Source organism: Cygnus olor, chromosome 4, assembly GCF_009769625.2.
Source record: "Cygnus olor isolate bCygOlo1 chromosome 4, bCygOlo1.pri.v2, whole genome shotgun sequence".
Taxonomy (NCBI): domain Eukaryota; kingdom Metazoa; phylum Chordata; class Aves; order Anseriformes; family Anatidae; genus Cygnus; species Cygnus olor.
In genome coordinates, this window is record NC_049172.1 from 11370290 (window position 1) to 11492222 (window position 121933).

General features: G+C 39.3%; 1 protein-coding gene across 1 annotated transcript; it reads left to right on the forward strand.

Moving 5' to 3' along the window:
- The first annotated feature begins 6466 nt into the window (after positions 1 to 6466).
- Positions 6467 to 76549, forward strand: SNCA (synuclein alpha). Its single transcript, XM_040556414.1, has 6 exons — positions 6467 to 6676; positions 8389 to 8534; positions 15041 to 15082; positions 20951 to 21096; positions 72008 to 72097; positions 75497 to 76549. Exons 2-6 carry the CDS (start codon positions 8414 to 8416, stop codon positions 75527 to 75529), a joined length of 432 nt encoding a protein of 143 aa, XP_040412348.1. The 5' UTR covers positions 6467 to 6676; positions 8389 to 8413; the 3' UTR covers positions 75530 to 76549.
- The last annotated feature ends 45384 nt before the right edge of the window (positions 76550 to 121933 follow it).

Genomic DNA, 121933 nt, shown 5'->3' on the forward strand with positions numbered 1-121933 from the left:
CTTCCTGGTGTTTCTCCTGAGAAATGCTGCCAGGTAATTAATGTGTTGCGCCTCCACCAGCTCGGATACATAGGTTTGTGGCAGGTTACTTCAGAGCATACAGTATTATCGTTGACCTTGGATGCATTTGGTGCTGACCTCTAGCTGAAACAGGATTTGGGACTACGCAGGCATCAGACATGATCCTGCATGACGAGTCCCACTTTTCTAGTATTAGCTTGTCAGTTATATCAGATAGTGCTAACATGTTGCATCACATGGGAGGAAGATGATTATTTCCCTCATTTACAGTCATCTCATTGGTGCTATGTAATGGGAAACATCTTAAAGAACAATCAGCATTGGCTTTGCCAGACACCCTCTGGTCAGCTTGATCTGATGTACTGCGTGTCTGAGTAGAAACATGCTGCCAGATGGCCTCCTTGGCACTTGAGCTGTTGTACAGCTCAGAGTACAGCTTCACCTAAGGTCACAGGTGGAACAAACAGAGTTGCTTTCCTCTTAAGCACTGAATTTCTAGCCCAGATAAATTTATTAATTTACAAAATGTTACCATTGCTTATGCAAAATGTGGTATCTCTGCAACTTCAGCCTTGACTGCAAGTAAAGTAGGTGAAGGTCTAGCAGGCTTTGCGTGTAACAGAGATGGTATAAAGCTGTGAGGCCCCTCTTTCCATTGGCTAAAGATATGTCAGGATCGTGTATTTGAGCTGATATTTATTAGGTCAGAGAGTCACCTCTGGTCATCTCTGCCTTCTTTAAATATATATATATATGTACATACATACATACCTACTCACACACACGTATATGTGTATACATACACCCAACATGGTATTTTTGTACATCTATCTGTCTCAACTGATTCTAATTTATGCACTTCATATATATTCCCTCTCTCTTTTATATATATAAATATACATATACACAATAATAAGTAATTGCCTAAAATGGATGATCTAAGTCTGAGCTGATGGGGACAAATCTTATGTTTTACCTATGAACTTTTGTTTTGAGAATGTTTATACTGTTCATGTTTGAAAGAAGGAATTTGAGGGTTAGCAATCACTGCTGGGATGTATGTGTGGGTATTTATTTTTTTTTTCAGACATGCTTTTGGTTCCAGTGAAATTTGTTCAAGTGTTAAGACATAGGGAAAAACTCCTCCTTCTAGGTTTTATGTGCCCAGGCAGAGACCTTTTTCTTGGTTAGATCTCTAATGAATCCACCTGCACTGACAACCAAAGCACCCTGGAACATGCTAAGTATTAAGAAAATGATGTACTAAGACTCAGGCTCACTTGTAAGCAAATAAGAGGTCATACTCAACTTTTTTTGAAATTGAACATGTTTCTGAGTTCTCAAAAATTGCTCATGCACATACAGCATGGTCAAGAACAGCAATGTCCCACACAGGGACCTGAGTGTGAACAGAAATGCAAACGGCGTGATGTAAGAGTATGAAAATGGTCTGAACCTTCAGTGGAGTTTAAAGCAATACAGATAGTAAGCTGTCCTGTAAGAAACCTAAGACTGAAATACATTTACATAAAAATCCCATTTTTACACAGTTAATGAATTTGTGAAATTAAAGCAGTTTTCATATGATCTGCAATCATTAAAAAAAAACCACCCTGCAGTGGATTAATAAATGTCACCTGTGAATAGCCTGCCCATTTCCTGTCATTTTGCCGTGTTATGTAGACTAGGACAGCTTCCTTTCATATTGCAGGTTTTCAGGTTTTCAAAGGTACCGTTCTGCTGAGTAACATCATATACCAGTTCTGTGGCAACGGGGAACATCTGTGTGAGTCACTCTGAATGAACAGGACAGTGCTTTCAGTTTAATATATAGTCTTCAAGGGGGACATCTTTCCAGTGTTTCTGCTTGAAGAGTTTTACATTTGAAATTTTTCTACCTAAAGAGAGCAAATTCTGATAAATTTTACTCTGCAATATCAGTCAGACGTCAATAACTCTGTAACTGTTCTTTTCATACTGATGAAGTAGATTTACTTGATCACTAGCAGGTAAACCAAGAAGTTAGCCCACAATGCAAGATTGATTGAAGGAACTTTTATTACTACTTAATTGATTTTTACTCTAAATGATCATGCAAAGTAAACAGTGCCATTAAATAAAGATTTGCTTTAAATGTGATCAGTGGGCAATCTGCTTGCTACAATCCTCTCTTCAGACAGGAAAGGCTTCAGGGGAGAACTTACTTTTATAGTAATAGCACTGAGGAGACAACCTAAAAAAGCCAGCTGTTGTAGACAATGTGATTTAAATAGGTATTACCTTGGAGATACAGTGCTAATTCCCTACCATAGTTAATTCTGTTTTCCACCAAGTCCCACCCATTTTCAGAATGAATTTCAGATTTATTTATTTTTTACCTTCTCTGCCTCTCACCCTCTGATCTAGAACTTAACAGCTGCCTTTTTTGAGCACTACAGCTGAATTTTTAAGTTTTATTTCTGCTCTTGAAACTAATACCTCTTGTTTTACCTCTATACCTAGCTGTATGATTTTATTAACCCACAAGCTGTTACTTTGTCAAACAGCAGAGCATCATGCCTCCCTCTAATAAATCAATGGAAAAAAGAACCCCTGAATGCTAGAGAAACAGAAAGCTGCTTTAAACTTGGATAATACATAAGGAGTGCAATATTCACTCTTTATAAGGGCATACTAATTCATTCAAGTTTCCTGGCTTCATTAGTAAGGAGAGAATGCTTGAGTGACTGGCTTTCCCTAAGCCCTAAGGTATATGAATTGCTGGGCCTGCTGACAATAAAAGGTAGTACATTGAGTAAATCTAAGCAAACCCGGAGCTCTTCTAACATCTCTGGATCTGCTTTTAGAAGCTGGCTTTCCACCAAATGTGAAGCTTCTCTACCTCAGTCTTTAGCAGCAAGACCAGATGTTCTCTAGGTACCCAGCTCCCTGGGTTGGTAGATAGGGACAGAGAGCAGAATGAAGCCTTAGTGGTATGCAAGTATATGGAGACAGGTGGGATCCACCCAAGGGTAATGAAGGGGCTGGCAAAGGTGCTCACCAACCTGCTTTACACCGTTTATTAGCAGTCTTGGCTATCAGGTGAGGTCCCAGCTGACTGGCTGCTAGCAAATGTGACTCCCATATACAAGGAGGGCCAGAAGGAGGATCTAGGAAACTACAGGCCTGTCAGTCTGATTTCAGTGTTAGGGAAGGTTATGGAGCATATCATCTTGAGTGCCATCATACAGCACCTACAGGTCAACCAGGTGATCAGGCCCAGTCAGTGTGGGTTTACAAAAGGCAGGTCCTGCTTGAGGAACCTGATCTCCTTCTATAACAAGGTGATATGCTTAAGTGAATGAGAGAGAGGCTGTGGATATTATGTGCTCAGACTTTAGTAAAGCTTTTAACACCATTTCCCATAAGCATTCCTCTGGAGAAACTGGCTGCTCATGGGTTGGTTGGGCATATGCTTTGCTGGGTAAAGAACTGCCTGTGTGGCTGGGCCTAAAGAGTTCTGAATAGAATCACAGAATCATAGAACAGCCTGGGTTGGAAGGGCTTGATGATCTTAGAGGTCTTTTTCAACTGAAATGATTCTATGAGTCTAAAGTGTGAGGTGTAACACAATGTCTATTACAGCGTGTTTAAGGCTTTTTGCAAAACAGCTAGAAAATCCTATTGTAATAAGGCTTTGATAGTTAATACTTTACTATTTTAGTGGCAGAACAATTATGGAGTCAAATCCAGTTGGAGGTCGGTCACTAGTGGAGTCCCCCAGGGCTCAGTGCTGGGGCCGGTCCTCTTTAATATCTTTATCGATGACCTGGATGAGGGGATCGAGTGCACCCTCAGTAAGTTTGCAGATGACACCAAGTTAGGTGCGTGTGTCGATCTGCTCGAGGGTAGGAAGGCTCTGCAGGAGGATCTGGATAGGCTGGAGCGATGGGCTGAGGTCAACTATATGAAGTTCAACATGGCCAAGTGCCGGGTCCTGCACCCGGGGCGCAACAACCCCAAGCACTGCTACAGGCTGGGAGATGAGTGGTTGGAAAGCTGCCTGGCAGAGAAGGACCTGGGAGTGATGGTTGATAGTTGGCTGAATATGAGCCAGCAGTGTGCTCAGGTGGCCAAGAAGGCCAACAGCATCATGGCTTGTATAAGAAGCAGTGTGGCCAGCAGGTCTAGGGAGGTAATTGTCCCCCTGTACTTGGCTCTGGTGAGGCCGCACCTCGAGTACTGTGTTCAGTTTTGGGCCCCTCGCTACAAGAAGGACGTGGAGGTGCTCGAGAGAGTCCAGAGAAGGGCGACCAAGCTGGTGTGGGGTCTGGAGAACAAGTCTTAGGAGGAGCGGCTGAGGGAGCTGGGGTTGTTTAGCCTGGAGAAGAGGAGGCTCAGGGGAGACCTCATCGCTCTCTATAGGTACCTTAAAGGAGGCTGTAGAGAGGTGGGGGTTGGTCTATCCTCCCATGTGCCTGGTGACAGGATGAGGGGGAATGGGCTAAAGTTGCACCAGGGGAGGTTTAGGTTGGATATTAGGAAGAACTTCTTTACTGAAAGGGTTGTTAGGCATTGGAATGGACTGCCCAGGGAAGTGGTTGAGTCGCCATCCCTGGAGGTCTTTAAAAGACGTTTAGATGTAGTCCTTAGTGATATGGTTTAGTGGAGGTCTTGTTAGTGTTAGGACAGAGGTTGGACTAGATGATCTTGGAGGTCTCTTCCAACCTAGACGATTCTGTGATTCTGTAACAAGACAGAGAACCTGAGGTAAGCCTGTTACCGTAGGAGATCATCTCAAATGGGAGTTGCTCTTCTTTTTCTGCCCCCTAAAGGCAAGGGTGAGCCAAAGGGCCATAGAAGTTGAATAAGGAAACAAGGTGTAGCAAAAAGGAACCACAGTGCTTTGACTCGAGCAAGTCTCCTGGCCTTATTAGAGGGACCCAACTTAGTGTGGAGGAAAGAGAGTGGAAAGAAGGAATAGGGGAAAGAAACAGTACTGTTAATGTTGTCTTTTAATTATTGAACCCAGTATTAAAAACAAAATAAAACTGTTAATTTGCTTTAAATTAAGTAAAATAGCATGCTTTTGCTTGTGACATATGGAAAGAAAAATCATTGCCTCCATGCAGAAAGTGTATGATTTTGATTTGCTTGGATTTACTGTTTAAAACTATACTCATGTTCCTTCCCCAAAACTGGGAGGAAATAACCAAATCTAGTCTTTGCACTACTAAGTGTGAATGTGCTGCACATGATGAATGAGATGAGGCACTTTATGCAATGCACTTCCTGGATAAATTTTAAGGCATTTCTGGAGGGCAGAATTACAAAGGAATTATTTGTATTCTCAGTCAGCATCTTCTTACACAAAGAATTAAAATATATTGCAAAATGCTTGTTTGATTAAAACTAGTAGTGGGATGAAACAAAAGAAATTTTACCAAACAGTAGAGAAATATTAAGGCTTATAAAGAAACCTGAAAGGCTGAAAACTCTGCGCTACGTGTTCAGAAGGGAAATAAAACCAGGGGCGCATCAGCTGCCTGCACAGGATGATGGATGGAAGATGTTCCGTGCAACTCCCATCCTTGTATCTTGTCTATACCATATTCTGTTCCTCTTTTGGAATGCAATAAAAAATAAACTGTTTCCGCAGGTCTTGCAGGATTTTATACAGCATGCTAACTGATGTACTGAAGCTGAAAGTCCATCTGTTCTGATACCTTGTCTCCTACTGATCTTGGCTTTTTATGACTAAATTCTGAAACCAAAATAGAGAAGTCTGATAGCTTTCCCTTTCTGGAGGAAAAGTGACTTCAGGGTATCAAGAGAGGAAGGAGCAGCAGTGGCCCTGGGGCTAGGAGGATGGATGGAGAGGTACAGGATGAGGTGGAGGATACTAGGAGAGGTGCAGGGATCTGGCAGGAGTAAGGTTGGGTTTCTCTTCCTGATCTGGGATGAAGATTTATTTATTTATTTATTTAGTGTGTGTGGTAGTGTTAACACACATTACATTCGCAAGACCATCTCCTGCCATCCTTAAAAATGTGCCGGGATCATAAGACTTGAGAGAACAGCATCAGTTAACTCGAGACATTTAGGCCTGATGATTTGGAAGAGAAAGAAAAAGTAACTAAGGGATTGAAGAAAATTTACTGAGCCGTCGGTGAAGCGAAACATGGCTGTGCTGCTGAAATCGCCATCAACAGCTCGCGGAGCTTCTGCCTTTGGTGAGAGCGGGGGGAGAGGGCAAGATGCCCGGTCTCCCCCTTTTGCTCCCGTGCCCCCCGCGGTCTGCGGAGCCTGGACGGGGGCTCCTACCTCATCGTGCCCCTCGGCAACCCTCGTTCAGCCGGGGCTGGAGGCGGGGGGGAGCCTCCCTACCTTCCTCCGCTCCTCCTTCCCGCTCCCTGCCTGCCTCCCCGCGGCGCATCCTCTCTCCTCTCCTCCCCTCGTCCTGCCTCTCCCTCACACTCGCTCCCCGCTGCACTGCCGTCGGGGCGGCGCCAGGAGACCCAGCCCGCGCTCCCCCGCCCCGGGGATGTGCTGAGAAGGGGCCCTCTCCGCGCATCGCTCTCCTCCTCATCATCATCTTCCACCACCTCCTCCTCCTCCTCCCCCCGCCCACAGCCTCCTCGCAGCGGCCCGGAGCCGGCGGCGGTGGAGCCCGGCGGTAAGCGGCGGGGAGAGCGCCCCGGGGGCAGGGCAGGGCAGGGCTGGGCTGGGTCGGGTCGGGTCGGGTTGGGGAGGGAGCGAGCGAGCGATCGAGCGGAGCCTTTCCTTCGCTCCTACCTCGCTGTTCCCTCTCGGTAGTGCCTGGGACTGAGCTTTTGTGGCTGGGCAGCCATAGGTGTGCGTGGGTACAAGGTGTGCGCGCATGCATATAGGTGTGTGTACGTGGGTATACATATATACATTTATCCTTGAACATGAATCCTTGAATCCCATATACATTTATCCTTGAGGGAAGCCGGGCGCTGTGGCCACCTTGTGCCGACGGCAGGTCAGCCGAAGCCTCTGGGTGTCTATCTGGTCACGTCGCCCTGCCTCCCCCTCAGTAGGCAGCTATATATTTATATACATATATATGGTCGCTACGCCCTGCCCTCTCCCTCCCTCCCTCCACAGGTGCCCGTTATTTGATTTACATAGGGATATATAGTTATGTATAGATATCTTATCTCCTTGCTGCCCCCGGGTGCCCCCGCATCTGGCCGCGGCGCTGCCCCGGGGACCCCTCAGTGTCGGCGGAGCTGGGGGCTGCCTGCCCCCAAATGTGTGTGCACAAGGCACCCCGCAGCCCCAGGGTGACAGGTACCGTGGGCAGTGTGCCTGGAGCACTAATCCTGCCTTTCTTCAAACGCTCGTCACAAGTTAGTAGAAAGCTGCGGCAGCGCAGATGCCTTCCTAGACATCCATTCCTCCTACTCGGACTCCGGCAGAGGAAAGAAAATAGCAGGCACCACATCTTTCTGTGTCGGTGGAAGAAGAGAAAGGATTATTGTTAATAGATTCGTTGAAGGAACCCTGACTTGTTGGTTTTAATTACTATTAATTAGCTAGTAGTTTAAATGCAGTCCTGGGTTGTATACCTGCTGCAGAACTCCCTTGCTAGCTTTAGTGCAGCACTGTTAAAATTGTGTATTCCTGCTTCTGCTTTTTAGTAAAATCTTTTCTCAGTCCTGATATAAGTGGAGAATACATTTGGGAAAACTCAGTTTCCAGAAGAGTGACATGGACTGTGCACAATTTGCTGGGTTACTGGAAAAGCAGCGTTTTGTATTTGCTCCAGTCCTTTTGGGTTATAGCAGAAGGTTCTTTAAAAATAGCAAATTAACATTTGTCATTTAGACGGGGTGTTTTTGAAGTTGCTAGTGTTTAAGTTGGCCTCTGGATAAGATGGAGTATCATCAAATCACAGGACTAAATCTTGCAGTCAGTACGTGCACAGAACTGTCCTTTGGAGGAAATGGTGGTAGGCAATGAATCCATCATCCAACCAGCACTGTTATCAGCAACCTCACTGTAGGTTTCTGTGGAAACCCCCAAGCCTTTCTTGGACCATTCTTGCAGTGCTGTTTGACTTACTATTTATGGCAGCATGTGAGAAAATATAAAGGCAATTTGTGTAACTGTACTCCTTGGTTTTCTATTTATTTAACTGTTTATTTGAAATACTGAATGCAACATTAGATATAGAGAGGTGTGTGAGTATTTCTAAACTCTAATAGAGATGTAGATCAAAGCTACATAGTATATGGATATAAATAATATTCTAAAATAATGGATATGTCAATCAGTTTGAATGAAATCTTCCTTTTCTGAGAAGAAGAAAAAAAAAAAGAAGCTGAAAAACTGTTATTCAGAGTGTACTCTTTTTTCTAGTGTTGTGTGAAGAAATTCTTCAGCCATGGATGTGTTCATGAAAGGACTTAACAAGGCGAAGGAGGGAGTCGTAGCAGCAGCAGAAAAAACCAAGCAGGGTGTAGCAGAAGCAGCAGGAAAGACGAAAGAAGGCGTCCTCTATGTAGGTAGGTGGACAGTAGAGTTCATGCTGCTGGTTGGTGTACTCTGACCTTCATGTTCATCTGAAAGAAAGATCTGGATTCTCATCAGACCTATTCTTCTGTAAAAAAAAATGTGTAACCACTCATAGGAGACTATTGCAAAGTAAACAAGATGAGAGTTGAGCCTTCCTGAGCTCCAAGTCTTTTAAGCGTTCTCTTGTTGGTTCTTATGTCACTTGGTTCTCATGTGACTTGATGGTTCATATGTCACTGTGTTTTGCTGGCCGTGCATGACTGTACTGTGGAGCCGTATTTGTAGCAGCATCCAGGACAAGATTGTGCTGTAGAAGGGGCCTTACAATACAGGTGACTAGCTGACACTGTATCCAATACATTTGCTAGGTTAAGGCTGAAGAGGTAAAAAACAGTGTAAAAAAACAATCCTGTAGAATTCATAGGTTTTAAGCAGGGTTTTGAGAGAAGAAACTTGAGAGGTTAATTCAGGAGCTCAACCTAAGACATGCCCATGGCTTTTCCTGGAATAAAATGAAGGTAAGTGGAAAGGTGTACACTCCATAGAAAGGAGCCTATTCTCTTCTTTCACAAATCGTAAATACAGATCCTCAGTGGTAATGTTTTGTGTATCAAAGTATCAGCTCCTTGTCTTCTGAAGTCAAATTTTTAAATTAATGTTCTGTACTTAATATTGCATATCCATACCAGTTATTTTCCATGGCTCCTCCAAGAAGCACCTTTACAGTCAGTGAGGTAGAGCAGGTAGCCCCCCAGGCAGCAAGGTGGAAAATGGGAAGCAGTTGTAAATTGACTTACCTAGGCCACACAAGAATTTTGTACAGAGCCAGGGATAAGATAATCTTCAAATCCCAGATTGGTACGTTGACTGCATGATCGTCATCTTCACTTAGCAAGTATCAGGTTTTAGAAGACTCTCTTGCAAATGCCACCATGAAAAATTCACAGGAAAAGAATCTTCCAAACCATATGAATAAATGATCATTTAAAAAAATTATGGAACCTCTTTCTCTGTTCATCAAATTAATTTGTATTGTAACAGAATGGAAAATATACTGTTTTCTGTAGGTCCTTTATGCTCTGATGGTTTTATAGCAGGTCAGTTCTGTAATGGATGCTATTTGAACCTAGGGAGATGCACACAGATATCAAAGAGAAGTTGAATGGAGTTGAAAACTGGAGACATTTCTTTTAAATGGGAGCACTGGGGTTTCTTCAATTCCTATGTATTTCCAGGATTCCCTCTGCCCTTGCGGGCTAATGTCAGTCTGTAAAAAATTATTTCTGCTCCAGATAGTTTGGACTACTTATTTGGAATATACTTTTCTCCTGCTGAGCTGTAGCAAAGCTTCGTGCTCTTGCCAACAGAGATGGAAGTCATTTTGAAAACTAGTTGTAAGATGAGTCTATTTTAAAATGAGCGTCTGCTCATTTTTCGTATCAAAATAGCTGTTCTTTCACTGCACATTGTGCTTGATAGTGGAGTTAGTTTTCAGGGTATGGCTTTCTTTGTTTAATTTCATTTCCTTGTCATTCCTGAACATGCTTTTAGAGTCATTGATTTCTTTGTATTAAAAACGTGCATTGTGTACTGAAATAATCTTTGTGCCTGACATGTTCTCCTGATCATAGTAACATTTGAACCTAGTTCTCCTCCCAAAGGCAACAGGTTTCCTATTTTTATGAGGTTGAACTTTGGAGGGCAGGCTTGCTATTTATTTCAAAAATAATAAGACAACAGAGTCCTAAGCCGTAATAGGGATCTGTGCATATGACTGCCGTAATGGTGAAGGACCCTTCCTGAAGCAGATGACCGCTTTTCAGGAGGAAAGAGCTATATGCATAGTTTCAGTCATGCAGACAAAAGAGCCTTTCTTTCATCACATCAGAAGCTCTTCCCCAGATTTCTGGCAGGTAATCTGTCTGGGTGTGTGCCTGGATCTAGCAAGCCAGCTTCCATAGAGGAATTTTCAACACAATCAGCGACAGGGTATGGACCACAGAGATAAGCCCGCTGGATTATTGCTTCCTCAGGTTTTCCAGCTGTAAATGGAAAAGCTAGAAATAAAACTAGGAGAGCAAACATCAGAGCAGAAATCATTGAAGTGTTGTAGTGGTGTTAGGGGACTTCTGTGAGGGCTTGGGTCTGGCAGAGGCCAGCTGAAAGTAGGTCACAGCTCTATGCTCCCTGCCAAAGCAGCATTTTCAGACTGCCCTGAACACCCTTCAATTTCTGAACTGGGTATATCTCTTTCTGCTTCCCTAGCACACAGCAGGGGCAACTCATCTCCTGAACAGCATTAGCAAAGGCTGATGTGATAATCTCTTGGTTCTGTAGGCTGATAATGGTTGCAGTCTGAAAAATGGTGAAAACCCTTTATAATCACAGGGAAGGAACAGGATACTGCATTAGGGCTTCTAAAGGTTTCTCTCTCCTTGCCTTTGTAGGTGGATTTTCAGATACAAATTTCACAGCCAGATTCTGTTGTGAAAGCTACTTGACATCTTGCAAAGAAGAGCCTGACAAAACTGGGCTAAGAGGGACCTGTTAATCATTTTCAGATTTGACAGTCACCTCCATGACACTCAGTCTTCCACTGTGATTAAAGAATTAATAAAATACAAAATTGCTGGCACCCCGAGGTGCGATGGTCTCTCATTTAAGGGAGGAATTTTATTAGTAGAATTTGAGGAATTTAAGAGTGTTATTTAAGTAAATAATGAAAATATCTGGACCTTTCTGTCTGGGTTATGGTTAGCTATATGGCTACACTAAAAGGTTGAAACATACTTCTACATAATACAGGTCTATTAACAAAAGCTAGAATCAAATGTGGTCATTGTGGGGGGAAAAAAAGTTCTTGACACTGAGGGTGTCTATTGAAGGATATACTGTGGATTCTTTCTCTTTTTCATGCAGAAGTCTGTTTTCTTCCTTCCTACCATGTTTGTCCTGCTTTTTAATAACCTAAAAAAAACTAATACAGTCAATACAGACAGTTCAATACAGTCTATAGTGTGGTTATATGCTTTCAGTTAGCTTTTTCCTAATTTCCTCTGCTGATGTACTTGAGCATTGGCCAGCTGAAATGCAGTGGCTTTGTAGTGGCCAGTGCAGCACCAGGACTTTTCTCTATGTCAAAGAAGCACCTTGTCATTGATTAGAAAGGAGGACAGCGACTCAGCAGTCTTGTGCTGGATCATGAGTGCCATAAATTCAGAACTGGGTCTCCATGTATCTTTCAGAACTTGTTGGTGCTATGCGGTAAGGAAAAGAGTGGCAATGCTTACCCATGCTTATTTTGAAACCAGGAACTGTGAGTGAGGATAATGCTCTTGCATGCTGTCAGTGATACACTGCTGAAGAATTCATTTGAGCTCTGTGTTGGTACCGGGGAGCTACAGTTTGTGCTCAGTTGACTCCCGAGTGCATGTTTAGTTCTCAGGAATGAAAATTTCCAATCTGATCATTTTGGCTGTTATAAATCATAGCAGAATGGAGAAATAGCTTATCAGGTGAGGAATGGGTAACAGAAGAATTTATTATATCCTGTATTAACTGCCCTTAGAGTAGATAAGTACAGTGATGACCTGTTTGGCAAGACCATCCAAATTCCTCTGCTGCACTTTGTTTTCTTAAGGTTTCTTATTTTCCTTTGGTAATAGCAGCTGGTGGAGTAGTCAATGGGACTCAAGGTCCATCTGGTGGAATAATGGGCTTCAGTACTTGTGAACAAGTATTTTCCTTAGACAATGACTTCGCCTTCCCCTAATTTGGGTTATGTCTCCCTGTCTTCATCCAGCTCTTACTAAGTGGCCTGAATCTCAGTAAAGGCTTGCTTGGAATATTCTGGTCATCTCTCAGAGGGCCAAGAAATGAGTGTACTGCCAAACTGCTGATAGATGCTTTCTTTTTTGGAATAAATACTGATCATGATAAATAATGAAGTGAAGAGAGACTGTTGTATTTTAGATAATTACATAAAGGCAAAAAATGGGGATTTGGTTCCCTCCAGCTCACACAATTGTGTATTATAACAAGGAAAAGTAGCATTGCCATGTACGGCTATTGCTCTTGATTCACCCAAGTAGTGCTGGTCCGTGTCAGGCCCTTTTTGTCTTTATATTACCCATATTCTAATTCTTCCAATCATAGAATCATGGAATTATTTGGATTGGAAGGGACCTTAAAGATCATTTAGTTCCAAACCCCCTGCCATAGGCAATCTTCCTCTTATGCATGGTATAAAGAGCAAGATTGTCAATGTTTTGGAAATGGCAGAATGAAAGACTATTTCTATGAGAAACTATGCGGATAACCAGCTTTCGTTTGTTCCCCGCCAGAAGCCATCCTACCAAATTCAGCTGTTGCATTTATAGGCCTGTTCTGTCAAGTCCCAATGTACTTACAGGTCCTGTTGTAGCTCTAAGTGGAGAAACAGCTACTTCCACGTAAGTGTGCAGTAATGGGACAAATAATGCTTAGCTCTAACATATGCTGTGAGGTCTGGACCACTGCTTAGCTGGTTATTTACATATATATATATATATCCTATACAGGTCTGCTAGTTGTGTTTTCACTAAAACAAAGCCTATCAATGGAAAGAGACTAGCGTTTCTAGATTAGCTGTGGTTATAGCAGTTTTACACGAGATAGGAATCAATTGTGGATGTTCCTTGGAGATACATGCATTGCAGAAGGCCCCAGGGAGTTCTGTCATACCATCAGTCTCTTACCTCAACTATCTCAGCCCTAGGGAACTGCATACTTGCTATTCACAGGTTTGGATTTGCTGATGGCTTGGATTGCAGGCAATAACTTCAACAACATGAATGAGATTTTGGTCAGGTCAAACAATGAAGTAAAAAGTACATCCTTAATGTCATACATTCCAACAGACATGTTGTAAGCCTAAAATAGTGTTTAGTCTCTTTCTAGCAGTTGGTAGAACGAGTCATCTGCTTGTATTCCAGTATGTTTGAAGTACTTTGCTTGTTCAGCTCTCATGGTGCTGCCAGACTGAGAATCAAAATTCTAAAACAAGTCCTTAGACATTAGCACCTTGTATTTAATAAAATTAATGTCTCGTTCAGTGGTAAATATTTTCAATGAGAGAAAACAAGCTACTGCTTTTTAAAGAGAAAATCAAAATAAGGAGGAAGGAAGATTTCTCAATGTTTATCCTCTTCATTAGCTAAAGAACGGGAAGTCATTTTACTTGATGCAACAATTTTTTATTTTTTATAATGGAATAATGCTTTTGCTCATAGATAACAAAACCTTTTCAATGCTGTAACCAATCTGATAGAGCCATGGCTTAAGCTCTACAAATTGGTACTAGCAGCAAATAAGACACATTGATGAATGAGCTTGTTTGTTATTTCAGTGTTTAATTGTATTATATAGAATTGTGGAAAAAGTATTTTTTCTTCTAATACATTTCTGTTGTTTTCTTATTATCTTGTAATATATTTCTGCTCATAGCATGTTGTGTATGTTTATATTTATACATAGTGATAATGCTAAAATTTTATAGAGATTGGAAGTGTAAAGTCAGAACCACAAATTATGATGTCTGAAATACTGAATGGTATACAAAGTAAAAGTTAAATAATAAATAAGGTAACTTTTTATAGTTTTTTTTCTGTTTCTTTGTGTTTTTTTTTTTTTTTTTTTTAAAGTCATTATCATGATATTTTCACATAGGCATTCCAGAATGTGTTTTGGCTTCAGTGTGGCAAAATTACTTTGCTCACACAAGTCTTACGTTATGTCTCAGTATAGCACAAGTTCTAGATTTTGGTCTGTAGAATCTTTATGTTGATTGTTCTGTCTGTGACAAGGAAACAAACTGAATTAGGCAGACCTTGGGTTTGACTCCAGTGGCATTTTCACGTTTGAGTACTGTCTACTACCTTATGTGTCCCTTTCAGATTCCTTCTAAGTCTGGCTAACCTACAAGCTCCCCATGATTTTAACCAGTGGGTCTTTCCACAGGCTCAGTAATGCTTGTTAACCCCTGCAAACCAAGATCTAAGTAAGAGTTATTACAATAAGTAATAAGGATCTTCTGGGAACTTTGGCTCTAATCTTCTAAAAATGCATGCACGAGTCTCATTAGGATGTTAACAGTAAGATGACTTCTGTGCAGAGTTGTCCGTGTGAGTTTGCAGAATGGCAGGCTTAATTAATGTGACTATTAAAAGAATGGCAGTGAAGTCAATATATACAAGAAATAAGCTGCAGCAATGTTTCCAGTGTTACTCATTTCTATAGTCAATCTACATTCACACAGTTGCTCTTCATTGATAGTGTTGGTCTTTCCATTAGATTAAATATCTCTTGAATTAATTTCACTTGAATTAATTTTAATCATCTTAGGAAATGCTGTGTGCAACTGTATGTAATCTATCTATTCACTTTGCTCTATTATCCATCTCGTCTTTACCAGTACTTAAGAACAAGTATTTTCAACCTAATATTGTTCTCTGTTTAGGTTCCAGGACCAAGGAAGGAGTTGTTCATGGTGTCACAACAGGTAAGATAATTATCTTTCAATTTCAACTGCTTCCCTACTTTTGTTTAACCAACCATTTGTCTGTTAAAAATTTAGGTGTATTTCTTTGACAGCACTCCAATATTTGAAGGATGGAAAAATGTAGTCAAACTGAGAGGCAGAAAGCAACGTTCATTTTCTCAAAAATGTATAAAGTTTTATGTTTTACAGTTGAACATGTAAATTTAATATAGCTGTTTAAGTGTGAGGAGAGTTTTCTGAGCAATATTCTGAATTGAAGTCAAACAATACCAGGATGAGCCAGGAGGCTAATGAAACCAGATTCCTTAACAGAAGGAAATAGCATGTGTTTGTAGAAGTAGAAAAATCAAGGGTCTTTCTGTTCTTTGTTTATTGCCAAAGGTAAAATATTCGATGCCAGAAAGTTATAAACTAGTTGGCATAAAATAATTTTTTTTTTTTTTCCTGTGAAGAACATCTTGTGGAAAAAAAGCCTGGTTTCTGACAGACTATGCCCAAGTCTGTCTCCTTGTGATCTGAGGAGGAACAGCGGTATCTGGAGGTGGGAGTGGAGAAGTGTCACTAAAGGAGGAACGTGGAAGACAAAGTGTGTAGGGACTTGGACATATGTCGGGAGGACTTTAATCTTTTGCTTTAGGACTTCATAGAACCAGTCAGACAGGACTGATGCTAGTGGAACAGACAGGAACTACTGCAATACATGAAGGAGGGAAAATATTGTGGAAGGAACCTCCTCTATACAGTTGGCATTGTAAGAGCTGGGTAGAAAGGAAAAATCACTGGCAGTGTTTGCAGTTAAGGCAAACAGCAGTGTCAGCAGCTTGTCCATGCCTAAGTCTTTTTGACTATCCACAGTGAAACAGTGATGCAAAATGAAGTTTCACCTCTGCAGTCATTAACAGCTCTGCAGTGTAATCACTGCTGTTATCTGCAGCCTGCATGATTGTACCCAAGCTACCATTAAGCTGGCTGTCTCTAGTATAGCTAAATATAACTATAGTATAGTATAACTATACTATGACTGTATCCGTGGCAGCAGAGAATTCCACATGAACTTAATACCTGAGTATCATTGGTATTCTTAGTGGTTCTTCGTCCTTGATTGAGATCTACAAATAATCTGGTTTCAGATAAAGTCATGCTACAATGACAGTATGGACATGCCCCATTGCTCCTTCCATTCCTAAAAGATTCTTGTGACTCACCAATATGTCTCTCTGGAACTGGTTGGGTGGGAAGAAAAGAGGGAAATAGCTTACAGGAAAGAAACACATTTCAGAATTTTGATAAACTAATTTGAATTTGTCACAGTTATGAAGGTTTTGTTTATTTTTATATATATATTTTTTTAGAACTGCATAATTTCTCAGTAGCAACAACACTTTCAAACTTTGAAGTTAATGCTGGGCATATATGTTCATTGGTATTTCTACACTGAAAAAGAGTAAATTTGCATTTCAAATTGATTTGCAGGGTTCATTTTAGATATGAACTGAAACAACTAACCAATAATTTGGAGTGATAAGTGGGTGGCAAAATTAATGGAAGTCTTATACCTATACAGAATGCAGGAAAACCTGAGCTGACCATAGTGCATAGAGTCGATTGTGAAATTTTCTGCTATAGGTTATGGGACATCTAGAGATGTGAAGAAGATGCTTGGTCAAGAAATTGAAGGTGTTTTTCCCTTAAGAAAATAGAAAACAAATGAGAGTGGGATTAGAAAAGGATTTCTTCTTTCTTTTGATTTGGGTACAACCAGTGTGTCATTCATCTGTGCTCGCACAGGCCAATACCAAGGATAAACAACTGTAGCTGGACTTAACTTGGCAGTACAAAATATCACAATGCACATAATCAGTTGAGAAATAAACCAATAGTATTTTTAGTAACAAAACTGATCAGAACATCCCTCACAGGCCCTCAGAATTTAGCCGCAGGCTAAACAGATCTATGCTCTTGTTATGAGGTTTGAAATCTCATAATGGTAAACCTCAATTAAGAGAAATACTCAGAGAGATCATTACTGTAACCAGTAGATGATTGCAGTAGAATGAGATTTGAGGCATATATATCCCATATCACAGATGTGGGAACAGCAGCGGAAAGCACTAGCAAGCAAGTTAATAGAAGTGATGTTGACTAAGCTGGGCTTTGTGTTAGAATAAAAGTCAAGGCCATTTGCACATGTGTGAAACTTGCTGAAGAGGTGGGTTTCTGTAGCAGGATAGCTTACTGAGGAAGTTCTTTCCTTCCATCTTGATCTGCTGTAATACGTGCAGCAAGACAGGAAATCTTAGGTAGGAGAACAAAATTTTTGAAAAGATGTTAATTTTTGTTCTGCAAGATATAAAACAGACTACAAAGCAAAACATAAGGAGAACATATCTGTTCTGTGCTGCAACTATGAATAGTAACAATGTTACTGAGAATTTTAAGCAAATTTCATTTTAGGCAAAAAGCTCCTCTTCCACTTTAGGAAAAGGGTGACTCAAAGTGAAATACCCAAAGCTTGAGAATAATGGTTATTGTGCCACAACCTCAATAATTCTGGCCCATTAAACTGGTTGAAAGGAGTTTAGCTGTTGAATGAAAATGCAAAATGGATAGAGGGCAGATAGTAAGATACTGTCTTTTGGAAATCAGAATCATTAAGATAAATCCAGAAAACTATACACATAGCACAGATCTGCAAAGGCACTAATATTAGCAGGAGAAACTCTACTTTCCTATTTCTGAGGAATACAAAAACATTATCAAAGCTGTATTTCCAGAGTGATTCTGTAAATAAGCTCCAACTTTTTAAGCCTTCAGCTCTGTAACCCTAATAACAACAGAAGGAAAAACAAAATAGGTTTCCAGTCTTATGTGTTTTATTGATTACACTAAGTAGTATCAAGGGAAAAGCATTTAGTGCACACAAACAAATCAGTTCAGAATGCAGGGAGTTAATACCAGCTAATTAATCTAAATACTAGGTTGTTTAATGATCTTAAGCCATTAAGTCTTTGTAACGTTGATGTCTGCTTTGCATCACAGTGCTGAGAAACAGTAAATGAGCTTCTGTAAAGCTTGGCTGTGCTATTGCCCGATTACTTGTGTCCACCTGTAGAGTAAGTGATCCAGAATGGTGTACAAAGGCCATGCCAAGGCTAACATTGAAATAGAAGTTCTAATACTGACTATAGCATACTGCAAAAATTATTGGTGTTTAAGGTTTCTTTGTCCCTACTTATCATACATAACTGGGTAATACAAGCTTTTAACATGAAACTTTTGGAACATTCCAAAATGAGAACTTTGCTTTCTATTTCGAGCAATAGAAGTAGATGAAAACTACATGCTTTCTCTGGATTAATAACATTATTCTGACTGCACTAAATACACTTTTGAATATTTATTTTGGATGATCAGATTGCCTTAGGTACTTGAAGAATTCATTTACAAAGAAGCCATAAGTGGGTTCTTTAATTTATACATTCACTATAAGACACCTGGTAAAGTTAAAACAAATGCAATGGAATACCAATGACTAAGAATATTAAGGAAAACAAGCAAACAAACAAACAAAAAAAAACCACAAGAATGATCATATAAAAGAATTAAGAAAAAGATTGACTACGGTTCTTAACTGTTGAGACCATGTCTTCATTTCACTTCAGGAAACTGACATCTGCTTGAAGTACTGAGTTAGATGGCTTTTTCACCTCGAGCTTTCCACAAACCAGTGCTTTTCTTTGACTATCAGGACATGCCCTGTAAATATTCCATCTTTGAAACTGTACATTTTTAGCTGTTTATCCTTGGGAGATGAGCAAGATGGATGAATTATGCACAGTCAAAGAAAATGGATGAATTATTACAGTCAAAGGCCTGTAGACATGTTAATTAGATAGGCAAGTCAGATACACAAGCTAACACCCCGTAAGACCAAAAAGCAACACTTCTTCCTCTACAGAAGTTCTGAGAAAGGGCAACCTGGCAAATAGCATGCTCTCTGTATTCCTGTGAATCACAGCCAGAAGTCCTCATTTTAGTGTCTTGATGCAACTAAACCTGGTGCAACCGGGTCATACCTTAAAACAAGGAAATCCTCAGTCTAGTATTCCTGGCTTTGGAAAGTCACTAACTGAAAAGCATATTTAGCTGTTCAGCACTTTGAGGTGTGTCAGTCCCCTTACCAGCCAAGGGTTTTACACCAGAAACTATTCAAAAATAGCAAAACTAGCAGGACCTTAGAGCTCAAACAGTAAGAAAGGATTAATTGAACAACTGTGAACACACATTTATTTGGATCTGTGGTTCTAGTTCGCATTTGACTGTGTCTAGCCTCTTGAATCATTTTTCTTCATGTAACAAAATGTGTTATTGCACCTTAGGTTTCACATGATATCAACACCCTAGAGCATCATAAGATCACCAGAACTGGCAAACTCTTAGTCCTATGAAAAAAAGACAAGTAGGTCTTTATAAGTATCCTAAAAGACAGTTAACACAGCAACTTTAAAAGCATTTATTTAAATGGATTAGATTTCTAGGGCAACTTCACTAGCATTTCTCAGAGTGTCTTTACATTATATCTCAGAGCATCACTACAGTGAACCCAAATCTCTTTTCACTTACCTTCTCTGCTTTCCAGAACAACTCCTCATAGATTTGCTTTATTTATATATTTTTTTAAATATGTCCAAGCAATTCCTCTATTCTTTTACTATCAAGCCGTACTGTTTCATTTTAGAAATTATGCTCTCTGGATTTTGCATTAGGTCCCTTCTTCTCACTGCCACATTTCAGGACTGTGAATACAATTTATGGCTCAGATGGAATTTTGTCTGGAGGAAAATACAAGATTAGTTGGAATTACAAAGCTATGTTCTGGATGTTTTTTAACAACAGTCCCTTGTTTAGATAAGTAAATGAGGGTTTTTTTGTTTGTTTGTTTGTGGGTTTTTTGTTTTTGTTTTTTCCTTTTTCCCTGAAAATCTGGCCCTGTAACTTGAAGGCATGAAGTCATCTGTTCTCTTTATTCTTAGAGTGGTTTCACTATAGCACAAGTTTCTGTCAGGGAAGAACGCTTGGGAATGAATGAGCAGAAAGAATTCAGTAATACTCTGAAAGGTAGAAAGGCAACCACTGATGTATATGTAGGCTAAATGAGTTGTTGTTTCCCTGGGGCTTTGAAGTAAGCTATTAATTCGGTTTGCTTTGGCATTTTTGGCATTCAATCTTTTTGTAGATTAGTATGTTATGGATGGAAACATCAGCTGTTGGGCAGAAATCTCAGAAAATCAGATAAGATGTTGTATTAGAAATTCTCTGGTCAAGTAATAGTAGCTCTGCTTATTAAAAAATATTTTAAAAGTATATTAATATTTATATATATATATAAAATAAAAAAAAAAAAGTAAAAAGAATAATCAATAGCTTTTGTGTCCAAAGTAAAAAAACATTGTCTTCCATGCCCTGTAATATGCAGCAAGTGTGTTTGATGGACTAATTGGAATGCATTTCCAAACTGTACTGTATTGAATGTGATTACTATCCATTGCACAGTGAGCTGGGCATAATCAGGGCCCTTAAGTAATGACTTTTCTTCCCTAAAGTGCGGCTAGACATGAATGCATATGTTGAATGTCTTTCACATGAAAGAAATTGAGCCACAGATGAAGCTTATTTTTACCTGTGCTGCTCCAGTATGATCAGATTGAGTCTCATTTCTGAAGATCCACTTGGGGTACACAAAGTGTAATGGCCCAATGGTTTTTCATGACAATGAGCTGTCAGTCATAAATATGACTCTCTGAAAATGTCAGTAACTTAAAATTCCCTGAGCTGTAATGTGTTTTTCCATCTTCTGCTTCTCCTCAGTGGCTGAGAAGACCAAAGAGCAAGTATCTAATGTTGGGGGAGCTGTGGTGACAGGAGTGACGGCAGTGGCACAGAAGACAGTGGAAGGCGCAGGGAACATTGCTGCAGCCACTGGCTTGGTGAAGAAGGATCAGTTGGCTAAACAGGTTGGTTTGTTTACACTTTTTTCCAAATGATGAAGTAAATGATGGGTGGCTTCTGAACCAAGGGGCAGATGGAGTGATTCCTTTTGCATATGTAGATACTATGAATAGAGGATGGTTTGTGTTAGGCTAAACAAACTATGAATAGAGGATGGTTTGTGTTAGGCTAAACAAACAAACAGCAAAGAAAATATCTGCATTTTGTAGCTTGTATTTTGAATGACCCACAGGATTTGGGAACTTGAGGAGGATTTGGGCATCTAACTTTAAAGCCTTCATATATTTGAAGTGTGATCTAATGATGATTCTGAACTCAGTAGCTTCTAGTAGGGCCCAGCAGTTGTACTGCTGCTGTTCAGTTGAATGGGAAGATAACTGTTTTTCCAAATAACTCAGGACTGAAAAGGAACCTGCTAGAGCTGAGAGGTCAAACAGCTGAATCTCAAGTTTAACAGCACAATTTGTATCCTTTGCAGATGAAAAGCAGAAGGGGTCATGTACCAGTTCACTGATACATTGCATCTTAGGTCAAGATGTAGCTGGAGAGTCCCTATTTTCCACGATTATAATGACATGAACTCAAGAATGCCTCCAAACCATCCTGAACTCATCAGATTAAATTTGCTCTAGCTTATCATATTAAAAAAAAAAAAAAAAAAAAAAAAAACTGTAGGTATTTTTATTTCAGCACAGAGGTGAACATTATATATTTGCTCAATACCAAGATTCACATTTTATTGTTGATCTACTGCAGTCATATTCTTCCACTTACACTAGATGAAAAGTGGCCCCTTATAGCTGGTGGGAATTATACTTCCCAAAACATGTATATTTGTGCTTGGAGACAAAAATAACCCAGAAGAGACAAACATCTCCTTTCATACTGTTTTATGTATGAACATTTGTGTGTTCATAATAGCAAACTGGGGTTATGAAGAATACTAGTATTTGCACAGAAATATGGGTGTCATATTGATTTAGAATGAAGAAGTTCTATGGCATATCTTTTTTCCACTTAGAGTCCAGAAGTGCTGTTAGAATTGAATCCTTAAATGCTCTTCTTTATCCTTATCTGTTGTATTTCTGTCAATCTTACAAATCTATTGGTGCTTAAGTCAGATGAAGAAAGTGGTATTACATTGTGGTAGGCATTCACTCTGCTGCAGTAGATTGGTCTTGAAAATATGATGGTTTTGTTCTTTTTCAAAGGAGTTTTTGGGGGAGGGGTGTGCTTTTAGTCCCTTTTTGTTCAGATATAAAGAAAATCTTGCTTTTGATGTGCTCACGGTCCTTTGTAAAAGCTATTTTGAAGATTTATAGATTTGAGTATCTAATGAACATGCCAGGGGACACATGAGTATGGAATGACCAGAGTAGTGTAGTCTAATGTTCACCAATAGCCCTTTGGTAGTTTTATGTCGAGAATATTCTTTTCTGTTGGTAGCTCTTTGAATCCTTTAGTGGGGTGTCATAAGAATCATCATTGTTTTAATATGCGATTGTCTACTTTAGTATTGACCATAACTAAGATTTTTTCATGTTCATATTAATATATACTTATAGTGCCTTATAAAACGTGATACAAACCTTGACAGACTTTCATTTAGTTCTCTTCTGTATATTGTAATGCTTAAATATGAGTCGTGATGGTTATAACAGAATAAAATCACATCTGTGAAATTAAAGAACATCTATAATGTGCATACATATTATTTTATAGTCCTATAAACAGCATCATTATTTTCAGCCCATGCTGTGTTCTTTAGATACACTAAACCATACATTTGATTTTTGATGCTGGTATTTTTAGACTGAGATTCTCAATCATGTATGCAGTATGGCCACCTAGCTGATTAGTACCTATGGCTCTTAAAAGACTACTCTGCATTTCTGTGTCTTACTGTTTTTGCAAGGGATGAACAGCCATTTCAAAAACATTGACATCTAAATTCGATCATGTAAAGGTATTATAAAACCTAGTATTTTTTGCATTCATGTGCAGTTCAGAGATACATAAGATTCATTTTGATTTGGTTTTTCAAGTATAGTGATGTTTGGGTGGGGACCAGTTGTAGGCATTCAGAATACCAGCCATGCATATGGGACGGTTTGGTTTCAGTGATCATATCCACACTGGAAGTGGGTCCCTTTGAGGAAAGAGGATGGGGTTTCTTGAAATAAGAGAAGGTACAAAAGAAGCATACAATGTGAATCTTAATGTAACTTTGTTTATATATCTCTATAACATAATGTCTCTTAAGGCTGTGTTATCCCTAGTCTACTCTGAACTGGGAATATGCAACTATGACTTGCAAATTCATTCCTTGAGCTTGAGTGTGGTTAGCCAGTGCCTTTTACAGATTGTTCTTCCTATGGACATCTATTTGAGTTTGTCCTAAAGCAAATGACTGTGTATCCCACGTGCAAAAAGAACATTTGCTCACACAGTGCAAGTCACGAGATTTGAGCGGAAAATGCAAATTATCCGTCAAAAGTGGATAGAAACGTCATTACAGGCTGATCTTCTTTTTATTTTTCTCCACAGATGACTAAAAGGCATTAGCTAGTAATCTGTTTTAGTTGGATTCTAAATTTCTGATGAATTATTTCTTCCAGTTCATGTGGACCTGCAAAATCAGGTCCAAATTCTAACGTTAAGTTGGAGAAACAACGATTTCCTGAGGCCTCTTCCAACCTGAATTATACTGTGAACTCAGAAGGCTGATAAACTCAGCCTCCGTGCAACTGGAGGCCATCAATTACAGGGTCAGGGACTGTGAATTAAATATGATCAGCTGTTTCCCAACGTGTCTGGAAGCCCATATAAACTAACAGTCGTTGCTGGGATTTTCCACTAGTGATTTGTGTGCGAGTGTGAAAGCCCGTAATCTTGCATTGTGACTGGCATTTTTCTTGTGCCATGATGGAACTCTGGTTTTGACTTTGAACTCGTTGAAAACAGTCACAGTGTATACCTGTGGATAAAAGGGTATTTGTGCAAAGGAAATACTGAGCAAATTCTTGGTAAAATGCTTTCTAGAGACATTTGTATGAGGTTGGCTCCTATAGCTTTTAATACTGGCTGTGTGGCATTTTGCACACCACGTGGCCCATGACAAGCAGGCATAGCCATCCAGCCGAGGCCAGCCTGGAGGGCTGCTGTCACACCATGCTGTCAGCCATCATGACAGCTGAGACTAGTGAGTGACAAGGATGACTTGATAGTGCCATTCAGAGAACTGCTCCAGGGGGTTTACACGTTGGCAGAAACTCACTACTTAACACAGTGAGGATGATTGCAGTTAGTAGGCTTGCATTAGCATTAAAAGGGCTAATGCACTACAGGTAGTGTTTTAATAAATGGCAAAACAATTCTTAAGATTATTTAGAATTCTAAACTTTTTCATGCTTTGCCAGCCTGCATCGACTCAGATTTTATTTCTAGCTTGCACTAGCTTTTAGCACAGAACCTATTAAAACCATATTAACTCTTTATAAAGTAGTTATAAATTTAAGCCTAATTTTAAAGTCTACCAGCAATAATACTTTTATTTGTAATCATTTTAACTCCTCCTGGAATCAGAAATGAACTTCTCCTTTTCATGCTTCCTCCTTTCTGTTAAGAGAAGACAATAAAAAGAAATACTGCAGTATACAGATACAAGATGTGTTTTACATTTTTACATTTATTCTGTGCCTGTGCATCATTTATTTCTGTGTAGTGTGAGTATGCTTCTAAATTAATCATGTAAAAGTCAAAGAAAAATGGAAGATTAATAATGATTACGTTTGCTGTAGAAATGAACATGCTTTTTCCTAAGTCAAGAAAACTGTAAAATCCTTTGAGTGCTCTATTTTCAGCTCAACATGGATGTATAGATCCAGTTAATGTGAAGGGGTACTAGCTAGTGATTAGCTATAATATAGAAAACAAAATATGGATTACAAAGTTTTTTACTTTAAAAGGGGTAATTAAATAATGAAAGTTCTTAACCTCACAAAATTCATGTCATTCCATGTTTTGGTTCTCTAACATTTTGGAAATAAATCTGTGTGTAAGTTCACTGATTTCTATGACAAATAATTTTATTTATACTACTCTAGCACCAAAACAAACATACAAACAAACAAAAAACAACCACCACCAACAAAAAACTGTCAAGCTCAAACCTCAAGTTACTTGGAGAACAATGCAAAGATTTAAATGGTAAGATGTGCAACACAGAAAATTTAAGGCAAACAGTAACAGGCCTCATCCTAAAGATCTTGCTTGGTATCTGTATGCCCTAAATCCTTTTTTTTTTTTATAAAGTGTCTCTTAATTTAACATATTACATTCTGAATTATACTTGTGAAAACAAAATTACAGTAGCAGATAATATAATAATTATCATATAAACAAAGTATAGTTAGAGAGCAGGTAATATAGCTCATTAGTTTATTTACCAAGCTTGCAGGGAAGAGTGAGAAGATTGCTCCAGCTGATCATTGACACAGAGCAATGCCCCTTCTTCATCTCCCCTGCTTGTCCTTCCTAAGGAGCCTGTATCCTTCCATTCCAACACTCCGGTCGTGGGAGTCATCCCACCACGTCATGCCAATGAGTTTATAGCCTTGCAGGCATGCACACATCTCTACCTCCTCTTGCTAATGCACCTAGCATGGTGAATAAACATAGAGACATTTAAGTTGGGCCCCTGCTGAAGTTCACTTGCTGGTTGGAGTGTCTGGAATTCCTGTGTGCTGCTCTTCACGTGCTCTCCTGCTGACCCATGACCATGTCCAGGCTCTGGGCATCTATCACTGGCGCTGGTATCAAACTGGGGAGAAGTCCTTCTATACGTTATCTTATACTGAAATATCCAAAAGCATTTTAGTAGTTATCTTGGGAAGTTCAAACAGATATTTTCTCATTTTGTCTATAACTTTTGAAATATAATGTGCATAATTCCTTCTGTGAGTTAATACTGACATGACACTTGTAAAAAGCTTGGAACTGTTAAAATTGATTTTTAATGTACTTTTTTTGTGAGTGACATTCCAGAAATAAGTCTAATCATTGTAAAATTTGGTTTTAAAATCTGCATTTTAATAGAATATAAGTATCTCTTAGGGTTCTGACCACCTTTACATGCAGTGTACACTGCAGAATGCTTGTCTTATTGAAAGATCACTGTTCCATATCTTCTTACCAGTCTGTACATGAGTCAATTAGTCTTAAAAAGTTTAGCTCGGAAACACAAAGGAAGAGCTACTCAGCATAGATATAGAATTCCCTCATTCAGAAATGGAATTACGGAGGGTGTTTGTTTGTTTGTTTGTTTTTACCACCTTTCCATTACATTTCATGCTTTTAAACAGCTGATGTCCCTAAACACTATTAGACCCCAACAAATAGCAGGACAGTAAGCGTGAGATACGTGAGACTTAAGCTGCTGTCCTCTTGTTGTAATGAGCAGGTTTATTCCTTTCCCCTGGAGCTTATTATGGCTAAAACATAAAGTCATAAATTAAGGAAAGAAACTGTAGCGAGATTTCAGATTGGCAAATGCAGAAATAACTTATATCCTATTAACTTCCAGACCTGGTGCTTTTCTACAGACACCGTAGAGCAAGTAGTCTAAGAGGATGCAGTATCATCTAATTGCCTTCTTTAACTACTTCACTCCATTACTTCTTGCCATTTCTGGCTCTAATATAAGGCCACATCAGAGAATGGATGCGTTTGTGATAATCTAGATCCCTGTTGAGCCTGACAAGCAGCCAGAAGTCTAACCCTCTGCTGTGGTTTAAGCTGGCATGCAGCTAAGTACCACACAGCCATTTGCTCACTCTTCTCCCTGCCCTGCCATGGGATGGGGCAGAGAATTGGAGGAAAAAGGTAAAACTCATGGGTTGAGATAAAGACAGCTTAATAGGACAAAAAAAAAAAAAAAAAAGAAAGGGAAATAATAATAGCAATAATGATAAAAGTATACAAAATAAGTGATGAATAATGCAGTTGCTTATCACCTGCTGAACAATGCCCTGCCTGTCCCTGAGCAGAAGCAACTTCCCTGTCCTCCCCTCCGCTCCCTTTCCCTCCCACCAACTCCCCCCCACATTTTATCATTCATTGTGATTCCATATGGTATGGAATATCCCTTTGGCCAGTTGGGGTCATCTGTCCTGGTTCTGTCCCCTCCCAGCTCCTGTTACACCCCCAGCCTCCTCACTGTCAGAACAGTGTGAGAAGCTGAAAAGTCCCTGGCTTAGTGTAAGCACTGCTCTGCAACAACTAAAACATCAGTGTGTTATCAGCATTATTCTCATCCTAAATCCAAAACACAGCACCATACCAGCTGCTAGGAAAAACTTTATCCCAGCTGAAATCAGGACACCCTCTAAACTTGAACCAAGCAATGCCAGTTCTGGCTTGTGGTGCAATGTACAGGGTGAAATTTTTGGTTGTTCAGAATTGGCCCAGCTGTGGTTCTGATGGTGACACTCATGCTTTGTCTGTGGAAGCAATTGTAGCAGTAGACTGTGCTTTTGGAAAGCTTTCATCGGTGATTTGCAGTAGAAAAACTACCAGACAGTGTTGTCTTTGGGGAAACCAAAATGTGATAGATGACATATAGAAGCAGGCCTGCTTATGTAGTCACAACCGAGCATCCATCAGACAATACTTGCTCTCAAATTTCTATTTAAATTATAACAAAGAGCATGTAGTTTGAGATAGGGTTGCTTCTTCCCTTACCATTTTATTTCTTTATCTGTGCATAATGTATGAACAAATGCTGCAAAACTGAGAGGGTATTTATCAGGAATTAGTGTTGTTTCCTTTTTTAATGTATGTAGATGAACTGAGAGTGGAAGAACAAGGGAAGAGATTAATCCCCATTAGGGGATCCACATTATTCATAAGCTGAATCACTGAAAGCACCTCTTAAGAGAAACCATTTGTTAGTTTTTTCTTCAAATTCATGAAGTAAATGGGATTGCCAAGTGAACTGAGATCTGTCTTTGATTACAGTAGAGCCGGACTGATTCTGGCTGGGCCTTTTGTACAGGGGATTGAACTCTTCAAGTCTCAGAGTTACCAGCAGTATATTGTATAACAAAACACTTCTGAAAATCTAATCCATATTTCTGAAACAAGTAACACAGGAAACTTTAATTTATTGTAAACTATAAGGCACTTCCAGGTAGACAATATTAAGATTTTGAATCTGCTTTATGAACACAGTCAAATCTCTATTTGAACATTGAGACATTGAAACACTATTTGAAATATTTATGAGGCTGGGGAATATAGAGATGAATATGCACAGGAAAATAACGAAAACTTTGGAAAAACGGATGATGCCTGACTCCAGTTAGGAGTGCTAGAGATTTGTGTGTGTTGACCAGAGTGGTGAAGTGCTAGGAGGATTTTGAATTGTGACCTATTCCTAGCCTCCCTGGTTAGCTGAGAAAATGCCTTTCCTGTTGTGGGGCTCATCGTCAGTATTTTTCCTCAGAGGGCAAAAGAGCAGCGTTTAAAGGCAGACTGTTCTCCGTGTTAAAGCATTTCCATCATTTTCATGTATTGACATATCTGACTCAAATAGAACAGGAGTTGTTTGAGTCGCAGAGCAGGATAACTTGTGTGGTATTAGCTAGATGTCCTGGAGTTTATTGCTCTTCATTAATTCAGAAACAACTATCAGTTTAATGTAAAGGTCTCATGGGTTTTCCTGGCTTCCTGCTGTGGGATAACATTTTAGTGCAGACTGATGTTCCCAGTCTACCTGCTGCCTTCTGGCTATAAAATATTCCTAATTATCTGCAGAGGAATTTAGATTGTGGAGCTTTTGGGTGGCTTCATACTGATCTTTCTTTTCTAGCAATTGCTCAACTGCAGATTTACCTTTGACCCTAGAGAAAAAAACTACCCTCCTCACCCCGATCCTAAAAACTCTTTGCTAGCTAATAGAAGGATGAATGCATTCTGCAATATGCATTTTTCATATGTAATGAACATTTCTAAATCTATCTACAGTAGCAAAATACATCTTTAATTTGTGAAGGAGAAACAAAAGGCCTTTCCCATGTTTTCATCAGGTGAGTGACGTCTGCATTTATTGTAAGGGTTTGCTTGTTTGAAGTCTATGCTTTTTTTCTTCTCTGTTGCGTTCTTTACTCTCGTCTCCATTCCAACTCTTTCATTTCCAATTTTCTTTCTAACCTAATATATGCCCTCATAGCATGTTCCAGGCTGCTGTGTTCCTCTCTCCTGATCCTGGTTGGTTGTGTGCACAGAGACTTAGCTGTGCAAGTCCCCCAGGCTCATGTGGCACTAGTTCTGTTTCACAGTGTTCCAGTCTTTCCTATGTATCCATCTGTGGGATTTCATGCAGTGTTCACAGTCATATATTTTTCCCTGTTCTAAATAGTTGCCAAACCCATGTTAAATATTCAGGAAAGTGCTGCTTACTTAGAGCAATATGTTTAAGTTCGTTTGGGGATGATTCATATTCATGCCAACTATTCCTGTTCGTGCCCACTGTTGCACAAAAGATTTTGCTGTTTCAGATAGGAAACAGTTTTATGTAAACCATGATAGCTGTGCAGACCTAATAGTGGTATTTTTGTAAAGCTTAAGGTACAGGTTTGATAACCTGTAAGTCTCCTTCTGCTGTGTTTTGGTCTTTCTTTTCTCTGCTGGCCAATATCATCTGTTTAAGCATAATTCAGTTACCCTGGAAAGGCATGGAGTTTAAATGTGATTCATTTGGTGCCTATCTGGAAGTCATCTTCAGAGGGTTTGTGAAGATAGCTGGTGCCATTTGCTGATATAGTACAAGCCAAACATTGCAGTTGACAGGTTTTAGCTAGCAAAAAGTTTGTGACAGGTGCTGAAGTGACATTTTTGGCAAAGCACTGCTACATTTTTTTATGTCTGCCAGTCTCTGTTCAGCAGAGCACTGCAGTGAGGTGCTTGATAGGTATGAGTGGCAAATTGAGGTCCTGGATTGCTGTGCTGATGAGAGTAATAGAAACTTGAAAATGACTTGGGACTGAAGTGTAGAGGAAGTTTCTCTCTGTGGAGAAATAAGGTGATCTGTATTTTCAAAATATCATCTAAAAAGCCAAACAAACAAAAAACACCTGTAAAAGAGAGGAGGGAGGAAGAAAGAAGGCAGAATGCTTTGGTTAGGATCGCCTACTTACTGGCAATGCTGTAGTTATTACTATTAGTAGAAGGGGAGTTTATATAAGGAGTAGTGATAATCAGCAAGTATCAGTGGCATATGATATACCCCATTTTGATGGCTATTTTGATCACCGATGGAACTTCCTAAAGAGTCAACATGTGTCTGCAACTTCTCCAAAGCTGCTAGATTATTACTAAAGAGAAAGGAAGCCATGATGACCCATCTTTTCCACACTAAACTAACATCTAGCTTTCACCTGCTTTCAGCTGTGTTAAATCTGCCCCTTAGAGGAATTTAAGAGGCCTGTATAAGGATTATTGATAAGCATTTTAGTTGCAAATTACTTGTCTCTAAGTACTTGTTTCAAAAGCTTCTAGCTTCTAGTCTAGAGATCAGAATTTGTTACTGGAGAAAGTTAAATTTAATATCTCAGAAATACTTTTTTTTTTTTTTTTTTTCCAGTGGCTTGTCTAATGCAAAGTGTTTCCTGTGAGGAAACTGGAGGTGTGAGCTGCTAAAGATGTCCTCCAAGAACTGATTTTTGCAAGACTGAAGCAAACCCAGATATGGGTTTTGAAACGTACTGGACATATTAATTGCCTTCTAAGGTTTTGGTGTTTGCTTTCAGAGCTGTTTGCTTATGCTTTGTCAGAACGTACCCAGCTAGTAAAGAATAACTTCTTTTGCCCTGCTTAGTAGATCAGCCACAAACAGAAAGAGGAGCAGTCTGTAACTGTACTTCCTTTACAAATGTATAAAATAGGATTTGTGCCTTTGAGGCTGCTTAGGCCCTCTTCCCCACCTCCTACTCCATCCTGTGCAGAAAGGATATCACCTAGAGCAGCTGACACTGCCAGTATAATTTCAGCCATGCCTGTTTCTTCTCAGGGGCTATGGGACGAAGCAAAGGCTCCAGGCTTTTTTTTTTTTTTTTCTTTTCTTATAACTTGGCATTGTGAAATGTAATCCCTTCTTCATGCACTATTATATGTAAAGGAGATACAGGGATTTTTCTCTTACCAATTCACCGTGATGGGTTAAGTGTCCAAAGGATGCACTCTGGTCTAAACAAAGGTATATGTTTCCCACCATAGAGTGGTGGGAAAAAATCAATTAGGGTGTCAGAATGAGTGTCACTCATAAGAAATGTGTTCTTATCCATAGTGACAGCTTTTGTAACATGGACGGTCCATTCCTGCTGAAGAAGGGAATGTGCCAGTAGCTGAAAAAGCTATCAAATATTTCAGTTCAATACTTAACACCTGGCATATCTTAGCCGCGTAAGAATTACATTCTAAGATGCTTGTTTAACCTGTCTGACTTTGCTAATGCTTTGTGTCATTGATCTGAACAAATGCTTCTTTTCAGGTTCCTAGTTGTATCAGGTTTAAGGGATGGGTTGCTTTTAATTTTGTGCTCACAACATTTTACCTTACAAGTCCCTCAAGGTATAAATTACAGAGTTCAGATAGACATGTTGTATTTAAATTATTTTGTAGAGAAAGATCAGAGATTGAACAGAGTTGAAGGCTGAATTAATTTCCCTCTGTGGAAATAGTTCTTCAAACAGGTCAAGAGAAAAGTCACTGGAAAGGTGATGTCAATTTGAGTGTGTTTCATGCTGGCACTCACATTGAAGAAAGGTTTCTCCCCTTCCTCCTCATCCCCACCGTGTTCTTAGAAATTTATCTGAAGTGCATTTTCTGTATTTGGTCATGCTGGACCAAGGCATTTAGCAGCTAAATGCTTGTCCTTGTACACAGCATCAAGACAGCCTATGCGCTGCCCTGTTGTTGGTTCCTCTTGTTAGCTTAGAATTTATAAAACAGATTTTTGAAATGAGGATGAGGTTCTTTTTCCAAATATCATTATTTCAAATAAATTTCATGGCTTTACTTTAAAAAAATAAAGTAAAAAGGAATAACTAGTAGCTTTGAAGGAGGAAATATGTTTGAATACAGCTGACTGGCAGTCTAAACTAGTATAATGAATTTGCTTTTCATGGTCATCAGAATAATGTTTCCTTCACAGTCTATTTTTGGAAGGGGTGGCGTGCTCATCATTCACAGGAAAGGTAACAGATTTAGTAATGCTTCTTTCCACCTCCTACACACTATCTATACATCTATGAAATAAGGATTTAAAGTCTTAGTTCTCTTTGCAGATTTTTCCCTAAGCTTCATTTCAGAGGTGTGTTTATAATGCAGCTGGTAGGAATTCTGTAAATGCCTGCTGTTTTCCAACCTGGGGAAACAAGGGAAGAATTAATGAAACCACTATAAAAAGCAAAACATAGGTCTTCCTCTGGAGTCTGTTTGGGAGTGGTAAAAACCTTAGATGAGGGTAGTTGATTTGTTTGTTCATCATGTTCCTGGGTTCTTTGTTCCTTAGCTCAATTTTTTTACTCTAGATTTCAAGTGTGGTACATTACAGGCAGTGAAGTAACTGTATAGAGTCCTTCACTGGCTTCTTGAAGGGGAATCAAACTTGGCCGTTCATGTCAGTATGCAGGCCATGAGAAGAGAGCATGGAGGACTATAGGTCATACTTGAAGTAACGTGGATGAATATAACTGGTCAAGATATCTAAAGCAATGGCAATCACCTCCAAGATACATTGTTCTGCTAGCTCAGGCTGTTAAGAGCATTCTGGTACCTGAAGTTCTGTGTGTGCTAAGGAACACTTTGCATTTATAATTTGCCTGAGAAGAAGGTAGCTGTTTTAACCAGGACAGACAGCTCTAAACCCATCCTGGCATCATCCATTGACGAAATGCTGTTGAAAGTTTCTGTCACGCTTTGTGCTGGTAGATCTTGTTGACCTGGCAGTGTATTCTTTACAGTAATTATTACAAAGCCAAGTACATAACTGTGTTATTGCAGATGGATTACAACAGTGCCCATGAAAGCAAAACAAGGTTAGTTTGCAGGTAAAGTTTTCTCTTTAACTCTGCCACCGCTACTCCCTGCAGCTCTGAAATGTGTGCTACTGCTGTATGCAACACAATGATCAGCTCCGCTGTGGTCTTTGGCAATTGCTCAGATCAGCTACTAGGCCATTAAAAGTTGCAGATTTTAGATCTGGAGGTCTCTAAGGTCTCTGGTATTGAAGCCATGCCTGCTTTTAGGTCTGAGGGGGCTTTAATTTTGAAAGCTCTGAAGAGGTGAGAGCAACTGTAGTTTTGCAAACGCAGCATGAAGCCTGGTCGTGTAACAATTACTGCAGTAGGTGGGTGCTTAAAGCTAAGATTGCACTGATGGCAGCAGCTTAGTTTCTGGGCTCTGGTAAGCTTTGTAAGTATGTATATTAAAACCATTTAGTTGATACCCTTTTCAGGGAGAAATCAGAAGGAAAATGACACATCAGGTATTGTGTGAAGTTTGCAGGCTGTAATGTGCATCCCATGTCAGAGCTTTGCTACCATTTTAGAAATCATATACACATTTAGCTAAAGATTGATCATAGCTGTGGATGGTCTGTCAAAGGTTTTTTTGACGTTAGAAGGATAAGGAACTAGTCACAGTTGTCTGTGGAATGATAATGCTTCAAGTCTGCTTTTCAAACACTGATTTGTTTTAAAAATTTTTTAATATTACTTATTTACTTATTTATTTATTTATTTTGGAGAGGAAGAAAGTTTTTCCTTTGTTGTGAAAGTACCCAAATCATTTAGGTGAACGAAAGCAAGTCTGTGCAACAATGCTTAGAGTAACTCTGTGCACAGGGTTTGGCACTCACAATCATATGCGTCTTAGTACCTCTGCCACCCTTTATTCTTTTCAGCCTGTGGTGGAAGGGAAGAGTTACTACGAAAATATCCTTTGGGGAAAGAAGAGGCAGAAGTCAAGCAGCTCTTAGATCTAGAAGCATTCATTGATGTTCTAGGACATGCAACTGTAGGTTTCTTTCTCACATGTTATTGGTATCTCCTCTGAAATGCTCTGAGGTTTTTTCTCTGCATCCCCTAGGTAGGAAAAGTCAGTTTTGTGTTGTGGAGACAAAGCTTGCAGTGGGGGCATGTTGGGTTCAGGAAATATGAAAAGGCTGGGGAAGGGACATCTGATGGCCAGGGAGTAAGAGGAAAAAGAGGATGACCATGCATGAGAGAGGGTAGCTCTCTTATTTCTTTAATGCTCAAAACATTGTGAGGCAACCTCTTATTCCCATTTCCTTTGGGATATGGGATGCTGGCTTCAAATTCCACCTAAATCTCTGCTGCTGCTGTTTGCAGTGTCCTGGGAACAGGGAAGAAAGAGGGCTCAGCCAATGGTACTGTGTGTGCAATGGTTTCTATCTTTCTCTTACACCCAGCTCATTATTTTTTGCTTGGCAAATAGTGGCTCTGAAGTCTAGACACCCTGGAATTTGAATATTTGAGCTTGATGTTTTCCCTTTTTCTTCAGTGTTGGGCATTAACATAAATCCTATGGGAAGAAGAGATTGCATCTTAGATTCTTTATTTCTTCAGCCACCTTGTGTTGGTAGACACTGGTTTGCCCTTCACCAGGATGGCAAGGGATGTGATTGTCCATTGTACGTGGCATGACACTGACACTCAAAGCAAGTGCTGAGAATTTCAACAAGGCATAAAGAATTTTCTTCCAAGTGTTGTCTCTCCTCTTATTCATATTTACTGTTTTAGAAATGTTTGTTGGGCATATACCACAGCTGTAACCACTTCCTTCTCCTGAACTCTCATGTAGCCTGATAGATCCAAACTGGATTGACGCGTTCTTGCTTTTCTTCTGAATCATAACCTTACAAGTCAATTTTTTTATTACCCTTATGCTCAATTTCAGTTATTTAAACTGAAGACTAACTTGCTTGCCCAGATGTAAATAGGTATGGGATTTTTATCCTATGGGTCTATGCAGGAGGAACTGAAGATGTAGTTTTTCTGGAAACATCTTTATAAATGGTGATGATGCAAGGAAAATAAGATCTTATCTTGACTTTGTGGCTTTTCTTTACATTTAGATGAGCATATCTGGTATTCAGAGAAAAAAACACACCTGTCATAGCATTTACTAAAGATTCCTTAGAAGGAAGAAAACTTGAAATAACTTGTAATTTTTGTTGTGACATGAACTGTCCCTTGCTTGCAAAAATCATGTCAACATTGCTGTTAAAATCATGACTGAGTTTCAAACTACAGTATGTATTATACTAATGAAGAGCTACTATGTTAGTGTCTCGTCTGTTATGTCCCTTTTTGTAAGACTGTCATGTAATTTCAGATTCACATCTGAGACACATTGAATTGTTCTGTTTGTTTAAATCTCTTCTGAGGGGGAAGAAGGAATTTGCCTGGCTCATCACCAGACATTGTGGCCTGTCCTTTGGAACAGGGTAGATGGATATCTGTCTGTTGATCGATGGCTCTTTTCGTTAACAGAATGCGTAAACATCTGACAAGATGCCATTCAGCATGTGCCACAGTCTGAGACTGATTAGAGAGGTGGGGACAAAGAAATACAGCTGTCCTGTTTCCTTTTGCCTAAGAGGAGCCGTCTTCCTCACAATGAGGCATTGCACAAAGTTTTCTCACTTGTTTTGGGATGAGAAGCTAACAGAAGAGGAGTTTGAAAGGTCTACTAGTAGGAACCAAGTACATCTTAGGAGTGAGGGAGCCTTTGGCTGATGTTTGAATTGAACTATGGATGTGAAGAAACACAACTTCAAGTCCAAACTCAAAAGACTAGACAATAGTTCAGCAATTGCGTGTTCTGTGGAATAGCACTGGGGGAGACTCGGCACACACTTGCCAGTGAGTTATGCGTGAGAAAGAAGCATTCACTGAAAACATATGCTTGTGCTTGACTGCATGCTACTCATTATCAGCTATGTCTGGGTGTGCTAGAGGGGGTTAATTACTGTAATATGTTAACATTAAAATTGGAAGTGCGTCAAGGGTAAAATTCAATCATAGAATCATAGAACGTTTTGGGTTGGAAGGGGCCTTAAAGATCATCAAGTTCCAACCCCCCTATGATGGGCAGGGATGCCACCCACTAGATCAGGCTGGCCGAGCCCCCATCCAACCTGGCCTTGAACACCTCCAGGGATGGGGCATCCACAGCTTCTCTGTGCAACCTGTTCCAGTGCCTCACCAACCCTCTGAGTGAAGAATTTCCTCCTAGCTTCTAGTCTAAATCTCCCCTTCTTTTAGTTTAAAGCCATTCCCCCCTTGTCCTGTCATTGTCTGCCTGAGCAAAAAGTTGTTCTCCATCCTTTTTATAAGCCCCCTGTAAGAATTGAAAAGCTGCAATGAGGTCACCCCAGAGCCTTCTTTTCTTCAGTCTGAATTTCCCCAGCTCTCTCAGCCTTTCTTCATAGGAGAGGTGCTCCAACCCTCTGATTAACTTCGTGGCCCTTCTCTGGACCCATTCTAACAGATCAACATCCTTCGTGTGCTAGAGACCCTAGACCTGGATGCAGTACTCCAAGTAAATTCTTCTATTTTTCAGCCATTCAATAGTACTTTGGTGAGCAGGCATGCTGTACTGTAGTCAGTGGTGTTGGCCATGAAGTAAGGAGGGGTTCCAGCGTTTGACAGGGAAAACAATCAAAAGTGAATGGGCATACTGATAATATAAAATAATCTGAACTACATATTCATGTTTTGAGTAACTGATGAAGTGGAACAGCAATATTTTTTTTTCCTTAATAGTATGCTTTCAATTGTGTCTCTAAGTAGATTGACTACACTGAGTGTATAGTTTCATTAATCAAAGTATGTCCTTGGGATGTTTCCATGAAGATTTTTTTTTCTGGTTTTCTGGACTCTGTGCTCAGAACAGTTGTGACACATTTCTGCTTGTCTTTTACTGTCAGAGTAATGCATGCCATGGGTCACAGGCATTCAGATTTTTGTTAATCTCGGGCACAAAGCTTTATTGAATAGTGATCAGGAAGAAGTTTCTAGAAGCTGGAAATTACTGGGATGTACAATTTTTCTGGTATTTAAATGTGACATGGCAATATTTTGTTCTTAGTAGTGGTATTCCACATCATGTTTTGTCTTCCTCTCTACTTTAATGTGGGAATCAGCATTATTCATCTGGGCAGGTGCTGTATTCCAGAGACATCAAGCAATAGGTGAATGACATCCAAATAACACAGAGCCGCAAGAAACATTCTTACCATGGAAGAGTGGTATTGGGGTCTGGTAAATTCATCCCTTGATCCCATTTCATATGAGACCTTGCCTCATGAAGAAGGATTGTTTTAAGCCTGTTGACTTATTTCAGTTTGTATCATTGTTTCATTGATCACCCTGGTATGTCTTGAAGATTGGTAAGATTTTAAAGAAACTACAATTTACTAGGAATGAGAGGGTAAGGCTAGTATGGTGTCAGCTGGACAAAGGTGACAGTTCAGTTTTGTTCACTTCCTTTGACAGTAAGCTTTATCTCATTTTTTCCTCAGCCATGTCAAGCGTGGACTGACACTCCTTGAGGGTGAGTTCAGAAGGGAAGGATGGGGAAAGACAGGAAGGAACGATGCTTTTACTTCAGCCTAAAACACTTGTGTTCCATTCACTTGGCATTTGCTTTTTATTCAGGATTACTCTGGCCCTAAATATGCCATATCAACAGTTTTGTTCTCCTAGACTGTGTAGAGACTAAACATCTAAGAATCTGAGATAATTTGGTACAAGGCCAATTTCAAGCTGAATATATATTCCACTTCTTGATCATCAGTACTGATGTAATTGTGATACTAGTAACAAGGTGAAGAAGCACAGAAGCCAAAGAGTAGGATGCTTTTGTCATCTGTTTTGTTCTTTAGCATTGAATGTATGAAATAATGTTCAGTGAAGCACTGCACAGAACTGCTTCACAATTAAAAAATAAATAAAAAGTAAATAAACACAGATGTGAGTAGTTCTGTTAGACAGTACATCCAGACTATCATATATTTGTTTACCTGAAGTAGAACTGTATCAATATCCAGTTAGTCTATAGTTAGTCTATTGTTTCTGCTTTGGTCAGTGACAAGCGTACATAGCCTTTTAGCTTATTTTCCCCTACTAGCATATTTACTCCTCTGTACACAGAATTTTGAATTCTCTAGTAAGTGATAATAATTTTAGAATTATCTTATCTTTTTTTCCACTTTCCACTCCTCCTTTTTTTTTCTTCCCAGCTCATGCAGTTTGTGTCTTCAGCAACATTTTCTTGGTAACACAATAAGCTATCAGACCCTTCTTCAAATTGCTGGAGAAGCAGACAATTTTTGCATAGTGATGGAGTCTTTGTATAGCTGCTGAGTATACCAGATAGAGCAATTGTAAGGCTGGTCAAATTGCAATGCAATTCAGTTCTTGAACAGTTGTTTTGTGAGGACAGGGTGGTAGAATACAGTATATTCTAGCCTTTTTCCTTCACTGCATGTCCATCACTGGAACGAAAAGTGTTTAGGCAGAAAGGGAGCAGAGCTTATATCTCCTTTGTAGTTTGGATTCATTGAAAATTATCCAATCTTATTACTGTTAGTGATCGCAGATGGAGCCAAGTTTACACCAGGGAAACATTTCAGAAGAACAGAGCTGCAGCTATTAAAATTTCAGTGAGACGTATGTGAGATTTTGCACCATAGTGATTATACTTTAAATTTCAGAGAAAGAATTTTGCCTTGCTTACTTTTGCTATATCTTCCAATGCATAGTAATTCTTTCATCCTTGTGATTTAAGTATTAGCCTAGTACTTGGACTGTATTTGAAATGTTCCCTACACAAACTCATATCCAGTAGGATGAACTATGATAGCAGCATTGTTCTATGTGTGTTTTTCTTGACTTTCTTCTTCTGTGTCATATTGTTTAGACAGGACTGTCTCAAATCTTGCATATAAATGTCTAGTTCTGTTTGAGGTAAGAGCTGAGAAACTGAATCAAGTGTTCAGTGCTGGTTAATATTTAAAGATGCAGTTAAAAAGTATATATTCAGACATCCTGAATTGAAAACAGTGGGCTCATATGTGACTTCTTATGGTCAGTCCAGATATGATAGATATAGATGTTGCAAAAACAACTGGATTTGCATGGTCCGGCTCCATTCTAGAAGACAGCAAGCAACATGAGTCCTGGTCAGTCTCTCCACATTGACTGCAGTAGCTTTGAGACAGGTCCTTGTGGAAAATGAATTAGTTTACCTCTTCTGTGGCTGGGGCAGAAGATTCCTTATGCCTTAATGGGTGTCATTGAGAGGAACCTGTGCACAGGGCAGTGTTGTCCCGAAGCTAATCATGTTGATACTTGTCTTTTTGTACTTCTAATACTGGACCAGACTCACCAGAAACACCTCCCCAGTCACAAGGGATTGACTGCTAAGTGCCTCCCTCAAATCCATTACGAATTGAAATAAAAGCTTGTGAGTAGAACATTTCATGCTTTTTTTTTAGTAGTCTTTGGGTGAAGAGTCCTATGCTGTTGCCTGAAGTTGAACTGTATCCTGAGGAGTGTATAATTTGGATGGATGGAGTAATACAGTGCTCCAGACTTTGTAGGTGTACTGCTTTTTTTGCTTTAGGATTTTATTTTTTTCTTACGTTTTATACAGAAAAATGCAGAAGTGTAGTCCACTAGAACAAGAGACACAAACATTCAAACTGACAAAAATCATTTGTTCTTACACTCCAAAGAGCATGCAGATTATTTCCAAAAAAAAAAATAATCTTAGGAGTCAAATGTTGCTTTTCATCTTTAGAACAGATGCTTCTAGTCTGTTGGAAAGCTGAGTCAGGAAGCTTAGATTCCTCTCACCGTCTGGGAGGCAGAAGAAGGTACTCTACTACTTAGTCCAATTAGTAATGCTGATGTCAGAGGTGGGAACCTGAAGTGGCCAGTTGTCTACCAGAAGTAGACCTATATGCAAGTGCAGATTCACTGCCTCAGTTTCGATTTAGGCACCTACAGGTAGTGTTCAGATGGTTTATTAGAGCATCCTCTGTGACTTTGGCACCAGTCTAAGGATCAAAAATCTTTTTCATGCTGAAAACTACCACAGATCTGTCCCTCTTCCTGAGAGTGCAGAACAACCTAGGGACATCACTGCAGGATGCTTGACTTCATGATGTGAAAATTAAGTTGCAGGCCTGTCTCAGAGGGAGACAGTGCTGATTTTGGAGGCCAGAGTTGGACGATCAGTGTCATATTCCTCTACAAAAACTATTTGTATTAATTAAAATTTGCCAGCACTCCTAAAGCATTTTAGAAACCATGCTGTCAACAGCTTCTGAATGCTGAAAGAAATGTTGACACCAGCTGTCTACCCATGCACAGCCCAACCCCCATGAATCACTTGTCCTCTCAAATTGAAACTAATTAAAATTTTATTTGGGTGATGACTGTTTGTCTTAAGCTTTTCGAAGATTAAGTTGCTTACAGTAACAGGAAAACAAAGCTCAACAGCAATCTCTTTTGACAATGTTTCTATTTAATAGCTTTTAATATAAAGACAAAGGGGAGTCTCACAGAACAATGTGAAATTCAGACATGACACTGGTTTCTTCAGATTCAGAAATGCATCTTTTGGTACTACTGCTTCGGAAGGTTCAGAGTTGGATTATACATACAATGTAAGATTTAAATTGTTTATTGTGCTTGTTGAAATTACAAGTCACTGAATTCTTTGATGTTGCTTATGATATTAAATATTTAGTGAATTTTGAAAGGAAAAAATGGCGGATTTTTTGGCCTTCTACACTGTTGAATTAAAATGAAATATTTGAATTAAAAGATACTTAAGTGGCTAGATCTTCAGTTAACATTTGCTGCCATAGCCTTGGTTGTTTCTCAGTCCTGAAATGTCTAAAAATGAAAGTATGAGAATATAATTAGTAGTTTGTCCGTATATAAACTATTCTGCATAGATGCTGTTGTAGGTTTTTTTTTTGTTTTGTTTTAGTGGCCTTCATGAACCAGCTCAGAGGGAAGGTATGTTTTGATTTGGGATGTGCTAGCGGGCTGAGAAATCATTCTGTCTAGAATTATATTTTTTAACAGTGGAGATGTTTCATACTCAGTAGGCAACATCATCCTGTTTGCTCTAGAAGAGCAAATGATTTAACTCCTGATTATAAACATCCAAATAGCTCCTGGGAACAACAACAATGAACATTCAGTATTGAGGGCAGGAATCATTTTCTACCTCATAGAGAAGAGAGGAGAATTTGAAGGAAAAAAAAAAGAGAGAGGAAAAAAAAAAAAGGTGGGGTGGGTGAGTGAGGTTTTCCTGTAACTCTCTTCTCTATACCCAACAAGGGTATTTTTCTTACTTGGCGGTGGCACTATTTGTGATTTCAGTTGTTATTAGGTGTAACCATTTGTGACACCAGACACTAGCAAAAGATACGTGTCTGGACTTCAGTAAGCTGTCATGAATTGAGGCCAACCCTATGTCAGAAGAGTGAGGGTTCACCCCACTGGCCAAGCAGCTTGAGTAGACATTGATCCTGCAGTCAAAAATTAGAAAAGCACCTAATGACACACATCCACAGCAATATTCACTCTCAGGGAAGTATGGTAAGTACTAGGAAAAACAACAGCCAAAGCAGTCATAGCAGTCTTTGTGAGAATTTCCCTCCAACACCCAACACACTGGAGTAAATCCTGTGGTAGAAATGTTTGTAAAAGCCATAAGGCTGTAAATGATCATATCTCTTTTCATAGCCACAGATGACAGAAATGGCCTTTGATGCTTTCTGAGATTCTAGCCACTTGTGCTTTCCCTTCCGCACCTATTTGAACATGTTGCAATTGTGTAAAGGAGCCATCCCTGGCCGCACTTTTTTTTTTTTTAACCTTCCCAGTACATGCTGACTTTGAGAAAAATTTCCCATCTATACAGTGTCACATTGATTCCTCCGGGGCATGAGTAATTGCTGGTACAGTTACCCTTCCTCCCCACCTTGGAAATTAGCATTAGGTGTTTTAGTCCTGTTGTTTATAAATGCATCAGTCAGAAGGATATAAGAAGAGCTATAAACATTGGTGTGGCATGGGCTCCCATCTTGAAGATGCAGGACACATGGAGAATGGTATTGCTCCACAGTATTCCCCCTTTGCCAGCAGGGATTCAAATTTGAGAAACTTTGACACTCAGAAGTACCAGTAGGCTATATGAAGGGTGCCATGTTTCTATGTGATACCCCTCAATTTGTCCAGTAGTCTTTTAAATGCATGTGACTCTCTTCAGCCACACTGTCCTACATAGGGGAGTACCAAAGCTTAACTAAAATGCTCTGTGAGAAAGTACTTTTTGTCTGTTTGGTTGTGACACTGGTGATTTTATATTGTCTTTCAGTTTTCATCTATGAAGATAGCTGACCTATTATTCCCTATCATCCCTGTGCTGTTTATCATGTAAAGGTCACGTTGATCAAAAAAAAATCAAATCTGAGCTCTTTCAGTTGCTCTTCATGCTGATATATTTTTTGATGTTAACTGGGCTTCTGTTCTTATTTGCACTCACTGAAAAATATTCACATTGTAATAAAATGGGAGAGAAGAGGAAAACCTACATTTTTCTGTAACTTAATCAATAGAAGTGTGTTTTGTTGTAATAGAAAGACTGAATAATCATTAAAAAAATTGGGAAAAAAAAAAAAAAAGGAAAACCAACCATCTTGGTCCTGGTAGAGATCTTTTTTCATACAGTACATTTTCCCATGCTTAGTTCAAATCTTTATTTAAAAAAAAAAAAAAAATTCAGCAGTTGCGTCCATAAATGGTGTATGAACAGACTTCAGTTTCCATGAATTTGCCCATTATTCAAAATTATTTGGCTGTTCCAGACTGTTGATTGCTCTGTCTTTGTTATTTTCAATTTGTTATTTGTACTATGCATTTGGCCACTGGTTATGCAGTAATGTTTCTGCTTTTGGATTGGCTGTCTTCCAAACTCACAAAGCCTTTCTGAAGGGACTGTGCAAATACTCTGGCAAATACATTACTGCATGTGTATTTGCAGTGGTTTTTCATATGTATGCTAATAGAATGTAAATAAATGAAAGGTGAGCACAATTGAAACGGTTATAAGAATTGTATTTGTACAAGTGTTCTGGAATATTTTGTGATGGATTAGCATTCTAACACATTCTCCTGGATACTTTAAAGATGGGTGTTGTAAGGACACTGTCTTCAAATTTCTCTTTTCTATAGAAATTCATTTTTTTTTAATCTTTAGATATTCTATACTTTATTAAGAAAAAAATTGTAAGTGAAAGTACCACATAGTCCAAGATAAATTGTACACAACTACTATTATCTCAGGAATGCTCTAGTGCAAAAATTTGGAGATGTCCTTCACTAAAAAAAAAAAATAAATACTTAACAGTGTATCTCCATATGGACATAATCATCACAGCTGATACTGGAAATCCTTGTGGGAAAGGGAATCTGCCATTGTGGGTATATATGGGCATTAGCTGGATGCTTCTTTTGTGGTGAAACTTACTCAGATAGTTAATTGTGCTGACCTTTAAACTGTTGTTAGGTTTCAGACTTGACAGCCTGAGGTGAATTGGAGAGGTACCATCTCTGAGCTATAATTTGGATCTTAATGTTGTTTTGAACACACTTCTGTGGAACAGTTACACTTGGCTCGTGTTGTCAAGGTTTCCTTCTAACAAGTGCTAGAAATAGTTTTTTTGTTTGTTTGTTTTAAGTGACTTGAACAAATAAATGTCTTGAACAACACTCTTGAACAAATACAGATACAGCTGCTAGGGTGGATTATGCAGTTTTTGTTCTTGGGATTCTGTTTCTAGATGTTTGTGTTCCTGTTCTATTGCCAGTATTCAGAATTCCTTCCACTTCATTACCATTTCTAAATTTGTGAATACTATACTGTCTTTTCTGCCACAGATCACTATGAACACGTTTAAGAAGATCCCTTTAGTAACTGGTGACGCACCTACTTTCAGACTGAAATAGTTATTTTTTAGTATTCTTTCTTTTCAGGCTTTCAGTTTTACTTGAAAAGACCTTGTTTTATCCAAATCAATTATTCTTTTAATTAAAATTTTGAGTTGCAACACTAAATGCTTCATTAAAATCTAAATATACAAATTCCTCCTTAATCCTCACATTTTGCATTTCTCTGCAAAAGAAGAAATCTTGTCAGATAAGATTTGCTCTTAACAGGTCTATGTGTTTTATTGCTCATGATTCTGCTTCCCTCCAGGCCTAGAATTTTCAGGTGTGCATAGTGGTGGCCTACATCTTTTATCCATGCAGTCAGCTGGAGATTTACTGTTCTCTTCTGTGAGAACAGCTTTAAGGCCTGAGTGGAGTGGTTCTCAAATGCCTACCCTAGATGTCTACTTATTTGCCAGAGTATTTGCTGTCTGTGGTTGTCTGTCGATATTCACTGATCGTTATTTTAGACCACCTGGTCTGGTCAAGTATTTGCTAGAAAATTTGGTAGGAGGGTAACTAGATTTAAAAAAAAAAAAAAAAAAAAAAAAGCATTGCACTTCTTGTTGTCTTTTGGTTTGGTTTTGTTTGTTTATTTGTTTAGGGTCGTGGGTTTTCTAGGTTACAGAAGCTGTTTCCTGTTGTTTGCATCTCTGTAGGAAAGATGGAACATTTGTTATTCTGTTACTCTTCAAAGGAAAAAATTAGTATAGGTACTAATCCTCATCTTGCAGTAAAATCAACTCCAGCTTCTCAAGATTTCATAAAGGTAATATAGGCAGGAAAAAGAACCGTTTCTTCTGACAGACTTGACTTACTCCTTAAGATTATTCACCTGTCTATGGTAAGTTCCCACAGAAAAACAAATGAAAATAAGCTCCCCAAAACCTAGCACATAAGAGATAATGTAGGCTTGTCCTGGTTCTTTTACTCCTTTCTCTGAGATGACTGGAAGGAATATTGCTTTTGGATGTGATGTTTTTACTCTAATATTATGAAAGAGGAGAAGCAGCGTTTGTTTGAAAAAGTGGAACAATATACGCATTTTAGCTTTTTATTGATGCAGTTCTCCTCTGTCTCCTGGTGTTGTACTGTGTGCAATGGGACCCTGTCCATGGCAGTGGAGAAATTAATTCAGTGAAGCTTTATTTGCAGATAACTGTACAGTTTTGAATATTTCCAGGTGAAAAGGAAACTTATATTGCTGGTTAGAACGCCACAACTAATTATTCTGTTTCCTTCTAAGCAGCTATAAAATAAGTTATGTCATTTTTGAACTAAAAATTAAGATACCCTTCACAGGAATTGTTGAGTGACCCGTAATTAGGTTTCTAAGTTTAAGGTGTCTAATTTCTGATTAATTAAAAGTGCCCTAAAATAGGTATTTCGAATGTGCATCTGGGCTTTTCAGTGTTACTAAGTCTGAACCACTCTAAAATGATCGCAGGCTTGGTCAAAATGTCCAACAACAAAAATTCCTCAAGTTGGTGATTAAAACCCCACACTCCACCCAAATGCATGCCATAAATAATTGACATACTCCTACCATGACAAAGTCAGTTGAGGAGGAAAAAAGGCTCATGGTAAAACTCATAAATGTCGTCTTTGTTAGCATGGTGCGTGTAGGAAACTCTTCTGAAAAGGAGGATTCAGTACAATGTGAATAGACAAGTACAGTATGTTAAGACTCATGAAAGACATAGTAAATCTCCAAATCTTGCATTATGCAGTATGTTGCTGGAAAAGCTATTTCTCACTGTTTAATTTGCAAGACATACCGTTCCTCAAACTACAATGCAGCCCTGAAATTAGTGCTCTTTTTAGGAAAAGGAAATTAAATAAGATCATGTGTTTCACTCCTTTGAGCCTCTGAGAAAGATACCGTTTTTATGAAAACAAACATGGCACAGAGTAATAGATAGAAAGCAGAGAAAAGAATTTTAAACCATAAGGTTTTGCTGAAGTCTGTACCTATAGTAGCTAAAGCAAAAGGAATGACCCCTATTTGGGAAGTCTGGGAATTGTATTGTTCACTATTTTGGCTTAATAAATTTTCTGTACTGAGTGTTCAGCACCTCTTACGTTTCAATTAACTCATTCCCCCTTATAATATATTTTGATACATAATTCTGCAAGAAAGTTGTTCTATTACGGTTCTCTGATTTCTTTAAATGACCTGAGAAATACCAAGGATTCTGACTGAAAGAAAGAATCAAAAGACAGGCTGAGAGTTAGAATGGGGATTACAGGAAAATGAAAATCATTTATGATGCACCATCAGATAACTTTTCTCTGAACATCTTAACAGGAGTTATGACTCCTGCCAGAAACTGACAGACTATTCACAGCATCACCAAAATCTGGGATTGCATGTTCTGTCAGCAAAATCCTGCTCTGAACAACGTGATATTGGCATCGGCTACCTGGTGAAGCCTTATCCTAGAGCTTCACTTTGGTGACATACCTACCAAATCTCCCAAGGAGGAGCTCACAAATGGCAAGTGATATGCTTAGCTACACTTTGAGGACTCAGCTTCAATTCATTTACTTTAAAGGCACATTCCTAGGCAAACTCTTGAGCTTAAAATGCCAGGGATGCATTTTGAAGTGTTTTGAAATTTGGATCAGAGGCTGCTGCAAGAAGAATGGTTCTGCTCTGTCATAAACTTCCTGTGACTGTGCATTGAATCAGTGAGGATCTGATAAGCCCTCCTTCCCTACCTGTACAGTGTGTAATATATCTATGCTTTGTCTATATAGAACATAAGAGTTTGTGACACTGTTGTTTTAAGCAAGGTGAAGGCTTTTGCAGAGGTGAATATATCATCAGCAGAGTGTAAAGCATTCAGAACATGAAAATGAATGGATACGGCTGACATTGACAAATAGACTTTAATTCTACTGCAAACCTGAAAAACTACTCTTCCCAAAAATTATTCCTGTGCAAGACAGGTTCATTCTGGATGTTTTGTTCTGTATATTCCATTTGCTAGAAGGTGATTAAGTGAAGACGAAGTCCCCACAATAATGGAAGCTCATAAGTAACATGGCTGTTACCATAATGGTAGCATTCGGAAAAAAAAATGGGTTGAGAAATGATTTTTGAGTAGTTGAGATATCTGTTTCCTCATTTAGTTCACACATTTCCTATCAGAAACTGCAGAGGAACAGAGCTATCACAAACGAGGACTTAATAGTTTCACCAAAGCTGCCATGAGACATTTCCTTTCATTACACCATGGAAGTTGGTTTAGTAATGACAGCTTTGCTGGTTTATTCCTTTTTCATACAGATTTTACACAGTAGGATCTTAAGGTACCGTCTCACTTGCTATTTGTGTATTTTGTCTGGAAGTGTTTTGTTTTGTTCTTTATTTTTTTACAAAATTCTTAGATGCCAAATAACATAAATAGAGTTATTTTCTGTGTTTATATAAATCATCCATGGTTTTATAGATTATTTTATTCATCCTGCATTTTATAAGTAGGAAAGGAAAAATAAATCCACAGTACTGATCTGAACAAAGCTGTAGAAATGTGAATGCCAGGATCAACATTTTCTAAAAAAAAAAAAAAAAAAAGTGGGGTGGAGCAGGTGCATGTTGGGGGTAGGAGAAAAGTTTACTCTTTTCCATAATACAAGTGTTGCTGAGAAATAGTGTATAGCATTCCTAATTATTCCCAGGGAAGAAGAGTTGGACACCTGGCTTGCATTTGGCCTCAGGAAAGGCCACTATAAAGAGACATGCTTACATGGTTACTCTTGAAAACTATTTCCTCTACTTATCTTCACTGTCTGCCCACCTCTCCTCTACCTCCCAGAACCAAGGATGAAATTTCCCCATTAACTGCAGGGTAATTGAAGGCTTGGCGACATGGAAATAGATGGTGCCACTGCTGTTTTCTTTATGTTCCTGACTCTGTCAACAGTTGCTGCAGTACTGTTTGCTGAAGTGATGATGCTTTCCAACATCACTGCAATTTTTGCTAACTACTTTCACCTCCACTTTTTGTGGGCATATGACTTAAGGATTTTTGTAATGCTAGAGGGATCCACGTGATCTAGATAAGATGTGATAAGTCTGACAGCCTCACATTTTGCTTTTCATTGTCATTGCTAAGATTCCAACAGTATAAACCTAAGAGATGAATGACAGCTCTAGTCTTGAAAATCTTGCAGCCACAAAGCATGATGAAAAAACAACTGGGCTTTTGTAAATAATGCCACTGACATGGGATCTAGGCCTTTTGCTTAATTCCAAGTACTTTGGCCTTATGTGTTTTTGACTGGGTAAAATATAAACTTGAAATTATGCCAATATAATAGACGTTTGGCTAATTTTTAGAAAGATACTGCAGTCTAGGAGTTCAGTGATTAGTTTAAAGACATCTTCTGAGCGTGTGCTAGTGACCATTGCTATTGTAGTGGCTACAGACGTGGAGTATAATAGCTATTAAATTCTGCTTAGGTGGTCATTTGCTCTGATTTGTAGTAAACAAGAGGATGGCTTTCTGTATGTGTTAAATGTCTGCACTCCCCCAACACCTGTAATGGCAGTAGCAGTTGGAGGTCAACAAAGGAGATCAACCTGTGTTCTGTCCTATCCCTTCTAGTTCTTAAAATCAATGGGTTAAAAGTAAGAATAATTTAAATAAATAATTTCTTCAGATAATCTGCCCTGACATCCAAGAAGGCATGATTTTCAGAGAGGGCTAATTTCATATTCCTTCAAAAATAGGTTCCTAAAAGCTGTCTTGTTTGAATATCCAAACACCATCCAAAAATTCTTCTAAAATAATTCCTTAAAGGCCAATGATAAATTATTGCCTTCTCCAGTAGAATTACATGTAGTGAAAAAACAGTAATGATGTAATTGCCTAATGTTTAGGCAATTCTACTTTATGGTACACAGCTTCTATAGCAAAATGATATATACCTGATAATATCTCAAAGCACTATCATATTCAATCAATAATTTTTCATTTCCAGTATATATTTTCAATATATATACCTTTTGTCCATATTTTCTTACTCTGGTGTAATATAACAGCTTCTGGGATTGGTACTGTAGGTTTGATTTGACATATGAAATAAATGTTTTAATATTAATTTTAATACTGCTGTTCTATCATTTTCTTCCTTTCCTACTGTGAAGAAACATGTCTCACTCCACAAGACACCTGGGAAATCTGTATGCACAAAATTTGGTAATAAAAATGACAAAAAAAGTTGATACTTGGAAAATAGCCTGAGGCTTGCAGCTGTGCAACAGAAAAGCACAAAAATCATTAAGTAATTAATGAACTCAGTGGTTTTAAGTGTGGGGGAGGAATTACTTTGTTTTATTAAGGTTGGTGTCTCAGCAGTGAGCAAGAGAGGGAGGTAACTTTATAAGAAATGTTCAAATGTACTGAAATCCTGTTTTTCCTCCTGGCTCAGCTGGGGAAAAAACTTGTAACAGTTGTAAGGAAATTACTAAGTGCACTATTTCCTATTGGAAAATATAGAAAGAAAAAGATAAGCAACTCTGTGAATTGCCTCCCCAAAATCACACTGAAAGAAACATTTTAGCTCATGTAAAGGATGCATGCTTGGGTTTGTTCTCGGTTGTGACTATGTAAACACACTTGGGTGTGACTATGTAAACTTAAGCGTGTATATGTAAAATCCTGAGCAGGATCAGGACATCAGGGTGCTGATGTTGAAAGCTCCTCAAGCTCCCATGGAAACTCTGGTACTTTGTCTAGGCCACGGTCATGGGAAGCATGTTAACATCGCGTTATCTCAAGACTCCCTTGCACTATCCCAAGCTATCTGGGCTTGTAAATGTTTCTTCCTTATCACAAATAGCATCAAAATAGCTTCTAAACTGAGGGAAAATACCCTGTTTTGTGACTGTGGTGTATACTGTTAGTGACACAGGCCTTCAGTGAGTCAGATTATCGGTCACAGAGCACAGCACTCTTCCAAAGATCATAGAATTGTCTGGGTTGGAAGGGGCCTTAAAGATCATCCTGTTCCAACCACCCTGCCGTAGACAGGGATGCCACCCACTAGGCCAGGTTTTCCAGGGCCTTGCCCAACCTGGTCTTGAACATCTCCAGGGATGGGGCATCCATAGCCTCTCTGGGTAACCCGTGCCAGTGCCTCACCAACCCTCTGAGTGAAGAATTTCCTCCTAGCTTCTAGTCTAAATCTCCCCTCTTTTAGTTTAAAGCCATTAAACATGTCTGTAACTCAGCGTGGAGAGCACTAACTGGTTTTACACAGTTCAGCCTATACTGCCCAATTCAAAGAGATGAGCAGAATGACAGGGTTAAAGACTTTGGCGCTTACTGCAGGCCTAGGCCGGGGATGATGTTTTGGTTGATACTATCCAAGAGATGAAGATGGGGGACGGCATGGGTGCCACCTGTATTTCTCAGGTGCCAGAGCAGCTCTTGGCTTGAGGTGCACTCTACACCAAAAGGAATCGAAATCTCTCCAGTCTTATCCATTCTGCATCTGACTAAAAGCACGTGTGAGCAGCTCAGATTGGGCTGCCCTCTCCTGCCTGACAGCCAAGGATATGCTAGGACCTTGCTGGAGCACAGCACCCAGAGCACTCGTTGGCATTAGCAGGCAGTGCCTGTGACATACTTTCTGTTTAAGAATAGCAAAACTGTTCTTCACTTTGCATAAAAATAAAGATGGTGTGAGGCAGCTGAGTCACACGTATTCCTGATAGTGTAGAGTTGGCAGGAAAGGCAGAGCTTTCACTCCTCTCTCCCAGACACTAACCCAGCCTGTGCTTGGATGAGACCTGTGCTTGTGAGACCTGTGATTGATGAGTGGCTTTACGCTTGAGCGTTGTGGCTTCCAGAGGTAGGGTGTTCAACTGACTTCTCTGTCACAATCTAAACCAATATTAAAATGGGGTTAGAAATGGATTTTTTAAATATTCTGTGGTCATAGTAAAAAATCAGATTTTTGAAAGCTGCGGTACCTTGAATCTTAAGTCTGGTTATTGCTTTGGTGCCCCGGTGGAAGCTGGGCTACTTTGAAAAATACTCCCTGGTGTACACTTATTATCATAATAAATCCCTGAGTCCAAATCTGTCTAAATAACTTGCTTTTAACTTGCTTTTCTGAGCTTCTGGCTTTACTTTTTGCACTAGTTTTCTCAGGCAGCAGGTGGACTGGAAATTTTAAATTAAAATGAAGTTGTGTAATTTTGATTATGGGAGCTGAGAGCATAAGAAAAACACCCGGTATCATGAGGAGGGTGACTAATGTTGGCAATATTGGTAATACTGGTACATATTAGGAGATAAAGCAGAGCAGATTGTGTTTCATGATTTTTGAGTGCTTTGCTTATCTTAGTATCTGTAATATAGCCCTTTGAAGAATATTACCTGAAGCGTAACCTTCCCCTCCCCACAGAAAAAAAAGAAGAAAAAAAAAAAGAATAATCAGATTTTTTTCAAAGCAGAGACTGTTATGCTCAGTTATGGCCATATCTGATCATGTCACAGGATGATAGCATGATACCTTAAGCATCTCTTCATGCATGCAAATATTTGTTTGTACTTGGTGTTTGCACTTGGAAGGCACTACTTTATATCAGCAGTGAGCGTTTTATTTTTAACTTTTCCCTCCAAAACTTTCTGAAGGAAACAGAAATTGAAAGTAAACACAGTGTGCTCCTGACTTCAAAGCCATGGTAGCCTCTGGGACCGTTTGGCTTTGTAGTGGTGCAAAGCTCATCACTCCACACTTCAAATGGACCTCAAGAAGCAGTCCGTGAAACTGAGAGGTTGTCCAGGGAAGGGACTAGGAGCTGGTTCTTGCTGTGTAGTTCTTCCTGAAGAGGAGCAAGCATCAAAGCACAATTTTTTGCTTATGAACTGTACAGACTTTGAAATAGGCTCATTTTCAGCAGTCATGTTGCACTAGGAGGAAAAAACTAACCACACATTTTAATAATTAACAGAAAAGAAAAAAAGTGTTGTTAGAGAAGTGCTGGCAGATCTATACAACCCAAATCTGGCAAAGGCAAGGTTAAACTGGTCACTGAATGTATGGAAAGCACGAACAGGTTCAGTGTGTCCATGAGAAGTTCTGATAGATGTCTGAGGAGCTGATTATATTTCTAGGGCAGAGACACTGCTATAGCTCTGAGGAACTTCATCCCAAATGTCAACACAGCTTTTATAGTTAAAAAACAAACCAAAAAATTAGTATAAGGAAGTTTCTCAGAGCATGCCATACCAGTAAAGGAACTGTGTTATGGGAGTTGTTGCTGGCATGGCCACATAAGTAAAGACAGACTAGTTTTGTGATACCAATACATACAACTATTCCAGCAAAACTTCCCAGTGGCAATTCAGTCTAGGTTTTCTCTGTGGTGATTTCACTCTGAATTTTGGCAAGCTCAGCATCTAGAGTTAATTACTTTGTTAAACTCCTGTGTAGAAAGACAACTTTTAATCTGCAAATGGTTGAATACGGGCTATTGAGCGGTGTCAGTTTGCCGTGACTAAAGCAAGGAAATGTATCATGGAAAAATTGTTTAATTTGAACTGGAAAGTTCCTTTAGTATTTTGATAAGTACACCAGTGTGTTAAGAGTACTTAAACACCTAATGGGTAGTTTACTGACGTTTTAAGACTGAGGGTTAGTTAAAACATAGAATCTAAGTGGCAGAGCAGAAACAGTAATGTCCCCTGAATTAAGAGTGTTGAGGAGTATTGCATATTTGGTCAATACTGCATTTTTTCTTCTTTATCAATACTGCTTACCAAATATTATTTGGTCAATACTGCATTTTTTCTTCCTTATCTTCCTTAGTTTTCAGCTACCAGACCTGCATGTTGGAGGAGTTGTCCTGCAAGACATCAGGCAGTGATATTCAGGTTGCCAGGGTAGGCGCTCCTCTCAGGACATGGAGGAGAGAAGCCCAGTCACTTCCAAGGGTCTTGCCCCTTGGGCCAGGACATCTTCTTGTGTAATGGCATGGGACCATTCATTGTATTAGTCAGTGTTGCAGTTTTCACTGCTCTCATGGGGTGAGAACTGGCCTTAGAGGACAGCAGTTACCCAAACTGAAAAGCACAGTGGGACTGGGACTGAGGGGCCACCCACCAGAAGAGCCGTGACTTTGAGGGGCAGGCAACAAATAGATGCTGGATTTGTGGTCTGCAGTCCTAAAGCATTAAAAAAAAAAAAAAAAAAAAAAAAGCAGAAGGGGAAACAAAATGTATTTTAGGCAGAAAAACAAACCCCCTTGAGAAGTGAGTCCAGATGGGCTGGGAGTTTTGTCAACTGTGGGCAGCCTCTTTCTGTGATGAGCTCAGGTCTGAGGCTACCGTCTGACAGTGAGGTGTATCATCTGTATGCAACACTAGTAAAAGTAGGTTGTTTTCTGTGCTCAGACAACTCTGTGCCAGAAAGGTATTTATTTAGACAGACAAGAGGAGGAATGAACACTTCCTTTGGGAAAGCTGCAGGTGCTTGTTCTCTAGAAGGAAACTGAGCAATGTTTCAAAGATGCAAGTGTTAGGGAATTACCCATTTAGCCTAATATGTCCAATCTTAATTCTGTTTTTGTGGCTTGATTCCAGTAGCCACATTCTGGAGACAGGCGTTCCCCTTTCCTTTGCAGAGGGAGCCATACCTTTCACTTGGCTGAAGCAAACTGCTTGAGCTGAAGTTAACTAAACTCTGTGAGAGCTAGTGCCCGTAAAGATGCAAACAAGCTTCTTCACTTATGTCCACATTACTTTGTCAATATACATGTAATTTTATACTCAGAAGGTCATTTATTTCCATCTGTCAAGCTTGCCACACCACTGGGAAATATTCCTGAAATTAAACTTTGCTAGTTGCTCATTGCAGAGTGACAAGTGAGTTACTGGTTGGTGCTGTAAAACTTTCAGATAAAGCTGCAAACATTCTGGCTTGACTGCATGAAGGCAGCAAAAGTGATGAGTATTAACTAAGGCCAAAAATATCTGAGAATATCTTGGTGGGGTCAAGACAAATTTTCTGCAGTACTTTAGACCAGATGTTCAATGACGTCTATATTTTTCTGCCCCATGGTTATGAAATCTACATCCCTCCCAAACAGATACACCTAGTTATAGTCTTTTTTTTTTCCTCTGAATTTATGCACTGAAACTTCTAAGACAAACATTGGGACTGTAAGCACTCAGTTTAATAATTTGGAGGTCGAAATTGCTCATCATTTTTTAAAAAATAAAAATACAACCATTGTTTTAAGTAAGATTTTAAATTGTCTCATTGAAAAGCAGTTATGATGAAATGACACGAGAAGATAAAATTAAGGAAAGGTTACTATGCCACACCAGCCAAAACCTAATATGCAAATAACAGTTTCAGCCATGGTTACTGAGAAGGGAGATATGAGATTTCCACATTATTATTATCTTTGTTTCACAGAGTAAAGCCAAGAAAGTGATGAACAGTTGCAGTTATGAGCCCTCACAGATGGACAGAACGAGCATATTTCCTCTCCTAGGATCACTGTCATCATTGTACTTTTACATGATACAAGTTACTTTTCCTACAACATTGTAGAGATTCATCAGCTTTAAAATACTAAGAAAATACTTACTGTTCTGTCATGAACTTCTATGATACCTGTATGATTGACCAGACCTTCTCTGAAAATGTATCAGTGCTCCAGTTAACTAAATCTTACATCCAACTGTTCAGTTAGGACTCTGTAAAAACTTACCTGAAAGGATTTTGTAGCCTTAACGAATTTTGCATTTAGAGTCGCAGTGACTTGGGGTACATACAGTCTTGATAGGTAAGCAGTGATTGATCATGGTAGATAAACAGTGGTCAAGTCAGTGCAAGTGCTCTGATATACACCTGCTGACTGTGTGTTTCTCAGTACCTAGAAAATACATATTTTAAGAACTCTGCATGTCAAGTTGTTGTACAGCCTTGATGTATCACTTAAATATCTATAAAATTTCTTGTGCTACTGTGTGTTCTTGGCTCAAATCTGTACATCAGATGGTGCATTGATCAGTGTAGGAAGTTAAAAGGGAGAATTATTCTGTTAGTCTCAGTGATAAAGCCTCTCGGGATGTTGAAATGACTGACAGTAGTTTTGAAGTTTCAGCAGAAAACAAATTGATGGCCTAACTCATGGGTGGACATAAATTTGCATCAGTTATATGTATGTTTTGCTAACACTGCACTTTGCCCTAGTGTTTATTTCTGTGAAACCTGTTTGAGTCTACAGTATGATGCCAAGTTATTTTGTCATTAGCAGTAATAAAAAGAAGCCATTTGTCAAATGGAATAAAATGAAGTTATTTCAGAAATAATTAAGAAACAGTTAATTGTAATTGAAAGAGATGTAAAGAAGCTGTGAATCTAATCTAATCTAACATGATCTATCTGTCTGCTGTGGAGAAAGATCATATTACATGTGTGACTTCTCTTTGTAGTAGCATTTGTATTTCTCCTTTATGGATGATTGCCAGCACCAGACTAAGGCTTGGAAGACTACAGCCATAGCAGGCAGAAGGAAGCAGTGGAGGAGCTGGCATGGTGTCACAGTGACCCTGGAGGCTCTGGTTTGGAATTGACAGTATCTGACTACATAGGCTGTGTCCTGGCTGCTGCCAGAGCCATCTCCTATTCCCTTGTGAAACTGAGATCGCTGCAGACCGTGTGGGCTGGCTTCCTTCCCCTTGTTTTCCAACAACCTGAAACTAAGAGTAGTCTGCCTACTGCAAGGGAGAGACCTTAGCCATGTAAGCCTTGTTTCTAGAAACCCTTAGGTCTATGTAAACCACATTTTTAACTTGCTTATGGGGGTGATGTTTGCTATCTTGCTTATCCTACTCATTAACAGAAAGAAAAAAATGTCTCTTCAAAGCAACTGCCCAGTTTCTTTCACAGTTGTGGTAGCACCATGATAATTGTGGGAGAAAGGTGCAAGAGTCCATTAAAAGTAAACACTCCTCCCCCCATCTTGCAATGTTTTTCTGTTCCTTTCTCATTCACATAAAACATACAATGCCTCTTGCAGTATATTTGGAAGGAGATATTTTTCTTTCTCAACCATTTACAGTACAGTGAATTTATTATTTACTCTAGGTTTTTCATACTGTTGAACAAGCTATAGTCAGTTACATTTCTCCAGGAAGCTTAGGCTAGGCAGTGATTCATGCTAATTCTCTGCACAATTATGTCACCAGAGGTGACTGCCTGTCCATTCACACAATTTAACAATCACATTCTGAAAGCAGTATTTTGGCTGACAACAAATATCCAGGAATATACCCAGTAGTGGAATGGAAAAAAGGACTATGACCAAAAGGTGGTGGGGTTTTGTTTATTTGTTTTGTTTTGTTTTGTGAACTTACATAGTCATTGTTGAAGTACTATTCTGAAGTACTCTGAGGTACACAAATCTTCCCTGTGTGTGTAAGGCTCAAACCTGAATTATTCATATAGTAGGGATTCCAACAGGCTTTGGGCGAACTGCAAAACCCAGCATGCTTAGGGTGATTAAAGAAGTGTCTGAACTGGTGCTCTGCGATGTAGATGAGTTGTTAACCTGGCAGGCACATAGCAAGCAGGGGAAAGCACTTGTGTGGGCAGGTGAAGGATCCACCTCTCCTTACCTTGCTAGAAGGAGAGGCTGACCAACGGAGTGGGTTCGGTCACAGTCCCCCCAGGTATTAATTTCAGCTCATTGGTTAAAGAGACAGATATCCTAATAGTGAGTGATTAGTATTATGATGAAACACAATCACATCCACTTCAATGAGATTAACACGTTTAAGTGCTTTAGTGTATCGGTGCCAGCAGGACCAGCAACCTACATCTTTGAAGAGGTAGCATTAATTCTGCATTCAATGAGCATGTCTCCAGCCACTATTTGCAAGGCACTTAGCTTTGAACAGAGACACAACAGTTAAAATGTATTTCATGGAAGCCCCAAGATGCACACGTTCTCTGCATACAGATTGCATAGCTTATGGGGTTCACAACCCCGTATTCTGCCTGTTTATATTAACTTTGTCTTCTCTTTTCATTTAAGTTGAAAAGAAACATTGATTTTTAAATTGAGGATTTTATTTATGTATTTATTTTGTGCTGGAAAGAAAGCAGAAACAGTAATACATGGTATTCATGTGAAGGAATATTGCATTTGAAAGCACTTAAACACTTGCAGAAGGAAAAAAAATCCTCTCTTCCTGACTGCTAAATATTTAACAGATTGTTGAACGATCAAAGTCTCTTTTACAATTTTAAAATAACATGATAAAAATGAGTTTAAATTCTCTAACATTTGCATTTGTGACAGCAAGAATATGAAAAGCAATGTCAAATGCTTGAAGTCCTCCCACTTACGCAGTGATCACTGAGTCATTGTACTGATACAAGCCAATTTAGAACACTTTACCTCTGCTATAAACGTTGGGTCTAACTCAATTGGGAAATGGGAGTATCACCCACACAACACACAGCTCTGGAGCATTTTTCTTTTGCCCGAGGTAATCAGCAGCAGTATAAAAAACAACTTCAGTGATCAAGGCTTTCTGTTTCTGCAATTGGAGGAATATTGTCTTGAAATCCTGTTCTGAAAGACTTCTTTGACTTGTATAAATCTTGTTTCCAAAGCGCCTTGGAACATGTCTTAGGAACACACTTTATTTGAGTGCTGTCCCTTTATGTGTGAATCTTTAAGCTTCTATTGTATAGAGGATGCAGTAGAAAAGCTCTCTTATCACTGATTTCATTAAGGAATTACAGATCGATGGATAAATGCTGAGCCTGTCTGTCTCACTGGATAAAAGTGATAGGCATCAGATTTCAAAGAAATCGTAGCTTATATTAAGCGGTATGATTTCTGGCACATGAAATACTTCAGGTTTCTTCAGTTAGTTCTTGATTTACTATGGAGTTATTTTGGCATTAAGCCTACATAAAATCTTTCACTCTCATGGAAGCTCGCTATTTGCTTAAGTATATGCTTAAAAGTCTTTTGTTAAATCAGGGCTTATATGAACTTAAATGAGTAAAAATAATTCAAGTTCAAGTAGATCAGCTTTTAAGCTTTAACTGCCAACATTATTTTAGGCTTCACTTATCAGAATGCTAAAATACAATATACATTTGTTGTCATTGTTGCAAAGAGTACACCGAATAATAAAACAACCTCAGCTCCCTCAACCACTCCTCTTAAGATTTTTTCTCTAGACCCTTCACCAGCTTTGTTGCCCTTCTCCTGACACACTTCAGCAATTCAGTATCCTTGTGGTGAGGGGCCCAAAACTGAATTTGGTGTTCTAGGTGCAGCCTCACCAGAGGCAAGTACAGGGGGACAATCACTTACCTGGTCCTGTTGGCCCCACTATTTCTGATGCAGGCCAAGATGCCATTCATCGTTATTTTCAGTAGTATGGTTTCTTGTTGAATCTGCCTGTTGAAAAACGTTTTTTTATGAAATAGTAAACACATCAACTAGCTTCGTGCTAAACTTCTGCAAAAATTACCATACTTTATTGACAGCTGTTGAAGTATCTCCATGAGGGGAGAGCTCAAACATTTTTCATAGACAACTGGAACAAAATAGAGATGAATAATTTGGAAATCATGATTAAAAGATGATATATCGTACTGCCAAATGTTATTTAGTTTTTTTGTTCATGGCAAACTACATTTACTTTTAGCTTTGTATTCCACCTAATTATTTTCTAACTTGGCTCGTTTTTAAAATGGCATTTGTGCATAAATTGACCAGCTGGGCATCTAACTGATGATATAGCTTGAGCATTTGCAAACGCTTCAGCATCCAGCTGTGGTAATCATGCAAGTGCATTGTTCATGTTGAGATCTGCATGAGTGATTCTCAAGATCTGGCTCTTGTTCATATCTAAATGCTCACCAAAAAGAGTGTGCATAGAGGAGTGTCTCTATAAGTGGTAGCAGATAGGTTCTTGTGTTGTTTACAAACTGCAAGGAGCCATGTCAGAAACACACCATCTTTTTCTGAAGCATGGACCAGTCCGGGCAGCCTTTTTGCATCATCCTCAGTGCTGAAAATCTCTGTAAAGCTGTAAAATACGAAAGAGCTCTGTGACAGTGAGAACCTAAATGCTGAAAATGTTGTATTGCTCTGGGTAGCATATCAATGTTGATTGCAGGAACTGCAAATGTGAATTGTAGGAGAAAGAACCGTAGCAACTATAATTTGCTGCTTGTGAACTGTATGTTCTTTCAGCTCCTCCTTGGTGTTTTAACTGAATCCCTTCATTAAAACGAAATAAACTTTGATAATTATTCTCATTGGCATGACATACATAAAATTGTTCTTTCTCTACTTCAACTGAACTTCTATAAATAACTGGTAAACGACTTACAATTTGAAGAAAAGTGGTCTGGTTTATTTATTTTTTCTATATATGAATAGTCTAAAGTTGAGGGTAAAATGAGTACAATTGCTATGCTAGTAATATTTCATTCAGAATTTCCAGACATAAATGTTTGTTTGTTTGTCTGTTTTCTGTTTTTCTGGATGTAGTGGACAGAATGAATACTTCACCTCAACTGCTTTTTGAATATTACCTGTACGGTGAATATGCACAATTTTTTCCTCCCATATGCTTAAATATTAGTGGGGCAATGCCTCTAACATAGTTAGAGTCCCATCTCTCAAGCCATAAAGTCATCTGTGAAGAAGAGGGTATTTCGCTTTTGTTATGCTCCTTGTGGCTGTGGTACCAACTCACACTTGTGAATTGTGGCAGTTTATGGTGATCATTTTGCTGTGTCACAACACTGTGACTCCAGTTCCTTCCCAGTGCAGACAGCAGACCTCTGCCTAACAGGCAAAACTTTGGTGAACTACTGTGGTTATTAATAAAGAAGGACCAGAGGGAAAAAAAAACAATTCTGACAACTGATTTTCCGTGTTTGTTTGTTGGTTGGTTGGTTTTTTTTGTTGTTGTTTGTTTGTTTGTTTTTTGTTTTGATCCCTTAAGAGCAGGTCTGCATTTTAATTTCAAATATTTGACAGTTTATCAGTAGAAGATTCTTTGCGGTAAAAATGTTGCAGTAACAATTCCCCTATGAAGTTACATCTGTGGCTGAGGAGATCATCAGCCCACATTAGTTAAGGTGTCTTTCCTGCTTTATACCCCACTGGGGCTTGGCCTCCTTTTCCTGTAGCAGCCCAATGACTGCCTCTCTGACCTACTAGACTCCACTCCAAACACCAAGCAGCCACATCCTTACTATAGCAAGAGGTACCTTACGTGTGACTCTGAAACAAGCAACGGAGATACAGGGCGGTGGATACACAACAGATCAGCAAACTGTTTTGTATGAACAGAAGCAGGTTGTTTAGTCCAGGGAAAAGGAGACTGAAAGGAGTCAGGATAATGGTCTGTCCTGTATCAGACAGCTGCTATGGAGAGAAAGGGGATTGTGCCCAGTGGAATAGGACTAGAAATACTAACACTAAATGGCTGTGAAGGAGATTGAGGTTGGGCACCAGGTAAGACACTAATGCTAACAGCAATTAAGTGCAGGAATAGACTGCCTGGCCATGCTGTGGAACTTTTGTCACAGGAGGCTTTTAAGTCAGCTTTTCCCAAACATCTGCTGGGAATGATTTAGGGAAAGCTGAACCTGCCTAAAGCAGAGACTTAGGTGACTCAAGCCCCTTCCAAACTTGCACTCTGGTGATTTTCTATATATAAAGAAGTAGTAAAGGTTTGTGTGGTATGTATCACTTTCAGAACAGCAGATGTCTGAAAACAGAGTCATAATTTTGCCTTGAACTCCATTCTCACACAGTCTAGAGGACAGGAGACTTCAGTCTGATCTTTCCTTCTAAGCCAAAAGGAAAAGCAATGGTAACAGTACCAAATTCCAAGGAGGAGGGAAAGAAACCACAGATACTCAAGTATCATATATTTAGGAACTAGTCCTGTAATATTCTCCTTGCCTTCTATGGCTTTATTAAATAATTCCTTCCACTTAGCTAAAAGGAATTATTCCCCTTTTACAGGAGAAAAATTAAAAGTTTAGTTTAAGTTTGTGTTTCATGCCAGTGAACTAAGAAGTAATCTTTCCCAATGCAAGTGAGAGATCTGAATAGTTAGTTACATGCTTGCTTCCACATGAAGAGGGATACTTCAGGAATCTAAATTTTAAAATGCATCCTGACTTTCTAGTCATTTGTAGTGTTTGATCTGCAGCTGAATAGATCACAATTGCAGGAAATACACCCAAAATCTTTATAGTTCAAATAATTGCTGCAGGTATTTTTCAGAGCAATTGCTTATTTCTTCCTTAGATAAAGCATTTTAAAATTCCCCAGCTAGTAAAGTGCTGTAATATGTTGGAATTGAAGGAACACTTTGAAGAGAGATGCTCACTGCTAATAGCTGAGAGTTAACTATTTCACTAGCAGCACGTCCTGCCCATCAGTTACAGCCTCTGAATGTGACCGTGCTGCCACTAACTCTCCTGTCAACCCACAGCTCAATATGCTGGAGAGTAAAAGCAAATGAGTGCATGCTTGTTGGATTAGTTTATCCACTCATACCCTACCCTCCTGGAATGAAGTACCATGTGACATGCATAAATGCATCAGAATCTGACCCTACATTTACAATGTTTTGCTTTTTGGAAAGGTTTGGTTAGATGAAAAGCAAATGGGATTTTATTAATCTCTCTGCCTGCACTCATGAACACATACATGTGCATATGTGTGCCTGTATGTGTGTACATTTCTACTTATTTATATTTTGTTGTTTAAATTGCATTTTTTAGTAGGCAGTTTGGAAACAATTGAAATTAGAATAGAATACAACGGTTTCGTTTGGAAGGGACCTACAAAGATTACATGTTATTTTATTGCTTGGTGATTACATTCACATAAGATGTGATACAGAACTGAAATGTGTGCTGTCTCTGGGGCTACGTCTAACGGTGTCAGAACTAGTTCTGTTCATGATGCTAGAGCGTTGCTGTTCCTGCAGCTCTGTATAGGGGATTTTTTTCTAATAAGAGAAATTATTATGTTTTGGAGATTGTTCTTTCAGGTAATACAAAACTGGATGAACTATTTACATGAGGTGAGAACTTTTTTAGAGTGAACTTATTTTCCTCATCTAAATTTTTCTATCAGGAAGGAGAATGTATACTTAAGTAGCCTGTACAATGACTTTTGGAATTTATCTGCACTAAAAATTTATATTATTTTGGAAAGTGATTATGATCTTCATGTAGTCTTAAATAAAATATAGTAACTTTGAAGCATTGAGTAGGACCATGCTATTTTAAATCGTCTTTATTAACATCAACAGTGAAGCCACATCTGAACATGATTGCTTATTTCTATGTTGACTGCAAAGTCATTGGCTAACTTAACATGATCAATCAATGTTATTTACCATTATGTTCTGTTTTTATTTAATGAAGGCAAAGCTCAGGTATCATACTGGGAGGTCGTTCTTGATGATAGGTTCGTACGAATCAGACACTCCTTCACTGCAGTAGAGGTCAGATGTGTTTGGATAATCCCATGGAGCTCCTGCAAGATGTAGGGACAGTCTGTTCTTAAAGACTTCTAATTAAGGTGATTGCTTTAGGATTATACGAGCCTATAAGTTCACTTACACATTCCTGACAGGTCTCTTCATCTCTCCTCTCTATCTTAGGACATAATAATTCCTGCTGTTCTCCTTTAGGATCTCCCAACATCCTTTTTAACATGCATTGTGTAGACTGAAGTCTGGATTCAGGAGAAGGCATGCTTGCAATTGACCAAGCCAATTACCTCACAGGCCTTGTTAAAACGTAAAAGAATGGTCCGCATTTCTTTTAATAGCACGACATCACTGGCTCATGTTATTATTTGATGTTGTAATTCATTTCCGTGCACTATTTGCCCATCTTCTTTGATTTGTTGAGTGCCTAAATGCAGTATCTTAACACTTTTTCCCATTGAGCTGCATCTTATTTATTTCAGTCACTTATTCAGTTTTGTTCTGCTCACTTTGAATTGTAATAAGAATAACAAAAATAAATTCAGGCTATTAATTTTCCCTCTATTATGCTGAAGGACAAACATACCATCTTTGGTCCTTCTTCCAAATCCTTAATGAAGTTATTGGTGTTACTGAACTGTGTGTCTGGTGTCTGTGAAATTTTACCTGATAGAGACTTCCATTTTGGGAATGATCTGCTTGAATAATGTCCAGTATCAACAAGGCTACTTACAGTCACCCTAAAATGTTTTTATTGACCTATGCTTCTCTACCTTGTTCAGAAGAATGTCAAGTGTGACACAGCAAAGCCTGTAGTAAATTAAAGTTATCTGACATCCATGAGGAGAGTTGCACTGACCCAGGAGAAAAAAAAAAATAGTTTGTCATGGTTTGTTTTGATTTTGGCTTGAATCCGTTTCCCTGTTTTCTCTAGCTGGTTTCAAAAAGTTTTGTGTTTATTTGGGTATTTTATTTATTTGGGCACTTAGCTGACTTGTCTGTGTTCCTGCACCACACTTTTTTCTTTTCATTGTGAGGATGAACACAAGTTGGCTCTTTTCCAAAATTCAAGTCTCTCATCCCTCTTCAGTAAAGGCTTTGGTTTTGCCTTGCAGCTGGGAGAGTTCAGAGCTTTTTGGCAGCCTGCCCCCTGACTTGATGTTTAGCTAGCATGTATCGTTACTGGTACTTCACAATTAGATGGGATGAGCCCTAGCTTTTTCTTTCCCTGGCTGTGGATTTTTCAGTGTCCATGTTCAATGTTTTCAGTGGAGTTTTCAATGTTACAAAGCTGAAAAGGGTGAAGGTGGGAGGATCGTGTGTTCTTGATGCATTTACGTGCAGTATGGATGGCACATCGACCCAGCCCCTATGCAATTTATTATTTCACATCACCAGTAATTAATGCATGTGTCCGTGACTTTCAAATGTATGCCACTTGCTAGTATGACCTGTAAACTACATACATTTATCAATGAATAACAAAAGTAACAGCAGCTCTAACTAGGTAATTTTACTGGCCTGGCTAATGCAAAACATGAATATGGGTTTTAGGAAAGTTGATTGCTCACAAAAATGTTTGTGTAGTACTCTGAACTGAATTCAATCTCATCTTTACAAGTAATGCTAAATGGGGAATTTTTAAGGCAATAAAAATATACACATTCTGTATTGTATTAATATTTTTTTATTTTATTTTTATTTTTTTTAGAAATTTACAACAGTTCATAAATTTTTGTAAACAGAAACTATTTGTACTCACTTGCAGACACCACAATGGACATGTAACTGCAGGCATTTAGACAGTCATCACATTTCTTCCTCTGTCCATAGGCCTCAGTCTTTATCCTTTTCACTTCTTTGTCATTAGCAACTGGAGGGCATAAGAACATGAATCTAAATGCAGCCTGTAGCACTTGCAGGCACTATGATAGCATTTTCTTGGACTTCTGCTGTTGCTCTGACATTTATTTGTTTAATTAAATGCCTCTTCTTCACTTACACTCTCTATTTAAGGAAGAAAACAGTAGCCCCATTTCACTATTAACATTCTGAGTCATAAACGAGGACAGCTAGATTCCTTCACACTCATGCTGCATGTAAGCTATAGTGCTTTCCTGAAATTTTATTTACATAGGTGTTTAGTGTAGGGATAATTAAAAGCATTTTTTTTTTTCTAGGCAGTGCACAGGTATGTTTGTTCTCTGTGTCTCCCTATCACTGGAATAAAATCACTAGACTGCTGCTAGTGCTTTTTCATTCCCAGCTGAGGCTTCCAGCCACAGGCAGGAGGGGAGGCACTGGCTGTTTCAGTGAGTGAGCAGGAGCTTGAGGGCATCCTAAACTGACCTGACAACTCAGTTATAACCAAACAGCCCCACATAATGAATACATTAGGACTAGGAAACCAAATAAATCAAGGCCATTTTGGCACCTCTTTCTTTTGCACGTTGTTTGGGATTTTCTGTTTTGTTCGAGGATTTTTCTCCCTTTTGGGTAAGTTGGGCTTTATGTTCAAAATACCTATAAAAGATAAGTTGCCACATGGAAAAGGCAGTTACTTGTTCTCTTAGCTTCAGTATCTAGCCCCAAAAGTATCTTGACATTTGGTGGGGAAGAAAGAGTACACATGATTTTTCATTTCAAACAGGAATTTTAATCCCACTGGCAGAGCAAATTGCAGTTCAGCTTGTAGTAAGAAATTAAATTGGACAGCAGGCAAAATAGCTGCACCGAGGCTGTACAAAAGGTAATCTTTTAATCAGGAATCCCCAAATTTTTCTGCAAGCTCAGCCATATGTTGATGGTTATATGAGGGAAGTTCTTGCAGAGTGCGTAATATCAAAATGAAATGGGCTTAGTCAGGTGGGAGGGATATTCAGTTACATGTGGTAAGGACTTTAGGCAGCCCTGCCTATTTGTATGTTTGGGATATGGTAACAGACACAAGACTAACAGCTTTAGTTGTTAACCAAGTTAACAGCTGTTAACCTTGCCCACCAAGTATCACATCCCCCCCCACCTCTGTGACAGTTCTGTCCTTGATGTGCACAGGCTCTGGAAATATAGTACAGGGCAATACTTGCCTTACACCAATTTAGCACTACACAGAAATTTGCAATGTAATAATGCTACTGGATGTAATTTATTTATTTTTTTACAGTCTTATTTTTATTTTGAGCCTACCAGTTTGCACCTGATCCATATGCACAAATGTCCGGACTGCATCAACAGTGCTCTGCGTGGGATGTTTCAGTGAGGTTTTCAAAGATCTTTACATAATGGACTTTAAAGGCCTTTACAAAAGAGCCATACCAAAATTACCTTGTAAAACAGTTTCTTACCTATTCTTGTTCACTGCCTTCTCCATAGAGCCTTTTAGTTCACAACTAACCATTATTTATAAAATACTCAATAACAGACTGGCAAGTGATGTGATGTGACCAGAGCTAATGAGTTTATAATATTCTATTTTCTTTAAAATAATTATGATTTATTATTTTACTTTAATTTGTTAGCTGTTTGGGGAAAAGACCTTATTGTTTGCCTTATTTTTATGTATATAATGGTTTGTGGACAGTAGAGCTTTCTGCTAGAGAAATAATCCTCCCACGTTATCTGCATGGGAAGTTTCATAAGAATATAAGAACAGTCTGTTTCATAAGAACAGACAGAAAACCAGCATGTGTTAAATAACATGAACGTGAACATTTTGGGGTGGGAAGCTTACAGTGTATATTTATACCTGATGGGGGTGGTGGTAAAGATGATTGAACCAGACTCTTAGGCAATGCCCAGTGAAATGACAGGGGGCACAGTCAGCACTAACTGAAATGAAGGAAACTCCATTTAAACATAAGGGAAAGATGCTTCACTGCAAGAGTGGTCAAATGCTGGACCGCAATACCCAGTGAGATTGTGGGGAGGATGGTCAAAACCTGACTGGACATGTTCCTGAGCAGGCTGCTGTAAGTAACCCTGCTGTGAGCAGAGCAGAGGGCTGGACTAGGTGATCTCCAGAGGTGCCTTCCCACCTCGGTGATTAGTAGAACTGACTTCCAAGGTGATCTCCTCTTGCCAGTATAAAGAGTTGAAGACCTAACACTTAAATACTCTGCTTTACTTATCTCAGAATATGGAACCACTCCAGAAGGAATTACTTCGCAGTAATCATGAGAATATTTATGATTGTAAGACTTTTTTAGCATTCATATTGGAAAGGAAAAATGTGTTACTAACCAGAGAGATAGTAAATTACACTGCATAGAACTACTGCTAGGTTACAATTACACTGCTTCCTTTTAAAGTTGCTTTTGTCTGTGGCTTGAGGTGAAATAATTTATTTCTGATTTAAATAATTCAGCATTCAAAGACATTTCACTGAGAAGATCAAACGCACACTCCAGTAGGGAACCATTTTGGTACCCAGTGCTGACCGAAGTATAGTAGCACAAGCAGATTGCTTGGTCGGTTTTCCATGAGTAGAGCATCTTAAACAGTCTCTTCCCTTCTACCAAGAGTTTTGTAAGGTGAAAAAGTGAGTGAAGGGAAGGAATGGGTTGCTATTTTTCACTGAAAACAATGAAATAAGAGAAACCCATTTGTTTTCTTTTTCCTGGTGAAAAGGATAAGCCTGAAGTGTTGTCAAATACTCCTATAATTTAAACAGGGCTGGTTAGGTTGCCTGATGGTGTGCAGGTCTTGGGCTGTCCAAGTCTGATAATCACAAAGCTTTGTCAAGGTTGGAATCCTTAATTCCGTAATTTAGGGTCTGAGACCACAAGACTAGAGAACGCAAAAGTACTAGTCTCACCCAGAGCGACCTTGTTTTAAACCAAGATACAGGCAGGCACTTGCTTGTTCTTCAGGGAAGCCTCAGGAGACGAGCATCTCTCTTCACTTCACCTTTCAACACCTTGATTATTGCATGATTTGCAATTTTCCATTTTTAAGTGTTTTGCCTGCCAAAGAGCTCAAACTCCCCATTTAAAAACTGACTTAATCTCTCAGAAATTTAATGTTTAGCTTTTCAGATCTTCTAATAAAAGCTTTCCCTCTGGAATTACCCTTCTATATGGTTTAAAAAAAATAAAAGAGATGGCAGGTTGAAGGGAAAAATATCTTTCATAATAAGAAAAAAATTGTTCTCTAAGGTGGTTTTCCTCTTCTGTAACTAAATTAGGATATGGAATTATTGATCATGAGAAAGTAAAATTGCATTTCTTTGTTTTAATGGAAGTAAATAATGATATAATGTGTTCCTTAAATGGGTCTGTGTTACTAGGGGTGGTTGTTTACCTTCATGATATTCTAACTTTAGAGGAATTGTACGTTAGAAGCAGAGAGAACAGCCATTAAAACTGTGATGTAGTGATCTGTGCTATACTTTATATGTAACAAATGTGACATTGAGTAACAGCATTCTCGTGTGATCTGCAGTAACATCAAGATGAAGGGTAGTGTTTGGGCTACTGTTTACAACTAGACAAAGGTAACAAGCCGCTCCAAAGCAAAGAGTGGTGCCACCAAGGCATGGTGGTTTGGTACGGTTTGTGAGTTGCTTCATTTCAAAGAAATACTGATGTTGTGATCACTGTATTTTACTAGTGCTGTTGGTTCTTTTATTTGAGGCCTTAAAGGATTCTCCATCCTGAACTTGCCATTGGTACTTGCTAAAAGAAGTTGGGAAGATGATAAATTCTGCCTTTTTTAGGCATTGTGTCTCTGTAACCCTGATGGGCAGCTCAGGGGTTCCTAACAACAACAAAATAAAAATAAATAAATAAATAAATAAATAAAAAATAGCATATGAGCTTTGAAGCTCTTTTTTGAAATTCTGTTGGCAAATCTTTTGTTTCATCATAACTAATGGTCCTGGTGGTTTTACTTGCTGCCTGCAAGCTTTTTCCTGCTGCAGATAACGTTAAGCTTCACTCTTTCTTCCTCATGCAACCTCCAGGCTGATTTTTGAGCAGTTTTACTTGATGTACCGATTGTTAGCCAAAGCTGTTCTTTAATGATAGGGAGAAGCAGAAATGAAATAGTATTTTGGAATAAAAGAGTGAGCACTAGACAGGAGCTGTAGGCCGTTAGAGCTGATACGTTAGATGAGGTGCACTGTAACGGCTTTAAAATTTGCATCACATACATGATGTAGCTAATTCAGCCAGAGCTGATAGGGATTAATTCTACTTCTCAGAGAAGTAACCAGGCAAAAACACTTCTAAAAATGCGATTAAAAGCTAGGATAATTAAATATTGCACATCAAATAATCTCAGGAGTTTGAGCATTTTGATAAGCCAGGGTAGAACTGTAAATGGGCCTCTTTTTTTCTGATAGTTTCATGCCTGAGAAATTGCATGTCATGGTGAACATCCAAAAATATTAGTTCTCCTGGAAAACACAAGGCTAAATAAAGATAGTAGCAGCTCTATTCATCAGTGTCCCTTCGATTGTGGAATTTGTCTATGTTAACTGTGCCACAGAGCAGTGCAGAATACTAATTAGCAGGCATTGTGTGGAGGGAGCTCAGCAGAATACCAGGTGTTGACCCCACACAGACTATTCTGTTTACCTCTTAAGGAAAAAGGATGTCTGGTCCCATTTAGGAGCAATGTATGTCTTCATACTGGACCTTTTATATTACACTGGTGACTTGTCCTATGTGTAATCTTTTTCACTTAGGTATACTCGAGGAATTCACCAAAAGACTGTATACTTCTATCCCAAAAAACAGGCATGACCAATTGAAATTTTTCTCAGATACGAAAATAAGACTCCAGCAGAGCTGCTGACTGATACTGTGTCACTATTATAACAGTAGTCTGTAGTAAGAGCAAGAGAGAAGAATTCACACTATAGAAATAAATTCTGCACATCATAGGCTCATATGATGAGGGTGAAAGTAGTGTGTGCATGCACATGCACAAGTGCCAAAGTGAATATATGACTGATCTAAGGAAGAACAGGATTTGTATCTGGCAGATAAAGTCACAGTCAGTGCATGGAAGGATACAGCAAGTGAGGAATGGAATATGACTGTGGTTACCTGGTTAGACCACAGAAAGAGCTGATATGTGGCAAACAGTGAACAGCAGAAGTGTGAGGCTGAGAATAAATAGTGAAAGGGAATAACAGCAAAAAGACGGAGCAGAACATCAGAATAAGCATGAAAGTCATTGCTAAAAGCTATATAGGGGGGCAAGGAAAAGATGGGGGGTGTGAAAGAGAGGTAATCATTAAAGTCACATCTGAAGTATGAACAATGTGCAGGATAAAATGTGTTCAGTACTAAGTATCTGAAATGGAAATGTGCAAGGCCTATCTCCTTTTCCTGTGTTTGCAGAATGTTAGTATTGTACGGTTGTTATTACTACTGAACACTTATTATTAGGATGTACAAATTCTTATACAAAGAAGCTAATAAAAGAAAGAAAACTAAAAGAAAAGATAAAGATGAGGAAGTATTAAAAAGAGCAAAGAGGGATTGATTGAATTCAGCTATGATTTTGGAGAAATTTTGTTCATGTGTTAAGCATTTTCAACTTCAGTCTGAATTATTTGGTTTAGTTGTGTGAAATCTCAGTGTATCACTGAGGATGTCTCATGTAGCATTTTATGAATGTGTCCCCTTGTTTCAAGTAATTTATAGAAATATCATAGAATCATAGAGTGGTTTGGGTTGGAAGGGACCTTAAAGATCATTAATTTTATATTCCTTTCCATGGTACTCATCTGCAGGGTTTTTTTCAGTGAATTTCTTCCTAAGTTTCATAGTTTTTCTTTAGTACATTTCTGTCTAGACTGGCAAATGGAATAATTCAGTGTAGTCACAAAACTGCCATTGAGCTAGTCTTCTGGTTTTCATATCAATTTTCTTACAGTTTAGTACTAACTCCAGCAGTCTTTATGCTAGGCAAAACTCATGTTTCTGCTCCATGACCTTCTGCATTAACAGCTACTACAGAAATTGGCCCAATTGGCATGGTTTTTGTTTGGTTTTTTGTTTTCCTTCAGAATTTGTGTTTGGTTTAGATGATAAACAGTATATACAGTTCTAGGAAAACACACAGTTTTATTCAGCAATTTAGTCCTTACACCTGTGTAATCCCATTAATTCTGAGAGGTTTGTGTAAAAATTACCATTGAATGTAGACGCACTTCTATAATGGTCACTAACAGATGCCTAGAGAAGAGTGTAACAAGTCTTGCATCACGTGGTGCCTCATATCATATACTAATACTGCATAGTGTAACATGTTAATTGATGTAAGAAAGCATATAAAAATGTGACTCATTAAGGAAAAAAAAAAACTTTTCCCAATATGGCTAGGTTCTAAAACTGTAAGAAAAAAAAAAAAACAACACAGCATGCAGAAGTCTGAATACTTCTCCCTCCTTTAGCCACTTTGAAATAATGGTAAAACTAGAAAATAAGCAATGGTTTATGAGAGTGATTGATCTGTCTATAATATAACAAAATATCTAATATAATTACTGTGTCATTCTGTCTTGATGCCACCCAATTCTTTTTGCCTGCTCTTACAATTACTTTTGCACACCTGTGACTTTATTCCCCCAACTAGATAATAATAATTATTATTATTATATAATATTAGATAATAGATTATTAGATTAGATAGTAGTAATTAGATAATAATTAGATAATAATTCCCCCAACAGATATAAATGGGATAACCAACTTGAACAAGTTATGTGGGACTGTATTTACCCTTAAGGAGCAAAAGCTTGTTTTGTTTTGCTTTATGACTTGTCCAACACATTTGCGATGGGTTTAACTTAGTGGTAATATCATTCTTTTGTTTAGATTGACTTCTTGGCTTGTCCGTGGAAAGAGAGAAGTGGGATAGCAGCACTTCAGCTATACGATAAGATAATGGTAGTCATTTACATGGACACCCACATGGAAGCTGGAGGAGATCTCTCTGGAGTTGATGTTCTCTAGTTCTTCACAACCCCTGGCAACATCCTTGAGCCACAGTAGCTGCACTGACTCAGTTAAATGGAAATCAGGATGGTACTTAAGCAGGCAAAATTTACAACAGAGCTACAGAACAGAGGTCCAGACTCAAGGAGAGGGGTCACTTAGGATCCAAAATCCATTATGGGTTTTTATTGCTGTGCATATTTCTTGAGATTTTGTCTATACTTTGTAAAATCCCTTTACAGTCAGTAGTCACTGCTTGGGGAGGACATGCTTTGGAATAAATGACGAAGCGAGCAGTTTGTCTGACACTTTTCTTCTCTGTTTTAAATGTAGAATGAAGAAGGTTTCCTGCAGGAAGGAATGGTGAATAATGCAGATGTTCCTGTGGATCCTGAGAATGAGGCTTATGAAATGCCTCCAGAGGTAAATCTGTTGTGGTATTTGCTGTGCATGCACATAGGAGAAAAGCAAGGGTGGGGAGCCACATGCTTGAGTGGCATTACTGTGGCACACACTGGTGCTGTGAACTGCAGGGCCACAGAAGAAACAATTTCTTTGGCCAAAATCTCTCCAAGGTACAGTGCTGGGAAATGGAAAATCCATTCCTTAAAGTTTAATGGGAAAACATTGTCTGTGTTTTGAAATACTTGTGCCTCACTTTCTGAGTAATCCACAGTAAATTTGTATATTTTTCTTATGTTTGTTAGGGAATGTGGGAAAAACTTCTATGTCTTCATAGACTCTTTGGTACAATATATTTCTTGACATCATGCTTTGTAAAACATGATTTTTAATTATTACACTCTTTGGTTAATTCAATTATGGGAGTAAATTACTGTTTTTCTTGAGCTAATCCCAATCCTGCTATCTAAAACATTACTATGGTATCTGGCACTGTGATGCATCAGTAGTTGGAGTGGCAGTTTTATAGTAGTGCAGATAATTATAACCTCTGGAAGAAGGGACAGGCCACTCAGGAGGACTACAAAGATGTCATGAGTCTGTGCAGGGAGAAAATTAGAAAAGCCAAAGCCCAGTTTGAGCTCAATCTGGGTGTTGCTATTAAAGACAATAAAAATGATTTTATAAATATATAAACAAGAAAAGGTGGACTAAGGAGAATCTCCATCCTGTGTTGGATGTGGTGGGAAACATAGTGACAAGATGAGGAAAAGGCTGAGGTACTTAATGCCTTCTTTGCCTCAGTCTTTAGTAGCAAGACCACTTGTTCTCCAGGTATTCAGCCCCCTGAGCTGGTAGATTGGGATGTGGAGCAGAATGAAGCCCTCATAATCCACAAGGAAGTGGTTAGCGACCTGCTACTCCACTTAGATGTATGCAAGTGTATGGGGCCACCTGAGGGTACTGAGGGAGCTGGTGGGAGTGCTCACCAAGCTGCTTTCCAGCATTTATTAGTGGTCCTGGCTATCAGGGGAGGTCCCAGCTGAGTGGAGGCTAACAAATGTGACTCCCATCTACAGGAAGGGCCAGAATGGGAATCTGAGAAACTACAGGCCTGTCAGTCTGATTTCAGTGCCAGGGAAGCCCATGGAGCAGATTCTCTTGAGTGCCATCTCACAGCACTTACAGGACAGCCAGGCAATCAGGCCCAGTCAGCATGGTTTTATCAGAGGCAGGTCCTGCTTGAGGAACCCGATCTCCTTCTATGACAAGGTGAAGCGTTCAGTGGCTGAGCAAAAGGCTGTGGATCTTGTCTACCTAGACTTTAGTAAGGCTTTTGACACTGTTTCCCATTCCCAGCATTCTCCTGAAGAAGCAGGCAGCTCAAGGCCTGGATAGGTGTACGCTTTGTTGGGTTAAAAACTGTCTGGGTGGCCAGGCCCAAAGACTGGTGGTGAATGGAGTTAAATCCAGTTGGAGGCCAGTCACTAGTGGAGTCCCCCAGGGCTCAGTATTGGGGCCACTTCTCTTCAATGTCTTTATCAGTAATCTGGACTAGAGTATCGAGTGCACCCTCAGTAAATTTGCACATGATACCAAGTTAGGCACGAGTGTTGATCTGCTCAAGAGCAGGAAGGCTCTGAGGAGGATCTGGATAGGCTGGACCAATGGGCCAAGGCCAACTGTATGAGGTGCCGGGTCCTGCACTTGGGGTACAGCAACCCCATGGAATGCTACAGGTTGGGGGAAGAGTGGCTGGAAAGTTGCCTGGCGGAAAGGACCTGAGGATATTTGTTGATAGCCATCTGACTATGAGCCGTCTGTGTGCTCAGGTGGCCAAGAAGGCCAACAACATCCTGGCTTGTGTCAGAAATAGTGTGGCCAACAGGACCAGTGAAGTGATTGTTCCCCTGTACTTGGCTATGGTGAGGCTGCACATAGAATACTGCATTGAGTTTTGGACCCCTTGCTACAATAAAGACATCGATGTGCTGGAGCGTGTTCAAAGAAGGGCAACCAAGTTGGTAAAGGGTCTAGAGAAAAAGTCTTATGAAGAACGGCTGAGGGAGCTGGGGTTGTTTAGCTTGGCGAAGAGAAGGCTCAGGGGAGACCTTATACAATTACTTTAAAGGAGGTTGTAGCAAGGTGGGGTTTGGTTTCTTCTCCCAAGCACCAAATGATAAGACGAGGGGAAATGGCCTCAAGTTGTGCCAGGAGAGGTTTAGGTTGGATATTAGGAGAAATGTCTTCACTGAAAGGGTTGTGAAGCATTGGAATGGGCTTTTCAGGGAAGCAGCTGAGTCACCATCCCTGGTGGTCAACAACAAACATGTAGATTTTGAATTTAGTAACATGGTTTACTGGTGGACTTGTCAGTACTAGGTTAAAGGTTGGGCTAGATTGTCCTAGAGGTCTTTTCTAATCTAAATGATTCTATGATTAGTCTGAAAATTAGGAATATAAAACATCTAGGTCAAGATGGAGTAAAATTTAAAAGCATGCTTGATCTTTAACACCATGAATATACCTGAAAATATGGGTGCTGCTCAAGTACCTGGAGTTAAACACATGTTTAAATGATTTACTGGCTCTTATCAGTATGTGCGGCACCTGGTTTGTTGTTCAGCCCGAAGATTCTTCTCCTCCCATCTGTGGCAAGCAAATTGCTGTGAGTGGCCTCATGAGCTCAAGGCAATATCAGTAGGGACCAGAAGAGATCCGTCTGTAATTCTGACTGTGCTGGGTCAAGTCCTGTATCAGTACAGATAACATGCCTGAAATATGTCTGTTAACAGTTCAGCCAGAGATAAGGTTTACCTGCCTCTGGTGTTTAAGTAAACCATTTAAGGCATGAAGTGTTTCACAATGGCCCTTTGTAAGACAGCCTGCAGTCCTGATTCTTCAGTGACAGGTTCATGTAACTCACTGTAAGCAGACATAAGAGCCCAGTTGCATGTATTCAGATATTCATGGTCTTTGTTGTTGAAGCACACATCCAAGTGTTTTGCTGGATCCCAGATAAAGTGTAGCAGCTTGCTTCCACTCAGATGAACAGGATTTAAAAAACAAAAATACCGAAGAGTTATATATGTAGACTTCACACACAGAAAGCCAATGTTCCCCTTCTTCCCTAGATCATTATGCCTGCTGAGAATTACTCACAAGTTCATTGCTGTGAGTCTTTCTGGTAATTGAATTGTACGTTAACCACTGTGAAAGCCTATTCTGTAAACACCACAGTTTGTAAGACAGAGTATCTGGAAGATGTGACAATAATAAAAGGCAATATCCTTATCACATGAAAATCCATAATATTTTTTCACTTTATCTAGTATGACTAGGACAAGCAGTAAAAGTTAGGTTATATGTTAGGTTGTATTTATCTGAAATAGTAGCACTGATGTCTGCTCTTCTCATTAGGAAGAGTATCAAGACTATGAACCCGAAGCATGAGAGACCTTTCCTTCCTTTGTATCTCCTGAAACCTACTAACAAAGACGTCACATCCTGTACAAGTGCTGAGTTCCAATGTGCCCAGTCGTAAAATTTTTTTACAGTTTTTACAGTGTTTTTTGAAGTCTTCCATCAGCAATGATTGGAGTATCTGTGACTGCATCCACCTTGTTTCAGCATTTCCCTCCTGCTGAAATGAAAGCTGGTTGGCAAGGTCATTGTTGTGCTGTGGATATTGTGGCTTCAAGTTTAAAAATTAAAAAGAAAATACTAAATAAAAACACCTAAGTGTCTACTGCTTATTTTTAACTCTGTACATGTTTTGTTGATAGGCTGTCAGTAATTTGATATTGTTTATGATACAGTTTTTATTTGTTTCCAATGACTATTCTTTCTGTGCAGAGATGACTTATTGTGAGAGCTTTATATATATGTGTATGTATTATATATAGAAAAAAGTAACTGAGCATGAACTATGCACTTATAAATATTAGCTGTTGAAATTTTATTGTTTTGTGATGTGTTCTGTTAACTCTGTCTGTAAATAATAGTGTTCAACTGAAGCAAATAAAATATAACCCATTAAAAATGAACTTACAATTTAGTGATGATTTGTAACACCTTATTTTCTCTCCAAGAGCACATGTTGAAAAATTCAGGCTGCGTTGCTTCCTGTGAAGGAACTGGAGGAACAAAACAAGCAAACAGATATCTGGCTTATACCAAAATCAGGATGAAGAATGAGAGTATCAGGGCTGGTTCCTCAGCTGGAGTAAATTGTTTGACAAAAGAGATTTATCTGTAGTGCTAATGAACTTTCCACTCTAAGGAGAACCTAAGAGTGAATGAAACCATTAATAATGGGTTACAGAAGGCTAGCAGGGTATTGTGAGGCTCTTTAAAGAATTACCGTTTCAAGGTTTTTAACACACTGGGCTACAAGAGTACAGAAGAGTGATGGATTAGTTGCAATCAAGTTGTCTTGTATAAAGTCTCATTTAGTAAAAGTACAGTCTAGTGTCTGTTTTTATAGGTGGTAATTTTAATTATTATGTTGCCTGGATACTTTTCCATACATTAAAAAGATATAAACATGAGACGTTTTTACTTCTCTCATGTTTTATTATCTGATAGCTATTCTGAATCAAATGTTGCCTCTAAACCTGAGCGGTACAATTTTTTTTTCATTTAACATTCTCTAACCCTACATAGGCTTTTAAACTTCCCTTAAAGTCTTTCCAGTGTTCTGGGACATGCCCAATGTGGAACAGATTATGTGCAGGTATGTGCTCATCTCATTTGTATACCGTGGGAGCTGACAGTGTTGTACTGTCAGCCAAAATCACATGAACATGATGGTTTCATGGTGCTTTGAGAACTGGTGTTTCAATTTCCAATGTCACCTTCAAGTCCCAACCCCATATTTCTAGAGAAATTCATTTATTTCAGAAGAATTGCTATCAAACTCTTTTTCAAAAGCAATTAAAAATCCCCTTGATCATTCAAACAACTTGTGGATATTTTCATCAATAGTTAAATTGCTTAATGAAGCTTAAAGCCTTGTGCTCTTTTGCAAAATTCTTTTATGGTAATCTGCAACAAACCACTACCAATTTGCAGTCTCCTTCACAGATGATGTGTCAAGAGAATCTCTTGACCTGGACATACTGTTAAATTCTTAATGCCTCAGTGGCAAATCTGTTGATTGCTTCCATGGAAAATTGGTATCAGGACAGCATATAATGTAAGATCACATGTTTATAACTTAATGTTGTTTAAAGATCTTTCTTTTCTAACAGAAGGAATTGGGAAGAAAAGCACAGTGCTGTAGTGTGATTTTTTTACCTAGTGTGCTAGCAGAGACTTAGCCACCAAAAGCAATAACTGAGAGTTGCTTCCCTAGTGACCAGCCAAATGCGTGATACTGCAGGAAACACTGGAAATAGCAGCCTAAGTGTAGTACAAATCTCTGTTGTTCATCTTCTCTTCCACAGGTCTCAACTGCTGTATTGTTTCTCTATTAGGAACTCAAATTAAACTGTTTTGTTACTCAGATGTTGCAAATAAGTTGCACACTTCTTAAATAAGCTGCGGGAGTATTATGTCATAAAAAGCAGCACTAAGAATAAATTGGCTCCTGAGACAGACCCATTGTCTGAGCATATAGGGGTTAAGTAATTTCTTTTGTAGGTTAACATCAGCAAGTCATTCAGACTTTTCGGGTCATTCATTTAAAATGTATCATAAGCGATCGGTGTGGTTCTTGTGCCTATTGCAAACATGCCCTCAGATGGCCCTGAAGGTCCATGGGACCCCTGGTTTCTATGGCAGCACAGTGTGATGCACGGCTCTGGTAACAAGCTGCATTTTAATTAGATTCCTTAAAGGCTGTCCAGCCACCCTTTCCAGGTACAATAAATGCCATTTTGTCTTATTTCCTGCAGTGAAATGAATGCTGAAATGTGGATTGCAAATGTCAGAATTGTGCTGGATGCTGAAGTTGAACTAAATAGCTTTTGCTGTATTCACATTTTTAAAAGTGTTCTGGGTATTAAAAAATGCTTCTACCATGTTGCGATAATCTTTGCTTAAGCAATGTCTGCCAGAGAGGAATATACCTCAGAGGTCTCTTTTCTTTAAGAGCCTAGATTTCAACTCAAACTGAAAGCAATCTTCTGTCCTCAAATTATGAGTTAATAATGAGTCTCACCATATCCCAGTCCTCCAGGGAAAAAAACATGTTGCTTTTTTTCTATTTCGACAGCCTTAATTGGTCTTATAATGGCTTCTAATTAGACACATTGTAATATTGGTTTTATTACTGTAAATCATAGTGTTAATACTTGTGTTACATGCCCTTGGTTGAATGACTTTCAAGCTATTGTATTTGTCTGAGGTATAAGGCAAGAAATGCCCTCTTCCCCCTAATGAGACTTTCCTTTATTCCCTTAACACAGTTGTAGGTGAATTAACGTAAGTTACGCCTTGAACTTGAGGAGAAGTAACACGCCTGCATCTCTTCAGTAAGTACCTATTCAGCTCATCCTAGCTTTCCTATCTTGGGCATTCTGGTCTCTGTGTTCTCATATGGAAGCATGTGACATGGATGGAGGATCAATCAGCTTGGACATGAAGGGCTGCGCATTCAGTGGCTGAAATTCATCCAAGAGCAAAACAGTAGGCAGGCAGAGAATGACTACCTACACATAAAATCTTAATATACCACATAGAACTACTTAATTACCTCTAAGATTTTATGCAAAGTTGCTTGAAAGATCCCTACTGTCTTCACATGGCTGTTTTAGGACACCCGTATCTCCAATATACGTTTGCTTGTCTCACAAAAATGAGGTTTGGCAGTGCATACTGATGTGATGAATTTCCCATTCTTCTTCCTATGCTCAGAAGGCAGAAAACTCCTGAGATCTTTACTTCTAGGTTTTCCCAGAACACTGACAGCACAGCATCTTTTTTTTTTGTCAGATAGATGGTGCACAGTGGAGTTGATAATCCAGAACTCTGATCCCCAACTCACTGAAAACAAACAGAGTTTTTCCATTGATTTTCATGGGTGTGAATGATTCCTGGTACCTCTCTTAAGTCTGCAGAGCAATTAGAAATAGCAGAGAACAGATGATCATAAGTCCCTTGGCAGAATATGTAAGATTGGCAAAAGTAGCAGAAAAACAAAGATCACCATAAAATCCCACAGCGAAGCCCTTACAAGGCTTTCTCAGATGTGATCTTACACTTTGGCAGAATTCTGTAAATGCTGCATGGTAAAGCATACCTCAAATGTTGGGTTTGTATGGAGTAGTTGTCCTTAAGTATTGCAACCTCGAAAGTTGCACATCCTTCAGCTAATTGATACTTAATGACCTATTAATGCAAACTAAATCTTTGTCTTCTGCTCTGGAATTGCTTAGAAGGTAAGTGGGAGAAGATAGATGGTTCCTTGATGCTGGATTTGGGTTTGATTTCAGTCCACACAAGGCTTCCGGTAACATTGGCTGAGTTATCGTATTCTTTTTAGCCCCCAGCTCAAAGCTTTGAATATTACTGGAAAAGGCAGTAATAATAGTCTTCACAGGGTATCATTCTGCTTGGATGACCATGGGTCTGAACCAATAGCATCAGTCTGCACAAAAGCAGACTTGCTCAAGAGTAAAGGTAACCAAAAGCAAGTGAGATCTTAGCCTTTAGTGTCTCTATGTTGCATTTTTAATGGAAAATATTATCTGTTTAAAAGCAGACATAAACAATTTTTCTCAAGCCTGCCTGACATTTAATGTGTAACTCAGAAGGTTCATCTGATCTAAAAAAGGCTGGCAGATGGAGAAACAGCAGGTGGAACCTCAGATGAGACAGCCGAGAGGTAACAAACAGGGTAGAAAATTAGGTCAGATGAGATTTCTTCCATGTTAGAAGAAATGCTTTGAAAATGCTTCCTCCAGTGGAAGCCTAAAAGTGGGTTTTCAGCATTTTCTGTTAATATTTGCATCTCTGAATAGGTCAGAGTCTATCAGCATCTGACACACCTCACTGGCATGTTTCTGTGGAAAAGGGGAATGTGAGATTTACATCTGTGCTTGAGGAGACCTGTCTTTAAAAAAAAAAAAAATCCACCTTAACAAGAAGAGAGGACACTGTTGTTGAGTGAAAGAGAACAAATCTGTTAGCAGTGAAAACATAAAGGACAATAATTTACAAATAATATGACCAAAAAGATAGGAAATCTTATCTCAGGCCACTAAGTGTCACTAAGTGACAACTTTCACTGACAAGAAAAGGTGATGACAGCTCCAAAGAAACACTTAAAACAAAATTCACTATTCGTAAAAGCTTCTACCATTTATTCAGCCTCCTCACTCCAAAATCTAGTTCCATTCCTGGCCCAGATTTGCAGTAAAACAGTGATATGTTTCATTTGAATAACTGGATGTTCTCAGGTGTGAAATAAATGAAAATTCAAAGCCTTGATGGAGACCTGCTATTCAGAAAATGTTTGAAGGAAGGAAAGGAATCTCTGGAAGCCAGATTTTCCCCTTTTTTTTTTCTTTTTTTTTTTCAATTTTCATGTATTTGTATTTTAATATGTGTCTGTAGAACGTGATTTTACACATGCTCACAAGGACACCACCATCTTAGATCACATTGTGTATGTCCTTTTTTTTCTCATTTGCCCATGTTGCTTTGGAAGCTTTTCAAAGTATCTTGCCTTAGAAAAGTGTTCTATGAGTTTGTCTTACAAATATATGTACAAATACACATACATATATATATATATAAATGTATATTCTGTATGTGCATGCATGTACATAGGTAAATATGTATGGGCGTTACCATTACATACTGTAAAGTGTTACAATTCTAATAATGATCTTCCTTGGGAGGGAGAGATAGGAGCAGGGTGGAAGGATTATGACAAATTCAAGGAATGCATTTTTAAGTCATTTATTGTAAATACTAGGTAAAATATTTGAAAGCTTCAAAATCCTAGCCTCACAGTGAACAGGCCAAGTCTGCATTAACAGAGTTTTGCTGGTGAAGCCGCATAGCCATACAAACCTAGTTTTGGTTTCTTTGCTGCAGAGCAGGGTTACCAACATTGTTTGTTCCGTACACCCACTACAGTGAAATGTGCCGTATTTATAAAAAAAGAAAACATAGCTGCCCCTGTGCTTCTGGATTAGGTGTTCTTGATAGTACATCTACATCAGAAGAGAATCACATTTATTCTTCCCCTGTTGTGTACAGTGCTCTTTCAGAGCCTGAAGCGCTTATTACGGTGCCAGTTCCACTTGACTGAGCGTGATAATAAAAGCACCCTACCCAGAAACCCTGGCACTGCTTAATTACACAAGGGATTTCTTGGCAAACCTTTATTAATGTGGAGTTGGCCTTCTGAAGTGCTTCTAGGAGCGGTGTTTTTTCTGAACCACTGGCTGCCAGTAGGATGATGGCTCCTCTGTGACCATGAGCAAGCTCTTCATGTCAACTATTCTCTGGTGAACCCATGCTCAAACTAGCATGCTAAATGCAGGGTCATCTGTTTCTGTCTCACGAAGAGATAATCTATGCTGCTTGAATAAAGGGAATCATCCTAAGATTGAATAAATGATTGTTAGCAGAGCAGCTCTGACGTGGAGTAGCTTGTTTGTGTGTCAACTTTTGGCCCAATTCACATGAAATCCTCCCAGAATTTCCGCTCGTGATGCTTGTGGCACCTATGAAATGACTGGCTTGATTGCAAGGCAGCTCTAAGCAGATATTAGCTGGCTAATGCAAGTCATCTAGAGGAAATGAAATCAAAAGTGCATGTTCCCTCAGGACCATGGGTAGTTCTGAAAGAAACCTGGGTTAATAAAACACTGAAGGGAATTGGCTGAGGGCTGGAGTGAGGAGAATGGGCTGTGAGAAGATTGCATTTTGGGGAGAAACGACATTTAATGTGTTGATAAATCACCCATCTATTTTCTCTCTTTAATTACTTTGTCTTGTCTTCCTTGCTACAAGATTGCTGGAGAAAAGGTCATTGCCTGTTCCATGACTGTTCACCACCTAGTGCAACGGGACCCTAGACATTTCTGAATCAAAGATGAAGCGTGAGGATAATACTGTTAAACTGGAGGTTCACGAGCTGTTGCCTCTGGAGACCCTTTTGAGAACTGCTGGAGAATGGTGTGGGTGGCATTGGATCAGAGTTCAGCTCTCGGCCCCTACAGGGTACCCCAGCTCATCATAAACTGTTGCCAGACTTCTCATCAGCCTTTTAATTACAGAAAACACCAGCGCTGCCATGCAAAATAAAGTTTTGATTTACTCAATAGTGAAGAATTTTGGTGTTGTCCAAAGTGATTGACCTGTGTTTGCCCAGCTCCCATTGCTGAGTATCTAAAGGGAGCTCTTCCTCCACCTGGCCAACAGGGATGTCATTTTCAGAGAATGGTTTAGGCTGGAGGGGATCTCTGAAAGTCATCTGTCCAAACCAACTGCTCGAACAGGGCAGAACTATGCCCACATAAATTGAAGTGTCTAGGTAGGTGAGGAATACTGCTTTGCCATCAGTCCCTGAAGTGTATCTAACATAGGGCTTTGCCTTCTCCTCTTCCATCTGTGATGGGCATGAAGGGCTGCCACTAGAAAAAAATAAACGGGCAACTGCACATCCTACAACACTGTAGCACAGCAAGGACATCCTCTGGTATTGTAAGATATAGAGGCAGATCTTAATTCAAATTCTGCTAATTGCTTACTGTGTCATTGTATGAAAGTCACCCCGGCTACATTTACAACCCTAACTGTAAAACAGAAATAGCTCTGCTTCTAAAATGCTCACAGATCTGAGAGGTGTTATTATTGCCAGCTCTAAAGCTAATCTGATGCCCTTGACTAATATGAAAAGACAAACAACTGGAAATTAATTTCTAGGTACCACAGTTTGGTGTTGTTGGTTTTTGTTTTTTCTTCCTCTGTCTTCTCCTGTCACACATTTTTAGGTCTTTTACCAGAGCCAAATTGCTATCTTGACTTGGGAAATACATGTCACAATATCAAGAAGACAAGTGAACTGGAACTACCAAAAAAATGAGATAACAGGCTCTCCTGTGTAATGCAGATACTACTGCTAAAGTGCCCAAAAATCCTAAAAGAAGCCATTTCTTCTTACTGCCACCAAGAGCATCCTGGCTTCACATTTCTTACTCTCTCAGGTAGAAATGAGATCTAACTTTTCCCAAAGGAGCTTGCTACAGTTTTTGTGGATGTGCAAGGCTTTATCTATTGCTTGAGAAAAGATTCCTAAGCACAGAGAGACTTATCACTTTCCCATTGGCGCTCACACAGTGATGTCATTTCACTGCCATTTATAATAACATTATTTTTAAGGAAAATAGTATTTGTGACTGTCACGTACAGTTTATTGGCTAACTCACTGGTGCCATTTCACTGTTTTCCGATGAGACTGTAAATTCTCTGGGCAGGCCTGCAGCTTATTTCAGATCTCACTTTTGCAGCAGTTACATATCCACGAAATCCCAGGTGCTTAGATGGGCCGTAGACATGATTGGGCCAGATTTAAAATACCAGACTGAAGAAGAAACAGAGCTGACAGAGTATAAACGGATTTGCAAAGCTGAAGAGGAGAGGAAGTTTCGGTGACTTCTTAGAACATCTGGCACATCCCCAGTGTCATGCAAACAAACAACAATATTGCAGGGAAAGACTGCAAAATATTTAAGTTTCAAATGTCATCAGTAACCCCATTTGCCTGAAATTACTGACGTGTGAGGGAGACGTTTTTTCAGAATCAATTAGAAAAAAAATACATTGCAGACTGACCTGTTGGGGATTGAGTACTGGCCCTCCATAAAATATTCTTGTAGCCCTGTGTTATCTCTATTTGTGGCACGCACATTCATCTATATTGTGTTTTCTGATGAAAGATTAGGTAAACTGGAGAGTAATTTTTGTGACTGAGCAGCAAGTAACAGGACAAGCCAGCACTTGGAGCGCTCCTCTTTTTGTTAGGATGTCACAGCAAGGTCTGAGCTGACAGTTACCAATCCTGAGCTTTGTGAACACACCTTACCTCTTGAATGCTGGAATAAGAATGCTCTACAGGGTACCTGTGCTTCACTGCTCAAGCAGTGCTGCTGGAAAACATACTCACCCTGCACTGCAGACAGCAAACTGGGATGCAACCCAGAGGCCTCTCAGTAGTGTGGATGCATTGACTGAGAACCAGTAATCTCTCCACCTGTTATCCCAACGCTTGGTGCATGAGCAGTATGACTGCTAACAATCAGCTGTGTTTGACTATAAACAACCTAAACAATCAGATTGACTTTAAAGACTGTCCTATTACTTCTGATAGTTAATTAAAGGTTTGTTATGCTCTCTACAGGTGCTCGAGAATAGGGCAGAAAACGGCATGAATTCCAAGCTACCAGCATGAGTTATCTATGAGCAAATTACTAAAAACTAGTGTGGTTCTACTGGTTCTGAATAAACTACTTGCCAACCCTCTAAAATAAAAGAGCTGAGGAAACATTTCATTTTACAATACAGTTTAAGTTTATTAAGCTGGAAGGTTTCAGAACAGAAATAAAATTCACACATATTTCCAAAAATGTTTAGCAATTCAGGTGTGGGTTTTTTTTCTGCTCAGTGAGATTTTGGCAAAGTCACTCAGTCCCATGAGGGATTTAAATTTGGGTGGAAATTTGTAAGGTTTTTCATATTCTAGCACCACATACTTTAAAAATATCTTGCCAGTATTTCTACTGAAATACCGTAATATCTTAGGCCTGCCCTCAGCGCTCTAGTCCTCAACAGATTCTGGCTCTGTATATTTATCATTGCTATTATTTTAGATAAAGACCCCCCAACTTCTAAGACTAATTCTCTTATGAGATATCTTGAAGACCAGTATCATCTTTCAGCAGCATGTATGAAAATACCTTAAAATTTACCTACTCCAGACATACAGTTTTTGAATAGGTTCTTCTTAAGAATAACTTAAAATCATCTGACTCATAGCACCAACATGCCTATTTATCTTTTATTAAACATTAATTACCACTCAGGCCATCAGACAAGGAGCTGAGGAGCAGAGAATCTGATTAAATGTAAGATTTTTTTTGAATGAATAATTCATCAAATGATCATGCACTGTTTACTTTTTTAGTGATATCTAGTGATAAAATGGTATACATTTAATTCCCAGTAGGTCAGGTAAAGCACTGCATCTGAATTGCCGTGCCTGCTCACCCCTGACTCATTGCTGCTTCTCCTGCCCCACATTTCCTGTTGTTTTTGCTACATGTGCACACACAACAGCTGATGAAGCCTTGAAAAGCCTGATAAAAGGCATTTCCAGGTCAAAGCCTTAGATCATTTTCTGGTGGATGAAGAAATAAAAATAACAGGGTTACAGACAGATACTATCCTTTGTCAAATGTTCCTGTGAAGTCAGGATTATTGTGCTGCCACCTAAAACACTTCACATGTACTTAAGTAGCATATTTTTGTGGATACTTTTAAAAACTTTATCTCATGATTTTTTGTCTCTGACACAAGCCAGTATGATGAAGATGATTAGTACAATTTCTTGTTTTTCCCTTTTTTTCTGGGAGGATGTTACTGTCAGTAAGCCTGCTCAGTACTTGTGGGAAAACGGTCACATCAAAGAGCCTGTGCTTGATTTTTTATATTACCATTGATTAAAAGTCATGATCCTTTTGTCACATGTCATCTGCAACTCAGATGGAAAGGAACATCTACTAGAATGGAAGAACACAGCCAGGTGCTGTTTAAGCAGCTCTAAAAGCACTCGTTTAACTCAGCATTAAGTGTGTCAGAAGTATTTATTTCATATTAGTGGATTCATATTTCTTGCATCAGTTCTTGACTTTCAGCAAAGTCTCTTCCACGTCACGCTCACATTGGATACTTGACTCTCAAGTGTCATGTTAGAGGAGACACATGGTATGGGGTGGTGGTGGGTGCTGATTTTAATTTTAAATCTGAGTTTTGAATTTCTTCTTTCAAAGAGAAAAAAAGCAGTGACAAATTCCTCAAGGGAAGTGAAAAAAAAATTCTGTTCTTCCTCCTCCAGTTTCAGGAAAAAGTACTGTAGAAATGTCCAGCAAGACAAGTCTTCCAGTCTGCCCTTTTCACAGAAGAAGGCCCCTTTATTTTTTTCATCCCTTTTCACACACTCCTGCTTTCTCTTCTTACCTACACTGAAGCACGACACTATCTTAGTTGTTTGGGGATATGACAGAATTCACTGATCCTTCACAGCATCCAACTGTGGCTTCTAAAAAATGACTGGTCAGATGTGGCACCAACTGACCAAAGACTAGGACAAAGGAAACGTGCACAGAAGATGGTAAAAATAAAAATAAAAATAAATAATAAAAAAAAGGCAAGAGAAATGTCTGTTGTGAAGAAAGAAAGAATGCAGATGGAGGGATGCTCCACTTTTTTTTTCTGTACTTAGTTGCTGGTGATCATGCCCTGTGTGCTTGAAAATCTGCCCCTTCCAGTTCAGAAAGACATGGCCAGGGGCCACATATATGGCCACTACCATGACAGAAAAAAACAGGTGTCTGTTTTATGGCAATAACACTAACAAAACCAAGCTGGGCTCAAATTGATGACTCAGCTTAAGATAGCACACTGCAATTATGCCATGCCGTTCATTTCTAATCCTCCTGCTGCTTGTTTATTTGTTTAATATTTCTTTATTCATACATTGCACCACCCTTCTCCATTCTTTTCTAAAATTATATTGCTAATGATTAACTGCATGTGGCATTCTCACAGTGCTGTGATCAGCACTGGGTTATTTCATGCAGTGCCGTAGTGAAACAGCAAGTGAGAAAATTCAAGCCTAGAAAAGCAGTAATTTATTACAGTACAAATGAGTCATGCTGCTGACAGATTCTGACATGCAACCAATCTATTAGAGGTTTTCCTTTCTGCAAATTTTGTCTCCCTCTCTGCTCCAGATGTGCTCTTCTTAAAGTCTGAACAGACCAATATTCACTCAGTCTGTTCTTATCTACAAAAGCTTTGGGAAAAAAAAAAAAAAAAAAAAGACCCTAAACCTGAAAATTGTCAAATGTGCAAAGGCGTAGCAAAGTTTTTCTTCTGTCTTGTGATACTTTGATATTGTTAGCAGAAGACGAATGTTAACAGCAGGTATTTGGGGACTGTAAAATACAACCTGTAGGCTGATAACTATCCAGTCTGTGAAAAGATATTTATACTACCCAAGTTTTTCCATGTCATGATCAGTTTCCTTGGACTTTTGGGTATTTTCTCAGTGCCACAATATAAAAACTTAGATTAAGGCAGCACTTTGAGGTGTCTTTATTCCCAGCTATGTATTAAAAATAGGTCAAGCATCCCTTACATCCCAATGGCAAGCACTTATCCCAATGAGTAGGCTTGAGCAGGCTATTGAAACTTGCTGGGATTTTCTTTGGGACTGATGCCTGTGTGATTTGGCATGTCACGAGTTAGAAACCCTGCTCATCTTCCTGTTAACAGAGTAGTTCTTTGATCTTGGGACAGAGCTGTGTGAAGGGGCAAAAAACAGGAATCCTCCTGTAGAAAGTGCAGTTTGGTGCTTCATCCTCCATAGATGAATGATAGGTATTTTACACAACCAGTCAGTCTTCTACTCAGACTTCAATTGTATTTTACATTGTGGACTGATAAGAGGTTGATGAATGAGAGTTAATTAGTAATCCTCGAACGCAAATATTTCTGAATCTCAGCAGGACTTGCTAAAAAAAAACAACAGTACAAATAATGTTTGAATGTTGACAGTGACAAGGACTCCATAATGCTTTAATTGCTGACACTTCCTCAGCCTTGGATTGTTCCTTAAATGAAAGGAAAATGTACACAAAAAATGGTACATATTCAACTCTGCGTATAGATGCAAACAATGTTGAGAGACTTGATCAAGTCTATCCAAGAGAGGAAGAATGAGTTATGTTTAAATTCAGTGTTCATCTGGTAGCTTTAATAACTTGTTGGGGGGAGGTAACCTTGCTGTCTAATTTGATGCCACCATAGAAACCCCTTATAAAGGCCAAGGTGAGTTACTGGAGTTGAACAGATTCAACCGTTGAACTGTCAGAGTTAACTGTTTTTCATGTCCTTATTGAACTGCTGGAGCTGCTAACGGAAATTTTTACCTTGGTCTGCAATATGCACTTAGGGAACAGAAACAAACTTGGGAAATTTTTGTATGTGTTTGTATTTTTGAGTATGTACCTTTAGCTGAGTTGCATTGCTAAATTCATAGAAATTACTTCTTAAAAACAGGTTTAGCCATAAAAAAAAAAAAAAAAAAAAAAAAAAAAGCTCCAGGGATCTGGTCATAAGTGAGATCGGAGAAGCCAAAGAAAGGGGCAAAGGTGAAGCCTGGCAAAGATCCTACAAAAGGTGGGCTTGGGGTGTTTCTCTTCAGTGACACAAATATTTAAAGAAATGAGCACAACAGAAGCCAAGGGCCAGTGTGACAGAGGCTTTGAGAGCTCTTTGGGCAGAACAGGGAGGACAGATGCTCGACCAAGGAAAATCAATGGCAGAAAGGAGGAAGGAGAGTTCAGACACATGCCTGGTGGGCTCCAAGAAGACAGGACAGTGGGGAAGCAGCGGCAGGGGATGGCCCCAGCACAAAGTTGTACACAACACAGGGACAGAGCTGAAATGTTTCGTTGTAAAGCCCCACCTTCCAAAAGTGCTATTAATTAAAGCCTATTAAAATTAAAAAGGCAGGTGTGAGACTTACTGCTTCTAGAGAGCTGTTGACGGACTGATTTTTTTTTAACTTCATCCAAAAGATCTGTCTTGTTGCCAGCTTCACCTTAACTGTCTTGAGAGGGAGTTATTTAAGGCAACACTCACTCTGGCAGACACAGCTGGTAGTTCGAAGATGCTTGCAGAAAGGGAAGCTGTTAGCTTAAACTGTTTTATCTGCAAAGACTTTGCTTCTCACCAGAGACCTTGTGTACAGCATTTAAATCTTAGGAGCACTGTTAAGAATAAGTGAATATAAAAGAAAATCAAACAATCTTTAAATACACCCTGGCATGCACACCCATTCTGTGAAATTGCCCTTTCGTGCTCAGTCACCTCCCAGGAAGCCTCCTACTCTTTCAGCATCGGCAGATTTCTTTACACAGCTCAGTGGGGTTTTTCTTAGATTAGCCTTGAAATGTGGTTGTCTGTATCCCTGCTGCAGTGGTTATGCCCACAGCCCATGCTTTTGGCTGTGTTTCTGTTTTTCTCTGCAAGGTGGCAGGGCACCAAGGTGAACCTGTCTGCATCTCTCTGACTGCAAGTTTCTGGAGATGGAGAGGCACAGGTTCATCACTGCCCACCGGGCCAGCACAGGACTTCATTCTGCCAGCACTTTGGCTATGGAGTGGTATTACTCCACTCAAACCTGAAAATTGTTCTTAACTGCTGCTAAAAAACATGTGAGACCTGGAGAATGGGAAATCTTCTTAAAGGACAAGAAGAAAGGTGTAACGAATGGCAGTTATTTCCATCTTAGCTCTCAAAATAAGCAGCTCAGTCTCTGCACTATATACTATATACAGTTATGACATTTGAGGGGAAATTTTGAGGCAGTAATAGGTACTGGAGCTGGGATGATAGAAGAGCTGAAGAAGTGTAGCATGAGCAGAAAATGGTTGCTTTGGACAGGCAATGCTTCCAGTTAAAAGCACCTGTAAGGAAGGATTAATAAAAGAGAAGTCAGATGGTACAGCTGGTGTCTCAGTGCAGTAGATAGATAAGTCAAATATTCCCCACTCTGGAGAGCTCAGCATGCCGTCCAAGACAGTGGCTGTGCAGCTCAGTGGGAGAGAAGCTGTTGGAGCAGCAGAGGTGACGATGACCCTGCCTTCACCAGGAATTTTGTTGAGAGCCTGTGGGCTCAAGCCCTGTGGCAGGGAGGTCTTCTGTGATGCTCAGGGACCTGCCCACTAAAAGCAAGCAGGTTTCGTTATCCATTTACTTGTGCACAGAAGTTGTTTCCCTCTAGTTGGCCAGACACTTACACCTGATCTTGGTACTGTAAAAGGTACAGCTCATTCTGCAAAAGCCACAGGAAGAAACCAGCTCAGCAAAAACAGTTTCTGCAGAACTGCAATAATCCTTGTCCACAGACCCATAATTTCCTTACGCTTTTCAGTCTGATGAGGAAAAAAACTACTAAGTACCATACAGGGCCTTGTCACCATAATATTTGCCTAGTGAAAGGAGATTGATGCTACCAGAATGTTTCTAGCCTTGCAGTACCTTGGATTAAATCTCTTTGGTGGATAGAAGTGCAGATAACACTTGTCACTTATTTCTGCTCCTGGGAGAAATAAAAATTTCTTCCCCCATACATGGATGATAGTTCCTTTATTTTCCTGTAGGGAAGCTATTACATTGGTATCATGATGGTAAAGAATTTTGGTTTTGTTTTTAATTATCTTTGTTTTCTCATTGCCGCCATAAAATTCATTATTTTTTTCCCTAGCATTTTATGGCTGCTTTCTGAAGACAGACTTTGTTAAAGGGAGTACCATTATTTTCCTCCCCCATTATAAATTTTTATCACCGTTTCCAATTTTGGCTAATGAGTTTATTTCTATCTGGAGAGAGAAGAGGACTGGAGGGTTGTAATAAAAACAAACAAAAAAAAAAAGGGGTGGGGGTGGGGGTTGGAGGTGGTTAATCCTAGCACAACTAATGAGTTTCTGATGTGGCGTTTGATTTGTCAGGTCTAAATAGTGCTCCAGGTCAGTAATAGAACTCAATTCTGCCTTTTGTCATGTCAATATAATGCAGATTTCTCCTGTTACACAGGTCCCATATGCATCTTTGTTGGAACTTGGTCGAGAAAAGATGGGAAAAAAAAAAAGGCTTCTCTTACTTCAGTTCAGGTTTAAGCCCTTTCACAAGTTCCTGTTGCTGTATTATATTTCCAGCCTGGTCTGGTTCTTTAAGGTGCATCTTTAAGGTCTGGTGCATTAAGGCAGTTGTACCAAAATTTTAATTCCCAAAAGGAGTAAAAAATAAGTAAAATATGTCGGGTACTTGTTCAGAAAGAACATTCAGACTTCCTAAGGTTTCTCCATCACTGCACGTGGGCAAAGGAGAAACTACTGTCAGTTCTGGGCTGCAATACCTGCCACAGTGCCAAGCCGGTCGAATGGAGGGCTGGGAGTCCCAAACCCCAGAATAATCTGGAGAACATGAGGTTGTGGTGACAGGACATGCTTCTGTGCTGGCAGCCTTGCTTACTGACTTAAATCTCTCTGTGTGGCATACTGAAAATATTAGAAAGAAAATGTTACATGATTAGCCTGGCTACTGGAAGGCTGCCCATCACCTATAAATAGTAAATTAGCTTTCCAAACAAACCCTGTATTGAGTATAGCTTGTTGCTCAAAGCACTGGCATGACTTTTCTACTTCTGTCCTCAGCTGAGTTAGAATTCTGTCTTGGTCGCTGGTATTCCTTCTTTCCAGATCTGTTTTTCTCTGCCGTTTTCCAGAAAACGATGAGAGACATTTTAGTCAACCAAAATGGCTGAAATAGAGGCACTGTCAAGCTCATCATTCTTTTCCACTCACGCTCTTTCTTAAAAACATGAATTTCTTTATTATTTCTTTTTTCTTGTATTTTTATCAAGACTCAGTCATTTATTAGCTCTTTCTTTATGATGCTCAGCTTCAGTTACATTGCAAATACATGAGTCTTCCCTGTTAAACGAGTCTATTATGATTATTAAGCACCACTTTAAGTTATGTCATGACTCTTATACACTGACCTGATAGTTAAAAGATGACTTAAATTACAATCTTCTCTACCCGTTTATCCAACTATACTCCCATGTCTGTTGGACAAGACTTAGAAAGACAGATAGATAGATATAAATATATACACTACATATAGAATGTCATGTATCCATGGGCTGCAAATCTACTGCTGAAACTACAGGAAATATATAGAGACTTAGAATCTATAGCATTTGAAATAAAATAAAATAGTCATTGCAATTCCCATGTACTGCAGTATTCTTATGCCGAGAAACAGCTGCAAACTACTATGTGTAAATATATTTATATTCCTTCAGTCTAGTTTTAGTATATCCATGTCCTCTGCTTGTTAACCTAAGATTCAGTGTATTCTCATTACCAGGGATAATGTTTTGCTGTGTTTTAAATAATGGCCACCAAGGGGTACTTGGTTGTTTAGTCCTGGATGAAAAATATTCCTAGTCAATGACCCTTAAATACATATAAAATTCAGAGTAATAAAAGAAGAAGACTTGCTAGCTACTGTTCTAATATAGCATGGGATTTTTCAAAGGAGCCTATGGGGTTTAGATACCCACCAGTATCTAAATGTTCACACTCTTACAATCTTCTCTTCACATTTCAGGCATAACTCGAAGCCCAAGGTGAAATGTTGAAGTCTCCCTCGAGGGGAGCTCACAGGCAGGGAAAAGAATTGATTTTACTGATGGTGGTGTTTTTAAATGGAAAACTACATGTAACGTTTAATAACTTTTTTTTTTCCTGTCTGTTTTGCAAAGATTTTCTAGATATATAGTCTGAGGTTTTGGAGCTATATAAGACTTTATTCTTCTGAAAAGTTTCCATAACCTATAGGGTTTAAATTAATATTAATGTATTTCTCTATACTGTCCACAGGGAAAGAAAAGTAGAAGCAGTTACTGGGATGGGAATGGAGAGACGTGCAACTCATTAGGCATCTGCTTTAGAAATCCAGCTGCTCATGTGGGGGGCAGCACAGTTCTTGGCTGTGTGCACTGTGCTTCAGCACATCGTAAGACTGAGAGCTGGTGTGTAAATGTTGTAAAAGCATGTCTTTAAAAAATCACAAAGTATTTCAAAAGAAAGTGTTCTGCCTAGGATTTAAATACTGTAGCGATGACTCTTATGAAAAGATGTGACGTACTGGGACAGAAAAAAAAAATGATAGAATGAGAGTCCCAGCCGTAATTCTGAGGGAAAATCAACACAGGAGCATGTGAGCACAAAAAATTAATGCCTTCAAAACCACCAGAATGTTTCCTGTATAAAACATTAATCATTTCTACTGGATGATAGCTCCTGGTACGCATGAGGAAATTTCCAGTAGCTGCAAGACTAATACAAACAGAAATCAGCAAAGGTCTCTTAGGTACAAGTGCAACTGAAGGACTGTCAGGAAGGCGATCCCATGAGAAATTGCTGATACAGGTTTCTGTCAGAAGATGAAAGCAAGCCTCCTCTCTGGAGATGAACTGCTCTGTGTGGAAAGGAAAGCAAAAACATTTCTATTCCCTTCAGCTCATTTCCTTTCTGAACTAACACCATCATTTCCTGGGCCTCTCCAGCATCATTCTATTAAGTTTTTCTGCAAATTGCTTGATTCTGCTCCTTCTCCAGTTCACAGAGGCAGACAATCTAAGACTACTTTCAAATACCCTGCCAACTCAACTAGTGAAAGACTCTGCAATTAATCAACAGGTTGAATATAATAGAAAAGTCGCATTAAAACCTCAGGAACTGCTGAGAAGATGATGGTCACAGACCCTGAGGGGACGAAAAATAATAAAGAAACAAAAAACATTTAGAAAGCCTGTTAACATAAAGTATGACTATGTACCAAACTGGATAAAAAATATTTCAAAACCAAACATTCAAAACCAAGGAAATATTTGGCATTGTTTTGACCCCTTTGCATTAATGCATAGTCATTCATATTTCAGTTAAATGTGCATCTTATTTTCTGCCTGACCTCCATCTCATTCAGAAAGATTGTCCCTATGAACCTTCACATTCTCCTACCTTACAGATTGATATAGTTTTGATCCTATTCTGCCAGTACCTAGAGGAAGGAAAACACTAAAAGAAACGGCAAATGCTTGCAATTTGGAGCACAGGACTTCAAATATCTCCTCCACAACAGTTCACCAGCTCCCCTCTCAGTAATGCTGCTGGTGAAGTGGGGATAACAGCAGTTTATTCCTGCCTTGTTCAGTGCACAGGATTGTCATTCAGGATTCAGTATGTACAGCAGCAGGGCTCTGACATCTTTTAAGACTTCCAGACATCGCTTGACATATGAGGAGCAGCCCATGTGTTTGTGGCAGGCTGGGAGAAGGTGTGGGTGCCATAAGACATGGGGCTGGAGTAGGTCACCAGGAAGTCTGTCCCCAGAATCACTGAATCATAGGATGGTTTGGGTTGGAAGGGACCTTAAAGATCCTCTAATTCCAACCTCCCTGCCGTGGGCAGGTACACCTACCAATAGACCATGTTGCTGAAAGCCCCAGCCAGCCAGGCCTTAAACACTTCCAGGGGTGGAGCTTCTCTGGGCAACCTGTTCCAGTGCCTCACCACCCTCATAATAAAGAATTTCTTCCTTATACGTAATCAAAATCTACCTTTTATTAGTTTAAAAGTATTACTACTGAACCTGAAGAGGGATGGGGGATCAAAGTCCCTCCTGCTGTAAGCAAAAAGCAGGTTCAAGATCTCTGCCCATCAACCCATCCTATCCAGGTCCCTCTGCAGGGCCTTCTTACCCACCTGCAGATCAACACTTCCCCTCAGCTTCGTGTCATCTGCAAACTTACCGAGGTGCACTCAATTCCCTCATCCAAATCATCAATAAAGATATTAAAGAGGATGGGTCCCTATACTGACCCCTGGGGAACACCACTGGTGACCAGTCGCCAGCTGGATTTCACTCCATTCACCACCACTCTCTGGGCCCAGCCGTCCAGCCAGTTTTTAACCCAGCAGAGAGTACCTGTCCAAATCACAGTCTGCCAGCTTCTCCGGGAGAATACTGTGAGAGACTGTATCAAAGGCCTTGCTGAAGTTAGGCAGACTACATCAACAGCCTTTCCCTCGTCCACCAGGCAGGCCACCCGGTCATAGAAGGAGATGAGGTTGGTCAGGCAGGACTTGCCTTTCCTGAACCCATGCTGACTGGGCCTGATGCCCTGTTACACTTGTCCAAGGGCAAAATCCTTTTGTGAACTCTATACTGTCGTCTTGCACAAAACTGTATTTCCTTTTACCCCTATTCTGTCTTTTTTTTTTTTCTTTTTCTTCTTTTTTTTTTTTTCTAGACTGTAATGGAGGTTTGAAAGCACTCAGCTGCTGTGGTGTTGTTTGTATTAAATACAGACAAAAAAATCACTGTGACTTCTCAAGACTGACTGATGGATGTCTTAGACTGCCTGACAAATAACATATGTCACAAAGCAAGTTCTTCCAGATTTTTTGCTGCTAATACTCCTGGAAATTACAGACATGATCATTCCAGTTAACCTGGATGCTTCCACTGGGGAAAAAAAAAAAAAAAGATTTTGTGAGTTAGACTGATTAAGACTGCTTTAACTTGGAGTGTTTTTTTTTGTTTTGTTGTTTTTTTTCTTGTTTTCCTTCAAAATCAATTGAAATCAGGGCTGAGAATCCCCTAGATTTCAGCTGGCTCTGGGTCAACCGGTGCCTCAGTAAGCTGGAGATGGCCACCGAGTTTCACAAGCCTGGTGCCCTAGTAGAAGCTGCCACCTTCCCCTACGTAACAGTACAGCATAGGCAGAGTCAGGAACAGTGCCACATGCTCTGATCCAGATCATGTTGTGGTGACGAAAGGAAGTCCACAGATCTTGTTCTCCCAGATGCATCTCTGCCTTCATAGTATATAAATTTTCAATGAATGGCAGCACTTTTTGGGGGGACCTTAAATCATTTATCTTCATGTAGCATACAGCTTTCATTTTCTAACCAGAAATGATGACAGGGATGTGGTTTGTCTCAAGGCAGTAGGTTCATGCGTTTAAAAGTTTTAAAATTAGCAAGTGTATTCACCCACATTCTGTTTTTTTTGTTTTGTTTTGTTTTGTTTTTTTTTAACTTCATGTTTCTTTTTCCAATCCTGTTCATAGTTACACAGGAAAAGTTATTAGTCAAGGTAAAGATCAATGCAAGTACTAAAGCAGTTATACTTCCTGCTGCCCAACCAAGCAAGGCTTTTTTGCTTTTTTTTTTTTTTTTTTTTTTTTTTTAAGAAATCCTATTTATTTTTGTAACTAATTTTTGGCTACTTTCCTTTATACCATTCCCAACTATGGGCTGCTGTTCAAAAGGGCACATGTGTGCCTTCAGGACACCCTTACAGGTGCTCAACAGGTAGGCAGCAGGTCCATGGAAAAGTCTAAAGAGCTCATTTGCTTTGGGGGCAGTTCAGCATTCACTGATCTGCCTGCCTGTGCTGCATTACAATGGCCTTTGTTTGAATGCTTCCCAGCCTGCCCTTTGCTGCTGTGGGCTGATGTTTTCCACCAGATTTCCTGCTTTGAAACGCATCACAGCCCCAGCTCTCCTGAGCCCCGGTGAGCCACGAAAGCTGTGTTCGTGCAGTTATACTGTGTGATTTAGCCTGTAAAGCAGTCAGACAAACCACAACTGAAATTGAACATGACAGTAGGGGTTAGAAAGGATATTAAAACTGTAGGCTTTAGGCCTTAAGCCAGTCTCTATTTGACTGGGATCAGGATGGGGTGAACAAGAACGGTTTTTTGCATCTTGTGGTCTGGTCCTATCATCACTGTGCTAAGTTAGAGGGGTGGTCCTTGGGTACTGCATCTGAGCAGCACAGAGCAACTTCCTTGGCTCCTTCCTTGGAGGAGTGTATCACCTACCTGCCCATAAGTGTTGGTGCTGTCTGCCTACAGAATCATTGCTGACACTGTTACTTCTGATAATGGTTACCTAGTTAGTATTTTTCATGCTTCAGTTTGTGAAAAACGGGGCAATAAGACATATGTGTAAAGGCCTCAAACCAGCTTGTCATCTCGGTACTGGGGAAAACCTGGATTTGGCTTTAGCACAGCACTGGTGAACCTGGCAAACATCAGATGTCAATACTAATATCCTTAAATCTGTCACCAGCTTAGAAGTTCAGTAGTTATGAAACATAAATGACTGCTATCCATATCACTCATGACTGTTCTTAACCTGTCATACCTGGGGGCTCTTGAGGAATCAAATATAACCTGTGGAGCAGGGATGTTCACCTGAAGAGATCTGGAAGCAGTGAGCTCATGGTTCAGCTTGAACCATGAGCATCCCTTCAACCTTGCATATCCTGTGTTTTGGCCCAGGAGTGAGTGTGTACAACTTTATGCTTGTGTACAACTTTATGCTATGTTTTTCACAGATGGGAGAGATGGCATAAGGCATCTTCAAGTGTTATTCCAGGTGAACTTAACATAATGCTGTCCCTGATAACTTCAGTGACATGGATGAAGGCTTGAGCTAGGTGCTTAGTAGGCATTACATGGCATCCTTTTACATTACCACAACTACCTTCTGCTGTCAGCAGAATATCTTTTATGGATTTGTGCCTGAAGTAGATAACATCCAGGAAAGAAAAAAGTAGAAACAAAGGAGTAGAGATGAAGCAAAAGGACACAGTGATTAAACATGAATTTACAAAGAACCTTACTACCCAGGGTAAAGATTTGGCTGCCACCTTATATTTAGTTGCTTTTTCAGAATAAGATGGTAAGAGAATTTTTTTTCCTGTTCTCCAGCTCACATATACAGGCTACCAACTCCCATTATTATTCTTGCATGTCCTGGTTTCAGTTAGGACAGAGTTAATTTTCCTCCTAGTAGCTGTTAGGGTGCTATGTTTTGGATTAGGATGAGAAGAGTGCTGATAACATGCTGATGTTTTAGTTGTTGCAGAGCAGTGCTTACACCAAGCCAAGGACTTTTCAGCTTCTCCCTCTGTCCTGCCAGCGAGCAGGCTAGGGGTGCAGCAGGAGCTGGGAGGGGACAGACCCAGGACAGCTGACCCAAACTGGCCAAAGGGGTATTCCATACCATCTGGCATCATGCTGAACAATATATAGGGGTGGCTAGCTGGGGGGGGGGGGGGGGGGGCAGCTGCTCGGGGATAGGCTGGGCATCGGTCAGCGGGTGGTGAGCAATTGCATTGTGCATCACTTGTTTCGTACACATTATTATTAGTAGTACTATTATAATTATAATTATTATTTTCCTGTCTTAATAAACTGTCTTTATCTCAACTCACAGGCTTCACTTTCCCATTTCTCTCCCCCATCCCAGAGAGGGAGGGGGGAGGGTGAGCGAACGGCTGTGTGGTGTTTAGCTGCCGGCCAAGTTAAACCACAGCATTGCATAAGAGCAAGAATATTTGCTTTAGCAAAGTACAGCTGACCAAAACCCGAATTTGTATAAGCAAAACTCTGCTATGTGTTTCAGAGATGGAAGCATTCCTAATCTCCTCCTGTGCGGCAGGCAAACCTTCACAGTTCAATCTGTCTGTGGAAGAGGAAAGAGGCCATTGCTGCCTTTGACTCTTTAGGCAGACTTTCTGAAAAAGTAAAATACATTCATGCCTGATCCCTCTGTTTGTGTTTTGGATCATCAGCATCTCCCTCTTACTGTAGGACTCTAAGGCAAATGGCATGTTTTTGGGAGGATGAATGAGAGTGGGATAGGGGAGGGTTTTGTACAGATGCCAAATCTCTGCTGGTCATTGGTCCCTTAGTGGTCCTAATTGGTTGTGTGCTCTGACTTACTGCCAGGGCCAGAACTGGAGCTGCTGTGGCTGAAAGCTGACCCCTGAGACTCTCACCGCCTTGCCATCTGCTAAGGCACCATTGAAGGTCAGATCCAGCCCTTGGATATGCCCCTGGAGAACAATGCAGGGAAACCATGTCAAGAAGGGATTAGCCAAGGGGCTGGAGAGGCAGAAATCTGAAACAGTGCAGTGCAGGTTAATATTTCATCCTCGAATCTCCTCTCAGCATTAACCATTTCCATCTGTAGCATGTGCCATTGTCTCTCTCTGAGTTGATCCTTGTCCTGTTAGCTGTTGCAGCTGTTGCACAAGATGCCAGATTTTCTCAGAAGCCAGGATCATTAATGCCATGAATCACACAGCCTCAGCTGGCTCAAATCACAGGGCTTTGTTTCAGATACCTGTGTCCATGCAGTTTCTCTTTTCTTGTTCACTTTGAGAAATGCAGTAGGGCTTACACTGCTGTGTCTACCCCTTTTCCTATGAAATGTTTATCCTTGTTATTCTGACACATTTAACTTGTTAGTTGTTGTGCTGTTTTCTATTGGCATCTACAGCAGATCCATGTGAATACCGTAGAAAAATGGGAATGCTTGTTTCCACTTGTCTGTATATAGACATCTATTGTGTCTATGCTCTTTAATTTCCAGAGATAAGGGATGCTACCATTTGTTTTGTGTTTATGAAGCACTGGCAACATAGCAGTGTGTTCAGGTCCTTGAAGCCATTTTAGACACTGAGTTCTGCTGCATTCACGTATGCTCCTGAAGAGCACCTGGTCTTGATGAAGACATCCAGCACTGCAGAATCGATTGCTTTTGTTCATAATTTGTTTCAATGATTAACGACTGTCATGATGAAGAGTTGTACTTTACTCTCAGTTTGAGTTTCTCTGGCATTCTCTTGCATCAAGTGATCTAAGTTATGCTTTTCCTTGCTAGATTAAAAAGCACTTCAGGAAATTCTTGTTCCCCTCCAGGGATGTACTTGTATATTGTAATCACATCACCTTTCACTCTTCATTTTGATACGCAGTAGACATTGTCTTCCTCAAGCCTTTCAAGTGCAAGGTGTATTCCTTGTCTCCTGAGTCAATGTGGAAACTCTTTTCTGCACCTTCTCCAAATCTTTGGAAAGGAATTTGTAACATCTAGCTCAATGCTACTAGCATACACTCCTTTTCCCATTGCAAGATGGTTTGTGTTTGTGTTTGTTTGTTTGTTTGTTTGTTTTGTTTTTTTTGGTTATACTATGACACTGTGACCTCAGGTTGAAATTTCTGGGCATCATGCAGAACCTTCCCTGAGCTTCTACAACAGAGTGGAGACCACCATCCTCTAAGCTTGTCCTGCCATCAGTGCATCTAAATGTGGTGCTTTGCACTGAAGCCTATTAAGATGAAAATTTCATGGCTAGGCCCAACTTACAGATTGTTTCTGCTGCTCTCTAAAACTGCTTGTCTGTCACAATATTTTCATTCTACCCATCTTTGTCACCTGAAAATTTGACCATCAAAATTTTTGAAAGTACTTCTGGATTACTGGTGGAAAAAAAAAAAAGACCTAATATAGTCCATGCAAAAATATCACTAGAAACGATGTGACTTCAATTAAAATTATTTCATATAATTGTGTTCTTGAAATCTGTCAGCCTGTCATGTCAGATCCATTTATATGAGCTAGTTCTTACCCATCTTACCTAATCTGCTGCAAAGCTAAACTGAGCACTTGAACAAGGTCTATGTAGGCTACACTATACACATGCAATTTTTTCCATTAAACAAGCCATAGATCCTCAAGGATGTTCTCCGTAAAGATGTGTTGATGTTATCAGTTGCATCCTTAACTACCTATTGGTTGAACCTTGTAGCAATTCTCCTGTGACTTTATTTGGGACTGATGCTGAATTAATTGGTCTGTTGTTATCTAGATAATCTTCCTCCTGCTTTTTGAATTTTGTCCTGAAAAAAATCACTAGTTGGGCAAGCTGAAATTAGTATGTATATATATACCTTTTGATATTTCATTCTATGCAGTGGCATCCACAGAAATAACTCATTACAGTATTCATGTGAGTGTTACAGGCAGCGGATGATTGTTGACTCACTTCTCCCGAAAAGAGAAACAAATAACCATTGTTTCTTGACAAACTATATACATATGTCTGTATGTATATATTTATATATATATAGTTATATATATATAAAAACTACATCTGTCTGAGAAAGTGCACTCCATTCTATTTAGGAGCAGAAAGAAAATTAAATTCGTCAGCTAAACACCTGGTTCTGGCACATTTTCTTGTGTTCATATTCCTTTTTTTCAGTAATTCTTTGACAGAAATTAGCAGGAAGAAAATATTGGCAGAAAATAAAAGGGGATACAGTAGGGTTAGCAATATCTCTTCTTTGCAGAAAAAAAAAATAAACAAAACATTCTGCTCACTTAGAATTAAAGCTATTTTGCAAAATAGCAGATGAAAGTATATACATTTTAGCAGTTTTTTCCTGCCATCTGTTTACCAAAAAGATTATTTTTTTCATTTTATTTTTATTTTATTACATAATTTATTCAATACAATACATATAATATATAAATGTATACAATATATTATATATAAATATAATTTATTTTATATATTATAATTTATTGTTTTATTTTATTATATATATGTATATTTTTATTTAAAAGCTAATAACATAAATATACACATAGCTTTATACTGCCTACTGATTCTGTTGCCCTCAGAAGTTCCTTAACCTTGTTGTCATTGGACAACTACAGATTTGGGGTCACATAATATACCAAAAATAGAGGATAACCAGATTCTAGTTCCCTGGTGACTGAACAGAGGTCAGAAAGCTTCTTTCCCTCTAGTCTTGTGTATAAATTGTAAAAAAGCATAAGTACTAAAACCATTTAATTTGTTTTGCTCCAATTCTTCAGCATTGAGTTGATGTAATTGTGTTTGAGAATAAAGTCACTCATATTTGCATTATTATGTCTTTCCATTTTAGTTTCTTATTCCCAACAAGATGGTACATGCAGAAAAGAAACCAGATCATAATTTTAAATGCATAGTCTAAAGTTTACAACAAAGTCAGCAAACAATCTAAATCTTTACTACCTTACAGTAACTATAACTTGGAAACTACAAACATACAGGCTTCAGCATCACTGGCATACAAATAGACCAATTATAGAAATAGAAAAGATACTAAATGAGGGAATAGAGCTTGACTGATTTTTATGCTCTTCAATTTCCTTGGACAATTTTAATGTGATTGGAAAGTATGCTGAAATATGCTGGAAGTGCAGATTTGGGTTCTGGAATTTAACCCACCTTTTCCTTTTCCTTTTCCTTTTCCTTTTCCTTTTCCTTTTTTCAATTTTTTCCTTTTCCTTTTCCTTTTCCTTTTCCTTTTCCTTTTCCTTTTCCTTTTCCTTTTCCTTTTCCTTTTCCTTTTCCTTTTCCTTTTCCTTTTCCTTTTCTTTTTCCTTTTCCTTTTTCCTTTTCCTTTTCCTTTTCTTTTTCCTTTTTTTCCTTTTTTTCTTTTTCTTTTCCTTTTCCTTTTCCTTTTCCTTTTCCTTTTCCTTTTCCTTTTCCTTTTTCCTTTTCCTTTTCCTTTTCTTTTTCCTTTTTTTCCTTTTTTCCTTTTCCTTTTCCTTTTCCTTTTCCTTTTCCTTTTCCTTTTCCTTTTCCTTTTCCTTTTCCTTTTCCTTTTTTTTCTTTCTTTTTTTTCTTTTTCTTTTTCTTTTTCTTTTTCTTTTTCTTTTTCTTTTTCTTTTTCTTTTTCTTTTTCTTTTTCTTTTTCTTTTTCTTTTTCTTTTTCTTTTTCTTTTTCTTTTTTTTCTTTTTTCCCTAGTCTGACTGATTCAGTGTTTGAATACTCTCTGTACAGTGAGGACTTTCTTACCGCTAGCTAAAAGCTGTCAAAGTCAATTCCAACACCTGGAAAACCTGGAAAAACTGGGGAAAACCCTGTTTCCCTCAAAAGGGCTTTAAAGGTCCGTAAGAGTTTTAGCTATATAGTGTAGAAGTTCTTCTCCCTCTTTCTTGCCCTGCAGGTCAGGAACAAAGTTCAGTGTACCTCCTACAATGCAAAAGCCTTACTTAGTTTTCACGCCACTTACCTAATTTCATTTCAGCAAGACTCAATAAATTGGAAAAAGTTCATGGAGTTTTGAACCAATAGCACTGCAAAACGTCTTGGGTCTAACCATGAGGAAACTCTCTGTCCTCCAGATTCACCTCCTATTGTTTTACAGTTCCTGAATAAATGATCCAATTTGCTACAAATCTGAGAAAGAGTGTGAGGCTGCTTAATGCAGGGAACAACAACAACAACAAAAAAGAATATGTGGTAGAGAGGCAATTTAAAAAAAAATAAATCATGTTGCCTTGGTTTGTGCTTTATCTCACTGTTACCAGCTTTTTGCATACTCTTGTTAGGCAGATAACATGTTGACACAGCCCAGACTACATGATCCTACATCAAAAAGCAGAATTTTAAATTAAACTCCTCTTTTTTCATAGTGACAAGTCTGCTGCAGTGTTGTTCATTCTCTTTTATACTGAATTTCTTATATATATATTTTTCCCAATCAAGAGCTTTCCTTCTCAAATTGATAACGCTCTCTGCAATATTTGACTTGTTCTGGTTGGTAAGATCAGTGTCATATTAAGGTTTCGTAGTTTTCCTTACAAATTCGTTTTGGTTAGATCTCATAAAAGTACTCTGGTAATTTTTCACTTCAGCTACTGCAACAAGGAGAACGGCCAAGGGGGTACTCTGCTGCAGCCCAATAGCACCAATGTCCTGCAGATCATTGGTAGTGGTGGGGTCTTCTCAGACAAAGGTGTAATCTAATACACAGGCTGGAAGACAAAGCCAAAATAAAGGCAGTTTCAGTTTGAGCTGGTCGGAAGGAAACTGTGGTCATTTTGTTGTTTAATTTTATTTTTAATTTTTAATTAAAGGCAAAATAGGCTTCCAGCATACTTATTACAGAAAGATTTTTCTTCTTGTGAAACTCTGTTGTTTTGCTGAACCCACTCACAACTAAATCCTACACTTCTGGTACATTTTAGGAGCTACCGGAAACACCTACAGAGTTTTCCTAGGTGTTTCCCGTCTCTTTTTGAAGATGAATGAAGTATCATGTGAGACATATTCTGATTAATTCATTTAGCTTTTAGCTTACAAAGAAAAGTGAGACATGGAAGTATCTAAACCACTACTGTCTTGGGATACCATAGTGGCGTTTTCAAAATAGAATATTTTGGGGGATGGAAGAAAAGAAATTATTATAGGTGTGAGGAGGACAATGATTTACCATTATTTTTCAACTGATTATGTGTTTCAGTAAAAAGGTTAATGTAAAAAGATATCTCTACTGATACAGTGGGTTCTACATTACATCAAATCTCTGCAATGAGGATATGTTCTGTGAGGTGTAGTCTAGCTCATCCAGAAACCACAGGACCAACATAGCACTCTTTGATATATATCATATACTGTCCAGTGATTGTAATCTATGAGTCATTTTCCTCAGCCTTGCATTTCATAATTCTTTTCATTTGATATAACCTAAACCTTTATTAGAAAAAAAGTATCATTTTTCTCTTCCCCTCACAATGCTGCCCTTTGTCCTCAAGAAATTGCTCTTTCAGTTTCCTTACCTATGAGTGAGTTCACCACATACAGGGCTTTGTAAACTATGCTCCTCTATAAGAGGTTGAATGTTCTCTTTTTTTACACTCTCACTTCCAAATACCTGGCACTGCACCTGTGCCCCAAGCATCGCATCTCCTATTTGCTCCTCTAACTTTCTCGCCCTCCATGGGCTCTTCTGTGATGCCATCAAACGTTCTTAGAGAGACTAAGTTGCTTTAGATTTACTTTTTTTCCTGTATATTTAATTTAAAATTTTATGAGACATTTTGCATTGTCAATACTAGTAAGGGATGAAATAATAAAATTAATATAGTTTATTTACATATTACTCTGTTCTAGCATTTTTATATTTGTTCACTTTCCCAGCACAGAAGAATGATTTCACTGCACTTAGAAAACTGTTACATTTTTATGGCTTTCTAAGTGGATTTCCTCAGTAAACCTTCTTCTGAATTCCACTGCTTAAATAGCTTCAAAAAAGGAATTAATCATAAGTACAATTCTTATTGTTTTGCTTTCAGCCTGCTGAAGTGACAACAACGCCATTTTTTTCATCTGTAAACGCAATGTATTTTATATTTTGTATTGGCTCAGTATGAACTTTGATACCTCACTCTCCTTGGAAATTCACTTTAACAAATAATGTGATATCCCTGACGTCATCAGGGTCACTCCGGATTCTTCAGATTTGTAGGTGATATTAGACCTTCAAAGCTGATTCTGTCCCAGTGTTCTGGTTTCCGCTACCTGGTAGGCGAATACCTGGTTTCACAACCCCTGTGACAGGCCCTGCAGTTGTTCCAACCCTAAGACAGGCCCTGCGGTCATTCCAACCCCTGTGACAGGCCCTGTGGCTGGGTCAGGGAAACAGACTGTGGCAGTGTAAGTTGCCCCTATAACCAAGACGAAAAAATGGATGAGAAAGTCAGGTCGTTTAGAACGCAGAGGAACTCCTACTCAGACTGGGGAGGAAGACGACAACGAGATGGGCTATTCTGCAGTGGCTGGGCCATCACACGAAGAGGAAGATGAAGAGGAAGATACCATAAAAGCATCAATAACTACCCAAGGCCTGTCCCAGCATGAGATACGAGATATGCAAAAGGATTTCGGTCATTGTCCAGGTGAACACCTTGTCACCTGGCTGCCCCAGTGCTGGGACACTGGAGCCAATAGTCTGGTATTAGAGGGCAGGGAAGCCAAGCAGCTGGGGACACAGGCACTGACAAAGCGATTGGAAATGGAGCACAAGTCTTCACCCTCTGGAGGCATCTCCTGTCAGGTGTGAAGGAAAGGTATCCCTTCAAGGAAGATCTTGTACGTCAACCAGGCAGATGGACCACCATAGAGAAGGGAATCCAGTACCTGAAGGAATTAGCTGTACGGGAGGTGATTTATGATGACCTAGATAATGACCAGCTATCCAAAGATCCAGATGAAGTCAAGTGTATATTACCCATGTGGTGGAAGTTTGTATGGAGTTTGCACCATCATCATATGCCAATTCATTGGCAGTAAAGACCTGGAAAGACCATGAGGTCTCCACCCATGGTGGATGAATTGGCTAAACAACTCCAGTGGTACAAAGAAAGTCTCTCTTCCCTACAGGCCTGCATCTTGGCTGTGAAAAAACTTTCTCAAGAGTTCCACCAACTAAAAGAGAATACTTTGGAGAAACTTTCTGAAGTTTCCAACCAACTTAGAGAGAATTCACCTTCCTCCCCACCTGTACAAACCAGTGTCTCAGCTATCAGGGGCAAGCGTCCTTCTGTTCAGGGAAGATATAGTGGGTACACACCCCGTGCCACTCTGTGGTTTTACATGACCATGGAGAGGACATGAGAAAATGGGATGGAAAACCTACCTCAACCCTAGAGGCATGGGTATGGGAGTTGCAATGAAAAACAATCACAAAAGGGGGGCTTTCTGAGAAACTTGCTGCTCCTATTTCCAGCAGGCAGTCCCCCAGACAGTGATGAATATTATGACCAGGATTAGAGGGGCCCTGCCTCCAGCCAGAGGGAGGAAAGGGACAATCGCGTTTATTGGAATGTATTGGGAAGTGTGGGACCTAGGCATGACATAAACAGAACTCTACTACAAGTCTAAAAACAAACTATTCAGAATACCTTTCTAAATTAGTCTACCAAACTATTACAAATTTGTTTATGGTACTACGTAGCACTTAAGTAGGAGCGTTCATCTTCAAGGTAATGTACACACATAACCTAGTGAATTCAACTAATTAAGTATCATCAAAACATCACACATTACAAACTTCTTAGCACAGACTATTACAATTTAATTGGAGACAGATGTTCAATTAAACTATTAATAGAACCCTTAATCAAATTAGTTCACTCTCTTTAAATGGGAAAAAAAAAAAAAGAAAAAAGAAAAATAAAAACTATTCTGAATCCCACAATGTTATTAACGGAAGATTTAGCAAGCAAGTTGAAACAAAGGCAGAATGCTTACGATCTTTTGTAAATTCTAGCCTATCAGCTATTGCCTGAGGATTAGTGTATGAAAGCTATGTCTTTTTTGAATTGTGTTCTTTAAATTAGAATCATAGTATCGTAGAACCATAGAACCAAAGAAACATTGAATCATAGAATCATAGTATATATCCTGAGTTGGAAAGAGCCCACAAAGATCATCATGTCTAACTCCTGAGTCAGCACAGCACCACTCAAAAATCAGCTCATATGTCTGAGAGTATTGTCCAAATGCTTCTTGGACTCCATCAGGGTCAGTGCCATGACCACTGCCCTGGGGGGGGGTGGGCTGTCCCAGTGCCCGACCACCCTCTGGGTGCAGAACCTTTCCCTAACACCCAGCCTGACCCTCCCCTGTCACAGCTCCATGCCGTTCCCTCGGGTCCTGTCACTGTCCCCAGAGGACAGAGCTCCTCCCTTGTGAGGGAGCTGCAGGCTGCCATGAGACCTCCCCTCAGCCTCCTCTTCTTTAAATTATATTAACTGTGTATAGGAAACATTTTAATATTAGGGTGGTATTACTGGTTTTCCTCTCTGCCTTTCATAATGAAGTATACAAGCCCAAAGACCACTTTAAGCTGTGCAAAGGCTTTTGAGACAAACATTTCGCAGGCTTTCTAACAGCCTGGAACTAGCAGGCTTCATTTTTCCCAGAAAATCTGGAAAAAAAGCATCACAAAGTTGTTCATTTAATGTAAGTGTACTTTGGGGTTTTAAAGTAAATCTGACCTGAAAACAGTATTCATGAATCATAGTCCCCCGACATCTGTGCCAACAGTGAGGCAAAGTGAAGCAAAAATACATTTGCAAATTATGTCCTTACCTCTAATTTATATAACTCAATGAATGTTTATTATAGTTTTATTGAATCTAGTAATTCAACTTAAAAATGCTTATGGAACTAATTTTCCAAAGCAATTAGAGCCAAATATTTTGTTTAATATTTTATTGTATCAGTACTCAAAATAACATTTCCAAATTGTCAGGGAAATACGGAGCCACCACCAAAGGCAATGTGGAGATCTTCACCCTGGGATCAACACCTTGTTTAGGGGGCTGTGCTGATCATAAGGGTGCTACAACCCAGCAGCACTTGCTCACACCTCTATCTCCGACCCGAGCAATACACATGGGTGTTGCATGTTGCACTGTGCACCTTCTCTAGGCACCTGGTATTGCATTTGTATGAGACTGCTGTATGGACAAAAGTCTCCCTCTTTAGAGAGCAGACTGTGGCCAGGCACTTAAGGCAGGCAGTCAGGACTGCTGTTGTCTGTCATAAGCAGTAGAAATCTCTTCCTACAGAGGAAGAGTATGTTATCCTTTCTTAGGTTACACGTGTTTACACCTAGTAAGGAGAGACTGAGCACAGTTCTATTCCTGTTTAGAGCAGAAATACCTGTTAAAATAAGAAGCCAATGTGTGAAAACAAGCCATTACTGAGTTCTCACCTTACCCCATACCAAATCCTATTATATACAAAACAGCACATGCTCTTGTTGCCTGATTGACCCCTCTGCACTTCAAACAACAAACGAAACTTTATCTGTCTTAAACATCATTTGGCTAAAGAGAATGCAAGCCAGCAGGTTGCCAGAGCAGCAGCAGGTTGCAGCACACTGCTCAGGAGAGGCAGGAAGGTGAGCGGCTGGAACACAATTCCCCAGTCACCTTGTTTGCATAGAAATCATTTCACTGAGTTGCTACTGAGCATGAAACTGAAATCCTTTAGGGGTGTGACATGATTCAGAAGAAGACAAGGAAAGCAGAATGCCTGTTGGTGATCACTGTAGAGGTTTACCAAATTGGCCACTTCATAAGGGGAAACTAACAGCCACAGATGTAAATTCATTGCTCTCCCTCCTTCTTTGCTCTGCAAGAGGTTGCTTCAGGTGATGTTTTCAAAATGAGTATATTATTTGAGTGAACACAGTGATGGATCAGAGCTGCAATGCTTCCTACTTCCACTTCACATAATTGTTTTAAAGATTCATGCCTTGATTGATGTTGGCAAAACTGTGCATAGTTGTCGCATGCACAGGTGTTAAGGCTGTGGTTCTCATGCTATTTGTGTAACTAAAAAAGCTGCAATACAGCTAAATCCAGCATCCATGTTATTATTTTATCTACCAGCAGGAAATCAAGGGGAAATGTCCTCAAATTAGCTTTTATTCTACAGAACAGTGCCACACAGACAGCGTCCACCATTTATGAGACATTATTTGATTCTTTAATTTGATTTGTTCTATTTCAAGCAGAAATCTGTGAAACAGAAATCAAAGAAAATCTGATTTCAGAAGCACTTGAACACAGTGCATTTGAACCAAAATATTTCATTCACTCAGCAGCTGCTCCAGGGGACAGCAATATTCTCGATGTCAGCAACGAGGTCCACGAAGCAGTGAGGGAGCCCCCAGGGTACCCCTGTTGGACAAAGTTTACAAGCAGCCCAAAACTTCCAGCTCCTCCATCCCAGCTCTCCTACAGGAACGCTGGCACTCACATGTCTGGCTCTGGTTTAGGGATTTCGGTATATTCCTCTAGATGCTGGAGCAGAGTGTTGGCAGATTCTGGCTACATGATGGGAGACAGGTGCTGCACGAGAGCCTTGTGACTGTTGTCCCACCAAAAGCATGGTGCAGGGCAAGGGACTGAGGACTTCTGAGGTGAGACGGGAGCCCCAGCAAGCCCAGAGACTGCAAGGGTGTTGGGAAGTGCATTGCCTGCACTGGGCCCCAGCCCTGAGGTGGTCAAACAATAAAGTCTTCATGCAAAATCCTCCAGGCCTGGCTTCCTAAACATGTAGGGCTTCTAGTAATATATTTTGGGCTTGCTGAATTGCTTGTTTTCTTGGAGCATCTTTAATTCATTTATAGAGTACCCAGAAACGCTGTGATGTCTTCAAAATATCAGAATCTTAAAATAGCTGGACAAGAGTGAAATGTCAGACTCATAATATGTTTCTGAATTACTTGCTGTGGGCTTTCTGTGGAGAGCGTTTTAAATTATTTAATTCAGAACAGAATATGCATGTTATCAACTGGGAATGTTTATACAGTCTTAGATATACCAGGCATAGCTTTTTATTTCCAATGAGATTTACAAAACAAACCAGTTACCTCCAAACATGGCACAGGGGCATTCCTCTTCTCTGAATAATTCCAACTCAGCCCTATCAGGGATGACTGATTTTAAATCTAATTCTGAAAAATTATTTAATTTTGGTTTTCTTTTGCAATGTCCAAACTGCAGGTGCTTGACAAAAGTCTTGCCGAAGTAAATGTTGCTATTCATGGTCCCTAGGTTCCCTTTTCAAAATATTCACTGGAGAGAATGATAGAAAAAAAAATCAGGAGCAAATCCGTATTGTCTAGTGAAGATTTTGTTAAACATCTTGTAGCTGATGCCGAACGTGGGCCAGGATATTAAATTGTGCCATGTCACAAACTGACCCATGAGAAAGGCAAGATGTGTTTGCCCGAGACTGGCACAACACTCATGTAGTGTGGTGGTTTCCAGACATCCCAAGAAGACATAGTTCATACTAGTTCATAAAAGATTTTCAGCACAAACATTGCAGTACGCCCTTTATGTATAAATGGCCTAGGAGCCTCGGTTACAAATGTATGTCCAAAGGAAAAAAAAGGAAAAGTGGAAGTGTGATTGTATGTTCATATAAAGGAAGATGCAGAAGCAGATTATGCCATTGATAACAGACAGAATTAGGCAACCAAAAGTCTTCATGGAGCTGTGTATGCTGGAGATGGGTTGGCAAACTTAGGATGTAAGCGTGGTCTCTGCTCCCTTTTCCACTGCATGTCAAGCATCATGGCTGGGCTGGTACAGAGAGGAAGAGTGAAAGAAATGGGAAGTTGAAAATGTGCAACATGACAGAGCAGTAAAGTCACATATCACCCCTTACTCTGGTCCATTGCAAAGGCAGTATTAAATTGGGCTTGAAATTTGGGAACATTTGTTTATAATAACATTGTACATTTAATTTCTTTCTTACTGATGGCATTCTCAGGTTTATAAAATGACTGGATCTTTTCCAGACCTTCCTGTACATCTAAGAGAAGTCCTTCCAGCCTCTCATTACTGACTTACAAGAAGCACGATAGACTGATTATGCTAATAGTTGGCTTGGATTATGACTTAGAGGTTTTCCTACTTTAATTTATATGCATACAATATAGAGTGTAAGAAGCACACAATTACATAGTTCGTTCTTAGAAATTGCCCAGCAGGGATGGATGAACCCCATACAAATTTTCTGTTGAAAATAACAAATGCATGAGCAGAACTGCAGTTTCAGTTTCTCTCTATTCTTTGAATAGCTGAGGAATGTGAATGTAAACCTCAGGAGACATTCATGTGTCTGGATTTACTTTTTTTTGTCCATAGAGCCAAACTGAGTTTCCATTATACAATAAGACTCTCAGACACAACACTAATGATCTCTGCTTATAACAAGAAGAGTCCTGCAAATGCCAAAGGTCTATATTCTGAGTGATTTTGGGGGTGTTCATATAGTTTCAGAAATCTCAAGGCAAAATCATATTCCAAAGGGCAAAAATTACAGATGCCACATTACTGGATATTCTGTTCTTTGGATGACGCTTTGATATTTCATAGCTAAGGTTTAGTTAGTATTTGTTATTTTCATATTCTAGTAGTTTGATTTTTTCTGTTCCAGACCCAGATGAAGCAACAATCTTACAGTAGAAAATCTAATCAGCCTGACACAGTCTAAGCAGGGATTTAGATATATATAGTCCTCACTGACATTCATGTGCTCACCTGTGTGTGCATCCCGTGCTTGCTCACATCAGCACCCAGCATATAAAAGAATCAAACCTAAGCTATCAACACTGCATGGACATCCCCAGGCAACTAACCAATAATCTAGAGGGTTTGGATCGGTGCTTCCACCCTGCCCTCACATCCCCCCTCCCCTTTTATGCTCATTATAAACATTTTACCATTTCAGTGATGTGTTCTTGTCTGCTGGTCATCACATAGCACCTGGTTTTGTCTTTGGAACAACTGCCTGGTTGATTGCTTTCATTTGCTCTGAAAAGGCAGAATATTTTCTTCTCTCTTTTGGGACACTTTTACCCATTCTTTGGCTTTTCGAGCTGCTTCTTTGAACAGAAATCCCTGCAGGCAGTTCATGAATGTTTAGTTAAGCTTAAAAAAAAAAAAAAAAAAAAAAAAAGGCAGCAATTCTTACCCAGCTACTTCCCAATAGTTATTTGACACTTGTGCATTTCTATTTTGGATGAGAGGAGCTCCAGAGGTCTCTTCCAACCTCAACCATTCTGTGATTTTTCCTTCCACCCCCCCCCACACACACACTCATATCTGCTTTGGCCATTTCTGTTACATTTCAGATAAGGGAATGCTGGAAATCTGGGGTCAGCTCACGCATTACACTGAGAGCAGGTTGTGACATGTGTGTTTATCATTTTTTGCAGATGGGGCTCACAGAATAAGCTCTCTTTACACTCATATGGAATTTCCAAGTCCTGGAAGCATCTTGCTAGTGATTGCTGCCTTTGTTTAGGCATATGAAACTCATTTGCTTAAGGTAAATTACCTTGGCAATTTCGATCCTGCTGTGCATAGCATATAACAGCATAGTGTGTTAGGCAGACAAAAGTCCTCTTCCAAATCAGAAACTAACTCATTTAAAGACCTAACTGGAGGACACAACTTGAGGAGGTAAATGGTTGTCTGTCTTCATAACAGCTCCATGATGGCATCTTCAGTGCCCACGAGCTGGATTTCTCTGCTGGTTTCCCAGATGTTTGCACAGATAGACTTCAGGAGTTCAGGAATACTACTGAATTCTTGCAGCTTATTCTGACTTTGACTTAAAAACCAGTTTGTACTTTCTTTTAAAATAGAGCTGTAATCAGGAATGCAGTTCTGTTTGCAGATTTAGCAGATATTGGGCTTGTTTCCCTCCTCCTCCTCTTCAGCTGCATAAAAACTGTACATTATACAGGCTGCAGGTGGCAAAAGCCAAAGAGATGCATTTTGCCTTTTGTTTTCTCAGCTATCAGTGTCATGACACAGTTAAACTCATTGCAAACTCACTGGGCTCACATTTTATGGCTAATGTTTGTATTCTGAGAGTCTTGTATGATCTCTGCAGCTCTGGGCTCAGTTCTCCCCTTCCTTTCTGTCCCTTCTCTCAGAGCACGTAATGTAATGCTCTTTGCTCATTTTACTTTTAACTTTGTAGGATTTCAAGATAGGTCAGAGTTTGGCTGAAATCATTTTGTGGCAGCTTCTGGTTTTAATGAGTACCACCGGCACAGATTGAGACATCACGAAGGGAATCCCAGCCACACACAGAAAATATAAATTCTCTGTCCTGATAATGTTAATGTTCTTTCTCCTGGTGACGGCCTTTTATTTCTTCCCCCACTTGCAACTCAAACTCCCACTCTAAAGAAGCTCCTTTTGTGCATGGTTAGTCACTGCTTCTTCCTGCCAAAATAAACCTACCTACATTTTTCTTGTTATTAAGTCTGAGAGGGCCCCAAAACACTCTCCAACTTTCTTTGTCTGAACAATTCATGCCTTTTCATTTCTTTTCTCTTCTTTTGGCATTAGGAAGTACTTAGTGAAGGGCTTGAGAAGCAGGAGAAGCCAGGAGGACAGGAAAAGTTGTATATGTTGTTTCAATCAACTGTGTCCTAAAGGCAGGCAATTTTTTTTTGCAAAGAGTTGTGCTCAATACTAAACCACTTCAGTGTAGCTTTAGAAATTGTGAAGCTTTTGTGAATTTGGTTTTGCAGCTGGTGGTAAAACAGAGCTTTATCAAGCAAAAATGAGATGAATTTAACAAAAATATTTCATTCTGAGACACTGACATTTCACAAGTCACACGGGTTTAAAGGGAGTTCATGATTATGATGGTACTGCAGAGCCATGCTGCCTTACAGAATGTATTAAACAGTATTACAACTGATTCACAGAATATTTCCTTTTAAATATTAGAAAAATACGTTGTCACCTTCTTGGATGTTCTTACTGCCACATCTTAAATGGCCCAAAAGACTCCTAGTCAATACAAGAACTCAGTCAGACAGTGTGTAGGAAAAACAGATGCTTTAGTTCTGGTTAGGTTTTAGAACACAAATGGGAAAATAAAGCTGGGGCAAGAGTCAAGAAGAAATCTTGCACCTTTCAGAACAGCATTTGCAACAAGCTCATACACCAGTAAGTAGAGAATTACCCACAGAATAGGGCTTGTGGGGAGAGGGAGACCTAATGAAGGGAATTTCTGACATTATCAGGTATTTAACCGCTAAAGCTGCTCGCAGAAAGGCGGTGTTCATGATGCCAATCAGCCAGGGAACATCTCCAAGCTTCCAGGAGCGGCTGGTTTTGCCGACATTACATCGCCACCTGGTGACTTGATGGGGACAAGCTCCCTTAAACCCGACGTTTACCATTATGAAATGTCACTGAAATGCTGATAATCACTTTCCAAAACGGATTTAAAGTATTGGTTTTGGACCAGGGAGTGTAGAAGATCTTGGGCTCAACACTGGTGCTGTAGTTCCTGTCTTGTCTGCCTAATTTCAGGATTTTTTTTTTTTTTCAGCCTCTGTTCATCCTTGGATATGGTCATCTCCACATTCCTTCTGTGCCACCATATCCTCTAAAAACTAGGGAAAAGAGGAGTTGATACATAAGCAGATCATCACTGAAGGGCTTGGTGAAGCTGGAAAAATGATTCCCTTACTTTTTTTCAGGCGATGTTTTCATTTGTATAAAAAAGCATAAAGTAAATAAAATGAGAAATTACATGAATAACAAAAAAAAAAATGTACAGTTTAGTTCATGCACCACAGATAATGGCAAACTACATCAACAGAGAGACAAAGGCTACATAAATTGTGAAAAATGTAACTTGAAATAAAAAATAATGATCTAACTTCAAATCTAACTTCAAAATCTAACATCAAAATGCTCAGTCTTTAGCTCCTTCTAACTATTACAGGTGGCTCCTTCTAACTACCAAAATGACTCAGAATATCTGTGATCTGTGCAGAATCAGGAAAGCAAAACAAAGCAAACAAACAAACAAAGCCAACCCAGGGGTGATTAATATGGTGAAATTAAGAAACAATTCAATCTTTGGGGTGTTTATATGAGTCATTAGAACCAGCAAATAGTCTTCAGATGGTGGAGATTCAGAAAACAGACTAAGAACTCAATACAGTAACTGAGTACACTGGTTATTTTTGCTAAAAGTATCTTTCCACCTGTGAGAATGAAAGGAAAATACTTTGAGGGTTGAAGAATTACTACTACCTGTTAGAAAAAGTACAGCTATAACTGTAAGAGGTATCTATACGTTTAATAATGATTTTATCTAAGCAAAGAGTAGAATGAAAGTTCCCTATGTTAATTGCACTTAATTTTGAGTACATACATTACACTAATTAGAAAGTCAGAATGATGAGTCATTAAAAACTAGTGTATTGTCATAAAAAAAAAAATAAAATGCTGACCTGAGCCCCAGCAAATTTTGTACATTATATAGTTAAACATGACTCTAATGTTTATCTGGAATTATTTCTTGAAGTATAACTTTAGCAAATCTTCTCTATTTTAACTTGTCTAAAGTTCCCATAAGCACCTATTAATACAACGTTCAGTGTACCCATTGCTGAACAGGGTTAAAATAATGGTCAGTGTTTCATACACTCTTTGGGAAATCAGAACAAAAGAGACCCCCCCCCCATTTTAACTAACTGTATAAACACAAGACCGATACAGCAGAAGGCTCTATTGTGAAGAAACAATGCAGAGAAAAATATACTTGGAAGAGGTTAGTTCTAATTTTGAATGAACTAAGAAGAAACTATAATCTATGAATAATATTATTTATTCTGGCTTGAAAAACAGATACACCTGACCTGTTCACTGCCTCGATGCATAAGCAAGTAATGTTAGAGAACTAAAATCTGGTTATATAAGTAAAAATAATTATATATGGATCTGTGAGGAAATCTATGTAGTATGTAATTCCTACACATAATGCTTAATTTTGCAAGTCCTGCATTTTGTTAATGGCAATTAGTAAGTTCAACATTTTATATAAATACAAAAGAAAGCATAGTAAGTTCAACATTTTATATAAATACAAAAGAAAGCAAAGTTATATTTCACTCCATAACTTGCAAATCTTACAGACAATATAGAAAGCATTTAAAACATGCTGAACACAAGTACACATGGTTTGACCAATAATAGGTAATCAGCACATTGCATTTCAAAGAAACTGCAAAACAGACTTTAGAAAATAGAACTTGAATTATTTGCAGACATGCTGTTCTGTATTTCTGTTTGCAAACCTGTTTTTTATAACTAATTGAAGACTATATTGTTTCCCCTAGTGAAGAAGCAGAGAAAAATGGCTTTTGTAAGACACCTTGATGACTAAGGGTGAGTGGGATGAACGCTGTCTATGATGAACAGTGAATGTGCTAAGTGAATGGATGACCACAGGCTCAGGGAGGCTCTAGGGAGTTCATTTCACATCATTGAGCTGGGTGAAGGACACCAGCACATCATAGCTTGTCTTGTGCTGTGGCACTTTTGTCAAGATCTGTCTTTAAATGCTAAGGAGGTTTGGTAGCTGGGGTCAGTCATAAAGAAAAGAACCTCCTGCATGTAATTTGCTCAGTAAGTTAGTATATTTAAAGAGCTGATCATTATACTCAGCAAAACAGTATTGCTTCCTCTTAATTCAGCTTAAATTTACAAGAGTACAACTATCTGCAATTATAATCCTTAGACACTGACTATCTAGTACTATCCTGGATTTGTATTAAGGCAGCACATAGGACAGGTCTCTAAAATATCTAAGAGCTGGTTCTCCACTCTGAAAGCATCTGCTGGGGTCCCCCTTTATCACTGCCCTCCCTGTTTTTTGGTTTTACTGATATTTAGACTGTGACTGAAGCAAGCATGCAAATATACATCCCACCTCATCCAGGAGAATCCATACAATGATTTCACCAAAAAAAGTCTCTTTCTGTCCCTAATGGTAGACACCACTTGTCGTTTTCAGGTGGTCAGGCTGCTCAATTGCCCGGTCTTGAGGCTGTTCGTCATGAGGCTAACAGATAAATGGACTCGTGTTCCTCAGGAAGAGCCAAAAGTGCTCACCTAAAAGGCTTGCTGTGCTGTGTTTCCTTCTCAGCTTTTTCCATTTCACAGCTTTACGTTAAGAGTAATTGTATTTTGCTCTCTTTCTGCTGGAACACCAAGGAATGGAAAAGACATATCAAAGCCAGAACAAAATTGTCTTTCAGGAGTGAGACTAGAAAGTCCTTTTTCTGTTTTTGTTTTTTTCAATTGTCTCCCAACAATGGCTCCTATGAGGCAAAGTTTCAAGTGCAAAAAAAGTGCCAGCCCAAAAGCAATTAGGGCTATTCTGGGAAAAAAAAATAAATAAATAATATATATATATATATATATTAATGGGGTGGGAACCTGTCATTCAAGCCATTTATAGACCAATGACACTTGCTATTTTGCTGTTGGAAGATTGTTTTCTAGTGGTGAAGTCCCATTTTCTTTTGCGAAGACCAAATGTGCATCATTGAACAAGTGTGCCATCATGTATCAGAGCACTTGGAGCTTGGACTGTGACCCTCACTTGGAAGGACATCGTTGCTGTCAGGGGACAACTGGTGGAGTAGCTGCACAGTTTACAGTAGGTAGGAAGGCTGTAGTTTCCCCTTGTATTGAAGCTGAATCAGTGCTTCCACAGAAAGAAATGAAGCTACCCACCTCCAGTCATTTACTCTGGCCTCAAACCTACCTTGCCTTTGAGCTAGAACAAATTAGTTGTGCCATCAAGTGACAAGGCAAGACCCGAGGAACTAAAATATAACCTGACCAAAACTAAAAAAGAGGTTTATTTTTCAGCTAGCTAATTCCCCAGTATATTCTCAGAAAACTTTGTGCTAGCACAAGGAAGGAAATGAGTGAAAATAAATGATCAGGGAAAAGGGCAGTACTGCTTCTTTCAATGGCTGTGCTTGTTTATGTAGGCTGAAAGTGTTTTTTGAAGTATAGCCAAAGGATAGTCATCTGAAAATGTCTGAGTCACTGTACAACCTGGATTGATTCCCTTTCCTTCGGAAAAGACAGCTCAGATTGTTCATGCTGTTGGGGATTTACAAATTTGGACAGTTTCCCCTCATCTGGATACTTACTGTGAGAGGTAACCTTGAGTAAAGTCTGGGGAAAAACAAAGAAATTGAGCGACACACAATGAACAGTGTTGATTGAGTTAAAGTCATTGTGAGTTTAACAATGCACAGAGAAATCTGGTCCTTAAATCTGGCTCACCTGTGCTAGCCAGCACAACAGAAATAGGAAAGGGATGATACACACAGTGAATTGCTATTGGTAACTGGCTCTCAAGGCCATTAAATTGTTATGCATTTCTCTTTCTGGAATACATAAGGACTGGATTACAAGGATGTTTCTTCGTTGCATGAGAAGGAACCGAGACATGAGACACGTTGGGCTGCTCTGATGTCTACGATTTTCTGAACACATTTTCGAGACAACTGTGTCATTTAATGTATTGTTAAACTGAAGGTAATGGAAATATAAATGTGTTGATGTCCTTCTACTAGAATCATTTTTACTCAAGTGGACTGGTGGGAAAAAGCTTATAGCTTCCTTTAATTTAGCAGGTAAATTACCTTGCTTAAGCCATTGAAATGCATGTTTGCAGACAGTTCTTTTGAATTCTGTCCTGAGTGATACATTAAATGAGTGTCAATACCTTCATCTGTTGGGCCTCATAAATTATGAATTTGAAAGGACAAAAAAGCTGTTAGCAAGGCTTTAATTTATGATTTTGTCACCAGATTCAAAGGTTTCTGATGAAATGAATCGGTGCTATTCTGTAATAATACCACTGTCAGCAATGAAACAAGCAAAAAATGGCTGGCATTAACTCAGGCCGATCTAGCCTGGTGGTCAACGAGATGCAGCAGATCAATGGAGAAAATTAGCAGGAGGTATGGAGGATGTGAAACAGCTGCCTGATATACAGCAAACTGCAGCAGCAACATCAGCAGCTGAGCAAAATACTCTAGTACAAGCACTTACAAGGCCAGAGACAGGCTGTAGACATTTATAATGAATTAGTCTGGGATGAAGAGATAAAGAGAACATTGTAAAATCACTGAAGAAGTGAGAACAAACTGCTCCAAGGAAAGCATTACCCGCAAGGAGTGTTATCATAGCAAGGAAAATCAAGGTTATTCTAACCTTGCAGCAAAGATTCAGCAGTACTCATTTTAAGAAATGCAGCAAAATCCCTTGTATGTGAAGTATGTTATAATGGTTTTGACAAGCATTGTGAAAGCTAAAAGCTGTTTAATTTAAGCTGGTGAATAGGGAAAGGATTTATGAGATCCATACCCATTAGTTACCATTATAAAGGTCAAAATATGATCAGAAGTGACCAAGTTACAAAACTTATACTCACTCACCAGATGAACTAGTAAATTATGTGGAAGTTGCCGGTCATCATGACTGATGGTACCAATTGCTTCCTCTCTAACTTCACCATGCTGGGACTCAAAAGCTGTCCCACTCACAGAATCATAGAATGGTTAAGGTTGGAAGGGAACTTTAGAGGTCATCTGATCAAGCAGGACCACCCAGAGCCGGTTGCCCAGGACCATTTCCAGACAACTTTTGAAGATCTCTAAGAAGGGAGACTCCACAAACTCGCAGGGCAACTTATTCCAGTGCTCCATCACCTTGCACATTACAGAAGTGCTTCCTGGTGCTTAGATAGAACCACTTGTGTTCCAGTTTGAGCCCATTGCTTCTTGTCCTGGCACTGGGCACCACTGAAAAGAGACTTTCTCCATCTTCTTTTCACTCTCCTTTCAGGTATTTATACACACTAATAAGATCCCCCCCCGGCTCTCCTCCTCCTTCACCAACCTTGTTGTCTGCAGGGCTGTTTCTCTCTCTTTTCTCACTCCTCTCTCCAACCAGCTGCTGCTGTTGTGTAGCAGTTTTTTCCTTTCTTCAATATGATCTCACAGAGGTGCAACAAGTGTTGCACATCAGCTCAGTTGTGGCCAGTGGAGGGTCTCTTTTGGAGCTCAATGGAACTGGCTCGTATCTAACATGGGGTATTGCAGCTTGGGGGATCCCTATCACCCTGTCATCATTCAGGGGCACTATTAGCAATGCAAATAGCAGAAAGTGGGAGGAACAGATGCCTGGGTGCATGCAGCAGATTGTAAAAATGTAACATTAGCAGAAAAGGAACTAGCCATGGGCCAGAAGCAGATGGCAACAAAAAGCAGACAGCTTCCCCCAAGATCATATACGGATTGGGAAATAGTAGAGTCTGCATCTCTTGAACCGACTTTGAAAAAGAAGTCGTAGAATCATAGAATGGCTCGGGCTGGAAGAGACCTCAAAGACCATCTAACTCCAACACCCCTGCCATGGGCAGGGACGCCACACACTAGATCAGGTTGGCCAAGGTCCCATCCAGCTTGGCCTTGAACACTTCCAGAGATGGGGCATCCACAGCTTCTCCTGGCAACCTGATCCAGTGCCTCGCCACCCTCTGAGTGAAGAATCCTCCTCGTGTCTAGTCTAGAACTACCCTCTTTTAGTTTGAGATCATCCCCCCTTGTCCTATCATTATCTACTAAACAAAAAGAAATAAATTAAAGAAATAAAGTAATGAATTACCCTAACAAATTATATAACTGGGAAAGCTATACTGACTAAGAGACCTTACCCAGATTACTTTTTTGTTTGTATATACTGTTTTTTTAATGCTCATTGTGAAGCACTATCAAATTTGAAAATACTGTGGAGATACTGCCAGTTACTTCATCGTATCTCTCAGGAAGGTACATCCACTGTATGGCGCTGTATGTATCCACTGTATGTATCCACTGTATGGCGGTGTAGTGCCTATTATAATCTCTTGCAGAAAATTGCCAGATCAACAAATGCTTTGAATTCATGGATATATGTCTATTTAACCACTTCAGAGCTATCTAACGTTCCCATGACAGGGATACCTGCTGAGTGAGTACATAATTGGATAGACAGCTCATATCACCATAAACACCACTCTTGGTGCACCTCACTGGATATTGTCTAAAACAGCGCCAACTAATTCCTCTCGCTTCAGTTCAAAAAACGTGAACATATTTGAACATTACTAAGTAAGCAATTAAACACCCTGTAAACACCCAGTTGAAACAGGTTTGATATTAGAGAATGAAGCTGCTTTCCTTACTCTTCTTGGTTTGACCGGAATCGTACTCATGCAGATGCAGGGCATAGAAAAGTACTACCTTGTGGATGGACTGGGCAACACTCTAGGTTATGTCGTGCTGCGTATTACTTGGTGAAAGTAACATACAAGTAATAGGCAGACAGAAGAGAACAGTCTTGAATCCACTTGTTGAAGGAAATTCTGCATGACATCACCTTAGGATGCTTTTCTCTCTTGGCTGGAAGTGAGTGAACTAGAAAATGTCACAGTAAATCTTTCTATCACGAGGGAAGAAATAGGAAACTATACTACGGAAAGCAGAGTATGAAAAAAGAAGTGCAAGCAATTAAGACCTTAAGAACATGTTATAGATGGCCAGGATGCCTTGAAGGAAGTGTGGGACAAAAGGACAGACTGTGGAAGTTGCCGGTCATCATGATGGATGGAACGTACAACATGCACAAAGAAGATGAGACAGTAAACAGAAGTATCTATATACTAAGACTAACCTTGAGCTATATCCTTAGTTACTGACTAACCAAGATTTATGTTTAATATTCTAGACCGATAACAATGAGTTTTCCCTTATCTAGAGAATTTGTGTTTTGTTTGTCTGCATTTATAGAAGCATGTAAACTTAAAGATAGGTCAGAGTTTAGCCTCAGATCTCCTGCACAAGCATATATTCTCAACAAACAGCAAAAGCTTAAGCTAAATTTATGTTTCATAGTCTGCTTTGACATTTA

Coding starts and splice junctions, on each gene's coding strand:
- SNCA (XM_040556414.1), top strand. CDS start 8,414: ATGGATGTGTTCATGAAAGGACTTAACAAGGCGAAGGAGGGAGTCGTA. Junction 15,083..20,950: donor TGTTCATGGTGTCACAACAG/GTAAGATAATTA, acceptor GCTTCTCCTCAG/TGGCTGAGAAGACCAAAGAG. Junction 21,097..72,007: donor AGGATCAGTTGGCTAAACAG/GTTGGTTTGTTT, acceptor TTTTAAATGTAG/AATGAAGAAGGTTTCCTGCA.